The sequence below is a fragment of the Rhynchophorus ferrugineus genome, unplaced genomic scaffold, assembly GCF_030347505.1.
Source record: "Rhynchophorus ferrugineus isolate W39M unplaced genomic scaffold, kcgeb_rfMv2 rfM1, whole genome shotgun sequence".
NCBI classification, from domain to species: Eukaryota; Metazoa; Arthropoda; class Insecta; order Coleoptera; family Curculionidae; genus Rhynchophorus; species Rhynchophorus ferrugineus.
Genome location: NW_027472580.1, coordinates 29,829,491 through 29,947,098, shown reverse-complemented (window position 1 = coordinate 29,947,098; position 117,608 = coordinate 29,829,491). Strand labels below are relative to the sequence as shown.

General features: G+C 31.6%; 3 protein-coding genes across 12 annotated transcripts in view; 1 reads left to right on the top strand and 2 right to left on the bottom strand.

The window, feature by feature from the left end:
- Positions 1-6,438: 6,438 nt before the first annotated feature.
- Positions 6,439-96,362, bottom strand: form3 (FH2 domain-containing protein formin 3). 4 transcript variants are annotated; one of them, XM_076419277.1, is made up of 25 exons: positions 96,054-96,362; positions 31,211-31,252; positions 24,029-24,272; positions 20,409-20,568; positions 20,228-20,261; positions 15,162-15,309; positions 14,587-15,105; positions 14,143-14,393; positions 13,567-13,755; positions 13,408-13,508; positions 13,150-13,220; positions 12,889-12,996; positions 12,758-12,828; positions 12,575-12,701; positions 12,078-12,330; positions 11,933-12,015; positions 11,397-11,529; positions 11,208-11,342; positions 10,879-11,154; positions 10,666-10,818; positions 10,275-10,553; positions 9,965-10,214; positions 9,738-9,911; positions 9,540-9,678; positions 6,439-7,672 (listed from the first exon to the last, which is right to left on the bottom strand). In XM_076419277.1, the coding sequence occupies exons 3-25, from the start codon at positions 24,233-24,235 to the stop codon at positions 6,953-6,955; spliced, it is 4,581 nt and encodes a 1,526-aa protein (XP_076275392.1). In that variant the 5' UTR covers positions 24,236-24,272; positions 31,211-31,252; positions 96,054-96,362; the 3' UTR covers positions 6,439-6,952. The 4 variants fall into 4 exon arrangements, with proteins under 4 accessions (XP_076275392.1, XP_076275393.1, XP_076275394.1 ...); XM_076419278.1 differs by lacking the exon at positions 96,054-96,362 and adding an exon at positions 58,392-58,505; XM_076419279.1 differs by lacking the exon at positions 31,211-31,252 and having other exon boundaries at positions 96,054-96,165.
- A 1,431-nt stretch (positions 96,363-97,793) lies between these two features.
- aft (cap methyltransferase 2) lies at positions 97,794-102,261 on the top strand. 7 transcript variants are annotated; one of them, XM_076419281.1, is made up of 6 exons: positions 97,794-97,918; positions 97,972-98,272; positions 98,330-98,482; positions 98,534-98,719; positions 98,789-98,909; positions 98,970-100,121. In XM_076419281.1, the coding sequence occupies exons 2-6, from the start codon at positions 98,000-98,002 to the stop codon at positions 100,088-100,090; spliced, it is 1,854 nt and encodes a 617-aa protein (XP_076275396.1). In that variant the 5' UTR covers positions 97,794-97,918; positions 97,972-97,999; the 3' UTR covers positions 100,091-100,121. The 7 variants fall into 7 exon arrangements, 4 of the variants coding, with proteins under 4 accessions (XP_076275396.1, XP_076275395.1, XP_076275397.1 ...); XM_076419280.1 differs by having other exon boundaries at positions 97,907-98,272; XR_013008488.1 differs by lacking the exon at positions 98,970-100,121 and adding an exon at positions 102,142-102,261 and having other exon boundaries at positions 97,908-98,272; positions 98,793-98,909.
- A 4,805-nt stretch (positions 102,262-107,066) lies between these two features.
- LOC143206645 (cadherin-AgCad1) overlaps positions 107,067-117,608 on the bottom strand; it is a 65,197-nt gene continuing 54,655 nt past the window's right edge. Inside the window, exons 24-31 of the mRNA XM_076419275.1 lie at positions 113,424-113,617; positions 113,266-113,367; positions 111,272-111,488; positions 110,359-110,468; positions 107,826-107,980; positions 107,557-107,757; positions 107,336-107,503; positions 107,067-107,279 (exon numbers count right to left, since the gene is read on the bottom strand). Coding sequence (XP_076275390.1) covers positions 107,195-107,279; positions 107,336-107,503; positions 107,557-107,757; positions 107,826-107,980; positions 110,359-110,468; positions 111,272-111,488; positions 113,266-113,367; positions 113,424-113,617 — 1,232 coding nt within the window. The 3' untranslated portion in view covers positions 107,067-107,194. The remainder of the gene's footprint in view (positions 107,280-107,335; positions 107,504-107,556; positions 107,758-107,825; positions 107,981-110,358; positions 110,469-111,271; positions 111,489-113,265; positions 113,368-113,423; positions 113,618-117,608) is intronic.

Genomic DNA, 117,608 nt, shown 5'->3' with positions numbered 1-117,608 from the left:
ACCAAAACTGACTTCCTTTATGTCATAGTGTAGCCTACTTATATTAGGGGGCAAAACCCCAATCGGCGCCACGTGGTCTTGGCTCTCTCCGATATCCCAATCCAAGAAGGGACCGAGAGCCGAGAAAAATATCGATATATCGATTACAATATCTAAAAATATATATCGATATATTGGAGGCAAATTAACAAATGTTTAAAATTAAGTACCGAAATACGCTAAACCTTTAAAATTAAATACTAATTTCAAAAGTTTATTAATTATTTTTAATGTTATTAAAATAGTGTTTTTTTATGTTTTAGTATAATGCTTTATAATTTAATAAGATGATACAAGAAATATATTTTATTTTCAATCGAAAAATATCGGATATTTTTTTTCGAAAAAGGTCGATATATCAACATTTGTTCGGCATCTCTAGGATACGACGAGAAATCTCTGAATGCCGATATCAAAATTCCACTCATATGCCTATGGAATTCGATATAATAATAATTTCCTTTCTTTATGTAAAAACAAAATTTCACAATTTTCTAGTCCTTGGCAAATCATCTCAGAAGACATCCAGCCTTATCCAGCCTGGTTACTGGCGTGACTGGTATCATTTTCCTTATCGGATTTTATATTCTTGCCTAGGACAACCACATATATTAAACAATCACAACAGAACCGTCCTGTTGCCTTTACCACTGCGCCACCAAGTCGGCTTGTTAATAATTTAATATCTTAATCTTTAATATCTAATCTTATCTATCTTATTCTAAATTTGAATTAGTGGCTTCCTGATTGAAGGTGCATTTGTTGATTAAAATTAGCCGAAGTTTCGGAATACTAATTAAGCAAGTGTCTGTCAGGGCTGACTGCTTTTCATTTTTATTTTTATCCAAGGAGTTTTTTTCATGATCCGTAGAACAACTAAAAAAACTGGGAGGATAGTTTTGAAGATTGGATTGGTTTTATAACCTTTTGAAATCACGGAAGTTTTATCGCGCCTTCCGTACTATCCAAACCTGGCTTCATCCAACTACCGCACTTGTAGTGCAGCACTTCACTGATTTCTAAAAAGTTAAAAAGAAGTTTTTTTCCCTTTCTTTGGATAATTCTGCTTAAGGAATTGTGATCTCAAGTGATATAATTAGGTTTATGTCTTTTCGCCAAATCGCAAAAGTAACACGGAGAGATTTCAAACTGTTAAGGTGTATATTCTAATTTCTAGCCCACTTGTGAATCATGTTAATGTCAATATATACATAATGGCTGCGTCGTCATTAAATGTTTCAGACGACAGCAAAAAGCTTATACATAAAGTGTTGATTGGATAGAACTTCACATGCGCATTTGTTCTAATCTATCCTGATCCCTTCAACTTTTGGCCCGTGTGGCGTATACGATTTTTTTTCATAGCTGGTCGAAAATACGTTATTAATTTAACTTTAAATTTTGATGAGCATGTTTTTGATGCCTGCCCCCGACATCAATAGACTTCTTCGGCAACGTATCTGGATATGTAACGGCGACAAAACAATATTGATGATTATTTTTAAGGTTAGAGGTAGCAACGTTAATGACAGCGGTAAACAATTTGTTGGAGCGACAGAATAAATAATCCCTAGTTACGAGTATAAATATGCATAAGAAATTCGTTCTTCTCGCCGTTATAGAGAACGCGGGTGTACTTCTGACAGAGAGTAAAACTTTCTTCCCTGTTATTAGGGACGAAAGTACGTACTTTCGACCGAAATATGAAAAAAATTTACTTAATTTATTTCAATACTTACTTTTTATTACTATTATTCATTGCAATTTGCATTGTTATATAAATTGAATTTGATCATAACTTCATCCAGTTCTACCCATTCATTTGAACGCTTTGATGTGACATACTTATTCTTTCATTTTGTTTAGATACGACTTCTGTAAATCCAATAACACTTCAGTATCTTATGCTCGTATTTGATCTCATTGGTATCCATAGTGAACCTAGTGAAAGTCAGTATTAGAATTTCAAATTTTATTAAAATTTTCTTGTCAGTCACAATAGATGAGCAGTTATCGTCTGCATTATATGGAAAACTATAAATTGCGATTATTTGAAGACAACAAAACTTTTAGATTACTCATCAGAAAGGAGAAATTGATCAGAAGAAAGTTTAGCTGGAAATTGAATTAGAAATTATAAAAATGAACCAATCTTCATTAAATCGTAACTTTAATTAAGTTATTAAGGTATATTTAATTAACTAAATAACTATGCAATGGCATTCTCATACACATTTTTTTTCAGTTTCTATTAGTGTGAGTTTTTATATTTTTTAGAGTAAATTAAGTTTTAATTCAAGTAAACCCTGCAGTGTCATATTAATAACTAATAATTAGTTATCTTATTTTAGTCTAACTAATAACTAATAACTGTATTAATTTGACACTTGATTAAATCTAGGTAACCATGCAAACAAGTGATTTTTATGAAGTTATCTTTTATAAGTTCATGTATAATAAGTTTAGACTGATAAAACTCGAATGAAAACAGATTTATCAGGAAATATTTTTGATAACGATTTACTGCGATTTTAAGTGAAAAGCATATGTGCGTACGTATGCAAGGCAAGTTTGTATTAAGTTATACTTCAAGCTAAACAACAGTAGCAAGAAGGAAGGTTGACAGAAAAGAAGACTGAACAAGAGTTTGACATTGCTGTCAATAATTAAAGAAAAGAAGAAAAAGCTTGATATAAATCCTGGTATAACGGTCAGATATTACTAAACCTACACTCGATATATCTTTATACATTTTGTACATACATTTTGGTCATAACGGACAAACTTTAAAAAAGTAATGTTTTCTGACGATTTTAGATGCAGTGGGTAGGTCAGTTCCATCGATACTATATACATACTGTTATACTAATGAGATGTATTTTCGAATAAACCGTTTTAACATGTACGTGCACGAATTCAGCGAGATATGTCGGCGATATCTCACAAGAAAGAGTTTTCTTTGTGATGCATTTACTGTTGTTGAAACGTTCAATTCTAACCACGTCCTTTGGCGTCTGACAAACCTCTTATTGATTAAAATCAGAAATCAGGTCTTGTGATAGCAGAAAGAAAAAATCATAATATTTAAATGCGCATTTTTGGTACTAATATTAACAACAGGTACGGAATGCGTACCTTAATTATACATATGATGCCAATTTAGACAAAATCTTATTTTCTACAAAACAAGCAATTAAAAACTTGTCTAAAACAAATTTATACTTTTTCTATGATTTATACTAAAATATACATTTTGTAATTTTCAGTTAATTACAAAACTAATGGTCTTTTTCATACGACAATTAGTAAGTATTCCTATTATACTCCTAGCTGACATCCGATTTATATTTGTGTGTTTTAAAGTTATATATAAGAAATAGTTAAATAAAACAATGTCAGCGCCTAAATATATAAAGCATTTCTAGTCAAAAAAATATATACCGTCTAAATTTAATAAAACCTTGTTCGGTCCATTTTACATTTTACAAATAAAAATATTGAAAAAAACAATATATAGTTTAATTTTTGCTAAATAACACAATTTTGTAATAGAATAAAATTTGTAATAAAATAGCTAAGTTATTTTGAGAAAACTGTGTGGCGTAAATTCCCTATTCTTAATTATTTCATGAAAAAGATCAGCTGTACATTTTTGTCTTTATGCGTCATTTGTTGAAGTATAACAATCTGTTATACTCCGAAAATATCAAAAAGATATCTTTGTGACAGATTTCACATTTTTTATTTAATTAAGTTCTTGTTAAAGTCATAGAGAAATAGAGAATTAACTTCATAAGAAATTTTAGCGAAATGTTTCGCGACGTCCAACATGTAGATGTCGCTACCTTTAATATATTACTTGTTTAATTCGCTATGCTAAGAGCCGCGACGGAATCTGATTGGTTCATTTCGTTCTATGGTTTGTTTATTTTGTACGCCATTTTCAATGTACTCTATATAGAGAACAGTGTGGTTAGCTTTTTATAACGTTTATACATTAATTTATTATTTTATTTTATTTTATTAGTATATACAAGTCGATAGTTGAAATGCATTCCCGTTCTAGGAAGTGTTGTGTGCCCGGATGCACAGATACTGAGGGAATGCATCATCGTTTTCCGTTAAAAAAGCGATCTTTAAGAAGTGAGTAGAAACATTAAAAATCCTAAACTTGTTGGGTTAAACATGAAACAGATATATGATCGCTACCATGTAAGACATTTTTGTGATACATTTAAACTTTCCTTTAAGTACTTATGAACAAATTAGTGATGGTGAAAATAATACCACGAGCCCAGAATATAGAAGGTAAATTAAAGCACTCATCACACATCACTAAGTCAGATCTCTGTTCATAATTGTTACCATTAATTTCTAAACTGTTTTACTATATTTGTAGTGCCTATTCCCATTGTTCCAGGCCCACAACCAGGGTGTTCGAAGCAAGTATCATCGGCATTTGAACAAACTCCAGAAGGTAATGCTAAAGTTTATATTCATTCAGCTAGTATCCCCCTTTCTGCTTATTCTTACTGTTAATTACTTGACTCTATAATTTCAGTCCTTTCAGTCAGTCGTTGTACCGTAGTGTACATCTCAGGTTATTTAGTAAAATTTTTTAAAAAATATATTAAGTGTGATTTCTGTTTACATACAATTTTGAATAAATCAGTGGACCCACAAATTGAGACTGATTTTAAAGAGGCAGGACAATATCTCGTGGCCCAGACTCTAACAAAATTGTTTTATATACTGTCAGTAGGTCTTTGAGCTATGTCCTATTTTATTCACCAATTTGGCTACGTCGATAATATAACAAAATTTTTGTCAAATGTTTAAAAAAAAAGTAAATTTAAAACCCTTCAGTTGTACATTCCATAATGATCTTTCGGATAAAATATTAAAAGTACTGACGGAGAGACGGAAGAGATAATTCTGATTTGCAATGCACCAAAGTTTCTTGCTTACGCTTTTATATACATATATATATAATATTTATATTTTATAGATATATTTATATTTATTTATTTTTAAATATTATATTTATATGCATATTTAATTGAATTTAATACATTTATTTCAGAAAAAAATGTTTTTTATTTAAATTTCATTGGTCAATTAAACATGACGTTAAGGCCGTCAGGTGCCAAATTTTACTAATGAGCCAATCAAATATCTTTACAGTAAAATATTTTTTTTACAGGTGCCTATAATGGAGATTTAAATTGACCAATCAAATTACGTGAATGGTCCGTTATAGCTCGTTCTGGATGTTGGGCAAAGCAAAACTTTGAGCCAAAGTCCCCTATTGAGTTGCATCTCTATTACTCTATGGTTAAAGTTCAATAAATTCCGAGGAAACTTATTGAATGCTGTACTGTGAGTAAACACATTGTATTGATAAAAATGTTAATATTGGTTGCGATGTACCAGCGATCATATTTTTTAAATCTTGTTAATTAGTTTTAAAGTTTTTATTCTTGAATGAAAGGGCGAATAGTTTTAGACGACCGCTATCGAATTATACATTCGAGACGAACATTTGAATACTATTTCTTTAAGTAGAAAATATAAATGCACGGTAATAAGAAAAATGACAGTACTTTTTGATGTATTTAAAATATGTCTTTGTGTAATTTCGTAATGAAACAATATAATTGAATATAATTTGCTGAATTACTCGAAAATAACAATTCACTTAATTGATATTTACTTAACAGTCAAACAATCTTAACAAAATTTTTACAGTTCTGAATATTATCTTCATTTTTATCTAACCTTCTTTTTCAGCTTCAAATATATATTTTCGAACACTATTTTAAAAAATTGTTTAGTAGAATAATTTGTTATTAGCATTTAAAAAGGAGCTGGATTTCATTTTTTATTAAATTTAAAATAGTAATATGCATTTTAAAACATTCTCTTGAATTTAATTAAAAATCTGTACACTATTAAAATTTTTCCACAAGTATCATTTTATATAATCGAAATAAACCAAAATATTAGCGTGCTTTACCTTTTAGTTTCAAAGTCTCACCAATTCCAACAATTTGTCTTCAACAACTTCAAACGACATCAAAAAACTATTAATTAGGAATAATTAGGAAACAATTTATGCCGCTTTGTATGTTGTGTCGAAGGTCAAATAGTATCAGAATTGTAAGTGTCAATTTTTGAAAAACTTATGAAAATATTTAATAACTATCGATTATTACAATTGATGTTTAATTCCAATTAATATTAATCACTGACAATTGGGATAATTTCCTTATATATATATATATATATATATATATATATATATATATATATATATATATATATATATATATTATCTTCTAATTATGTAAGTTGATTTTCAAATAATTTGGGTAGTCAAGACACTGTAAATAATATATCATGAGACAAAATATATATTTTCGTTTATTTGTTCGTTAGAAAATTCAATATATTATTATAGTATGAATTATTAATACTGTTAAGAACATACAAAATATTCCATGACAGAAAACTATAAAATTGCACCTATGTTAAACTTTATTATAAATAATATGAAATAATAAAAAGTTATATTTCTTAAAAGTTAAATGTAATGTCGGTTTTTGTTTTTTGTTTTTTAATAAATTATTTTTATCAATAAATATAATTAGTGGTCTCACATTTTCCTTTGATTTAAAACAGGTAACGTCATCTTGTTCCACTTAAGTACAAACATTAAATTTAAATGTAAAAGCACGTTTAATATGACTAGTTCATAATGGAAAAACAGACTTTCAGTTCGTCATTTTCCGAATCAAAATTAAATACACTTGAAGACTACGGGTATGGTAGAGACTAAAACCGATCTGGTCGGTATTTCTTGATTAAAATTAAAAGAGGAAGGGGACTCTGGTGAAAATGTGATACCACAATCTTAAGGCATTTTACTACGAAATGATGAACCCCGTTTGGTTGGTACCGGTGCTGCTTTGGTCGTACTAGAGGTTGTCGGTTTCATGAAGCTCATCCCTTGGGGTCTTGGAGGTTTACTGCCGTTAGAGCTGCTACTTGAAGGTGAACGTTTCAGGGGCGGTTTTGGGACGGGAGTATTAGAACTAATAGCTTTACTGTTGGTGGTCCGTTGTATAACTCGTGACGGCGTTGCCTGTAAAACTCCGGATGGTTTAATTGGTAACCGCTTAACGGTGTTGATAGACGTGGAGCTATTTAATGAGCTCCTTGAGCTGGCGATGCTGTTGCGAGAATTGGATTTCTGGATTGGAGCGTTCTTGTTCGGTGTTCTGTCACTTTGTCGTATACTATCCGAACGACGTGGAACCAATGGCGCTTTTTTCACTGGTTCCCTAACTGACGACGATCTTTTCAAGTTACTCTTTGGTTCAGTGCTTCTGGCTTGGATAGTTTTCGACTTGGTGACTGGTTCCTTTTTAACCACGAACTCGGTGTTTTCCAGTCTAAACGGTTTGAATGGCGCCATATCGCTGGTGTCTGGTATGTCGTGCTCATAGATACCCCCACCCGAAGACGCTCCTTGACTAGGGGATTCAGACATCAAGCTTTGAGACTCTTCGAAGCCTTCGTCTTTATCATGTTCACGTCCTTTACGAGGAATATCGATTTTGCTAGATTCAACCTAAAACAAAAATAGCTTAAAATATATTCATCACAAGTTCAGTTGTAATAATTCAGTTAAATAATAATCATAATTACTAATAACTAATTATAACGTAAATTAAATCGATTTTTTCTTTCAATTAATAAATATATTAAAGTTTGTATATATACAAATTATGTAATTATGTATGTTATGGAGAAGGTCTTCATTAAGATATTAAAGAAGATAGGAACCTACTATGTTCACTGAGCCTAATGAATTAAAGTATAAGCGAAAAATGCAGCAGCATTAAACATGACTTTTACTTTTTAACTTTTTATATAGAAATAGATATGTGAAAAAATATTTACATAATCCAATATCGGTAGCAATTAATAATAATCACATAGTGTGCCATTAATGATGGATTATGAAAAAAACTCACATCTTACATAGCTCAAAAAAATCCCACTCAATGTTGCACGTGCCACCTTTCTCATCAAATAATAACATGAATTTGAAACTCTAGAATCCTTACTTGCATAAAGGTACGTTCAAATATATATTTAGGGATTAATTCTGATATAGAAGGGCAAAACTAATCTATATATCTTAATCGGCTTAGCAAAAAGCTTGCCTCCATTTTTCAAGAAAATGGGAGCACCTGGAGGCGTGAAATTTGGCACGATTAAAGCTTATATCAAGGAAGAATTTTTATGCCTAATATTTTTGTGTAATATGCGCAACAAATAAATAAAACGAAAAACGCACAAATCAAGTAACCTGGAATATCCCTCAGATTGATGACACAAAATACATAAACAAACCCAGCGGGTAGCCGTACAGACTAAGAGTTTAGCTCGTCGACAATAACGTACTAAGATCGAGTCTCGCTGGGGATAAAAGTTTTCTTTAAATATTAGGACTGTTATTAATTGATATGGTTCTGGAGACATAGTATATCATTGTACTAAAGGTCTGATTAATAATTAATTAAATACATAATTTGCATATATGGAACACATAGGACAAATAGAAGAAATTATGAATTATTAACAGTACATTTTTTAAAGCATTAATAAATATTAAGGTATATTTATTATGTTTAATTTTGTTCCTTGAACCTTGTATCAATTATTTAGATTATTTACTGTATAGACTTAAATTTTGGAAAATCAAGAGTCAATTTAATGATTGTAAATACATTCCTTTAAAATACATTTCCAAACTGTGTTCGTTATTGTTTTAAATACATGAGAAAGTTAAATATCAATTATCAATTAAAATTGTTTTACTCATATATTTTCTGTTTTAATATACAAACATATATTAGTTCATTTATTATTCCATAGTTATGTTTAAATCATAAAACATAACTCATGTAAGTTGGTCACTCGCCAGTCGGTAGGCTTTAATGCTGAGGACCGTGGTTCGGAGTCCACGTTAAACTGTAGGTCCAGTCCAGATAAACCCATAGTTGGTAAAAGGAGACTTTAATATATATATATATATATATATATATATATATATATATATATATATATATATATATATATATATATATATTTATATATATATTACTTATAATACTTTGTTATAACGTTCAGTGGCGTAGTAATTTACACTTATTAATACTTTGTTGATTGTTGAAAGTTAATGGAAATTAGATTTAAATAAATGCTGTTTAAATAATGTTAATGAGTCTTAGTTATTGAGATAGTTTGCAAATATTTTAATATATGTTAATCTGTAGACATTTATTTTAATTAAATACTGTGAAAATAAGTTTTAGTAACATATAATTTTTAAATTAGTCCTATTACTCTATTATAAGACAAACATGATTAATTTAATACATTGTGGTCGGATTTCGACCACAGGGCGATCACTAATAATTTGAAATTACCTTCAAACCAGTAGGAGGAATGAAATCTTTTAACTCATCAACACTGCTGTTGCCGCCTGTTATTCTTAACGCCATTTGAACATCGCTTGGACACACTCCAGTTTGATTTCTTGTTCTCCTTGACGACGATCTCAGCGGTCTATAAAAAATTAAATTGGTAACCACAATATAAAAACGAAATAGTAATGAAAAAATTACTCTGGTGTAACAGGTGTTTTGAGTTTTTCTTGCCATGCTTTAAGTCTGCCCTCCTTCTGTTCATCGCCACTATCGTTGGACGGCTTTACCAATTCCCCTGATGGCGATTTAACTTCTGGAGGTGAATCGATTGTTGGTGATGGTGTTTCATTGGTATCTGTATTTCGCTTATACCTATTACAAAGTGGTTTTTTAGAAAATTTAAGTATCAAGGAAATCATGCCCACCTTCTGGTTCTTCTTGCAGCCGAAAACCTGTCAAACTGACCATCACCAAAAGCTGTGTTTTCAATATCCAACATCCTTTTGCATGGACTCGGTGGCACTGGATCTCTTTTTTCCACTGGCGTCGGGATATAAACTTTTCGGACGGCTGGAGGTGTCTCTATGTTATCTTGATCAATTTCTACTTTATTGCTGCTAACTGATGAAGAATCTATGCTCTGTTGTGATTCTCTAATTTTCGATGACACATTTGCTAAAATAATATACCAGTTAATAATACATAAATGTATTATCAATAATATAACTATTTTACCTAAATTTGATTTGGTTTCTTGTGTTGGACTATCAACAGTTTCAGTTGGCTTTCTAATGTATAAAGTTAGCTTATCAGCCGCAGGGCGTTCTGCCAAAGAGTTAATCAAATTTTTTCTATTGCTATCTTCTTTAATTGGTTGAACATAAGTAGATCTATCAATTCTTGGGAGAGTGTGACGACCTCGAACTTTATCCTCTTTGGTTTCTTCGGTGCTGTTTGCGACATTCAAAGTGGATTTACGCCAAGCAGATTTATCTTTAACTTGTGGCTGAACCTCTGAAATAAAAAGATTAAAATTAACTTTCTCTTAAATCACACATCATATGTATAGTAAAATAAAGAAATTAACATATATGAGAAAAATAAAATGTTCCAAAAGAATGTATACCTTCAACAGTTTCAATAGCTCCAACTATATCCATATTATCCAGAGTTGATGATGGCTTCCAAGAAGGATTTGTTTTTCTATAAGTTGACTGACTGCCACTATAAACTTGCCTTCCTTCAGGTAGAGTATCTAAACCTCCACCTCTCTCACTTTCTATATTTAAAATAATAAGGAGACATTATTACTGAACATCATAAATGTTAAAACTCTTACCAGAATCTTCAACCGATTTTCTCGTAGTCAATCTTCGCGTCTGTCTTCTCTGATCATCGCTGGACTGTGTGGTTTCGTTGGCCTGTAGCCAAGATTCTATCTTCAATTTCCAGTCTTTAGATCTGGTTTCATCTTCAGGCGCTGAACATATAGTTTTATTTTCTGCCAATGGTGACGGCGATGAAGGCCTCTCTCTATCCGATGAGAAATCGGCACCCAACAACGCGGGACGTTTTCTAGGACCACTTCCTCTGGCTTTTCTTGCCCAGGAACGATCTTTTACCAATATAAATAAATATTTGATTTGTCTTAAGTTTATTCATGCTTACCTAAACTACCCCAAGACTTTCGTTCTCTGTTACTATCATGTCCAGAGGCCCTTAAGAAGTCCATTAAGCTACCTTCGTCCTCCTCTGAGAGTACTCTACTTCTTCGTCGCCTCAAACTTCCATTTGGTGTGATATCTGGATTCATATATTTTACTAATGTTATAGCGCTATTAATCACCAATTATTTACCTGGTGATTTTTCTTCTTTACTTTCGCTGTTACCCCCGTTAAATGAATCAAGTCTTTTTCGAGACATTGAAGGTGAGCTTGTTATAGATAATTCATCTTCGGATGTACCAAGGGAATTTGTAAATTTGCGACCCTGAAAATTAAAATATATCGAGCAACTTCCATATTAAAATAACATTAGGGATATAAATCTTTGTATAAATTAATTATTTATTAAATATAATTTTAACAATTTTTAAGTAAAAGTAAATAGTTGCAATATCTACTGGAATATTAACTGTTTATAAATATTTTCAAAGATAATTCGTTACACAGTTGACTGTGAACAATTTACTTTGACATACTATTGGTCAATACTTATTGTATTCTAAACAAAGGTTATACTAAATTCTTAGGAAAAACTTAATTAAGAGAATATAAAATAAGAAAAATAATTTTGAATGAAAAGTGAAAATGTGTTAAAACAAATTAAACTGGGCTTCGTATATAAAAACTTGATTATGGAAAATTTCAATTATAATAATTATGTCACATACTTTCTTATTAAAACTACTTCTGGTATCGTAGATCTGCATATCGATGAATGGTCCTTCAGCATCTGCAGCTCCAAGACTTTCCACTGTTAAACGATAACGAAAGATTATTAAAAATAAATATTTGATCATTACAAGCCAAGTTTACTTTGTTTTCTTTTCGTAGCTAATAATTCCTCTCGCTGTTTCCTCCTTGCATTTGCTTGTTCTTCCTGCAGTCGTCTTCTTTCATTCTCAGTTATGGCTTGCTTAAATTTAGAGTAAAATCCATGAAAAACTCTAAAGCACTCCTCAATCTTGAAAGAATTAGCATCCTCGCAGAAAAATTCCGACAACTGCTTTCTCACGTTATCCAATTTTTTTAGCTCTCTTTGAAGACTAGACACCTCATTTTGAGCCATCTAGAATCAATTATATTTAACTTTTATTAACTGAAATTAACTAAACTTTTTAGTAAAAAGGAATTAATTTTTACAATATCAGGTATTTTTATAATATTCTTTCCTTCTATAAAAAAGTTTAAAATACTTGTTAACAGTGTGATTTCATCAATAATAACAATCAAGATATACAATCGAATAAGTAACAAGATAAAGAAATAATTTATATCTACTCTGTAGTAATAAGTTAACAAGTTTGACTTACCACAAGAAATTCAGTCATTTGTCCTTTAATTTCTGGTTCAGTTGAAGGTATATCAATCTGCTTGTTGATTTTCTTGATTCTAACATCTAAAGCGTTTATTTCATTATGAAGTTGTTCCACGGTAGTTCTAAAAAGGTAGATTGTTAGACGGGAGAGTTCTGTTTTGCTACACCCGATACTTACTTCGCAGCATCTTCCAAAACATTAATATTATCAGTAAAGGAAAGTAATTTCTTATTCTTTTTCTCAGCTTGCTGTGAAAAGTGTTATATTATTGAAAATAAAACTTGTTTTTAAGTTTACTATTTACTTACCAAAGCGACAAAGTGTATTAAATTCATATTTGGCTTATTTGCTCTGATATCTGTAATCTTTTGTAAGGATGATAATTTTACTCCAGCAGCATCTCCAGCATACCCTCCCTATAAAAGCGTTATAATAATGCTTTCAAATAAATTAATATATAATTAAAAAGTTAATTAAATTTTAAATGTACATTGTAAGGAAATATTTTGAATTAAAATAAATTGATAAATGAATAATATTAACCTGTACGTAGAATAATAAGTACTTACCGAATTTAAGAAATTCCCTGCTACCAAAATCATATATAGAACTTCTTGTAATGGTTTGTTCGTCATCAAATCTAATTAAAATACATAACAATAAATTATACCAAGTAGACTAATTTTAAATGAAAATAATTATTTTAAATAAGGATTATTGTTTCCTAATATAGATAACCACTAATACAAATAGGAAAATAAGAGATCTTGATAAAGATACAAAATATCACATATAAATATACCTATACATTTTTAAAACCAAATTACCTTGTGCTGCACTGATCATTGAACTTATACTCGGCTCCAAATAGCTCATATTTGAGGCAAATTCCTCCTTCAGTAGCATACTTTCTATTCGTAACTTGTAACTAAAAAAAATCGATCTTTTTTTAAATAAACGTATCAACTGAGTTCAATATATCGTACTTTGACAGATTAGTTAGTTGAATAAGGAACTTTTCGGCGTTCCCAAGCTTCGAGAAATCTCCATTGAAAGATTTCAACATATCCAATTCATCCACTTCGGGCAAAATCTTAAGGAGACCTTTTAGTTTCTCAGTTCCAATCTCGTCATGCTCACCATTTTTGATCAGTTCAATTATATCTTCATTTGAACTATAAGAAACATGCGTAGAATATATTTTTCAATAAGTTTAACGTACATTAACAGATGGTGATAACGTTGGTGTTTCGAGCATTCCGGATGTATGCGATGTTTTCGTTAAAATTTTAATTTTGAGAAAGCACAGTCGTTAACAATGGAACAAAAATACAAGTTTCGTTTCATCACCATGTATAATATTTTTATCTATTACTATTATCTTGAGTTTAAACAAGATGTTAAATAATAGTGTGAACATAATAATATGGCTTAAAGACAAGTTGGATCAGGATAAAGGTAAGAAGTTAAAGAAGTTATTAGCAGTTTTAAACATGCAAATGAATGATACATTTTACAAGTCTAATTAAACAACCTGTTATGATATACTTTATTATATATACCTTCGAAACTGTTTAAGGAATATGTTGATATTCAAGCTACGTTTTCCATCTAATAAGGTGATTTCTTGCACTTCTTTTCTCACCCTACGATCGTCACTACCATCACGGTTTCCTAGCTTAGGTGAAGAGTTTGCAGAAGGAGGCGCTTGTTGGCAAAATAGTCCTTCCATTTCCGACCAGTCCATGTCGGCAACAGGGGAACGTTGGTGCCTAAATGCAACTTGAGTCCATATATTATTTTTACCTACAATCTACACAAAAAAATCAGAAATATTGATACATAAACTAGATCCTAAAAATGTAAAATTTGCTGAAAATGTAAAAAATATTCTCTTTAAGTTGCTTAAAAGTTGTTGTCATTAATAGTAATAGGGAATGTTATTATTAACATTTAACTTATTAAAATAAAAATATGTTTATAGAGAAACATAACTTTTTTTTTACCTTATTACTTGGTATCTTGTTCCAATTAATTGTCTTCATTTTCGTTTTTGGAATTGGAATTTCTTGTTGGGGTAACTTCTCTATCACAGTTGGGTTCTCCGTCGATGAGGATGATTGCGATTGATTTTGAACAATTTTGTTTTTCGCTAATGGCACTGATAATTGTAACTGAGGTGGGGCGGGAGGAATATTAGGCGGAGGTGGCGGAGGCGGTGGTAGTCCAGGAGGTGGAGGTGGCGCAACAAAGGTAGGACTTAGGGGAGTGTTGGAGGTTAACGACTGCTTTCTGCTACCGGGACTTGTATCATTTTTATGCTGGCAATGGCAAAACAGTCTTGATTGTACGCTGGGGGTTCTCAATAACTTTGGCACATCATCACGTCGTTCCAACAAAGTCGCTTTATGCACCAGTTTTTCAGCGGTATCCCAGATAATATCACTGATAGGTTCTTTTGGATCAATCCGTAGGAGATGCTGGAGGATACTGATAAAGGGAATTTCCTGAGGGGTATCTGTCACCTTAAAATATACAAAATGGTCAGTTAATTGACCGAATTTATAATATAATAACAAACCTGTTTCAATATAGCGTAGAATATGTCTAATGGAGAATTGAGATCCACTCCATGGGAACCTTGGAGGCTTTGGGCCTCGTCACTTTCCCTCTGTTCATCAAATACATCCAACTGAACAGCTAATTCTGGTTCAGCTTCAGAACATTTTCTAAAAAGAAATTCTCAGGTAAATGTGGTTCCTTTTAGATTCTGATTTTTTTATATACTATTTGAATGAAATTTAATTTAATTTTGGTAATATAGTTAAGATGAATATACAGCAATTTAATTTTATGTTATTGTCTTATATCTCCTAATTTTCATTTTATTCAAACAACATTAAAATAGTAATGCAAATGATGTGGACATTTCGACGAATGCGCTAGGTACTACTAACAATTAATAATCAATTCTACATTAAAATTTTTTGTAATAATATTAATAATTGTAATAGATATTTATTATTTTATATATTTTAATTAAGAAAAGTAATTTTTTGTTATTACGGATGTATTATATAACTGTTATATATTTAAATATTTAGCTTTCATTTCCATCTATATATCATTTCTATTTAAAATCCATATTTACTTAAATGTAATTTAAGAAAGTTAACACTAACACTAAGAATTAAAATTAACACTCATATCATCTTATTCAAATAAACTTTTATTATAATATATATTTTGTTGTATAAGTTATAAGTTATGCACCAAAAGTTTAACACATTTTTGCATAATTGTATACTTCCGGTTACAACTGTATAATAAAAACCCACAGTTACATATTTATTAATGTAGATTGTAGAAGACCTATATATTTCTTTAAATAATTTGTTTGGCAATGCAATACATTTTTATAATTTCCACAAAGGAAAGTTTCACAAAAAACATATCGGTTTTTAATTTGACAGGCATTCGATATTTTAAGGCTATTTAATAATTTTAATGATACCTGATTATCGATTACCTTGACTTTATTTTATATTAACGTTTTAATAACATTAATTATGTTCTCACTCAGAATTGACGTGAAGGTAATGAAGAAAAATTCATATACTATACCTCTGTAATTTATATAATTCGCAAAAAATTTTAGTTAATATAATTATAATACAAATGCAGTGAGTTGATAGGAAAATAATTTCGACTAACATTTATGTTCTTTGTTCAGGAAAAAAATATGTTAGCTCTGAACAGTCATTATTCAGACTCAATATTTAATAAGAATTTGGCCAGAATTGTTAGTTACTTAATTTGTCTGTTATAATTTCTTAAATCTATTATTTAATTCTGTTAGGTAGTTAGTTTTGTGATGCCTCTAATATTTCGAGGCGTATAGGTAAATTGGTAAAATCACAATTCAATATATATTAGTTTAGCTTCAGATATTGATAGCGACAACTTTCCAAAGATTTTATTTATTTCTTCACTGATTTAAATCCATTACCAGGCCTTTTCCAGGAATATAAATTTAAGTACATGAATTATGAAACTTTGAGTATAGAATAAGTTGTTTTTCAATCAATAGTGAATATTACAAAATTAGACCATTGAATATTATATAACTTTGGTTGTGAATTAAAGGCAAGTGCATTGATAGCCGTACATCTTCGGTATGTTTTGTACATTTTCGCGGTTACTATTAAAGTTCCTGCAAGGACGAATTTCCTGAAGGTTAAAATCTGTTGCTTCGGTTAGTATTGCAGTATAATGAATTAATTAATTACCTATAGCGTTTGAATTAACGCTAAGATTGGTGTGAATAGTTGTTCAATAACCGGGTTTGTTCGCCAATATAAGGATTTTTCTTAATAAGCAAGAAAACTTTCCTTTCTTAAATTCAATTTTATAGATGTTGTGGGTGCATTATTGTCATCTTTCTTGAGACTAAGAAAAATCTGCTAGTTTGGAAAGTATCTGGCAGTCATGACTTAAAAACATTTATATAACGATGGAAAAAAGTAATTTCGGTTTTCCCGTCCTAGTAGCAATAGACTCCAGAAATATTTACTTAATCATAACATCTATAGACAGAAAATAATTTCCATCATATTTTGGTATTTTACTTGTTTTTATAAGGGAAAACGCTGCTGAAACGAAATGAAATCGATCCATTTTCGAAACGAATGATTACAACCCCTGAAAAGCATCATTAGCTTTTCGCATCTGGCAAAATCATTAATTTGACGTGGTTCTACTGTTAAGAACTATATTATATATTATCCATAGAAAAGGCACACATCTTTAGTGATTCAACAAACATTAAGTGGGATTGGCTGAGAAATGTTGATGCACCGTATAGCTTACTCCGTCGAACTGCTATTTGTTCTGGACTCTACCAAACTCTCTTGATGGTGTAAAGCTAGCTTCAAAAGAGGCTTGTGAAAATTATTTACATTTTTTGTATAAACATTTTGTAGAGTAAAAATAAAGTGTTTGTTGTATAAAGTAAGATTGGCGCTATTTTTTTAACAATCTATATAAATCAATATCAATTGTCGTATGTATACAAGCGCATCACTTCAGAATGGCCTCACCTATTTGGTTAATAATTTTTTTGGTTATGATTGCATTTTTCAGAACATCATTTGTACGAAGCAAAAAGCTCGAAAAATCGAACGGAAAAGTGAAAAATGTAGGTTGAAAATTGAGTGAGTGAGAGAGAGAGTAAACTGGTAATTCTAACCATATTCAAAAATATGGTTAGAATTACCGATTAATCGATTCAATAATTTGCTCGAAAAAACTCTTTTGATTTTGCTTATTTTTTGAAAAAGTAGTAAAGATGTAGAATGTTATATTGTATTATCTATTTAAAAATATATTAGCAACAGTAGCTCATAAAGAGCTCAGTGTTTATGTCATTTTGACTGAAGGAGCGCTTAGGTAGCATGTGACGCGAGCGTGTCTCAAGCGTGATCTACCATAGCTCCGGAAGAACCCATACAGGGGACTTCAAGTGAGAGTTGTCAAGATAGACAATCAAACATGACCATTCGCTATTAATGTTTGGAGTTTAAATACAACTTCTTAGGAGACGAGATGACTCTACTGGATGAAGAGTTTTGACAAACGCTAACAGTCATTTCCAGATCAATAATTGCTGATGAAATTAATGTTTGCATTTAAACTCGATAAGAGATCGAATTTGTGTATATATGTAAAATTCTGAGATTAACAACGAATATACGAGTGACATTACAAAATGACAAATTGGGAGTGTTTTTAAAGGCATTATTACGTAGAAAAAATGGCGGAATATTGGCGCAAATTACAAGTATCGATCCAAGGGAAGTCAACAGTTATCCAACTGACTATGTAAATTTGTTAGGAATGCCACCACACAATTTACAGGTCAAGGTTGGTTTAATGATAATCATGTAACTTGAATCAATCGAAACTAGCAATGGCACAACATCAGCTGTTACAATCTTGAGGAACGACGTAATAGAAGCAACTATAATCGTAGGAAAATTAAAAGGCTTATTCCCAGAATACCAATAATTGCTGCTGATTTTCCTTTTGGATTTAAGCGTTCCATCCGCCTTACATTCGCCATGGTGATCAATAAATCAAAATGATAATCAATGGAAATGTATGGATTCATTACATCTTCAATTGTCGTATTTTTGGCATTGACGTGGTACTTTCCGCGCGCGAGAGTTCGCTACCATCGGTGTTATTTGTTTTTTTCTCCGGAAGGAATGAAAAAATAGTGTACATTACAAAGCATTGCAATAAACTATGGTCGAAATTATTGTCATTTTATTTTAATATATATATATATATATATATATATATATATATATATATATATATATTAATATAAAAAAATATTAAAATTGTGAATGATATAATAGGTAATAATTCGATTACTTTCTCGATTTTTGTTAAAAAATATTTCCGTTCTATAATAAATAAAGCGTTTACTTTATTTAAAAAAGCTCTAGTAGTTATTGTGCGACCATATATATATACTATGGTTATGAAATGGATTTGAAAGTGGATTTGAAACTGAAGACAAAAAAAATTAAGGCGAGGATTTGAAGGCATTATTCGATGATGATCCATGTAAAACGCAAAAAGGATATACAGAATTAATTGGACTAACCCAAGAAACGATTTTCAATCGTTTGAAGAACATGGGAATGATCCAAAAGCCAAATATTATGTGTCATATGAATTGAAGACATTGAAAGGCGTTTAGTCATATGTGAAATTCATGGTCATGGTTTTTTGCATCGTATTATTACTGGCCCTGAAAAGTCGATCCGTTACGATAATCCAGAGTGAAAAAAATCATGTGAGCCACTTGGCCATTTATCAACATTAATGGCAAATCCAAGAATATCCGTGGATTCAAGCTAGTGCTGTATTTAGTGGGATCAGCTTGGTGTGGTATACTATGAGCTAATAAAACCTAATGAAACCATCAACGGCGATCGCTACAGACTACAACTGAGGCGTTTGAGCCGAGCGCTGCCTGAAAAACGGCTAGAATACTATTAAGGTTACAACAATATTTCAACAAAACAATGCTCGAAAATGCTTGGAAATATTAAAGGCTAACCCGACGTATTCTCCAGACCTTGCTTGTTTTTCGGAAGAAGTCATTTTGGAAGAAACATCGTTCTTTCGAGATGGAATCTTTAAATGGCCTGAAAGATAGGAAAAGTAGCGGCTGTCGATGGATAGATAACACTGAATAAAAAAACATTCTGCAGATTTTTTACAACAACGCCTGAAATTGAAAACATCCTTAAAACTAATTTATATGATCTACTTTAAAAATATACATTAACTAGTTGACTTTTTTTAACGATTATCATTTATTAACCTCTAAAATTTCCTAAAATAAATAAAAAAGAACGACCAATTAACTCGACGGGCTTTTGAAGCCGCCCCGTGTCGATATAGACGTTATCTGAATAAATTTAACACGACATAAAGATGCCGATGACGCACCAAGTCTCCGCGCCGCTACAAAAGACAGACAAGCCGAACTATCTTTGTGTGCGAGGTTCTTGAACTTGGTGGATTCTATTCGGAACAAGCGGAGTGTTTTCATTAACGCAATGCACTTACCTTAAGTTATTCAGCACCGGAAGCAGATGACATCCTGCAAACGAAACAACGTCTGAATATTGAAGCGTTTAAAACTCAGTTTTGTACCGATCAAAACGTTATAATGGCGGCATATAGTGAATTTTATATGAGCACCATTAAACTGTTAAGACGATCACAATTAATAACTGGGTCAGCTCACCTATAAATTCGTTCCTAAGCCTAATCCTATCGACTAATCTTGGGGTTGATATTATTAGACAGTTAATGAAGGCCACTAAAGCTGTTTGATAGTCTACAGCGGTAGCACGGTCCAGTTCTTGAACCACGAAGGTCAGTCTATATCTCTCACCCTTAATTTTCTGTAACAAGAACGAAATTATTTATAACAGCTCTATATATTACTTTCAGTATTTAATATGAAAGGAATTCTAGTAAATGGACCATAGTCAGTATTATGAATAACCAAATTGTCAAAAGTTTGGGAAATGTGTCTTTTTCACCTCTCACCCTCAATTGTCTTCAACGAAAAAAAAAATTATTTATAACAGCTCTACGTTCGGTATTCATATGAAAAGAATTCTGTTGGTGAAATGTGACTTTTTGAATGAATGCCATTTTTTCTGACGTGAAGACCTCCTTTATCTGGGGTACTCACAAAACCGCAGCCTTTCAAATTCAGTTCTTAAGGAATACTTATTTTGATGAAGCTTTTCATTAGTAATTTGGCATCAGGGACTGAATAGTAAATACATTACATAGACGCCGCCAAAAAAAATGGCCGTCTCGTCGCCTCATAATAACATTTTTTTAAATATTCAAGTAAAAATCAGTAAGATTCTTTTTTCATTTTATCGTCATGGAAAAACAGTGATGAAAAATAGGTTCACCTGCAACTTCTTTATGTTAACAGTATTATTTCACTTAAATTGCTATGTTTAAGAAAATAACTATATATAAGAATATATTAAATATTGTAATTTATTTAAAAAAAGCAATTACTAAGGGTGTTAAGTTAATAAAAATAAATGTATGTTGACTTAATTGTAATTACTATGTATGCATTTTAGCATTGTAGCTAGTATCTGACATTTAAAATTATAACGTTAAGGCGTCGAGCAAATATTACTTAACTTCTTACAAGGTCAAGGCTTTCTTTTGCTTAAATTAGAACTCCGAATGTATAATTCAAATATCCATTTTGTAAACTATTAACTAGATACACATTTAATGATTTTATTAATCCTAACATCAGAGCAACTGAAACATCAGAGCAACTGAAACTCCTTGAAATTTAACATATATTTTTAGCGATCGAATGAAACTAGAAAATACTAGGGAAAAAAAAGCAAGAATGAGAATATCACTAAAGACGAATTACTACATCGATTAACTATGGATAAAATGTGAGTTCATTTTCTCACGCTTGAGTTAAGAGACAAGTTAAAATATTATATTAAAATGGGAAAATTATGTCGGCTTGCTGTGTGTTTAATATTAATTTGTCTTAACAAAAACAAATTAACGGTAATGGAGTCAGTCTTGGGGAATAATATCAGTAGTGGAGTAGAAATAAATGAGTTGCGATTAGAATTATTTTCGTAGATACTCTATTTAGTAAGTTGGCAGAATTTTGTACAGGGTCATTGTTCTAGTGAAAAATTATGTGCTAGGCTTGTTCTCGTGACTTTTTGGCATCCAACTGGTCAAGAATGTGGGAATAATAATCACTTCTCATCATTTCTATGACTTTATCATGATAATCTTTTTGCAAGATGTTTCGCATTCCTTTTCTAGACATTCTCTCAGCCTCAGCTTCATACACATCTTCATTCGCATCTTCTAACCAGATATTGTGCACTTTTTTTATTGTTTCCGGAGTGATTGCAATTTGCGTCCTTTATGTTAAATGTCCATGTTAAAATTCAGTTGCCCACTTTTTAACGGTTGGTATGGAAGGACTAGAGCCCCCGTAATCTATTGTCAACTCTGGATGAACTTTCTGAGAGATTAATCCTTTCAAAATGAAGAATTTTGTTACCGCAATCTTCAAGTTTATCCATTTTAATGAAAAACGCGCAAGGCGTCTATTCCTATAATGCGTGTCAGAAACGACATGAAAGAACAAATTGAACTTGTAATATGAACTGATGATACACGCACTTTGAGTGGAAAAGTATATATTTAAACACAATTTTTTATTATAATTTATTATTTTTATGTTATAATTTTTTATTTAATGTCATTTATTCAGAGTGTATTTCTAAGAAATAAAAATATATTTTCCGAAATTGTTATGTTTTGATTATCAGGTCGGAAATAATCTTGTGTAAGTACAAATAAGAGGCCTTAATCGAACAATTCTGTTTGCAATAAACACGCAATACGTAACTATGTACCCGTTATGTAACAAATATAAGGAAACAAACAAACACATGAAAGATATTAAATTATCTGGATTCAACATAACCGATAATTCTCACTATTGTTATGACATAAATCGTAAACGAATAATAGAAAATGGATAGTTTTAATTAATAAATATGTATTGAGAATAAGAACGTTCCAATTGTGTTGGAAAATTTAAACTTTTCAAATAATTATTTAATTTATTTTATTTATCTAATGTTATTTTTCAGCATGTTTGTCGTCAAACGCTGATGATACATTTTTCTAAAATGTTTCCATTATTCTGGCAATATGGCGATCCAAGTATCGCTCAATTTTCGCACTTCTTCCCATTTCGAAACCAGCTACCCTAGCCATGCTGCATCGATTTGAATAAGTGGTAATCTGGTACGTATAAGTGGTACGCTAGGTGATGTGCCTTGTTACTGCTATTCCTTTATTGCAAAATACCTCATTCAATTAATGTCGGTATATATCTGTAATTCATCTACAGTAACTCATTTGGTTATAGCAACTCCTAATACAATATACTATAATAATCCCACCATTTGCACAGTAAAATATTATGGGACTGGGATTAATTGCATTTTTGATGTTATGATTGTTGTATATATTGTTGTTGTTGTACAATATGCTACAGAAAACTTGTTTGGTAACCATTTTGTCATCTTTCCCATCGCATGTAAACTGTTTGAAAGTTATTTGGTAGTTTGAGCTGTGTTTTCGTCCAATAAGTCTTATAATTAATTGCCATGGCCGACAAAAAAATTGCCATTCTTCAATGACATAAAAATCATAATTTTTAAAAAGTTGAATCCAAAAATATAGTTTTCTCCATACCATCACCAACACCACGTGTTTGTTATTTTATGTAGAGAAATATCAAAACCAAATGATACTTTGCATTTTCAGCGATACATATCGGAAAAGAAAACATTAAAATATTGACAACAGAAAGCCAAACAATATACGAGTGTTCAAGTATTTATAAGTTTTCTTTATTTAGATCAATTTGTAATTGACATTAGTCCAATCAACAAATCTAACGCAGATTGAAATGGTTTGTATATATGTTGAGCAGATAAGGATATCAGATAACTTCATCACCTAACAAACACCATCAACAAACCGATCGCATGATATAAAAATCAAAAGGTGATTAAAAAATTAATTAAAAATTCATTATTACTGTTTTATATCGTATAATACTTTTAAATAGTTTTAAAAAGTAAAAATAGTTTAAATAGTTAACCAATGTTTTCAGTTTTCATGCGAATTCATTCTATCAAAATAGTAGTGTTCGGACAAACAATTGCATCGACAGCCACACATTCGGACTGACCAGACGGACATTCCTACAGTTTTTATCAATATTGTCACCTTATATGTCATAATTTATTAAAATGTACCAACCTTATAGTGTTCTAGAGTTTCTAGCGCTCTAGTTCGACCCTCTTCGTTATGAGCACAAAGCGCAGCTAACAATTCAAACATTTGCTTGCGCACGCGTACTGCTGATGATCCCGGCGCATCCAGGGCCGCCGCCAGTTTCCGCACATACTCCGGATGCTCGACGATAAAATCGAGACCGTCCCTGGCCTGTTGCGTTTCCGTCTCCATTCTCAGATAGGGTGCGCAGCTCTTGCTGCGTACGACCCTGAAATAAAATTACCATACTGTATATATTATCGATAAAATTAGTCGCGCGCCACTGTTTCATTGTTATTCAGAAAACGATGATAATTCGCGATAAACGACGACATCTAAATGTGCGAACTCGTCGAGTCCCACTCGAAGAATTAAATCATACTTCGATGAGAACATGTGGAACCCGCAATTGCTTTAGAATGGCGAATAAAACGTTTTCAGTGACAGTGGGTGTTTATCAGGGTTGTCATTACACAGGAAATATATATGGATTATATGCAATATGCATAACATTGGTATTTATTCTGGTTTTGTACGTGGCGCTTATTGATCTGAATTTATAATCTCACTTACATATTAAGATAATTATCTTAATATGTAAATTTTAGGGAATTTTAAGACATTACCAGTCAGTAAATTCGAATTTATTATGTATATATAGATATGAAGGACTGATAATTAAAACCGAATATGGCATACAAGGGTAATACATTTATATAAGATTGCGCTTTACAACTACCACTTTAGTTGTTTCTACAATTATTATATATAAATATTATATATTTATAACTATGACATTATTTATATAACCATTATATTAGCTTCGTTATAATTTACATTTTCTTATATGTAATTTTATTGAAATTTAAACATCAGCAAATTATTGATTATTAAGAAATTATGAAAGAAGCTGAATAATGACTGCTACACAGGACAATATGCTAAGTGGGTAGTTTTAGCCTTCTAGGTCTAAAGGGTAGAAACTTTGGAAGATATTATGACGCAAATGAAGAAAATAGGACAATGGCGACAGTGTAGCGTGGAATTACTGATTGGCATCCGGAAGGATGTATAGGAAAACGAAGGCTCATTTACTGACTCATTACTAACTCTGATCTTTATCAGAGACCAAGTCAAAAAAGCCCAGTGTCTGAAATACATAGTTAAGGATTCGATGGCTAGCGCTTGTATTGTAGGTGGAGCTGCTAGATGTTCGTATCAACGGGATACAAGGAGCGATATGATGCGGTGACTATAATTCATCAAGAACTCGCTGATAAGCTGGAATACTCCTCACAAAAAAAGTTCAAATTCCAAAACCAAGAATATAAAACATATTGAGTGTTGTTGGTATTAATGTAAACACGTTTCAGGTTTCAGTTGTTTTACCAATAATAAGTGATCAACAAGGTCTCTAACAACAAACATACTTAAACAATTTATATCTGTAAAAAACACTTATCTTGTTGATAGATCATCAGCGAATAAACTTTGTTATCGTTTAGAACATTCTGGAAATCGAAAAACCCCTTGTTGCAGTCATAATCAAAACTGGAATACGGTTTTGTAGTTTAAGGAAAGGGATACTTTTTAAAGGAATTTTTAGGCCTAATTTATTTGTAATATGAGCTACAAATAAATAAATTCCAATATAACGAAATATGCCTAAATTAAGCAACTAGGAATACCCGTCAGATCGGTGACAAAATATATAGAAAGTATTTTAGGCTCTGGCCGACGTGCTGCCATCTCCAACTCTTATCACATATGGTAGATTACTCCTCGTTTCTGTTATACCCAAATCAATTACGGACACGTACTTTTTAAAATTAGTCTGGCAACGTTGTAGAGAGAAAAACCCGATATACACGAAAATTTCATCCCAACACAGATTAACAAAATAGAGAATAATAAGAATTACCTGTCCTCTTTGTTTATAGGATATTTTGAATTAAAAAATTATCTTTTCATTTAATTTGATAGAGACAAACTAGAAAGCAGTAGATAAATGAAGAAAACCAATTAAAGTTGGTGAGAACGAAGACTGGAATAATTAAGCAAGGAAGGTGTAATTTTAATTAAACAAATTATTAATATTAAACTATAAAAATATGAAAAAACGAAGTAATGAAAATATGCAGTAGTTAAAATGAAACTAACTACATAACTTGCATAGATGGAACACATAGAATAAACAGAAGAAATTGTAAATTGTAAAAGAACATGTAAATTTGTAAACATTTTTAAAGCATTGATAAATATTAAGGTGTTTAACAATTAATGTAGTAAGATCTGTGATTATATGACATTTTATTCTTTGAATATATTGAAATAATATATTTATGACTATTATGTACACACATTTTTCAAACAAATCATTTTCTTTATGACACTTTAAACAGGCTATCGTAAAAATCCTAAAAATTAAATAATTTAAAAACTCGAATGAAGAGAAATACTTTAAATTTTTTTTAGAATTCGTTATATCTCTCTTCCTATTTAAGATATAAATTGGTAAAAGATTAATATAAAAACATTCTTTATGTCTGCCGAATCATTTATTTTTAGAAGGATTTACGTTAATTACAGTAGTATAAATAAAATATAAGATAAATAGAATAACATATTTTGAACTTCTTATTCCCGCTAGTAGCTCTATTATTAAATGTTCCTAAATTCACATTTCATTGCTCTTCATTGTTATTTGTTTATTTTTAAATGAACTTACTTGACTAACATACGTAGAAAATTAAATATATTTTCAGCACAACACAATACAACAATCAAATTTTCCGAATTATATACATATATAATTTTTTATAATCTTTTAATAATCCACACTAAGTCACTAACGTACAACACTAAATCCACAACTGATATTTTCATATCTATGAGAGTGGTTTATTCCCGTCCAGAATCAACTGTCAGAAATTAAATTTAGGAAGTGGGAATCTTGTGGTCCAGTGCGTGTTTTTATAGTTAACACAGAATAGATTTGGTTAGGTTGACGGTTGATTTTATGTTCCTTAATCTCATTTATTTTTAATTAATTGCAAGAAGATTACCTAAGCCAACTTTGGGAATTTAATATACATTTAGCACAAAAAGTACCGGAAAGTTCGCTTAAAGGTGCTATATTATTAAAATTATTTTTGTCGCCAAGTTGGCCTCTATACTGACGAAGAGTTTCAAGATAATTTGTCATTTTGCTTGTTCACAGTGTTCGATTTTACCAGCTCGTCCCGTTCATCAAAGTATCTTAAATTTTACAATGGAAATGGAATTTTGTGTGCATGTCGTCCATTGTCGAAAATAATGCAGAATAGATGATTAAAACAAGGGTTTGTGACTGGTAATATACATTCAAAACATCGACAACTTCAAAAATATTAAAAACCTATAGTAAATTCTTCGAAAAAAGTTATATTTGCGTTATTTTTGCCATCTTGACACGCCTCGAAATATAATTACCATTTCAAGAGGTTCGAATTATATTCAATCAACTGAAGTCGATTTCTCTTACGATAATTTGATTCTTTTCCTTATTTATATACTTTTGAACACTTATATACTGTAGATTATTTCGTGCGGTTTGGCTGGCTTTAAATTTTTGATTTACTGCGTGTTATCCAGTAGCTAGTAGTTATGTACTGCTTCCATTTACTTTGATTTCGGAATACTATTTCATGTTTTAAGGTAAAATCTGGGATAATTTTTAAAATAATGCAGTTCTTCATTGATTACGTAACGACAAGTATTCGTAATTAACATAGGTAGAATAACATTGTTTTGGCAGCATTCGATTACTACTTGGTTTCGTGTTTTAGTGTTATTCCATATTTGCTTCCTGGAGTTTAGTGATATTTTTCGAGTAAATTATTTCAATAATCCAAGTGAAATATCATTAATTCCAAGAATCTTTTTAGGAATGATGTTGTTGTGAATTTACTTAGAAACTTCCAGAGGAGAAACCAGCTTTAAATCTATTTTAGGTTTCTACAATAGTGTTAAAAAATGTTGACTAGTGACAAAAATAGTTAGTAATTATGAGTAGTCGCAAAAATTAAAGTTTAATCATAAATTTATTTCAATATATCAGAATCAAAGCGGCTAAAGGGCCAAGTTACGAGAAATAATGACAAATTCATCAGATAGTTCAGGAATATCATGTTGCCTCAGTATTTTCAATATATTTCCTCACTGGCTTTGTTGAACCAAATGAGTCCTGAAATATGGGAATAATAAAAAATGTAGAAATTTTTCTTTATCAAGACAAGACGTTATATTAAAAATTGTTATTTATGTTCTAATTTTCTGGAAGATAAATTTTGTAATACTTGCAAAAAGAAATAATTGTTATAGTCGATAACTACCATTGCTAGCATAATAGATTTTTCTTCAAAGCTCAAACAGATTTGATGTTATAACTTATCGTCCTTAATAAGGCTTTGATCATCGTCAGCACATAGCCAGCACTATGAGGAAGTATCTACGTCTCAAGCAATACACTGCTGTAGGTGCTGTAGGAATTTGAAAATTCTTCATTAAATCTTGCTACAGTTGATCAGCCGCAGCTGTTCCGTCTGGGAGAATATTAGTCTCCTATTTTTTAGATCGCTTGTCCAAAATCATCTGCGGCTCTGTATTTGATCCTCAATCGTGCCCATTCTGTTGCATCTTAAGAATAATTACATTTCAAATACGATCTCGAAATAAACTTGTAAAACTTGTCTTAAGCATCACGTCTGATAGAACTCTAACTTACGGATGTCAGACTGTAATAGTGTATAAGTCTTGTGGACATACAGAAGGATTGGCAAGATAATCGTCCGAAAGAAGTAGATTTTAGTCTTTAGTAGCGAATATAGAGTTATTATCAGGGAACAATAGATCGTTCAAGGAATCTGTAGCATCATATTGAACGCCATGTCTGTTTCAAAGCTTCAACTGCTATGTTGAAAAACAGTGGAGAGATATGTCGTTGGCAAACACTGTCTCAGATCTCAAATGAATTTGATAGATTATCTCGGACTTGTTTACAGCTAACAGAACCATTATAAGATGCTGGGAGTAGTTTAGTAATTTTTGGAGGAAGATGTTCAGTTATCAAAGCTGCCCAAAGTCAATGTATACAGTCGAAAATAGAGAGAAAACCAATAACTATATTCACAGGCTTTCCACATCTCATACATAAGTACGTAATAATAAGGTATTGGTAATTTCGAACTTAGTATCAGATTTATTATTATGAAAAAGTACTGAATCTTGATTTCTTGAAATAATTGTATGTTGCCAGAGTGCTTTTGAATAATTGACTCGGTATTACAAATTATATCTTGAAGTTAAATCAAACTCTTTTTTATAAATATTCATCAGTATTTTTACATAGAAAACTAAAGAAATAAATTGATTAGATTACTACTACACTTAGAGATATGTTCTAAAGACAAATTCTGCTGCAAGAAACGGATTATGTTATTCTTCAACATCACGAAAAGATTATGATAACAAATAGTCTCATCTTAAAGTAACTACCAAAGAGAACTTTTTCGCGACGTCCAACATCTAGAAGTCGTTACTTTTAACTTATTACTTGCTTTAATCGCTACTCTAAGAGCCGCGACGGGATCTGATTGCCTCACTTCGTTTCTATGGTGTGTTCTAAGTGGTTGATAATGTTAAAAATCCCAAACTGACTGAATTAAGTATCAAATACATTTATGATTGTTACAGCACGTTGTAAGTTGGGACAAGTTTATTTATATTAATATAAATATTAAAAAATTAAATACAAATATTTATTTTTTAATTTTAGAAATTAATCCTCTTCCGAAAGAAGCTATTCTAGCTAAGCTAGTTCAACAACCATTGAAATAATAGCTACTGAATGCAAACAAGTATCATCAATTGAAAATTTAATAACTCCTCTGAACCCCCTCATTGTATTAAAGAAAAAAAATTGTGTAATTATTTGAATAAATATATTAGCTTAAGACTACTTAACCGAGATAGTTTGATTCTTTTGGATCTATTAGAGAAAAAGGGAAAAGATTGAAGAAATAGTTTTGATATTTTTGTATTAGTATTTATTTATTTTTACAGATTATATTTATTTCAGAAATTGAATTGTTTTTTATTGTTTATAAAGTTTTATTGGTCAATTACACATGGCGTCAGAGCTGTCATGTGCTAAATTTTACCAAAGAACCAATCAAATGTTTTCACAGCAAATTTTTTTTTATTTTGGAGATTTAAATTGACGAATCAAAATACTTGAATGGATGATGTAACCCCATCTGGCTGCTGGGTAAAGTAAAACTTTTCTCCAGGGACCTCTATTGAGTTTTCTCTCTATTACTCTGTGGCAACTACATGATTTGAGAAAGTTAACATTATTTGTTGCTACGTTTTCATTTCATGAAATTGAATATATTTTTTTTAAAATTTTTGCCTATAATTATGCTTCACTAGCCAATGTGCTTCATAAGAAATAATTGTAACTATCAACCTGAGACATGTTCTTTTTTAAATATATTTTAAAGTCTCCTTTTACACACTATGGGTTTATCTGAACTGGGCTTAAAGTTTAACGTGGGCTCCGAACCACGGTTCTCAACACTAAGCCTACCGACTGGCGAGTGACTAACTTTAGAAATCATCGCAGAAGACATCTGGTCTTACCCAGACTGGTTACTGGTGTGACTGGGATCATTTTCCTTGTCGATTTTACACTCTTGCCTAGAACATTTATAAATTTTAAATAATCATAAACATAAATTTACGACCATGCCCCAGCAGGATTAGAACTCGCGACTATCGCAACAGTAGGAGGACCGTCCCATCGTCTTTACCACTGCGCCACCAAGCCGGCTCTGAGACATGTTTATTCGGTTTAACATGTACTACCATATGCAGTATACTAGTCTTTAATAGTAGATTTTCTTGGTGTAGTCTCTATTATGCTGTTTAGACTACAGTATTAATCACTACCAAAAAAAAAAACAATATCTGATCAATGAAGTATATTCTTCTTTATCCGCTTACTTGCAAACTAATAGTTGAAGGGACAAAACCTTTTAAGAATATACTTGGAGATTTACTGAACAATGCTATGTACTTAATTTAAACTTTACAGTATAACTCTTTATATGATTTATCAATACTTACCAGTTAAATTAAATTACATATTAAACCGATCGCACCATCTACCTGAAACAAGAAAAAATGTAAATTAGTTTCGATTAAATCCAAATGAATCACGAGGAAACGTATTTCTACCACCTTCCTAATATGGTTCTATACGAGCTTCGAGCGATTCAAATCAGCCAAGAAAAAATTACCAATAGGTGTAAAAATTACTCGAACGAAACGAGCTAATTAAATGATCGACGTTAAAATTGCGGATGAATCGAGATCGATACAGTGAATTCAAACAACCAACATGCATCGATATCTATCGAGAATATCGTTCGCAAAGTGGCAAACTAGGAAAAAATAACGCCAACTTTGGTTAATTTAGTCCAAGGCGGCCGTTTGGAGACAACCATATGGGAGGTTGGCGCCAATGATACCATTGACCGTTCATAGGACTGGTCAGTGGCGTGCCAACTCGATCTAGTCAAACTGGTTCTCTTGTATAATCGGTGGCAAATAAAACAAATCCTGCTAATAGGTGCTCAGTTGTGGGAAGGGTTCGATATTCGATCTATCGACTGTTGGAGTATGTTATGTAGTGTGATATTTTAAAATAATGTTGTTTCATTTATTTTAAAGCGTGTTTTATTGCTCTATAATACTAAAGACTGAATTACAAACTAGTAAATATTCAATATAAGAAGGATATTCAAAAACTCTTTTTAAACATTTTGTATATCAGAAAATATGTACATAACAGTTGAGTTTTAAAACACTGAATAGTTTTTCGCAGAAGGGTCTAAAAAAGGTTATTAATTTATTATTTAATTATTATTAATTAAAGTTGGACGGGTAATGTTCGGACTAAGGTGGATGGATCAAAGCCAATTTCTCTCACAATTTAGTCACTAAAAATGTATGTGTTCTACCATTATCATGATAGAAGATAGTATAGTTTTTTATTCATTAATCAACTCATTATTGATGTCAAGAAATGTAATATCGATTTACCTCGATATTTCTTTGATTTTTTCAACTATCGGTAAATGCTCTTAAGTTATGTAAATATCTCATGAAAGTGATCTTTTTATTGATCATAATATATTTACATCTTAGTGTTCAATGACATTGAACGACTTACAATATGTACTACATCAGTACCATGCATATTTAATACATTACATTGTAGTACATACTGTACATACTTGATAGTGTACTTGGTATTAACAGTTTAAATTATTTCCTTAGTGGGTTAAAAATTTTCAAGTTCAATCACCTTATTAAAGACGTGATTTTTTGCCAGTATCCACATCCAAGGGTCAGTAGATATCATTATTCAAGGCATACTACTATTAAAATCCTTAATATCTCTTTTATGAGAAAAATGTACATAGCTTCTACTAAAAATTTCCCCTCTACCCCCCGAGAATTACTTCAAAATCCATAAACTATTCAGGGCACACCAAGGACCTGTTTAAAATTTAGCTGATTTTCAATGCTACATCTACATCTTCTATAATTATTTCTATATTATATTATAATTAATGTTAAACCTTTTTTGTATTTTATAGAATGTTTCTTTCTTTCTTTGTTTTGTGTATTAAACTATATCTATTGAATGTAATTTATTTAAAACGAGTTACGATATATTCCTAAATTGACTTCTAGGTTGCTCATAATCAAAATAATTCCTTTATTGTCCCGATACTAAAACATACGTTTCGTTGAACAGTTTTTTAGGTATACAGCATTTTCTTAATTGAAACTTTTGCACAATAGTGATATTGGATAGTGTGTAATTAGTGATATTGTACGTCTAGTACACCACAATTGAATTCGTTCAATAAACTGCAGGCCTTTAATGAAAACGTGTTTCCTTTATTTAAGGGTTTAATCTAAATATCGTATATGTTTACTATTTGCTTGATCGAATATCGAGTTATTGATATTAGTTGGTATTAGGGATGTCTATAAAATATCGATATATTGATATTCAATATTTTTCACCGATATTTTATTAGCATATCTTTTTCGGTATTTTTTTTACAAGAAAGTATCGATAGTTGTAAATGTAATTATCGAACTTTTGAGTTGCGAAATAATCGATATACCTAGGATTTAGGAAAAGAGAGTATCGAACTTTTGATTTGATATTTCATCAAGTGAATTTTGAGTGAAAAAGTAGAGTTGGAGTGAAAAATAAATATCGACATTTTTTGTTCGCCAACATATTGATATTTTTAAAGTATTAATTTTTTTTTCAAAATATCGATATATCAAAATATGTATATGGCTATATGGAAAGATATGTATGGCTTAAAACTTTGGGTACGAGAAACTGAAGAAGAAGAAGGTGTGTTTTCTTTACTAATATGTAAGTTTAGTTTTAGAAGATGAGTTTCTGGTTACACTGTGGATATAAATACATAGTATTTAATCAGTTCTGTTCACATTATGATAATGAATTTGACATTTTTGACAAATAATGTTTTCGCCTAGAGATGCTTCTATGGTTCTTCAAGGCACTACCCGTTTTCATTTGATCTAATAAATAATTGTGGCTTAACCATATCATGATCTATAAAATAAGTGATAATTGAAAAGAACGTCTGGGGAATATAACAAATTATGTCCTAGTTAAAAATCCATTTTTTGAATATAATAGAGTACGACCAGTTTTAGAAATGACATGAGTAAGGATCAGAGATAGAAGCTTATTGGTTGTGAAGTAAACAATTCCTGGGTGGCGGCTATGGATTTATGATGATGGTGATGACTCCTATATATCTCAACATATATAATTACTTAGACCAAACTAATTTACGTCCTCCATCTAGCTGCCCGCGTTGCGGCAACTATCCATCAGGCACTGATAAAAGGTCGAAAAAGGTCTCTTTGGAGACATCTTCTTAGATGTCTCCAAAGACTTCGATAAAGTATGGCACCATGGTTTAATATTTAAAGCCAAACAGCTAGGTCTACCGAATACCTAATATCCCTGATATATTCATACTTGGACGGTAGGTCCTTTCAGATGAGGATCGGTGATGCAACCTCCTATCGTAAACAAATTTCCACAGGAGTCCCGCAAGGTGCTCTACTAGTCCCAGCACTATTCAATCATTATATGGCTGATTTCCCGCTCTACAAACTTTCCAACACAGCATTTTACGCAGACGATACCGCTTTCTTCATGACCGGTTACTGCCCCGACGCTATTCGCAAAAGACTCCAAGTACAGCTGAATCAAGTGATAGCGTGGTACAAATTATGGGGGCTACAGATAAACCCGATCAAAACTCAAGCCATTCTGTTCCACCGCAAGAAGGAGTTCCGTGCCTATCGCCTCCAAATCGATAAAGTTTTATACCTCGGTCTCCAGTTCGACCGCAGATTCCAATTGTCAGCCCAAATTTAGCACGCCATTTGGAAAGGAAATGGCGTGTACAAGCTACTATTTCCTCTACTCTGCAGAAAAAGCAAACTTCCAATCCCACAGAAAGCGACGCTGCATAAAATGCTAGTCCGTCCAATCTGCTTCATTAGAGCACAGGTGTGGTACAGGTATGTCTCGGAAAGACTTGAACTACTACAAGTGTTCCAATCCAAAAAAGTCTGTGCGTTACTCAGAGCCCCATGGTTTATGAGGAACATCAAGACACACCTCGAATCAAGCATCCCGTTTGTGAAAATTTTCATAAACATGCTCAGTGTGAGGTTCTCCATAGGAACCTTAGAACACGACAAGATCTTGATAGAATCCCTACCCGTCCACAAATCCCGGTAGTAAACAAACTACAGTCATACCCCGAACCTGAAGCGACATCAGCCGAAGACCATTTGGTTCTAGCTCGTCAACCTAGTAAACGAAAAAAAATTACGTTTACTCTATTCTAAAAAAATAAAATTCTAAAAATATATGTTTAAGTCTTTTTTCAATATTTTATTCAATAATTTCTTTAAATTTATGATATTTGTTTTGCGTCAAGTTACTACCGAGCAATTAATAATCAATCCTACTGTATTGTGTAGTTGATTTTATTTGATTTATTTATATAAATACTTCGTGCTTGTCCTTCATGATTAAACAATTATTCAAGTCAAGTTCGTTTATATAACGAGCGACGTTAACTAAATCAATATACAAGTGACTGCGAAATAATAAACCTGATCAGTATACTTGGAATAGGCGTCTGGTTCTGTACCTGTAATAATAATTGTATAATTTAATAATTATTCTAAACGTATGAAAATTGAGTTCATTCTTGTTGATATAATCGTTATTCATATTGGCGTACTTTATATTGACGACTTAACTTTTATTAGGGACAATAGTTATGATGTTGATATTTCAGTTTCATATACACATTTTTTATTTCCATTTCTATAACTATACGTGTATACATTTATAATATATTATGAATTTCTTGCTTGTACTCATTTGTTTATACATAATTTTTCACTTTAAAAAGGCATCTATTGTGAAAAATTGGATCAATTTATATTCATTTATATGTTTTTCTAGAACTTTTTTCCATATTTCTGGCAATATAGCGAATATGTGCCGATCGATCAATCGTCGATCCATTTTTGTATAATTTCGAACTTTCAAAACCATGTGGCTTTCACAACTTTCTATGCTAGATTCGCATTTGCTATTACTGTCGCTGTTCTTTTTCTTGCAACAGTACATTGAGTTATAATTTCATTCTGTTATAGTAACACATTACACTTTGCAGATCCCACCATGTGCACAACAAGACTTTATGTGTTTATGTAGAACCTATGCCTTTTTATGCTTGGAATTATCATAGTTATATTTCCTTCCATGGAAGTTAATGTTACATCACTGTGGCTCCCTTCTATTTTAGGAGACTTGACCCACTCCAGAATGCTGCCTTGAGTATTATACTGGGAGCATACCACACCAGTCCGGTTGAAAGCCTTCAATGTGAGGCAGAAATTCCATCACTTGGTTTACGGTGAAAGCTCCTTCTTATGAAATATGCAAGCTCCCTCAAATTTCATTCAGAGCTGTGTCAATTCGGCTATTTCTTCTCTAACAACCTAGACAACAACACTACAATAAAAAAGCATACAAGTCCATCATCAGTATTTCGTAGGCCTTGCAATCGACTAAAAACAACAATCCCTGCTGCAATCAACAGAACTACGGCAATATCACCCTGGCAGTACTCCAATATATCCACAGACTATCCATGAAGGTACTAAATAAAGAATATATTAGCTCCTCCATAGTAAAACAGCTCTTCGCGCAGACACTTGATTTCGTCGGTGCTGCACACACTTGAAGTCTACTGGAGGAGCACTTTTGGCTTCCTACTATTACTAGCATTTTTTTCTGAGCTTTTGGCCTTTTACAAGGCCCTTTCGGCCCTGGATAGATCATTAATAGGCGCATCAATACTTATAATATCGGACTCAATGAGCCTTTGGATAGTCTGATCTCAGTAAAGATAGTACACTCTTTAGTAATAGCTATCAGAGAGCTACATACTGCACTGGAGAGGAGCGGAGTAAGAAAATTATCTATGGGTTCCCTCTCATTAACTGGGAATTTTCGATAATAAAAGGGCTGACTATCTGACGAGCAGAAAGGAAGAAAGATTCAATTAAACTAAGCGTTCTATTTAGTAAGACAACATACGGACTTCTTATGGATGAGGGATGGGATCTTCTTATGGAAAATAACAAGTTGTGGGAGATCAAGAGGGTCTTTCATCAATCTCCTAATATTAATAATTTTAGCAGGTTCCAACTAAGCATCCTTGCTCGGCTACGAATAGGACATAGCAGACTAATTCATGAGTATTTGTTAAAAGGAAGAGACCCTCCACTATGTGATGAATGTCAAATACAACAGAGCGTCAAGCACATCCTTCTGGATTGTGAAAAGCTTGAAGTACTGAGACAGCAACTCGGAATGCCAAGATCATTAGATCAACTGGTCCAACCAAAGCATTTGGACATGCTTATCAACTTTTTAACGGCCGCGGGATTAATACAGCTCCTGTGATTCTCCTCTATTGCAATTTGTATTGATTATTGTTTTAACTTAAATGTCATTATTTTGTATACTTTATTTAAAAACTACATTGTAACTCAACTGTAAATAGACCAAGAGGCTGATGGACTTTTAAAATAATAAATAAATAAAAAAAATCCTTCCTTTTGGATCTTTCTTGTCAAGTTTCAACAATGGTTCTTGCAGTATATCAGCTTTATTATCATAGTCAACCTATGAAGTGGTAAACTAGGCATACTAATTGAACAACCAGAAGTTGTTCAGTCCAAAATAGAATCTCCAGAATCAATTAGAAGCATAAATAATATTCCAAAGGCAGATAATTATGTACAATACCAAATAGACCAAGACCTATGTATATGTATAATACTAGAGGAAAGAATTGTTACATAAATTAAATATATCTTGTTACTTGAATATCTTTTAACATCTCTTTACTCATCTATTTGTTATTCTGCTATTGTTATTATGTTATGCTATCTGAATATTATTCAATAGCGCCAGGAATTTATTTTACTCATTAGTACCTATATCTCGCTTTTTTATATATTATCAAAATTATGTACTCTTATAGTTAAAAAGTGGACATTCTCAATGTCGTAACAAGAAAAGTAATGATTAAATTGAAATAATTTAAATAAACAAATATTCAAAATCCTTTTTTTTAATTTCGCGCTATAAATATTCGCACTGTGGAGACCTCTAGTGGTTTCGAGAATTTTATAACTTTATACATGGAAGAAGAAGTGTGCTTCGCCTGACGAAGCCAGTCAATCGACTCCAAGGTCAAATCGTTTTGGTCGCAAGACTTACTGTTTGGTGGGACCAGAGTAGCGTGGTGTATTACGGACTGATGAAACCTAGTGAAATAGTTAATAGTGACCACACCGAACAACAAATGATCCAACACGATAACACTTGAAAGCATGAAAGCGTTGAAAGCACTTGAATGGGACATATTATCTCACCCGCAGTACTCTCCAGACCTTGCATTATCCGACTATCAACTTTTCGCATTTTCGCTAATTTCGAAGAAGTTAGAAAATGGATTGATTAATGAATCGATTGCTCAAAGGACAGTTAATTTGGGATAGCATCCATAAAATGCTTGAAAGATGGGCAAGATATATAATCAAATGGTCAATATTTTGAATAAATAAATTTTTCCATTTTCTTAAAGATCTACTTTCTGGTACACCTGGTAGGTTACAAGTTTCGAAGACCAGAAAAATCTTTGGTATAAATACATTGTATCGAAGGTAGACTACACACAATGTTTGTTTACTTTATGTCACAAATTTACTATATTTTGATTATAGTAGTATAATAGTTCTATTTACCATTTTATGCCAGTATTCAACATAAAATTTAATAGACCATGTTCAATATTATGAGGCAATATTAAAACTTAGGATAAATCTATTTTAATTAAATGGTGTTTACACATTACGCAAAACCAATATTTTCTCTGATTATAAAAAAGAGACGTTCAACTTTGTAAAAAAAGATATATCGCAAACAACCTTAGCGAAAATGCCACAGTTCAAATAAAAACCGATATTTTTATTGCTGGTACAATGGCTCTCGACGTTCGTTTTTATTGTACAAACATTCGATCTAAAAAGCAAAATCCTGCTTCGCTTAGGACCTTGTTAAACATTTTAGGCAGTGTCATTGAAACCGTAAAAAATAAAGATTAAATAAAATTTATTATTTCGCTTATTTCGCTGGCAAGGTAATGATGTTTGAATACGTTAACTAATCAAATAGCAGACCACAAATGGTAAATGAGATCCTTATAGAACCAATGAAATAGACAGTACTTTTATAATAACACTAAAATCTAAAGCACATTTCCTATTAGTAATGTTGGACGGAGGTTACTATTAATATAAAATGTTTGGCAGTAAACAAAATAGTAAAATATTAATTTGTTGTTTTCGCTGGTATATTTCATATATTTCCTGACCCTGTTACCTTCTGCTATTTTAGATAAGAGAGAATATATTTATGGTATACCTATAGTATATTACAACTACCTATATTGACTTATACAATCTATTAAATATGATTATTATGAACCTTAGTATTTACATTAATTCCTATAGTTTTTTGTAGGCCATCTAAAATAAAATTGAACTGAGTCTAAAAGTGATAAAAGAAAATTTATCGCCTTCATATGGATACCTATTCAAGGGGAAATTAGTGGTCATTTAGAAGCAAAATCCTCAATAACGACTAAATCAACTTGGTATCAACTGCTAAATACTAAATTGGGGTCTTGTTCAGAACAATAAACTACAAGAAGTGAGTGAGATTTTCAATCTTTAACCTACTCTCACCAAGATCTCTGAGAATGAGATGCCTCTGATAACTCGTCTGTACATAGTTCATACGATTATATTAAAAGACGAATCGCTCCTATTTGTACAGGTTGCATCACAGAACTCGATGAGGTTGTCTTCAGGATTATGAGACCTTAGTCCCTTACTTTCGTAGGTCTTTCCGTATCTGGTTTAGTTTGGTTGAATTTGTCCTTGTTTTTATACTTATACTTAAAATGGCGAGTTAGGTAGATCCATAATTCTTACTAGTTTTGAGACCTATGCAGGAACAATATATAGATTAAATTAATAACTTATATTTAACCTGTCTTTTTGCAAATGGAATTTTAACAGGCTCAGTTTTCAACAACGATGAAAACATGCATTTTTTAATTTTTTTGCCGTGAAGCAGCAAGTCACAGATTGAAAAACGCTCAACAAACTTCTGGGGTTTAAATTCGTAAGGGAGCTCTAATTAATCCAATTATCTTTGTGGATTAGTCAACTTTCAGTGTTTTAATTTTTGAAACGCGCAAGCCTCTTTTACGTTTATCTTACTTTACACAAACTCTCTATAATGAAGGCTTCGTTGGCGCAGTGGTTAAGGCGATAGGACGCGCTCCTCCCACTGTTGCGATAATCACGGGATTGAATCCAATCCAGCATGGTTATACATTTATGTTTGTTTGTGAATTATTCTTAAGGTAAGAGTGCAAAATCCGTCAAGGAATATGATCCCAGTCGCACCAGTAACCACGCTTGGTAAGACCGGATACCTTCTGGGAAGATCACTAGTCGGACCATGGTTCAGAAAACACGTTATACAGTAGATCATGATAAACCTTAGATCGTATAAAAATACTCTAAAATATAACAAAAAACTCTCTATATAATTATAATTTATTTAAATAGAAATAAATCAGCAAACCAAAGAACAAAAACAAACTTTCAATAATGTATCATCAAAGTGTGCCGTGATTTTTTAATATTAAATTAGATTTAATAATCCAACATTTGACTTGCATATTTCGTTATAACTTCGACGTGAGAAGAATGATTAATTGCCTTTTTGTTTCAATTGAAATTTGATATAAAATATGGCACACAGCGTCTGCTACTGTGCGTACATGCTTTGTCATGGGTTTTTTGTTGTTTGGATCAAATACGCTTTTTTGTAGTAAATATAAAATACATAAAATAACACATGGGCTGAAAACTCCCGAGCCATAGGACACACGCAACACATAGATGGCGCTAGTTTTCACCTTCAAAAGGAAGCTGTTAAAATTTCATGTATTCCACTCATAAGTTTTGAGTTAGTGCACTAAGAGTGACACTATTTTTGTTATATTCAGAACAATGAATCGAAAACAATTTCGTGTTTTAATTTGACAGTGCTTCTTGATGGGAAAAATACAGTTCAAGGGAAGCAATGACTTGAAAAGTGTTATATGGTCTATGCTCCATCAAAAACAACAATAAAATCTTGTTTTTCTGACTTCAAACGAGGTCGTAGAGACACTGACGATGCAGAACGCAGTGGACGTCCAAATGAGGTGGTAACACTAGAAAACATTCAAAACTCCAAAAAAAATCGTTTTGAATGATCAAAAAGTGAAGTTGCGTAAGTTAGCAAACATCGTAAATATATAAAAAGAACGTGTTGGTTTTATATTGCATGAGCATTTGACTATAACAAAGTTCTGTTCAAACTGGGTGGCGCGTTTGCTATGAACGTGTTGGTCATTCTCAGCGGTGTTTGGCCATGTTTAAACGTAAAAAAACAGATTTTTTATATCAATATGTGACCATGGATGAAACGTGGACCCATCACTTCACTCCGGAATCAGAACGATCGTCATTTGAGCGCGCAGCAACTGGTGAACCAAGCACCCAAAAGCACAACAATCAGCTGGAAAGGTTATGGTCTCAGCATTTTGGAATATGTGTGGTGTAATATTCATCGACTATCTTGAGAAGGGAAATTCCATCAACAGTGAATATTATATAGCGCCATTGCAGCATTTGAAGGCCGAAATTTCAAAGAAATGACCGCATATGACAAAGAAAAAAAATGTGTTTCATCAAAGCAACGCACCGTGACACAAGTTAATCAAAACAAAGGCAAAAGTACATGAGTTGAACTTCCAATTGTTCACACATCCACCGTATTCACCAGATTTAGCTGCGACTACTGGCTGTTCGCTAAAAGAAATGCGCATCGATAAGAAATTTCGCTAATGAACAGGATAGAGCGGCATTGGAATGGTTTTGATGGAGATTACGTTGATGAATAAAGCCAATTATGAACAAAAAAATGCGTTTTCTTTGTTATGCCTGGTATTTTTCAGCCCATGTGTTATATAGAGAAATAAGGTATTATATCAATATTTTCATTTTCGTTTATTTTAGTTCTATATTTATGTTTTATAACTTTAACTATAAATAAAGTACCTAAATTTTCATACGTTTTGAATATGCATCGATTTGTGCAGTGAACAAGTTAGGTTATAATACGGAGTCCTAGACGAGAAACAATGTGTTTAGAACCTACCTTAATTAAGATCTTAATTACCTTAATTAAGATCTTAATTTAATTTAGACCATGTATTGAAGAAATCTAGTTCAACTAGTTTTTGTACATTTGTTCAAAAGTTAAATAAATTTATTCAAATTCAATAAAGAAATAGAATTTAAAAAATACTGAATTTTTTATTGAATTGATTTTTTTATACTTGATCATTATTACATTATCGCGCTTCACTATCGCGGTTGTATAATTTTCTCTGCAAAAAGGAAGAGCAGACTACGACAATACCAAGAGCAGAAATGATGAGGTAGTCCATGAGAGGCACCCACATGGATACCAAAGCGGAATATTCATAGCTATAAGCTATTACATATCTCTACCGATGTCAACTGAACCAATTACACGACGTAATGTTGCAAAAAAGGCAGCAGTAGTTTGTAACAGATCACATAACAGTTTGACACATGTCATTTTATTCTACTGATATCAAACTTCAAAGCTATACACGCAGAGAAATAGAGATTTAACTTTATTCGAAATTTTGGGAAAATGTTTCGCGGCGACCAACATCTAGATGTCGCTACTTTTAACTTATTACTTGCTTTAATTGCTATGTTAATAGCCGCGACGTAATTTGATTGGCTCACTTCGTTTCTATGGTGCGTTTATTGTTTATTTATTTTGGGCACCATTTTCAGTACGCCTGACGCAAGGAATAGTGCGTTTAGATTTTTATAATGTTTAAAAATTAAGTTATTAGTTCATTAGTATATATAAATCGGTAGTACAATAAGTAAAGTGAATTTTCTCTCTGAAAGTCGATCTAGGAAGTGTTGTGTATCCGGATGCACAGCTAGTAAAGAAATGCAGAATTGTTTTACTTGGAGAAGTGTTTGGCTGTTTTTAAATAATAGTATATAATGTTAAAAATCCCAAATTGACTGGATTAAGAATCATTAATTAAAAAACAGATTAAAAGATACATATGATCGTTATAGCATTTTATGTTATAAGTTGGAGTAACTTTATTCATATTAATAATCATATAAAATGTCAAATAATCATTTTTTAATTTTAGAAATTAATCTACTTTTATTCTTGGAACAATTATTTGATAGTTCAACAACAACTAAAATAATAGTTACTGGATGCAAACATTTTAAGAGAGGATTAAAGGAAGTTGAATAAACTAGGAATTATGGTGCAAAACAATTCAGGACTTAAATAGTGCTTATTGCCTAAGTAAGAACACATTTGTTAAAGTGCCATCAATTAAAAATTGAATAACTACCTTGAACCCTCTTATCATTGCATTATAGAAAAAAAAATGTATAATTGTCTGAATTAGCAAGGTAGTTTGAAATTTTGTTAGATCTATTAGACCTTGGATTCAGGAATAAGCATCCTTCGCCTAGTATATTTGAGAAATCATTTAAAGAGCTCATCATCAGTACATTAAATATTAACGGAGAATTTTTACCTGGAGTTGAGAAACTGCAACTTGACTGACTTGATGAACAAATGAGGCAGGGCAATATCTTATGCCCATATATCATAATGTATATAGCATATTTTTTGGCAAATATCTTTAAAATGTAAATTTAAAACCTTTTAAATTTTCACTACATAATGATCTTTCAGATAGAATATTAAAAATAATAAGGTATATACTTTTTATTTACTTATTTATTTTTACAAATTATATTTATTTTTTTCATTGAAAATTATTTAATAAATTTATTTTAGAAATTAAATTGCAGTTTTATTTCAATTTAATGGGTCAGTTACACGTGACGTCAGAGCTGTCACGTACCCAAATTTATCAAAGAACCAATCAAATGTCTTCACAGCAAAATGTTTCTTTTACATGTGCCTATAATAGAGATTTGAATTGACCCATCAAATTACTTGAATGGGCGATATAACCCCATCTGACTGTTGGGCAAAACAAAACCTTTCTCGAGGCACCCCTATTGAGTTTTCTCTCTAGTACTCTATGGCTATACATGTTATATTTTGCGAAAGTAATACCGTCATAGATTTATACCCCTCTGAAAAGGTCAATTTTAGTTTATTTGCATTACTATTTTTATTAAATCAAAAGAAAGGCTGCTGAAAGTCTTTGCTGGTAGAAACTTACGGTGACATTAAAAACATGTCGAAAATTCAAAAATGGTGACTATGACGTGCAAGACTACGATGTGCAAGACAAAGAAAGTTCTGGTAGACAGAAAAAGTTTGAAGATGCGAAACTACAACAGTTATTGAATTAAGATCCAGCCCAAACTCAAAAACATTTGGCAGATGCGTTAAATGTGACCCAAGAAACCATTAGCGACCGATTACTAGCTATGGGGATAGTCCAAAAGGTGGGAAGATGGGTACCACATAAATTGAATGACAGGAAAATGGAAAATCGAAAAATTTCCTGTGAAATGCAGCTTGATGCAAATGTATGATCAGAACTCATTTCTGCATCGAACAGTGATGAGTGATGAAAAGTGGATTTATTTTGCAAACCGTAAGCGCAAGAAATCATGATAATCAACTGGTGAAGCCGACCGATCGGATTCAAAGCAAAATCGTATTGATCGCATTACGAACTGTTGGAACCTGGTAATTTCAAACCATGCACTGACCGAAAGATGTCCACAGTGGCCCCGTAATTATTTTACATCGTCTCATAAAACAAAACAGGTTAATGAAGCATTGAAAGCACTTGGATGGGACATATTGTCACACCCGCCGTACACCAGACCTTGCCCCGTCTGACTCTTAACTTTTTGCATCAATGGGACATGCGTTTGCAATTTGCAGAAAATAGCTCAATCAATGGTTTTGATCAAAGAACAAACAGTTTTTTTGGGATGGCATCCATAAATTGCTTGAAAGATGGGCAAGATCTGTAGAATTAAACCACCTTTGAATAAATAGTTAAATATCTCCATTTCCTTGAAAATTATGTGTTTTTTCGTCAAAAAACACCGGTAATGACTTTCTGGTACAGATGGTGTTATATAATGACCTGAGAGCGTTTTGGGGTTCTTTTCAATATTATTATTTTACTTATTTATTATTTATTTTTAATACTGTTTACTCAACTATAACATACTTATGACAAAATATTCTTCGACTCGTCTGATGAACATCGTTATCACGAAAATAAGAAATTAAAACGTTCCAGAAATAAATTCGCTGAAAAATAAAAATTTAGATGTTTAGTTTTTTATTCTTTAAGTCAAATTATTATAAGAAAATAACCAGCACAAATTGCAAGCGCCGTCTTCGGCTACATGGTGGCATTTATTTATGAGACACCCTTTATATTTTTATGATGTATCTTTCCGCTTCAAATCAAACATGGTGTAATGGCATAACCAATATCCTGTCCAAGGATCGTACATAAAGGATACCATGAGTTTCTCTCCAGCAAATACTGATAAATATAGACACACAAAGTAGTAAAAGATCGGAAATGGTGATTTCATCGTAGATCGATAACGAAAAGGGATGTTCACGGTCGTGCGACATTGTCCTCTATTTGGTCGGCTAGGGAAAACGTTTTTTGTGACGAGCTGTCGTCATACTGATTGACGACAATAATCGTCAATCGATACCGAGAACAATTATGCAAATTAGTATAAATATTTATCGAACAATCTGTAGTAAGAATTTTTGGAAGTTAAGTGCTGGTAATGCCCGAATAAATTCAGAGGAAAATTTTTGTACAGAAATAGTTTAGATTTAGATAAAAATAATAATGTCATGCGGTAAAAACACCCAGAATACTAATGAATCAATGAACAAATATAACTAAACATTGGAGAAACCTAGTAAATCTATTAATAATGTTATGTGTTTGTTCTTTAAAATAACTTAATTTCAAACTAAAGATTACAAAAATGTTGAACAACTATGAGTTATTCCAAATATTAGGTGTTTGTTTATATGTATTTTGATAATTTTCTAATTTTGAGAATACTTTTATTAAAATTAAAATATTTTTCATTATTTTAATTGATTATTTCATTATTTTCTATAATTTTTTCCCATCTTTTTGACAACACGGTGATATAGTGTTAAAACAACGATTTTGATGTGGCAATCATAAAATCATCGATCCATTTGCTCAAGTGGTAATCAGAAGACGCTAAATCTGATGAGTAAGCTGGGTGTAGCAGAACTTCTCATTCGAGCAACAACAGTGTTTCCTTCATAACTCTTGCAACGTGTGGCTGATTTTTGTCATATAAGAGAATGACTTTGCTTCTGTTACTTATGACTGCTGTTTTTTTCTTGCAACAATAGGTTACTCAATGAGTCCAATAGACCTAGGTAGTCTGCAGAAACAGTTTTATTCGGTTTCAGGAGCACGTAATAGTGTACTTTTGTTGATCCCATTTTATTTACAGCTAAACTTGAACTTGAATGGTCTCGAATATTATATTTCATGGATGGTTTCCTGGGACTTTTTCAAATAATTTGTAACAACAAATTATTTCCAAGCAAAATTTGTTAATAGTTTGAGCTGAGTTTTCAACCAATAAGTCTTCCGTTTTCTTGAAATATTTTTGATTCTCCTGGGCGTTATTCGTCACTGGCATTAGAATAACAACTTTTAAATAATTGAAATCAAAACAAACAGTTTGGATATGATGGACCATTACAAGTTTCTAAAAGTGCGGAGTATGCGTAAAAGTGGTGAGCTTTAGTAGCAATTTTTGAAAATCATACGGTAAAAGTAATGAGTATCGAAAAAGCAATAGTGAGAGCGTTCTATAATTAGCGTCTTTGTACACTGAATAATTAAATAATACTAAATGGAAAACTATTGTTTAGGTTGTTTAACTACTATATAGAGTGATATTTGGCATTTGTATCAGTACACATCGCTTATCGAAATACATTCAAGCACCATCCAGTATCAGTTTTAGGTGAGAAGTTAAATTATTAATCCATAATTTCAGACTCTTGAAACAAACAACTTTGTGCAAATAACACTTAAATAAAATAATATATTGTATTGAGATTTGTGACCGGTTAAAAGTTAAGAAATATGATTTAAAACACAAAAATTTACTTCGAAATACAATTTTAATTTAAGAAAAGAAGAAACGTTGTGGAACGGCGATACAAAACGACACTGAGGGTTTTTATCTATTAGAAAAGAGAACAAACTCCAAGAACCATCTCACTCATTACACCACTCAGTTTTAATACACCTGGCAGCAGTCGTGCGATGTAACATATATCTTTTTTCTCATTGAAGCAAATTTTCCAGAAATCACTTCGCTGAAAAATAAAAATTTAGAAAATAAGAAAATAACTAACACAAATTGCAAGCGCCGCCTTCGGCTACATGGTGGCCTTTATTTATGAGACACCCTTTATATTTTTATGATGTATCAGTTTTAATACACCTGGCAGCAGTCGTGCGATGTAACATATATCTTTTTTCTCATTGAAGCAATTTTTTTTAATGTCTTTAGATATTTTTATTGACGTATATTTGCCTGGTTCTTCATATTTTCTTTCAATAATTCCATGACGGATGAATGTATCCTCTACATTAAAATCACTACTGTTAAATCTTCTAAATATGTATTCTTATAAATGGTTTGTAATTTCTTTCTCATTAAAGTTAATTAAATTAATGGGACACTTTTAATTTAATTAAATATGACCAAATGTATGTATCAAATCCGTTATTAAATATAATTAAGTATAGCAATACCAAGATTGAACTCAATAAATCAAAATTATTTATGCTTTTGATGCCAAATATGTTCACTTATGACACATTGAACGAGAATATGTCGTGTGGTACAGAGAGTAGTCATATTATCAGATGAGGTCAAGTCTAGAGACAGTCTGTGTAACGTACCGAAATTCTATTGCATGGACTTCTTAGGTGTATGTCATGCTTGAAATATTTTTATTAAGGTCACATTTTATTAAATATAATTTAAGAGCCTGTGTTCGACTCGAAATAGCATACATTTTATTTGACCTATGTCTCAGATTAACCAATAACTATTTTCACTAAACAATCTCATGCGTAGTTGCCAATTTAAGGTTCAGCTTAAAACAAAACAGTTTATTTCTTATCAACAGTACTTTAAAAGATTGTATTTAAATTAGTAAACTGTTTGTAAGTCAAGAGAGTTCATTTATTCCGTCATTGGCCTTACTCCGTGGATTTTGACGACGATTTTTGACGTAATTAACACACGAAAATTGATAGAGTTGACGGTAGTAGTGATGCTTTTAATGTTGTTGCAAGGGTAACTCACCGACAACACAAACTGCCCTCAAAGTGTAGTAAGGATAACTATACACATATTCATTCAAAAAAAAAATATTGAAAACAAATAAAATATTTTGTTCTATTTATTATCACTTGTAAAGTCTTGCATCAAATATTCAATAATACTTTATTCTTCCCACTGTCTAAATATCACAGTGGGAAATACATTAATCAATTAAATTTATTTGTCTGCTTCCAACAATGTCTTAAAATAATAAAATATAGATATTTTATGGTATGTTAATAATATGTTAATGCAGCAAGTTATTTAAGCTATCAGTTTAATTTTCACATTATGTGAAACAATATGTTAATACAACAAATAATAAAATCTATTAAAAACCTCCACATATAATAATTAATGAGTAACAAGTAATCTTAAGAATACCTCTGGAGATGGACTTACAATTTTATATGTATAATAACAGTAAATTATAAAAAAATAATAATAATTTTGTCATAAATCTATTGAATATGTAAAAAAAAGATTAAAATTAATTCACAGTTTGTATAATATTAGTTAAAACTCCTTAACTAATATAATCACTACGTTGTAGCATAATCATACAAAAATTAACAGAAAATGAAAAGAAGATATGAGATAACAATTCAACTGAAAAGTCCCCTGCCTGACACATAGGTGGCGCTTCTAGACTTAAATCCATATGTTTTTAGTTAGCCCTAACCCTCAAAAGATGCGTGTATAAATTTGACAGCTGTCGGATTATTAGTTTGTGAATTATAGCATTTTGAGTGAAGCAACTTTGGTTGCTGTAAAAAAAATTGATAAAAAGGAACTTCGCGTGTTCGTAAAGTATTGCTTTTTGGAGGGAAAAAATACTATTGAAGCAAAAACTTGGCTTGATGCCGAGTTTCCGAATACTGCCCCAGAAATATCAACCATTAAGGTTTGGTATGCTAAGTTTAGATGTGGTGAAATGAGCACCGAAGACGGTGAAAGCAGTGAACGTTCAAAAGAGGGTGTTACCGACGAAAACATTAAACAAATCAACAAAATGATTTTGAATGATCCTAATTGAAATCGAATAAACACTCTAAAGATATCAACTGAACGAGTACATCATATCATTCACGAATATTTGGGTATGAGAAATCTCTGTGTAAAGTGGGAGCCACGCAAACTCACTTTTGACCAAAAACAACGACGAGTTGATGATTCGGAGTAGTGTTTGAGGATAATGAGGTGTTTGGGTTTTTGCGTCGATATGTGACAATGGATGAAACATGGTTCCATCATTTCACTCCGAAGTCCAATTGACAGTCATTCGAGTGGACTGCACCATCGTGTGCAACAACCAGCTCCAAAGCGTGGGAAAACGCAACAGTCGGCTGGCAAGGTTATGGCGTCTGTATTTTGGGATGCGCATGGAATAATTTTGATTGACTACCTTGAAAAAGGAAGGACCATCAACAGCGACTATTACATAACGTTATTGAACTGTCTGAAGGACGAAATCTCCGAAAAACGGCCGCATTTGAAGAAAAAGAAAGTGCTGCTTCACCAAGATAGTCAAACCAAGTCAGTGGAAACGATGGCAAAAGTCCATGGATTGGGCTTCGAATTGCTTCCTCATCTACCGTATTCTCCAGATCTGGCTCCCAGCAACTATTTCCTGTTCTCATATCTCAAAAAAATGCTCGCAGGGAAGAAATTTTCGTCGAATTTAACTTATGGTGCGCATGTTACAGCTTTAGGAATGTGTGAATATGTGGCTGCGACAAACCGAATGTAACAATTTCAACTTTCAAGACAAATAATCCCCTAGTATATGTATCCTGAATTGCAGGAGTTATTGGATGAAGACCCGTCACAAATGCAAAAACAATTGGTAGAAAAGTTAAACGTGAGCCAAATGATGGAAATATTGGCATTATGTGAATTAAAAAACAGACAATTTTAAAATCAAAAAATCGTCAGTGAAATGTTGTTGCAAAGGTATAAAAGGAAGTTATTTCGGCATCGAATATGAGAGACAAGAAGTTAATTTACGTTGAAAATCTCAAGCGAAAAAAGTCACGGTTATCATCTGGTGAAGCCGAACCATCAACTGCAAGGTAAACGACCATGATTATGAATTTCAGAGACGCTACGGGCAACAAATAATCAATTTGAATCCTGGGTTGATCCAAAAATGTCCACAATAAGCTCAAGCACATGATGGGGTTCGGACTATCACTTTTTCGCATCGATGGGGCACGCGCTTGCACAGTAGTATTTCGCCTATTTCAAGGATGTTAAAAATGGCGCGATAAATAATTTAGCTCAAAAGAGAAACTGTTCTTTTGGAATGACATTCATAAATTGCCTGAGAGATAGCCAAAATAATTGAAATCAAATAGCCAATACTTTGAATAAATACATTTTAAGTATCTACTGCATATAACGAATTTTCCCGAGTGCCATGAACGAGTCTATTTTTGGGTATGTGTTGTATATTCATCCAATAATTTCTGCAATTTTGCTTCTTTAATTTTGTTCGGCCTACCAGGACGTTAATACCGTCGCACCTGCTACCGCTACTATTACTTCTTCGCTTGTAAACAGACTTTTGTCACAAATGTATCTTAATCAATTACGATCCTGTTAATTATGATTATTAATTGAATAATCATCGGGTTTATTCTTTTACTTGTTTGAAGATAATCCGCAAACAAAATTCCATTTATATCCATAAAAAAAACTGATTCTAACACTTTCTTAGCACTTTTTTTTAACACATATTCTCTCCAAAGTCAAATAATATATTTTCCAAATTTACATTCTGAATTTGTATTTTTAACGGTTGCACTCGAAAGTGTATTATGTAAACTCTCTCCCAATTATTAGCTCTACTTTTGGCGATTATATTGTATTCCAACTTATTGAACACAATGAAATACTTGGGTATGTTGCGCAAGAAACAAGCAAAGTGTGAATGAAAAAACTAGTAAAATGAAAATAAAAAATCTGCACTTTATTTAAAACGAATTTAACATTTTTACAAATTGAACTTGGCAATATATTCTACGTCATTTATGACGTGCATTGACTGTTTTATTTGAACAACTATAGATAGTTGTGGTTAATAACTGGTTCTAATGTATGCCATGTGCTTTTAAATAAAAAAGAACTCAACATTTGAAAATGTTAGTTTAGAAGAAATCAGGTTTCCATTGAATCGGTGAATCTTTATTAGTTATTAGAGTTATGAAATTGATATTTATATGTCGAGGAAGCGTTTTTCCCGTTTCTGCAGTCGCGTTTGCGGTCGTTCGACCGAAATCGCACACGAAATTTGCAGAAATAGACATCGTAATTAGGTTAGATAAATATAGACTTCGAGCGTCAGGCGGCAGATTGAGATAACATCGCGCGACTAACCCCAAGTCTTCTCCGCAAGTGGGTCCCGAACCGCACGCACGAAACCGACGTCGCCATACGATCTTCCTTAATTGACTGTGAATTAGTATATGGAAACGGTTTGAGCGCATTAATAAAACCGAATCAGAAAAAATGATTTGTGACAATTAAAAACGCATTCTTAGCTACGGCTCAAAAAGGAAATGGTAAATCAGTGACGGAATTTCTCCTCGTGCATTGGCCTATTATTTTCAACGCGTACGTATCAGATTTGTTGAAACACTCAGATGTACAGACGTAGGATATTTAGAGTATTTTTTTATGCGACGTAAAAAATTAACACATTCCATTGCATTAATACACAAAAAAATGAAACATTCCTTGACTAATCTCAACCGTACAGATGTTTATAAGAACTGCGTTATTAAGAACTATGGTTATTATATTTTTTATTGCAAAGATACTTTAAAAAAATAAACTGGCTTGGTGGCGCAGTGGTAAAGGCGATAGGACGGTCCTCCTACAGTTGCGATAGACGCGGGTTCGAATCCTGCTGGCGCATAATTGTAAATTTATGTTTGTGATTGTTCTAGGCAAGAGTGTAAAATCCGACAAGGAAAATGATCCCAGTCACGCCAGTAACCAATCTGGGTAAGACCGGATGTTTTCTGGGATAATTTCTAAAGTTGGTCAATCGCCAGTCGGTAGGCTTAATGCTGAGGACCGTGGTTCGGAGCCCACGTTAAACTTTAGGTCCAGTCCAGATAAACCCATAATATATATATATATATATATATATATATATATATATATATATATATATATATATATATATATATATATATATATATATATATATATATATATATATATATTAAATTATTTAGTAAATTAATACTAATAAGCTTTTTAAATACTAATATTCTATGTTTGATATCTAGAGGTATCTTAGATGCACCCAGATACTATTGTGTTCTAATATTTATTTATACTGAGACCTTCAGATAACGGTTCAATTGGTTTATACCAAATTTCATACTAATATAATATGTTATTTATATGGTTTATATGGTTATTACCAAAGAATTGCGACTCTTAGATAATGCCCGAGCAGGACACAAGCTCAACAGAATCAAACCATCTGATCTTATAGTGTAGTGACATATAGGGTATGATGTATTTAACAGAAAACAGAGCAGTGTTAATTAATACATGAACATTATTACTTAGAGGCTAAGTAAGAACCCATGGGTTCTCTTAGAAATATGTATCAAGTAATTGTAAAAGCATCATATTGGAGATTAACTGACATATCATCAAAAAAAATATCATGTTTAGTGATAGAAAACTAACATTTTCGGTCTAGGGGTCGATGTTATGATATAGGGTAATAAGCCTACAAGCTCCTATCCATCCTATCCATTTTCATTATTTCAAATTATCAGTCGACATAAATAGTGATAATGTTACGTTTTTATTTGTTTCTTGTTGACTGACTGGATTATCGTTAAAATGATACTCATCCATACCATATCAAAATATGATTATACGTAACCATAAAATCTGTAAACGTACGTAATCTAATGAAATCTAATGAAATCATCGTATCTCTGATAATGAAAAATATATTAAGTTAAAATTAAGCTCCGATTGTAACAATTGCTACTTTGTTTAACGATGGAACGTTGCATGATATCATGTTAACTGTTGTATTGAAGAAATTTAACATCGCAATTTGTTATTAACTTATTTTCGACCCTGTGATAGATTTTTATTTGACTTATATAAAAAATATAAAGGTAAAAACCCGAACTAAAATCCCTGCAGTTTTTTTTCATTTATTATCATAGGAGATATAGGAAATTGTAACTGTTATGTTAACAATTGAATAAGCTATTTTTTACTACCCGTAACTGGTGTAGAAATTAGAGTGAACTTAAGAACTTTCAGAATTTGGAGAGCAACGTTATAGATTATTATATATTGTCCATGTAGATGGGAAGTTATTCTGAAAAATGTAACCATTTTAAGACCATTTACAGAACATTTATTATTATTATTATTTACTCAAACATACTATTTTTATTAACATTTACACTATTTAAGCTCTACTGATCGTTAAAGGGTATATAATGAACATTATTTCATAGATATATACATTAAATGTCATTGTTACCAGTATATTGAAAACAATAAACAATTTTATTTCTTGTTAAAAGCTGGCTTGTTTGGGGCAATGGTCCTCCTACTGTCGCGATAGTCGCCGGTTTAATAATAAACGAGAGTGTAAAATCGGGTAAGACCGGGGGTCTTCTGGGATTATCTCCAATGGGTGGGTCACTCGCCAGTCGGTAGGCTTAATACCGAGGACCATGGTTCAGAACTCATGTTAAACAGTTGTGGCAAAAAGGCGACAAACAAATTCTTAGTAATCAGTGTTTGATCAATAATGTTTGTTAATAAAGAATGAGAAATGTAACCAGAAGAAGTAATATTTTATACTGAAAATCGCAATACACGATCTCTAATTTAATTCAAGTTTGTGTCTTGTAACAAAGTTTAATTTACTGTAAACAATATACATCCAATCTAATTAATAAAATTATTTTAAATAACATTTGGTACTACAACCAAGGCTTTGCAAATATAAGCCGAGATCTTTGCAAATAATAGTTTACTAAGATTGAAAGTAAGATATTAAATGATTGCATGTATTCAGATCGCTTTTTATTTATATTGAGAAGAATTGGTACATAATAATATTAATCAAAATATTTTCGATCATTTACTACTACCTTTTCTCATCACTTTGGCTACATAGATTCACCGCATCCAAAGAACGATGTTGAATTGATAGCAAACTACAACGATCTACTTTTGGATCTTTTAATACATGACACTTTTTAAGCGGTATGCTAGCCAAGCCATGCTGCATTGATCTGAACAAATAATTATCAGAATATATGTCTGTTAAGTACTTCCCGTACGAGCTTCAGTGAATTCTTTACAATTAGTGCAACATGTGACGAACGTTGTCATTCAAGGCAATGTTTCTGTTACTCGTAATTGCTGATCTTTTTTGCAACAATACCAACAATTTGTCGTTTAACTTGTTCAATTGATATCGGTACACATCTTCAGTAACAGTTTTATATGGTTTATTACTTTGTAATACACTATATCTTAATGATCCCATCATGTATGATGTAGAGCAGTCGATGTAGATGACTTTTCTGAACTAACTCATGACTCTTTGTATTTGGTATTCACCTATTAGAAACATTTTTCATTGCTAGATACACTTTTATTTTCTGGCAAGCAATGAAACCTCAATGTTGAGACACTTCAAAATGGTATTTTCTCATTTAAGCCATTTCTATTCAATAACTTAATCATTGTAAAAAGAAAAATGTTATTTTGTGCGGAGAACTATCAAAATCATCGAATTTAACAGTTGTTGTGTTGACATATGTCGCTGATGAAAATACATTCAAGCACCTAGCATTTTAAATAACATTATTCAAGTTACTGACATTAAGAATAAAACGAACATAAGAGTAACCGCAGAAATATTATTCTAACACGATTGAAGCGACGTAAAATAAAATGTCAACGGTCATTATTTTATTAATAGATACATCACTGTCAATCTACTAATACTACTCTTGAGTTGATAATCAATAAAAAGCATTTTGTTAAACAGCCGAAGGAGTTGTTCGACAAGTCATCAAAAAATACAATGCTAATCAGCTTAAGACCTGATATAAATCCTATAAAAACGGCATAATCTTGTATAAATTGAAAATGAATTAAAATTATCCGATTTGATGAGATTGATATGAGTTTTGTAATGTTTAAAAATATTGCTAAAGAATGGGTTGTGTCCCATTAGTTGCAGTTAGAAACTATAAATTATTGTATAAACGAATATATAATTATAGCTATAAATATTATTACCGAGAGGGCAACACTCTACGCTCTCAACTCTTTCACAAAGGAAAACAACATCATCCCTGACGAACAATTCGGTTTTCGCGCTCATCATTCATCCATCAGTTAACCTGTCTGGCTGCGCACATCCATCGCGCTCTTGGCCAACGTAAAAAGCTTGGAGAAGTCTCTCTGGACCTAACCAAAGCTTTCGAGAAGGTCTAGCACGACGGTTTGATCGCAAAATGCGTGCGGTTAGGCCTCCCAGAAGACCTAACTGCTGTCAACAAGTCCTATCTATCGGACATTCCAAGATCTTTCCATGATCAGAAGATTACTCTCCAGTCGAAAACAAATCGAACAAAATCCGTATTTTTACACTTTATTGTGGGAAATAAAAATAATAGGTTAGGCTTGTGCAGCAATATTAGCTAAGGAGCACACATACTGATAAAGAATAGAAACAAATATATTTATGGTGAGAATACTATTGAGTACTATTTTTGCATTTCAACTTTAATTCTACCACTACAATAAAGGTACATTTCATTAATATACATAAATATTGTTTTAAAAACAGATTATCACACCAGAGTAAATGTATGTAATACAAATCAGGAAAATTGATACAATTTTTAAAAAAAATTTTTATTACTCTTCGTGAGTCCACAATCTGCCCTATTGGCAATAAGTATTTCACTGACAGACATTTTATTGTAAATCAAGGCGATGAACATACCGAATTGAATCCCATATATTCAGGAGTTCCGCAAGGTAGTGTACTGGGTCCAGTACTGTATCTTCTGTATACGGCTGATCTGCCCACCACAAAAATAACTACTGTGGCAACATATGCAGACGATACAGCATTCTTAGCATCCCATGAAGATCTAGTCACAGCATCAATAAACCTACAAACCCACCTGGAGCAAATACAATTATGGTTGAAGACATGGCGCATTAAAGCCAATGAAACAAAATCCACGCATATAACGTTTACCCTGCGTTGAAGAACATGTCCACCAGTGAATATCAATCATCGTCAACTCCCCCAAGCAGAGCATGTTAAATATCTTGGTATGCATTTAGATCGACGCCTAACCTGGAAGAAACACATACTCTCTAGACGGAAACAACTGGGACTAAAATTATATCAAATGTATTGGCTCATCGGGCGCAAATCCAAGTTATCATTAGATAACAAGGTATTGCTGTATGAGTCTATACTCAAGCCCATTTGGACATATGGAATCCAACTATGGGGTACCGCTAGCAAATCTAATATATCCATCATTCAACGGTTCCAAAATAAGGTGTTGTGTGCCATTGTTGATGCTCCGTACTATATTTCAAATAAAGTGATACAACACGATATTCCTCTAGAACCTATAACGAGTGTAACTCATCGTGTTTGTGTGAAGTACTTCGAAAGAGTGTCAGTGCATCCCAATGTACTCGCTAATCAGCTAAATCTGCGACGTGATAGTGAAGTGCGTAGACTAAAACGTTTAACACCACTTTAGAATAAGCTTTAGAATTGATGCAAATGAAAATAAGAAACATTTTGACGTGAAAAAGTAAAAAGTAAAGAAAAGTTTTTTTTATTATAATTTAGGAGACTTTTTTTTACCAGCGCTAGGGTTTATCTGGACTACACCTACAGTTTAACGTGGTCTCCGAACCACGGTCTTCGGCATTAAGCCTACAGACGGGTGAGTAAGCAACTTGGAGATCATTCTAGAAAATATCCGGTCTTACCCAGTCTGGTTTCTGGCGTAACTCGAATCATTTTTCCTTGTCAGATTTTGCAGTCTTGCCTTAAAGGCAATCACCATTATAAAAAAATCACGAACACGGGAACAGTGGGAAAACCGTCCTATCGTCTAGATATATTTCATCATGTTATCGCTATTAATTAAGCAACGATTAAAAAGTTGTTTTGAACAATATATATTATCTACAATAAATACCAAAACTGGATTTCCACATATCCACGATATCGCTGCTGAAAACAAACGCAATCGAATTATTTTTTAAAGTTGTGATTACTCATGTGCAAAAACGACTGTGACAAGTTTTATAAATGGTTGGAAGCCAGCACTAACTCTAAGGTAGTTGGTGTTAAATGTTTAATGAAAGGGGTTTGTTCATCATGAGCTTCTCGAATCTGACCAAACCGTTAATTCAACACACTATTGTCTACAACTAGTGCGTCTAAAAGAGGCTTAAAAAGACCACAATGTATTAATCTGAAAAGCGTTGCCCTATTTTACCACAACCCTACACCACACACATCGTTATTGACTCGGTGAGGTTTAAGAGAGTTTGGCTGGTAAGTTTTAATGCATCCACAATGCCTCCCCCAGACCTTGCCCCGTCCGTCTGCAAAATTCCTTTAATGGTAGAAATCTAACTTCAAAGGCGGCTCATCAGATTCGATTCAGTTTTTCATTTAGAAAACTCCAAAATTCGTCAGTAACAGAATCACGATTTTACCAAAAAGTCGGTAAAAGGTCATGGACCAAAACGAGAAATTTGAAAAAAAATGAAATTTAAGAAACATTAGGAAAGTTTAACTCCATTACATTATTTTGTAGTTTAGTGTTACACAAAAGTTAAATATATGTATTAGTGTTAAAAATAGAGGACTAGTACTGTAGGCATACTAATAGGCAGGAACTTTATTTTAAAGATTTAAGATAAATAAGTGACTTACCCAAAAGGAACCGAAAACGCATCTTCACTCAAACAATGACTTAACAACGCGCGAACGTATCGACCTAACACAACGCCACTGTTTCATTTCTCACGCCAAACAACTTTACGCAAATTCACTATTTGCACATGAAATTTGTTGACCTTGTTCCAAAATCGATAGAATAGTAATAAGTCAGTGGTAAATGTACTGCGAATCAATTTATTTTTCTATCTGCTTTCTATGTTATACGTGAAAATGGTGGCGTTGCGCAACGGTGAACCTATAACTAGCAGTTGAATAATGTCCATGTAACCGATAGGTCAAAGGCGATCGAATTCATCTCGTTCATACTTTTACTTTTTTCGATTGTTTTTAGCACATTTGGGTTTCGGTTATGCACGGTGCAATTATCCGCTTAAAATATTAAAAAATACTTGACGTTTTTAACAAAGATAGTTTGATTTTTAAGCGAATCTAAAAAAATGTTTTATGCACCTAAAGTAAGGTCAACTTCAGAAGAGTACAGTTTGAATGTGACAGTGAAACTTTTTAAAATCAGATATACAGTTCTCTTACTAGGTAGTAATAAATATCTGATATGATATATTTGACTGATATCTGATAAAATTATCATTAATTAATGTAACAATTTTTTGGTAAACTTTACTTTACTTAAACTAATGTCGGCCATTAAATCTGCCGACTGGTGACTAAACTCCTTAGAGAGCATCCCAGAAGACATCCTTAGAAATTTAACCCTGTCTAATTACTGACTGATTCCAAAATAAGTTAAGATTTAATATAAGTCGAAGAAAGTTTATATGATCTGAAAATATAGAATATAGATACGAGGAAATAAAATATGTTTAAAAAAATGAACCCCTAAAAAGGAACACACTAAAAGGTAAAAACTAATCAAACTTTATATTTTATGATTTTTAATACAAAAAAATGTTTTAAAATAAAATGTGTACATAATAGTTATTCTAATAGCTAAATATAAATAAACAAAAACCTTATTTAACCTATCTACTACACTTATTTTATAATTTACCATATACACACAATTTAGCTTAATACATATCTAATACAATATCATTTTAACTACTACCAACTGATCAGTTTGAAGTCGGTAAGAGCAATAAATTAAATTTGTTTTGTTCGTAATTTGATTTTGTGTATATGACACTAAATTATATTATTATTTTTGTAATGTTTGGGCTCGGTTATTTTTTTAGTAGTAAGTAGGTTCAATTTTTTTTAATATTTAATTTTTCTCTTTTTGGTGTTAGATAATTACTCAATAAATTACGCGGTTATTTTATTAAGTATTACAATTGGTCGGTCAAGTAAAGGTATGAGGAAAAATAGGAGTAAAGAAACAATGATTGGATATAAAAAACGATTAAAGGTGATTTGACAAATGTTGTAAGCAACTAGAACAACTACAAAAGGTCATTGATCCCGTCGGGGATCGAATCCGCGACCTCCGTGTGTGAGCTGAACCCTTTAACCACTAAACCATAGAGGCAGTTGTCTGCAATATTTCTACCGCTTCCCATATGATATGGTTAATGTTTAATAAGCAAGATACAACTCCTAACCTAGTTGTACCTTCCGTCACATCAGCGCAGCAATAACATACACAAAAAATAAAAAAATATGTGAAAACTTTATATGTGCTTTGAAATATGATGGTTTCCATCGATTTCTCCGGATTCCACCATCAGATCCTGTCCAATGGGACCACCTCGGAAGTGCACTCTTTCGAATAAAAAAAAATTTGAAAATCGGTTCACAATTGACGGAGAAATCGGCGAACATACATAAAAAATATAAGAACATAGAACCTCCTCTTTATTTGAAGTCTGTTAAAAATAGCAAAATCATCAATGTTGTTTTTACTAAAAAAATGTCATTATCACTGTCATCAAAAGTTTTGGTGTCAGGAAAGATCGAACGTTGTCAAATATTTACTACAGTACTCGTACATTTTGTGGCTAGATATATTGAAAATTACCGGCCACTATTAGAATATATAATTTATTCAACATTGAAGATTATTTGTCGGTATTGATGATTTAATGCTTTACAGTGATTTATATTTTATAGAAATGTAGGTTTTTTTGATAACTATATTAGTTCGATAGCATGAAAATCAAGTAAAAATTAATAACATATATGTCTAATATGATATAACTATGTGTTAACTGCAATTTCGAATTATATTCTAATTGCGATCGAGTAAATTTCACTTAGGTTGTGGAAGTCAATCAAATGTTCGACGAGATAACTCACGTGCTAATCGTACTTATGCCAGAGGAATGATAATAGTCGTATTGATACGTCACAATTTCGTTCGAGAGTCACTGGAAATTAAATTGATAGGCTTAGAATGCAACGAGTCCCTGCATATCAAACAAGACGACGGGTAGGGTACAATGAAATTGAGTGATTCCGCAGACGCAGTGTTCCTGTCATCCAGGAACGACTCGGTAAATATGATGCCAGATATGAAGTGGCTATTGTTATTGTCAGAGAAAATTTGTAAGATAGATGTAGATTATATGAAGTTCACCTGGTCACCTAGTCAAGAACAAATTTACAGTTACGTCATATTGTCGAAGTAGTAATGTACCGTCGCTTTGATCACTACGTTAGACCTGTGATACAATAATTTACTAACAATCAATTTACTGAGATATAAATTACTGATCCTTGGAATGTGTGTATAACTTTCCACCATTTTTATAAATTCTTACCATATGTAACAAAATATAAATATTTTCTTAATTTCTCGGTTTGTTATTCGGTATTTGTAAATCTTTTGAAACATTATTTCAGTAATGATACGGCCACAAATATTGAATACCTTTTAAATATATCGATATTTTTTAAACATTTTAAAAAGTAACCTTTAAAATTCAGTAATCAAACATTGTGAAATATTGATATTTTTGGCATCTACACTTTACAGCATATATTGAACAAGAATATGCGTTTTCATGATTGCTGAATTGAAGTGGCATAAAAACTGAAGTTTAATGACCATGCAAAGCGTATAAATTTTATTGAATTTATTGAATATAAATAAATGGATGCTGATTAAACTCTGAAACCGTTTTCACATTGATGGCGTCAAGTTTGAGGCTTAAAGAACCAATATATGATTGTCAAAAGACTGTGTTTCATTCGGATATTGGACCGGAGGTATCACTGTACTTTACTTCTTCGAAAAGTAAATTAGTTGATATCACAACATGATAGCTCTTACTATCTAAGACATTTAATACAGCAAATGTCGCAAAAGCAAAGCAAATTAGAGGCTATTTGATTAAGGATACCACGTTTCAACACAGAAACGCACATTCTCATAAACTGTTTGTTTTATTTTTTCAACAGAAATGTAATTTATGTTATCCTTATTCTGTAAACTCAACAAACAACACATAAAAACAAGGACATCACTTTAAGTTGATTGAAGGGATTAAAACCACATGGTTTAAAGGGTATTCCAGAAATAAAAATTGAAAAAAATCATAGCAGCATTTTAGTATACATTCCGTAAAGCCATTTAGTAAAACTCTCCCTAAAATAATCAAAACTTATAATCTGATTGTAAAAGAAATATTGGACCCTAAAATACCCTAGGCAATTTACATTAATTTACGTACATCTTAAAATTTTTTCAGACAAAAATATAAACAATTAATAGCAATATATATTCACTGATTTAAATATAGACATGACAAATAGACCTAAAATTCGGACAGATCAGTTGATTCTAAAAGGAGCGCCTCTCCAAAATGGGAAAAGTGAAAACATCAACTAAAATTGAATATATAATAGTGAGATGGGTTAGAGAGTAAATAAACGATTCACTCATCAATTAGACATCCGTGATTCACTCTGGATCTGAGGCATGTTTACGCTACGCCTCCTACGATAGCCGCAAATGCTTTAATTGGTGTAATTTCGAAGAAATCGTCGCCATTACCCAACCATATTATTAAGAACATTCAAATTTACCTCATTGGATATAAATTTAATGGTAATTTCGCATAATAGCTATTTTTAATTGTCGTAAACATTATATAAATTGTTATATGGTACCCATGACGTAAACTAATATCATTAATCATCTATAAATACCCTATATTGGTAATAATTAACGATATTTATTAATTAATAACCTTTGCTGTTTTTACTTCAGAGTATGATGAGAAGTTACTTGAGAAATAATTTTATTTATACAATATATTGCTCCTCTACCAAGTTATAAAAGTTTCTTTAAATCTCTGATAATGTTAACACGTTACATTGGTTGTTAGATTTCACCTTTTTATATAATGCAAATTGAATAGATGAAGCTCTAGGGTGATCTTGGACCTTGACACTATTCAAACTGTAAAATCCTAGCCGCTTGGTATCATTTTGATACTCCTCTGGTCAATTTCCTGTTATGAGGAATAAAAAAGATTTGAACACTTTATAGAACACTAATAATAGAATGTCATCTGGCTGCGGTCTTTAATTACTGGTAGCTGCAAACAGCAAATAGCAACAACGCCTTAAAAAGCAAAAATGTTATAAAAGCAAAAATTGATTATGCTGTGAATTAAAAAAAAAGACAAAAATAATGTTAATATTAGAGGAATAATTTTTCAATGCTGGTACTCAATCTAAGAATGAACCTGATAAATTTAGACTACAGATCTCTAAAATGCAAAACTCAGAATTTGATGAGAAGTAGATTCACAATTTGGATATACCTATAATTTATACTACGTAAGGTATTATAATGTTATTTATCCCGGAGATATATGTTTAATTATTTAATAATAATTAATTTACCAATACATTTTAGTCATATTTTTTGTATATAGTACAGTCTAAAAGTAGTATAAGTAGTAGTATAAGTATAGTAGTATAAATAATTTGGATGTAACTGTGCCTACCTAACATTTTAATACATCAATTTTAATGTGAAACTCAAATAAAAAGTGAAAAATTATTATTCAGTTGAAAGCAGTTTTATCAATTAACGAGAGAAAAATAGTTGATTCACATAATGCGGCATTTCTGAAGCTATATTAAAATAGAAACAAAAATGTATTAAAACCACTGTACTCGGGTTTTATTAATTTCTTTTGGTGTAAGTTCTCGAAGTGGCAATCATGAAGACATAAAACACGTCCTAGATCAGATTACATATCCTTCAAGTGTCTAATACATCTATATTTAAAATAAGCAGCTGTAATATTGCAGCTCTAGTGGCTTACACATATATATATATATATATATATACATATATAGTGATTGAAGGTATAAAATATATTTAAGATATGTTTATGTCATTAACATTGCATCGAAAATAATTGACGCATATTATTATACGCGTCAATCATTTATACACAATTATTTTAAACCCTTTACATAAGACTGGAGGCCAGAAGGTGTTCGATACTTGAGTTTCATATAAATTAACAGTGAAAAATTGAATGGATGAAATTTCCATTTATGAATCGGTGGTGAAAAGTAACGAAACGAAATCGATCCATTTTAGCAACAATAATAATGTACAAAACAGAAGGCTGAACATATTTGATGGGATTGGAAGTTTTAACGTATCCACCGTATAAGTTTGATTTTGTCCCGTCTGATGAACTGAACATTTATTTCGATTTCTGTAAAAGTATTTTAATGGTGTAAAGCAAAAAGGCATACAAAATTGCTTGCTTCAGTTTTTCAATAAAAAAACTGAGAAGTTTTACAATTAGTTTTACTAGCAAAGTTTAGTTTTATCTTTGTCCTAATATTCATGCAATATTTTTTGTTTGTTGGTGACTTTATCACGTTAATATATATCAAATCATGAGAATTATACATATATTAATATACCAATCAGTTTAAAAATACTATATAAAACACTATTGGAAGCATATAATTAAAAAAAACTAGAACAATTTGAATTCTAGTTTTTTGTTTCCAGTTTTGAATCACTAAAGATCAATAAAATAAGTAAAGATTAATCAAGTGCCAAAGAGTACTCTTAGATAAATTAACAACAAAAATAAATTTATTATAATTCCAACGCATTTATCTTTATAAATCAATGTAAGAATATGGACCAAATGTAAACATATCCAAATGATAAAACATATTGTTTTTAAAATATAAAGAACACAATTTCGTATTTATACACATGTGAAATATTCATTCCAGATTATTGTACAATGCAAAAAACACTATATAAAAATGGAGTTATAAGAGGCGGATGATGAATAGTGATGACCTGTAATATGTTGGAATTTATGTGTTTATTTTACTAAAAACAAGTACGTTGTAATATTTGGCGAAATATCTGTCTGCCAGTTTTGGAATATGAGTCAGAAATAAATTCCGGAAAAATATGCAGAAGATATTCTGTCTAAACAGAAAACCGTTCTAGCTATGTTACTATAGAAAACATAAAAAAATAACGCATTGAGCTCCAAATAGGACCCTAAGAAAAAATATTCGATTCAAATAAAAATCTCAAAGGAAAGAAATGTCTACAAATATCCGCTAAACTGGCAGACAGAAAACAATAATTATAAAGATACTAATAATTCAAGAAATTGTCCACAGAGCAAGAGCAAATAGAGAAAAAGTATCGAGAGAAAAACAAAATAGTTCATTATTAGTTGATTAATATTATTTTAGTCACATTGGTTATAATTTTAATAATTTTATTTCATTTTATGCATTTTCAGCGCAGGAACTTTTAGTGATAATGTAATAGAAATGGTCAGAAAGTCAATATTTCTATATATTGGTGAATATCGTAAACTTAGTACATTAAATACTGTATTTTAGTTTTCCAGTGGATTTGTAGATTGTTGTATATAATATGAACTTACTTACTAAAACCATATCAAAATTATTTTATTGATAAAATTTTATTAGAATTCGTAAGTATTATTAGTGTAATTATCACCATTACGATAAATTGTATGATATAACAATATACAAATCATATGGATATTTACACGAATTCCATTATTTAAATAGTTTCATCACTGTACATAAACAATCAAACAAGGTAGGATGCTCATTCTTTCGCAAACTAAATAACTGCTTTTCTAACCGAGAACCTTGAGAGCTACACATTAACATTTTTCCTATATGCAATAATGGTTACATGTGATAGAAAATGAAGGACCCTGTTTAGTGTTCCCAGTAATATTTATTGTTATACGGCATCGACTGCGATTATATGCTACTGAACAACAATGAACTTTATCTGAGTAGTAGTTTTTCCATCACTTTAAAATATATAGTATAATATTATACTCTAATTATCATCTGATCTAAATAATAATAAAGTAAAAATGAAAATATTATATTTCTTTAAACAAAGACTATTAACTTTTAGGGTAAATGATTTAGGTGGCTCGGTCAATGGAGGTAAAACGAAATGAAACAGTGGTGTTTACATTATGTGACCGTTATTTATGGCAATATAAAAAAAATGTGAAAAATACAATTAGATAAAACGGATGGCAGCGGTGTTTACATTATGTGACCATTATTTATTGGCAATATAAAAAAAATGTGAAAAATATAATTAGATAAAACGGATGGCAGCGGTGTTACCTGGAGACGAGGCTTGGGCAGTTGATGGTGGCACGTCTAAACCAAAAGATGGTTGAGCACTGACTGAATCGAAATACCCTTCAATAACATCCCAGATAAACGTCTTGGGGTTGCCGCCAGCTATTGGTTATCGGGTTCTAGTTGGCGCTGCTGGCACCCCGCCCGTGTTCAACATCTGGGATTATATTTTGTAGACAGTTATTCCACGATGTAAAATTGGACATGCCTCAAGGTCGCTGCAATACTCCCCTGCCAGAATTTTACATACAAACAAAAATGCAAAAATGTATGAAAAAATATCAAATACAAAAAAAATTATATACCAAACAAAATGTGCTGCATTTAAAAGGGCTTTGAAAAATATGATAAATCGAAACGGTTGTGGTTGGTACTGCTGTTGATATCTTCCGGTCCTACAGATACCGTTGCTTTGGCACTTGAATGTGGTCCATCGACGACGTTGAGAACAAGCTATTTTTCGGACAAGGCTCCTGTAATCGACGCTGTGGGGGGATGGATTGTTCGACGACGTGGTAGCTTATTTTCTTCGACAACGAGACATTGGCAATTCTGGTACCTCGGCGAAGACATGACGAGTCTACGGTGACTGAAATCGGTACCTAGCTTCTGGAGCTGCTCTGTGACTAATCCGTAGTCACATACGTTACGGTTATTCAGAAAAAATAAATAACGACGGTATCCGACCGAAGCTGCCCAAAGCCTTTCAAATCAAAATGTCTGCCATTATGACAGAGACGGCGAGCGAAGGAAGACATTATAATTTAAACATAGCGCCGAAAGAAATGTTTAGCCGAGACGCTGATGATTAAGTAGTAATGTAAAAATATCTATGAGTTCAAAAATTGTGAAAGAAAATATTGACAAAATTAAAAAAAAATAAATTGGAAATAATGAAATGAATAGGAATAAAATGAAAAAGAATATTGAAGGTAAAATCGAAAACGAATCGAATTAAAAATATTGAAAATTTTCAAACAAAAAATATAACGGCCACGTAAAATACACCATGTTGCACGTACCCTCCATTCACAAGTCCAAACCCAATTTTGCGAAATATCACGTCGGGGTCACCACTTTAGGGTTAATGATATGGCTCGGTGAATGGAGGTAAAACGAAATGAAACAGTGGTGTTTACATTATGTGACCGTTATTTATGGCAATATAAAAAATGTGAAAAATACAATTAGATAAAACGGATGGCAGCGGTGTTACCTGGAGACGAGGCTTGGGCAGTCGATGGTGGCACGTTTGAAATACCCTTCAAACTATTAATTTGTTAAACTAACAAAGACTAAAGTGTTAGTTAAAAGTCAAATTTATTTTTCTATAGCTTTCACATCTTTTTCACATCACATCAACTAGGAATTGTCAGGGCTATCTGAGGAGGTATGAATTTACGCATGGTGCCTCTTATCAGACCGCATTCGCAGTCGGGATTTCAAACACCAAATATTATAGCATTTTAAACGTCGTGTGTTAATAATCTTATACCTTCTATAGTTAAAGATGTCCTATAATTCCGTCGCCTTTTATATATCAGGTATGTAGTGGAAAATTAATGTTGCTGTCGTTTCTATCAAGACACTTTTAACGGTGGGTAGTTATCTTCTTGACGTACGAGCTTCAGCTTCAGAAAAATGTTAACCCGTTAAAGATTAAAGCGCTTTGATGCACTTTTTTACAGTTTCCTTTTTACCAACGAGGGTTTATCTGGACTGGACCTACAGTTTAATGTGGGCTCCGAACCACGATACTCGCCATTAAGTCTACCGACTAGCCAGTGACCAACTTAGGAACCATCCCAGAAAATATCCGGTTTTACCCAGCGAGGTAACTGGCGTGACTGGGATCATTTTCATTGTCGGATTTTGCACTCTTACCTAAGGACAATCACAAATGTAATACAATTACAAACTTAAATTTACGACCATGCCCCAGCAGGACCAGGAGGACGAGCGTTCTGTCGCCTTGGTAACACTGCACCAACCACAACCGGCTTTTTTTTTAAATAATTATTATAATAATTATTATTATTATCAACTCAATAGTTACTAACATATTTTGACGAAGATCATGACAAGACCTTGTATGATTATGAATTATCACGATCACAAAACCGAATATGTCAATTAATAAAGTATTGTGGGATATCTCATGGTAGGGATGTAGAAAAAATATCGAGACATTTTCCTAAAAAAAAATTCTATGTTTTTGGCCGATATATCGATATATATCTATCTATCGATATTATAAATAATATCGATATATTTTTATAAAACATCGATATTTCTTATACTTCTTGCAGAAAAAATATCGATATATTTTTCGGTGGCTAACACCCCTATCTTATGGCATGAAAGATGGAATTTTTACCCAGTTATAGGATATCCGATTTTTAGTTGTCAGAACTTCTCGAAAACGAGTTAAGTCGAAAAGGACCTATACTTTGAAAAATATAATATTAGACCGGTTGATTTATTGGCCGACTCAAGAACGTCAAGTTTAAGAGGCGTCACTTCAAAGGCTCTTCCAAAGAATGTTATTTAGGTGATCCAACAAAATGACAACTTTGGCGCTATTACAAATAATGTCATGTACATAACATTAATTTGTGCAACTACAAGATGGTGTCTACATCCTTAATAAAGTGACGAAAGCGAAATAATTTGAAAATTGACATCTTTATCCGGTAATCAATGCCAATTAATTAGTAACATAATTTTTTCGCGATAAGAAGTTTGTCCCGAAGCTAGCTCATAATCGTTAAAATCCTCTGCATCCGGATGTATTATTTGCAGCTATATTCTATATTCCATCAAAAATGCTATAATTAGTACCCTAAACTGCCATCTGTCAATAGAATACTGTAGGATTTTGCGCAAGCTGTCTCATTTAGTTTGTATTTGTGAGCCGTGATCACCGGCGAGTTTTTGGAAGAAAAATGTGTTGTGTTCCACCAAGACAATGACAGACACAGGTCTACCCGTGCTTATTCACCTTGGACAAATCTATAAATTAAGCTACGACAATTTTCTATTTTCAAAACCGAAGAAATGTCTGAATGATAAAATAATGGAACGAATGAAAACGACATCACTAAAACAAACTACAATTTTTCATATCTTGAGAAATTTTATTATTTGGAAAGAATAAAAAATAGTTAAATGAATAAAATAAAATAGTTATTTCTTTTTTCAAATTTAGGTTATTTGTTTATAAGTTATGTTCCTTTGGTAGATTATAAAGACGCGAGCGCTATATTCCAATCTTCGTAACAGTTGTTCGTAGCACATCGTAAAAGATCAGTTTAGCTTGCAGTTTCCTTGTTCGACTTTTGTAATAGACTTAAAGCATTCTTCAATTGGGCATTAATCTCCTCAATAGAGTCAAAATCAAAAGTTTAGTTAACACCTAGAATATTAAACAACATTAGTCATTCACAGTATTTTGACTACAATAATATATCTGAGATATATATTAATATTTCTAAAGTAGATTAGGTTTTTTAAATACAAAATGGTACATATAGTCCATCCAATAAAACAGCCAATGCACATCATCCTAATTTATAACTTCCCCGTATCAAGTCTGCTTTTCGGTTTACAACGTTTACCGGTTTATAACCTCTAATTATTTTCATTTATTGCTTTGATGAATTTTGCAGACATTTGGCAACATAACCCAACAGTATCGACCTAAATCGAATTTATAGACTGATTCATATAATTCCGACATATCAGATAGTATCTCTTTTTAACTAGGATAAAATCAGAAGGAAAAACCTGATTCAAGTTTAAAACGAAATTTACATCTTTTCAAATTTCAATTGGTATTATATTCGACGTCATATAGAGGGAAAATTACTGCTTTATGGAGGCGCTATAGTTTCCTTGTTTAAGTTAATCAAATATAATTTTTGATTAAAAATATTTTAATCCTGGTGAATCCCGAATGATTAAAACCGATTAATTTAAATATAATTTAATACATTTCATCGAAACGAAGGTATCATATAATTAGAATAAAAGAACGTAATTACCTTCGACCGCGCCAAAGATGATTTTTGACCCTGAAGAAAAAAATCTTTCAACGGAAGGTTTCCCGTCCATATACGGCGGCTCAATAGCGCGATAACACAAAGAACGGACAGATATGAGACTATAAAAGCGGTCAATATCGAAAATATAAATTAGTATGTCCATAGAAACATTTCCCTTTCATTTTTTTAACAGTCTCTGTTTTATAGCTCCGATGACTTTATAAGCTCCCTGTATATGAAATAAACACGCTCTTCTGTGTGAGTCACGGGGTATTAAAACAGTTTAAATATGGAAGAGCGGTCATACATCACGTACCGAGTAAAAACCAAGCAATAATATGAAATATGAATTTTCATATATTTATTATATATTTACTTGAATGGTTTGGTTTTTAATTTTTCATTCTTATGCATACACAAATAGTTCAAGCTTCGCTCCTATATTTGTTTATATGGGAAGCATAATACATTTTCCAAATTTCTACATACTGAAAACCTGGAATCGTTGCAAAACCGAGGAGAAATAATACTTCGGAGAAGAATCATATACATGCTAATTTTTTATATAAAAAAGGGCGACGGGATACTGGAAAATTAAGTAAATTCAAAACTTAATAGAATAACAAAGTTGCCTTAATTCATCAACGTAATCTCCGTGAAGTGATGGTTGTTGAGTGATCCATGTTTCATATATTGTCACATATTGACGCAAAAATTCCGTTTAAACATGACGAAACACTGCTCAGAATCATCAACACGTCCTTGTTTTTGGCCAACAGTAAGTAAACGCACCCACAAGAGAGATTTCTCATAGTCAAATGCTCATGCAATATAACACCAGCACGTTCTAATTCGCGATAGACACGTTCGCAATATCTTTACGTTGTTAACTGACTCGCAATTTCCCTTTTCGATCATTTAAAACAATTTTGTGGATTTGTTGGATGTTTTCTGGTGTTACCACCTCATTTGAACGTCCACTGCGTTCTGCATCATCGGTGTCGTTAAGACCACGTTTGAAATCAGAAAACTAATGTTTTATTATTGTTTGTGAAGGAGCGGAGTCCTTATAGCACATTTCAAGCCACTGCTTTGCTTGAACGGTATTTTTCCCATCAAGAACCAGTATAAAATTAAAATACGAAATTGATCAATTTTTTAAAAATAACAAAGTAATAACAAGTGTTAGTCTTAGCACAATAACTTACAAACTTATAAGTCCATGAAATTTCAACAGCTTTCTTTTGAAGGCTAGTACTAACTGAAAAAGTGGTGAATGCAACAAAACTAGCGTCACATATGTGTTAGGCACAAAAATTTTCAGTCCATGTGTTACTTTAAGCTTTTCAATTTGGCTCGAAAATAGGTACTCGTTTCCGCAAAGTTGAATGAATGTCCATTGGTATGTCATGAACAACCAAATACAGTGAGAAACAGGTAAACAGGTGTAACTGGTTTCTGAGTTCGTTAATATAATGACCGAAAAGATCATAACATGAACTCCGGCCTCAATAATTAACCTATTATTGAGTTTTATTTATTCCCGCTTTACAACCGTAATGTAATGTTGCACAAGGATGCTCACAACAGTATACCCATTAGTTTTTCCCCTTCCGTATTATGCGCCAAGGCAATCTGTTTCAGAACAATAAACCAATATCTTGTTCATCTTTTAAACTGTTTATTATTATCTTTTTAATGAGAGAGCTTCAATATGTCAGCGCAGCTCCTATCACCCTACATTAATCTGTTGTATGTCCCATATCTTGAGCCTCATATTTTGTTATTCTCCAATTCCACCCAGTGTCAATACCGGCTCCTTTGTATGTTGCGCAAGTTTTCCCTGATAGTTTACTATTTCCTGTAATGTAAGTACACCAAGATCCAGACATATCCTCATCTGTTGCTCATTGTTTGAGGAATATTGAGGATAATTCTTAAAGCCTTGCTCTGGAACCTTTGCAATGTTTCAATGCTGCTGTTGCTTAATGTGCTCCATAGTTTTATGTCGTATATCCAGATATACAGATTAGTAATTAAGTATTCGTACATTTCTCAAGTTATCTTATCTAGTAATTAATAAGCGTTCCAGAGTCCCCATTCCAACCGGTAAATTGCACACTACGATTGACTGTTGATTCACTATGATACTTAAGATGCGATTCATACCACTGACACCCCTGTTTTTCAACCGACTTCGAAAAAGGAGGAGGTTCTATATTCGGCTGTATATTTTTTTTAAGGTATGTTCGCCGATTTCTCCGTCAATTATAAACCAAATTATGGATTTTAATTTTTTTGTATTCGAAAGAGTGCCCTTCCGAGGTAGACCCATTAGAACCTAGAGAAATCGAGAGAAAACCTCAAATTTCAAAGGTATGTACAATGTTCTCACATATTTTTTATCTACAATAATCAAATATTTGTGTATACTGTTATTGCTGACCTGATTTGACGAACAATCGGAAGTAGCTCAGTGCAAAAGCTATTCAGTTTGCTTTTTAAGCACTAACCATATCATATGAGAAGTCGTAGAAAAATTGTAGGCTGTTTCTATGGTAATAGTTAGAACGTTAAGCTCACACACGGAGGTGGCGGATTCGATTCCCAATAGAGCAGCAACTTTCTTTTTTCTAGTTTGGTTGGAACATTTGTCAAATCACCTAGACTAGGTAGCGGGCCCCAGTGCCTGAAACTCTCCTTATTTTCAATCATTGTTTCTTTATTCCGATTTTTCCTCAAACGGTCTGTACTTTTACTTGGGATACCTATTGTAATACTTAATAAAATAACTGCGTAATTTATTGAGTAAATATCTGACACTAAAAAGAGAAAAATAAAATATTATTACAAAAAAAATTGAACTGACTTATAAATAAGGAACTCACTAAAATGTAAAAAATAACTTTTAATTATAATACTTTTAATACAAAAAAGCGTTGTAATAACTAAACAAAAATCAATTTGAAATTGGTTGTTTGTGTCAGTTTGATAAACGGATTGCGTGATTTTATCATAACATCTTAGATTGAGAGGTAGTGATTTCCCATTCCTTTTCTTTGTTTCTCGAATAATTATATTTTATTTGGTATATATGTACATATTGTCGTAGCTATTGTAAATAAAATAAGAAAAAAAAGACGCTTATAATTTCTGGCATTTCGTTCACAAATCTACAAATATCAGTTGCATCCGAATATTTTGAGAGGTAATTGAGGTAAATTTATTGAGTGGACATATGTAGGTAACCTTTATGGGTGATCTTCGATAGTTGTTCTACGGCATCTACTAATAGATAGCATTGGAACCACCTTTTTGGAATCCTTTCATTGATATGTTTGAATTGTTATGATAAGAACTATGAAGGCTTTTAATTTTTTTACATAGTGGGAGGAAAATAATCGATGCGTGATTAGTCACGTGTCGCGTCTGAATAGTAGACTCCGTTTAAAAATCAATAAAATGACCAAATAAAACAACAAAATCTGTTTCTACAGGTACTTAAAATTTAATAGTACAGTAACGTGTTATAAAAATTTAAACTAACCAATAAATTTCCTCAAATTGCTCTGAAGATATCCAGTAAGTGAACGCCGCAAAACTGCTTTTGAAACTCTCTTATCGATTACCCTATGACTATATTTGATATACCTTCAAATAAGACAAAAATCAAATTATGGTTATACGCAGAGTAACTTCTCAAAGTTCCATCGCAATCGAATCAAGGGTTTAGAAACGCAAAGAAGACGACAAATAAAACGTTTGTATATTATATGACGTTTCTTCAAATGTAACGAGTGTCAAGTAACTTTTCAATTGTTTCTATTTTCATAATCGAAATACAAATGAACTCTTGTATCTTACTTTTAGAGATTCCTTTCTTACGAAAGTTTCCTTTCAATCGGATTGATAGTGTAAGGCACACTTCGAAGATATACAAACCTACATTCCTTTTTGTATATTTCAATATAATATATAGCATCATATCACATTGAACACAAAATTTACTAAACCACTGAGTACTAATGAAATCCAATTGTAATTGAAAATTATTTACTTTAAATATTTTTTCGATTATTTTTAATAAAGTTATTTCCGATAGAAATAACCTGTGCTAGGGTTATTTCTCGGATCATTATTATTAACATTTTGAAACATTATGCGTTCTATAATAATTGTTTAAAATGTTTATACTAATGAATAATCGAAATTATTTTTTTTATTTGTTCGTTTGTCTTATTTTAAAACCCTGATGCTATTCTATTTGAATGTTATTGAACTATCTCGGTAGATAAAATATCTCATACGTTAATATTAGAGCGCTTCGAAAGAAAAACCGCAAGGAAACGTCTGCATTTAAAAATACACCGAAATATTTTACGGTTTGTTGGATAGTGTTGCAATATTACCATAATTAGTTTTAATTCGTAAGCCGAGTTGATACTGCACCAGATGGTGAGATAAATTATTTAGAGTGTTACAGACACTTCAAACAAAATGAGTGACTAACACACAAAAAGTAGTATAAATATATATCAGCTCAAAAATTAATTTTTGGACTGTTAAAAAATATACCAAATATTAATTTATAATTTAATCATGCTTATCATTTTCTTGTGCGAATATATACGTAAAACATACCTTTACGTATATTATAGAATAATAAAAAATACACCGGAATTTCTTTCTATAAAGTTTTCAGTAATAAAATAATGCATTCGTAACATTCAACGCTAAAAAAGGTTTGGCTACAAATTGAGAACTGAAAAATCCGGTTAATTAAATAAATAAAATTATTATTTCATATAAGATTATAGTTTAATTTTAGGAGTATGGTGTAGGGGTATCAAGAAAAAACGTATGCCAACATTACCAATCTAAAAAAGAAAAGTTCAAGTCTTGGTTAAGGGGTTCTTATGAATTCATATTTCAGAGAATTTCATGAAAATACCGTCCCATTTTTTGGACAATAGAGGCAAGCGGCTATGAGAGATGCATAATGGAGTTCAAAATAGAAAAAAGTTCTCGAACAAAACGGCGCAAGTATTCAATTTGAAGAAAAAATAATGGATATTATTTATATGGAAAGCTGATAATGGACAAAATAAAATTAAACACTTAAAAACATTAAAAAACAAATTTTCAGTATTTAGTATCCCAATAAAAACACAATACAACTGTAGCTGAAGACATGACATATTAAAGCAAATCAAACCAAATCTACTCATGTAACTTTCACTCTGTCTTGTAATGCATTTGGATGAACACCAAACCTGGAAGAAGCACACACTTGCTAAACGAAAACTTGGACTACATCATATGTATTGGCTTTTCGGGCGTAAATCCAAGTTATCACTAGATAACAAGGTATTGCTATATGACTCACTAATTACGCAGATTTGATTATATGAAATCGAATCTCCACAACCCATAAGAACTATGTATAAAAATGTTTGTGTCAAGTACTTTAAAAGAGTGTTAGTGTACCCCAATGTGTTGGCTGATCAGCTAATTGTGCGACATAAACTGAAGTGCGTAGACCATAAAATTTAACACCATCCAATCTGGTTATAAAATGTATATAGACATTAGAATAATATATAGATTAGGACTAAGTAATTATGATAATATTTTACACACGAGATCACTATATGATCATGAGATGATTTTCTGTATGTCATGTATATATTATAACCACAAGAAATATGTTTTGCCCACTGTGCAGATTGTTCAAACACTAAGACACTTAAAACACTTCAGAGTAATAATTTAAAAAAATTTAACAATTTTTATTGAATTAAAAATTTTTAGGATATAGCAAGAAAACCATATTATGAATAGTAAACAGTATAGAGCATTGTACGATAACATCTTAACAAAAATTATATAACTTGTTACTGACATAATTGTGCAAAATAGGTAGTTGTAATGGTATACGTAATAGGTACATTTGCGTTTAATGCGTTGAAAGGTCACCAGTAGCCCATTTCGACTTTTACACTAAATTAAAACGTTCAACAATTCTTTCAGGAGATTTATTACGGCGATACAATCATAATTAATGTTAATTTGAATACTCAACCGAGAAGCTGGACCAGATGGTCTGAAGAATTTAAATTATTCAGATTGTTGCAATTACATTGCCTTAAACAATTAATGACTAATGCGTGAATGAACAAAAGAAAACAATATAACCACAGTTTTATAAATTAATTTAAAAATCAGGTTTAACATAATGGCTTTTATATTCTGGTATTTTCGTCTATATGATATTTGATGAATTTATAATATATATGAATTAATTACTTTTGAATGATTTAAATTGGATTACATAACTTCTCATGAAATGTATTTTTTATTTTTTATTGTGTTCTTTCAACATGGTTAACTCACTTAATCTTCCAGTTTACCTAAGAAAAACCACATCCTTTTTGATGTTGTTCTGCAACAGCGCATCTGTATCATCGATGCGTGATTGTTTTTGGTCCGAGATGAGCAAACGCGGTAACCACTTCAAAAGCAAGTTACATATGCTCGAATTTTCGTATAAATTTGTAAATACCGCTACCTTCTACTATCTTTAACGAATCATCTGCAACACGCAATTTCATTTTGTGGTTTTCCAAAGTAATTTTACGAATTTTTTAATATTTTTAAGAATAACGACATACCAGATGACCAGAGCACTCAGCATCATCAGTGTTTGTATTTAAATTTATTTGTTTAAATTCAGCATTAGACGCAATAATAATTGATTCACATTTGTCTACATTACAATTTGACTACATTTGCTTATTAAGCCACTGTTTGGCTCCAATAACATTCTTCATCATAAAAAACATCAAGTTTTACTATCTAGTAATTACTTCTTAGTATTATTCCAGATCTAAACTTAAATAGTGTTTGAAGCTGCTGTTTGAACTTGCTTAGCTATTCGAAGGGTTTTTCTTTTCAATTTCCGGCTAAGTCCACCTTTAATATTCATGCAATCTCACTTGTTTTCTTTTTTGGAAACTGTTAACCTGTTTGCTACTACGAGGGTCACTATTTATATTTCGGCAATAGGAAAGAAAACCAAATAGTTAAGCTGCGAATATATTTTTATTTCTTTTCAACGTAGTCACCACGATGATCGATACACTTTTGCATATGCTTAAACCAATTTTCAAAGCATTTATTCCACTCCGAATGAGATATCTTCAAAACATGATTTTTGAACGTTTCAATAGCTTCTTCGGGCGATGAAAATCATTGATCACGCAGTTTGTTCTTCACAGATGGAAACAAAAAGAAGTTATTGAGTGCCAAATCAGGGCTGTACGGCGGATGTCCCATCAATTCGATGTTTTGAGTGCCCAAATAATTTCTTATTTGAGTCGATGTGTGAGAGCTCGCATTGTCATTATGAAGAACAACCCGGCGTCTCTTGTGGCAAACAAATTGTCAAACTTTACGATGGAACCGTCAGGTGGACTCACATGACAACAGTGTTGCCAATTCCCGAAATATAAATAGTGACCCTCGTATAGATACCCTTACCTTTTTCTGGATGTTATAATTTCTCCGAATAATTTTATTTTGGTATATATGCACTAACAATTTTTCGTCAAGCAAGCAATCATCGCTTTTTTGAGTCTCATACAAGGTTCTGTTCTCGTCTATTTTGAACTTAATAATGTTCTTCCACTTGACCTTGGCTCCAGTGTCATGTTCAAATATTTCACTGTGTTCACTTATGCAATCACGAGCTATGTATCATTCTAGGATAAGTAATTTCTTCGTAGCACTAGAGCTATTTATAATTCATATATAGCTGGTTAATGTGAATACTCATAACGATTAAAGTATCATGAACGAATGTAACCGTCGTTATTTCCTTACATTTAGAGATATCACAGGTATAAAGCAAGTACAATCTGTTAAATATATGACTTGTCTCGATACAAGAGCCAGGATAGAAAAGAGGAAGAAGAGTTAACCAAGAGAGCCATTGATGGCTCATTATTAGAGATAAGAGAGCTTGATAATAAGAGCCATTGATGGCTCATTATTAAAAGGACAGTTAGAATAAATAGTGAATTTAATGGAAAGTCTTTATGAAGAAGAATAGTTTATTGAAATGGAAAGAGAGAAGATAGTAGAGATTAAAGATTCATCAAAAACATATAATTTGACTGATTGAGGAATTCTAGGGTACTAGAATATATAGAAGATTAAAAGGCATATAAGTTTCGTTAGTTACAAAATCACATCTAAACAGGTATGAAGGTAATAAGTGAAGGTGATAAAGTTAGAAAACTGGAGAAAACAAAAATTGAGTACAATATTAAAAGCAGAAAATGGAAATAGTAGTGACCAATTAGTTATGATACCTCAGTGATGCCAGAAGACCATGGACTAATGTAAAGCGGAAGTGGACTTGAAGGAGCAAGTTATGAAGACTGGTATGGTAATCAACTAGGAAGTTTTAATGGATTCATACTATTTGATAAAAGCATCCCGGAGGCATGGAAGAAACTCATTCGAAGAGAAATACATGTGTATGTTGGGCATTCCAAGAACAAACTATAAAATCGATATTAAACTGGACAGTGTTGTGGCGACTATTTCTATGATTGTTCAAAGAGAGAATTGTGTTTAAGTAGAAAACTGACTGTTACGTTTGTTTATCACATAATTGTGTAGATTCATTTGGTTAAATTATTAATTAAAGTTAAAATTCTCGCAATGTAGAAATAAAATAGTTCTAAGTTTGAACAAATTTGTATGTAGAATGTAATAGTTTTGTTCTAGCAATTTAAATGTACTTTTGTAATGTTTGTTTACAATCTTAATTAGGTTAAGTTATATAGTACATTTAAATTGAAGGGGAGTGTTAAATATATGACTTGTCTCGATACAAGAGCCAGGATAGAAAAAAGGAAGAAGAGTTAGTAGAGGGCGCTCTGACTTGTATCGTGTGGGTATAAATTACCAGGGATCAAAATAAAGTCTCTTTTTTGTTCCAAGGCCATAAGTGGTGTATTAATTCCGTCCCGTCCCGAATCGTCAGTGATTATACAATCAATACGTAATACAATCTTGGTCCAGGGATATTACTTTATGCTACACCAACATGAACGGATTTCAAATCTGAGTAGTGGTGACCGTATCTTACCAAAATGTAGAATTTGAGAATCTGGCTCATCTGTCAAATAAATTATTTGTTAACTTATATTCGAGGCCCTCATGCTATATTTTGTAAAAGATTTGGACCTGATATTTGGACTGTTCCGCTGCATAAGTACTTATTGAAATCGCAATGTAGCGTCGAATAGATAGTTATTTTGAAAGTAACAAAAGTTATTTCACTGAAACAACTATAAATTGTAAACTAATAGTCCAAATGACAGATCTATGATATGTATAGACGTTTTTGTATTTTCCAAATCTAGGCGAGAACAAACAAAAAACTAACTCCTACAACCGATATTGTCTTTTGTTTTCTGCATTTTTTATAATTTTCTGTATTTTTTTCGATGTTAATGTTAATTCTGCGTCAAATCATTAAATCTTATTTTGCATATCATATAGAATAACATAACAGTTGTTGAATGAAGAAAGACTTGTCTAAATCAGATAATTAACAAAAAAAAATGGAATGCTCGTTTTTATTGCACCGGTCGATAATTTCAGATGTTGACGGCAGATTAAAAACATTCGATATCTACATGCACTGTAAAACAGGATAATTAAAAATATCTCGGCCATTAATAAAGACATGAAACCATTAACAACAATTTATAGCAACTCGTGTTTCAATAATTAACTAGCAATCGGAACATTAACTAATTAAATATTTGCATAAGATATTTTTAGAGAATATAGAAAAAAGACACCTGTCGTGTTTTTAAAACATTCAAATCTATTCACTAGTGCTTGTTTTAACGACTTTACCGTTATATAAATTACACCAAGAAATACTGATGAAATAGAACAGCAGTTTAGCGACTTGTTTTGTGTAAATCATATCATCGACTCGTATGTTTTGACAGAAACGTAGGATACTTCTTTGAAAATGAAATAAAAAAGCAGTGGTACAGAACGAACGATATAATCGTAATTTAATGATGAACGGAATCTTTAATGCAAGGCATTTCAACATTTCAGAAAAAACCATATTTTTGTCACTCCTTAATAACATATAACTTATTGATATGATAAAACTCAATAAGAAACAGTTGATTGGTGAAGGCATACTGCAACATATTTTTTATGCATAGCTGTTATGTTTATCACCCGAAGAAAGGAAAACTTATTTGTTGTTGTCAATATTATCGTCAGTTTATTGAATGTTATAAATTCACAAATACATCAAATCCAAAATGTCGCATTAGATTTTTTCTTACACATATTTTGTGAACTTATAATCACTCTTAGTAAATAGTAAATATTATTAGAAATATTACTCAAAAAAAAACTCCTCATTCGCATTACTGTCCCGATTATGGCGAATGAAGATCTCAACATTCTCCATGATGTAGTTGTTACTATGAATAATATATTGCTGCTAAACACTGATATATTCCAAGACGATAATGCACTCATATGCACATCAAAAAAGCTTCAGCCGTAGTTTGAGAGATCGCACAATCACCAAGCCTCAACATAATTGAACCGTTAGGAAGAGATTTAGATCTGGGAGTGAGGAGCAGATTCAACCTCTCTTCAACATCAGTGAAGCAATTGGCCGATGTTTTGGTACAAGAATAGCGCAATATTCTGTCGGAAAGTGTACAAAAACTATTCGGGAAAAAATTGCAGTTTGAGCTGTTTTAAAAGCAAATGGTAGCATATATGGCCTTATTATTTTTGTGCTTCCCCTATAGACGTGAATAATATTAAGACATTTTTACAGTGCTAATCAAAAACATGGCGTAATTTAGAGTCTTTTTTACCAACAGAAAACAAGAATTATTAACGGAAACCTAGGGTAAATACCCTCCGCCATTTGCGCTATCCAAGAAATTCCAAAACGATAATCAATAGTTATGCTTAGAATTTTAATAAAATGATTAAATGTATCAACAACTAAACCTATACAACAAACATCGAGAAAAACTAAACATCTTAACAAACAGATAAATATAAATTTGATATAGATAAGATAAATTTGTATAGATTTGTATAGACAAAAGTCATCTTAAACTGCAGCTATGTACCGGTTAAAATTAGTCTTTAACATACAGACCAATATCTTTGAGGAACTTAAATAATTTGGACAGATTTTGAGGCAAGAATATATCCATCAATGAAACAGTTACGTCATGAATTCTTGTGATAGTTAATACATTTCTCTATTTCATCAAAACATGGGAAACTGGCATTGGTTCCTTACAATTGTTTTTCAGTTCGATTCATTAGTTTCATTCATTCATTCATTTCACTCACAATGAAGACTTTGACGAGGTCATCAACTAATTCGTTCCCAGGTATTCCCTTGTGGCTGGGGATCCAGATGAATAAGATGTTGTTTTGTCGAGATATAACCAGACCTTACGAATCAAGGATCTGCGCCATTAGCGGATTTGATGAAAACACATCATCGATACCTTTAAGAGAGTTTCGTTGGTCAGAGCATAAAAGCATTTAATATGTTTTAACATGGTTATTAAGCGATATTATGAAGTTTAGAGTTTCTATTATTCTCTATTAGTAGGACAATGACAACTATAACTACAAACAATTACAAACATACATTTACAATCATGTCCATGTTGCGGAACCATGTGAGTTCAGTTTTTGATGAACAAGTTACAAAGAACTAATGAACTGTGTAGGAGAGTGATTTATCAAAATGAAAAAAAAAAACAGCACTTAGCGGATCTTAATTCACAGAAATATTAAAAAATATTATTTTTCAATAGTTTGACCACTGGAAGATCTGAATTATTTTTTGACCAGCATTTAGATTAAGGGGTTTTTCTCAATTCTGACTCCATATTGTACTTTAGATATTTATATCGTTTCAGTAGAACTTGAAATACCATGTCAACCGTCTCATAAAATGTCGTTTTGAGAAAAGTGCTTAAAGATTAAAACACCGTTTAAAGTTTCATTCTACATGTCGTGTCACTAGAACAGCTATATATCCCGAAATAATATAAATATTGAAAAACCATCTTAAACTTGAATACAATTCCCAATATGGTTTTCAGCTAAACAACTACCGCTCTTCTATAGAGAGATACTTTGATATGATTTTAGAGATAACTGTTCCCTGTTTTTCATTTAATTTGGTTCAATAACATTCTTAATTATTTTCCACCCTCGCAGCAGTTTCTTCATCTTCATACATTCATATTAACCCTCCTGGGTCAATAAAAATATCTAAAAACGACATGTAAGTTTCAATACCAAAATATTAACATATAAGTTTCTTCATAAATTCGGGAATGTTCTGCTTTTTGCAAATTTATCAGATCATGAGCTGCGAATCAAGTTTTTTTTTTGTATATGATTTTGCAATACCGTTTTGTTTTCAAATGTAAATGATTACCAGGGAAAAATCAGAAGACGTCTCCTCCAATCGTCCTAAAGTCTGTTACCTGTGATCTCGGAAGTTTTTGAAAAATTATAAATTAAGAGGCTCAAAATGATTACCGAAGTGAGAAATATTAGTCCTGATCATCATTTTGGCTTCGCAATGGCAATCATTAATAAACGCAGAACAACAGAACAAATACACATTAGTCAGCCAAATTACCAAAAACTTAATAAAAAATACTGCTCGGCTGTATTTCTCGATATATCTCGATATACCTTATCTAGATAATAAGGTAGCTTTCGACAAGGTGTAGTACACTGCACTGCAGGTTAAATTGAAAAAGCTTTTGCCCCACATGTAGTTTAAACTACTGAAACCATACCTTACATACATGCATTTTATTGTGAAACGGGATGACGAATACACTGAGTTACGTCTAATATATACAGGTGGCCCGTAGGAGAGTGCTCTTGGTCCATTGTTATATCTTTTTTTTGTTCTGGCCTAAAACCAGGCGGTGGCAGACAATGCTAAATATCTGGGAATGCATTTTGACCGATGCTTAAGATGATCATTATTATGATTAAAAACAAATGGTGACAAAACCCAAACAACTTAGGCTTAAAATAAACCAAATGTATTGGCTGATAGGGCGTAAACCTAAATTATCTTTAGATGACAAGGTTTTTCTATATAAGTCAATACTTACGCCCATTTGGGCCTATAGTATTAAACTGTGGGGTATTACTAGTAATTATATCATAGCTTCAATCTAACAAATATAACTCCTTCAGAGGTTCCAGAATAAAGTGTTGCGAGCTATCGTCGAAGCCCCATATTACATCTTCAACAAACTAATTCGGTGCAATATCCCCTTGGAACCCATGGAACAACTGTGATTCAAACTACTCTGAAATAGTGCTAGTGCGTCCAAATGCACTCGTCAAACAGTTAGATGTGCGCGATGATAGTAAAGTACGCAGGCTCAAATGCATACTACCATACGAACTGATTTATAGACAGTGAGATATTATAATCTCTAGAATATGATTTAGGTAATACGTCTGTATAGCAGATAACTTACTGAGGCGATCTTCTACATGTCAGTATAGTTATATTTTATAAGATTGTTGAAGTTCTAAGAAATTAATTTTAAAAAATTGAATGATTCTGTAACACTAATCGCGGTTGTTTCATCATCTTTTTTATTGCAACAATATTTTGAGGATTGACAGTGTATAAAGCTCTTTATTGGTTCGAACAATGGTTCGATATCCAGAAAGTCTGATTTAAAACATTACTTATACACCTCGTATATGTTTCGAAAAAAATTGAACAGAAAGAGGAAAATATAAATTCCAAGCACGGATACTAATTGTTGTCATCAACATAAATCCTTTAATTAATTGCTCAAGCCGTCGTTTTTACCTTATTTTCCGTAAACCGTATACGCAGTAAAGATGTTAATCGATATGTAAATTTTAAATTCGTTATTAATACCGATGTAAATGGTCTTAATAGTTCACTGGCTTCAATAATTTCTTGAAAACCTTGTCGATTTTGAATATTCAATGAGATAGACGTTGAAAAAAATGGCCTGGCTACGAGCGTAGATAAAGTGCGCTATAATTTGTTAAAAACTTGTAAGGCTTGGCTGAAATACCAAGAACGAACAGCCGCAACTGATTTTATCTTGCAGAATTATAATAATACGCAGTAACACAGTAGCAAAACGCAACTATTCAATAATTGCTCGTTTTATTAAAGATTCTTTTTTATTTCTTTGAGAAATTAATTCATTATGTTTTAGCTATTTATAATTATAGTGTAAGATGTCAAACAAGAACAGTACATTTGTATCCAATTAATATTCCAAAGATGTAAGCTATCTGCCAATCCTGTTATAAAGTTTTCACAATGTCAAAATAACCGAAGAATTTACCTTAAATGTAGTATTGCAAAAATAATTCTAGGTACTGACATTCAATGAGGGTCAAGAGATCACTAAAGGTGTGTCAAGGACCCTAACGCCCTCTTCAAAGAAGAAAACAAAACATTGAAGCGTAGAAAATATAACAGATCTATATATTTGTTTGAATTTATCTGATGAAGGTAGAGTTGGCAACAGTGCAATTAAAGCGAAAAGACAACACTCATGAAAGTATTTCATACGTAATTTGAAAACTCGCTGGTAAATTATTTGCCTCAAAGATCGATAATATTATAAAAAATATGTTTTCTTTCTTGTGAAAACCTGTGACGATTAGCTCATACTTTGTATTACCTCTTTTAACTTTAAAAAGTTTTTCCATCTCTCTTATCTCTAGTTTACTTCTCAGACAATAATGCTTATTTCTACGTAAGTACATTTTTTTATATTTAAGAAAATTGTTTAATTTTTAGTTTACGAAAATTATAATGTTCCTTCTTTTGTATAGTTTAGGGGTCTAATTTATTAGATCATTTAATTGATTTTTGTAATATTTGTGAGCTGGAAAAATAATTAAGACTTGAGACAATATAAAATATCGCATTGTATCCAATGTCTAATGAAGCTAGGCCAAGATAAGAAAGGCAACGGATAAATAGAAAATACGTGGCTAGCAAAAAGGATGTCCCATCGGTTCATTGTTGAGTTTTCCGGATAATGGGGGTTTAGATCCCGGAGCGATGACGAAGCGTGTCAGAAGTTAGAGCTGGTAGAGGACGTTTTATGATGGCTATAAGCCATAAAATTCAGGAAGGCTCGAGATCGTGCAATTCTTGAGTATTTTAGAGAAAACCGAGTGGCTTCCTGTCCACTTCAAAGAAAAAAAGGCTCAGCGAAAAAACCAAAGGGGAACTTTGATTATAGATTTGATTGTAATCACAAAGTATTCGCTGTTATACCACATAGTTCTGTTATAACAGCCGTTACCAACTTTGGTACTTTTGAGCCAATAATGAATGTGAAAATATACAACCGGAAGGAAAACTGGGTGTGAAAATGTGCTTCAACATAGTGCCTGAACCAAATGTTATCCACCAGTACAACCAAGGCATGGGAGGTGTAGATTTGCATGACAATAACATTGCAAACTATAGAATCAGAATTAGAAGCAAAAAATAGTGATGGCCATTATGCTAAAATGGAATTAACAGTGCTATTGTTAATGCCTGGACAATTTACCAACTACCAACAAATTCTACTATTAATTAAATAGATTTCAGATCGCAGATTGCATTAAGTCTATTGAAAACTGAAGAAGAATCTGAACTGGACAGAAACCACCAAGATCAGAGAATAAACACCAACCTTGGACGCCCCAGCAGAAACAGATTTCCAGGAGCAGTTAAGGAGGATTATTGATCATATTATAATCCGCAACGAAGAAAATGCAAGCAAGAGATGCAAGATTTGCAAAAGCCAGACGATATGCGTATGCAAGAAATGTCACGGTCACCTCCACACAGAGTGTTTATCTAAATTTCATAAGTGATGCCATAAACTTTGGTCAGTTTTTTCATATTTATAATCAACAATTTTGTACATTCTGATAAAATAAAATCATGTGATCGTCATATTAAAAAGTTCTTACTTTTTTACTAGGAAACTCCCAAAGTTGCGCTAGCGCAACATTATGTTCGGTGTAGATGGCAACACATATTGCTAGTTTCTAATACTTATTATGTTATTTCAATTATTTTAATGTCAAATTGATAGCAAAATACCATAATATTTCACAATTTTTATTTTTGGAGAGAAATGGGTTAAGCTAAGTCATTAGTAAGACCTCAAGCTTATACGAAGGATACTATACAATAGTCTCTTGTTTATTTTCCTTATTTCACAGAAGACTTCCGGCAAACAGATGATTGTGTACCAATCAGAATTTACTTTGCACCAATCGACACGAGCCTTTTTTGAGCGATTGTCAAATTGTGTGGGATCCAACGCGAACATAACTTTCGCACAGCTAAGTGTTCATGTAAAATCGCATGTATGCTGGTGGAACTAATTCTTAGGGATGCCTCAATCTCACAATAAGTGACATGGATCTTGCTTAATCATTTCGCACACAGCTTCGATGTTTTCTGGCACAACAGCCGATTTTGGACGACCTTCACGAAACTCGTCGGACTACGACCACGATTGAATGCACTAACCAGCGATTCAAAGTGGCTTTTGATGGGGCTTCATCGCCAAAAGTCAAATTAAGTTGATTGATGCACTCGTGTTGTGATAATCCACGTCGAAAATCGTAAAAAATCATCGCATGAAAATGTTCACGATTCAGTTCCATTTTTTGCCGAGACGAAACTTTCAACTAAATATAAAATAAACAAATAGCGTCCGTGCGACAAAATGTTCTGAGTACGAATATCATCAAAAATGTAAAACTTTATAATTGAACCGTCAGATGGACTCATATGACAACAGTGTTGGAAATTCTCGAAATATAAATAGTGACCATCGTATATGTCCGGCTGTAACAGTGTCCAGGTCTCAGAATAATGTCATGACTCTCCAATGCGATCTAGAATGCTCAAAGTCACAACATCTGCGTCAGAGATTATAGGGCTATTATTAGATTGGTCAAGAAGTGTGTGTTATTGCATCTACTGCTATATTGAAAAGTAGTGGTGAGAAGGCTAATAATTTTTAGAGAAACATTTTCAGCTGCACAAGCCGCCCTAAGTGAAAGCCAGGGTATACAGTCGAAAGCAGAACGATTCGGTTTAAATCCCGCTTGAGAAAAAAATATTCGAGTTCTTTGAGGTATGATTTGCATTTGCAAGCTTGAATGATGTTCAAAATGTTATAAACTGTATAGATCCAGTTTTCTAATTTGCTCATAAATAACGAAATAACAGGGCAATACGATTTTCAAGGAAAAGTTGAAATTGATTGATGGGTGTCTACCATCGTAGTATGTATGTACACAAATGTATTGATGTTCAGCGTATATTTTGAAATATAATAAAAACAAAATAGGAAATAATTGCCACTGATTGAGTAGCTAAGAAAATATCACATAGCTATTAACAAAATGATATATGACAAAAAATACATCTCTGCCTACAGTTACAGGAAACCTACAAGAGGCAGTTTACAAGACCCGCCAATGAACTAAACACTGGAAAATACAACAAAATATATGCAGCGAAAAGGCAGAGACGTACTTATATTATTTAAGCAATGAATAGCATCCATTTCGATCAATAAACTAGCAACAAAATGTTTTATTAAAAACAATGATAAACCATTACATTTTTATTTAACAATTTAAATAGGTGAAGTCGGAATTCCAAGATTTATCATTTTATGTATTGTGCACCAAATAAAACGCAATTATGACGTTCGATTTCTGAGAAACACAACCGCATGGAATTTCTTTTAAGTAATTGCTCATTGAACACCAACTGAAATACTAGACATAATTCTTATTATCAGTCATTGGATTATCAATGAAATTCTACTGAAATAACTATTGTCTCATGATCCTTGCATTTTTTACAGAATTAATATGTGGAAATAAATTAACATAGATGACTTTTTATTCTTTTTTAACCGACTTCCTCCGACTTGATGTGACGGAAAATCGGAAGTCGTTCTGTGCAAAAGCCATTCATTTTGTTTTTTAAGCACTAACTATAGCATATAAGACCTCGTAGAAATATTGTACTGCTGCTTCTATTGTGTAATGGTTAAAGCATTTAGATTCCAAACGGAGGTCTTGGGTTCGATTCCCAGCACGGAGAACAATTTTCTGCTGTTTTAGTTTAGTTAGAACATTTGTCAAATCTCCTAGGCTAGATAGCGGAGTCCGGGGCCTGAAGCGTTGCTTATTTTCAATCATTGTTTGTTTGTTCCTATTTGTCCTCATACGGAATGCACCTTTACTTGGCCTACCCTTTATAATATTAAATAAAATAACCAAGTAATTTATTGAGTAAATATCTAAAACTAAAAAGAGAAAAATAAAATATTTTTAGCAAAAAAACTGAACCAACTTTAAAATATAAATAAGGAACTCACTAAAAATTAATTATTAACTTTGATTCTTAACAAAAAAAATATTTTTAAACATAAAATATGTAATAATAATCGTTGACTTTGAAGTCGGTGAAATAAAAATATAATTTTGTAACATACAAAAAATTTAATTACCAACAAAACAAATCTAAACTAATATAACTGGTTGGGTTCGGCACGGACTTGTTTGACTATTTTTTAATTTTTCCTTACTTAATTTTTGAATTTGAAATTAGGTTCCATTTTTTTTGCTAAAAATATTTTATATCTTAATACATATAATTTTTTTGGTAAAATATTGTTTATTAATATGAATGCATGAGTTAAAATTGTACACAATAATTGAACTTTAATTTAATTAAAAATTTTAACGTTTCTATTATTAACTTATCTATTTCTCAATCGCCCAACAACCATTGTTCAATAATTCTAAAAATTTAATTACTCTTAAATTACTATAATGTATTATAATTTTGTATATACCGTTATAATTAAAATTGAAACAGCATGTTAAATTCTTTCCATTTTAAGTTACTATATAATGAAGTGATTTAGTGTTTTCCTGTACAAAATATCATTATTAAAATAAACATAATATAGAGAAAATTTTGTTGGTAAAGTAAATATTTATTCTCATACATGTTGATATTTTGAGAGCACAACGGGAGACCAAAAATTTCACTCTACAAATATCAAAAATAATTACAAATTAAACTGTATTTATCAAAAAGATCGCTTAGATTTTAATGATTTTTTTAAAATATATTTTCAAATCTGCTTTTACCAACTAGGGGTTTATCTGGACTTAGAGTTTAACGCGGGCTCCGAACCACGGTTCTCAGCATTAAGCCTACCGACTGGCGAGTGACCAACTTTAGAAATCATCCCAGAAGACATCCGGTCTTACCCAGCCTGGTTACTGGCGTGACAGGGATCATTCTCCTTATCGTACTTTACACTGTTGCCTAGGACAATCACAATTTTTAAACAATCACAAACATACATTTACGATTATGCCCCAGCATGATTCGAACCCGCGGCTATCGCAACAGGAGGACCTCCTATCGCCTTTACCACTGCGCCACCAAGCCGACAGATTTTAATAACAATTGAAAGTGTTAAGGGATTTCTTTAACAATATAGTTACCGCAAACATAATTCTCTATGATTTTAAAATGTTATTACAACTTTGTTACAGGGCCATGAAAGACTAGGACAAACTATAAAATTTAGGGATGAAGAATTGGAAAACGTTTCACTGAAAATACATATTTACCACTTAAACGTAAAAAAACGTAAATCCGAAATTGTCAACATTGGACTTTCTTTACCCAAAAAAAGTAACCAATTTAAATAAATAAAACAAAAAACTAATATGCTAATTGATGTCAATAATATTTTGAAATAATTGAAAGAATAACCTTCTTTCTTCCTTTCCAAATAAATAACATTATTGAAATATGGTACTGTTGCTATATTTAATAGCCAATAAATTCATCCAAGACATAAAAAGCATGTAAATACTAGACAAAAATAAACAAACAAAAAAACTTTTTAATTTGCACACCATAGCGGTTCGTGTACAAAAAGTATCTTATAGTAAAAATCAATCTGTAGCATCGCCCATGCTTCTCAGCGTCATTATTTCCGAATAATATTGATTGAAAATATTTCGTAAATTGAATTTGATTATGCGAGAAAATGATCGCAATTAAGGCCAGTGGGCGTAGTCCATTCAGCGTGGCGTTAATTGCCAAAAGACCGGTTTTTATTTATCATCTTGCTTTTTTCTGAATCGGATGAGTGGTGGTGAATGAATAGTTTGTGTCTTAATAGCAAAAATACAACGTAATTCTGTTTTATTGAATTATTTTATCGCTTTAAACTTCTGGTATTAAAATATTTCAAATAATCAGTAGTTTCAGTAGTTTGGATCAACCATTTAATTTTAACCACTTTCTTCATATAGCTGATTCGCCTTGGTTTTTTTTTAAATCAAACCTTATATCAAGTAGTATTAATTGTTCATGAAGTGAGAATTGAATATTTAAGATGTGAAAGCCATAATTCAGTGGAATATAAATCTGGCTAATAATTCTTATTCAAGAATATTAGTGATGGTTTTTTATCTGTATGAATAGATGGATTTTTTTCTTCTGTAAACAGGGTTTGTTCAATTGATCCAAAACTAATCTGTTTAGCATTTTCCCAATGTGGAAATGATTCACAAACAAAATTTCTTCTTGCCAACACTTTCGTTGCAAATTTCTGAATGCGAGTGCAGTTTTATAATGCATTCCCTTTTTGAATTTCCCGGGCAATAATTTCAAATACATCACTGCTGCCCTCAACCATTAATAGATGATCGATATTAATAGATGATGATAGAATAGACTACTGTGATATTTTGAGAGCTGCGTCACATAGCTTGTGTTCGACAGCCATTGACAACAGACAATCTCACGAATTTTAACAAAAATGGAAAAAAATGTTATTTTCGTGTGGTGATTAACCACTATTTTTCGTGAAAGAAGAAACTAAGGAACTAAGAAATTAAGAAACTAAGGAAAGGCTTAACAAATACTATGGGGACTGTGCACCATCAGTTTTAATAGTTAAGCAGTAGTTTACTCAACACTTATTTGATCCGCCTATTTGGGCTGCCAACTGCTACCTCATCCAGCATATTCTCCAGATTTAGCCTCCTGCGGATAATTCTTACTTCCAAATCTGAAGAAATAGCCGGTTGGTAAGATCCAATAAAAAGGCCAAAGAAAAAATAATTGTACATGTTACAAAAATATAGTATTTTAAGAATAATTCCTACCTTATACACTTATTCTCGCATTATATGCTGCTAATTTTTTCTATTAAATAATAAACTACTATAGTACCTAAAAACTTTTGTAAACATAGAATTAACCTAAGAATTACTTCCTAATCACAACTATTGTAAACTACAATGCGTTGCTATGAAATCTATGGCTATTTTGAGGACCTCTGAAAACCTATTATTTGGTAGGTGCAGTGAGTGCATGGATTAAAAGGCAAATATTGAAAAAATTTAAAATTATATATATTTAATTTAAAAAGTCACTAACTTACTAAACTGCTCTCGTATATTCTACCTATATTCAACACTTCAATTTCTATACAAAGACAAAACAGAATAAATTTGAAATATAATAACATTCATTACTGTAGAAAAAAGAAAGAAATATTCAAATACATACGCTTAATTCACCGGATGTTGCTCCTACCGATTTTATAATGCACCCAGAAATATCAGGAAAATAGCGATGAGCAATATTTTAAATAATAAGTCGACTTATTTTAATTAAAATAAAAAACACCTTCGTTAAAACAGCGAATTATTTTGCAATATTCTGATTTTTTATAATTCCACATAGTCAATGAGGACATAGTCATGCACTTGTTTCCTATGAACGATAGAAAAAAAATCGAAAAAAAAATGTTTTTGTTTCAATGAACCACTCCATCATTACTTTATTAATATTAAGCGATTTTAAATTGGATAATGTGGTTTTTAGCGTTACGAATCTTTCTTTCTGCTTAAAGATGAATGTAATATGTCTTTCAGGATATATGAAACGACTGAAGAGTCTTCAGACCGATTAACTGGTAAATAAAAACTGTAAAAACAATTTTCTTATACAAATATTAATTTGGCGAGCTTGGGAATATTACATGTTATGAGCCGGCTTGGTGGCGTTGGTGGTAAAGGCGATGGGACAGTCCTCCTACTATTGCGATAACCACGGGTTCGAATCCTGCTGGGGCCTGATCGTAAATTTATGTTTGTCATTGTTTAAAATTTGTGTTTGTCCTAGGCAAGAGTGTAAAGCCCGACAAGGAAAATGATCCCAGTCACGCCAGTAACCAGGCTGGCTAAGACCGGATATCTTCTGGAATGATTTCTAAGTTGGTCACTCGCCAGTCGGTAGGCTTAATGTCGAGGACCGTGATTCGGAGCCCACGTTAAACAGTATGTCAGGTCCAGATAAATCCTCGTTGGTAAAAAGGAGACTTTAAAATATACAGAAAAATTATATTTCTTGATTTACACAGGGTGTTTATTTTTTAAATCCAATAGGAATATTAAAGCTATTTTGGTCGACCACTATGTGGTCGATTATTTTAAAGATATAAAGTTACATTAATAAAACTGTGTCCCACTCAATATAGAAGGATCAAAATATCAAGACGCTGAAAATATATATTAAATTAACAAAATACATTTTGGTATCATATATTTTTTTTTTTAAATTATACTATATTGAAATATTCAATTAACATTGAAATAATAACATGAACATACATATTAATATAGAAATTATAAATAAAACCTTAAACAATGGGACGAATTTACAGAATGGGTAACGAGATGTTGGTCAACTTGATAAAAAATGTTCTTGTATATAGTCAAATCCTTTAATAAAGTAAGATTTTTTACTCTACTCCTTATTCGATAATTGTCGTAGTGTACAACATATTTTTGTAAAATGTATAATTTTCATGTTAAAAATGATAATAAATATTTTAATTCGAAAGTAATGAATGGAATTACCGCAAGAAATATACCATGACAAGTGTTATTTACCTCAAACTAAAAATATCTCTTTTGTATTGAACTTACTCAAGAGTTCAAGATCTACACGCAGAAAAATACCAATTAGTTAGCATTCAGAAAGGAAAAAATCGTTTAACAATCATCGCGGTTTCTTTGATGAAGTGACTAAAAAAGCTGTATATCCGCAAAAATATTACTTATGTTACTTATTATTTTATTATTTTTACCGATGTCTAATGGACCATAGCAAGTTACAAAATTAGCGGCACGTCAAAATGATTAAACTTTCATCTTTAAACATGAAAAAATTATGTTTAAACGATGACCAATCATCTATAAGGTCGAGATACATTTTCGAACGACGTCAACATGCATCAGATTCACCAGGGGGCACACCAACAAAAATTACTTTTTTTTTTGGTGAAAAAATTAAATGAAATTAATGGTAAAGTCAGCAACGAGCGCTACAAAAATATGACATCGATTTATTTTGAACGATATGAGCATGGATGATATGTTATTCTAGCAGGATGACATTACCTGCCATACGGTGGATGTCATGACGGAAATTTTGCTAAAATTACGATCTGACCTTATTAAACTTTTTCTTGTGGGGTTTTCTAAAGTCGCATGGCTATATCATAGACCATTTGCTCGCAACCATATTCCATACTTAGTATTTCTGAACATTTCAATTTAAAAAAAAGTGTTTAAATACTCATATACAGCTTGTTTAAATCTAGAGTTACCGTGACCGAAAAGTCTATTATAAAAATCATAAGAAAACATGCATAAAAATGTAATTAACGATGAGTTACTTTTTCCTTGTAAAATCTTCGGTATACCACAAAAATACAAAACCAATAATTTTTGAGGTTGAAAACAGAAACAGAAATAAAGCAGTGGCCTAATACTTTTATGAAACCGTGCATTCCTCTTAAATTATCTAATTAACTGAAATAACAATTATATTTATAATTTTAATTATATGAAAAGGTATCATTTTTAGTCGGAGCTTGATAACTATTTCCATTTTCATGGTTTCAAGGGTTTTCAAGGTAAAAATAATGATACAAATTTAAAAATCCAACAAAACTAGCCCAAAACAATGTACTTTGTTAAAAACAAACATGACAAGTTTAAAACATAAAAAAATACCAATTAAATTCTAAGAATTTAATTTTAGTTCATATTATGATATATTTGGTGGCTCATATTATGCCCCACTTATGCAGTACGAGTGTATTAAAATTAACTAACTTAAGTGCAGAACATTGACCTATAAACAAACTTTTTAATTTTTGTCGGTGTTACTATATTATTTAAATGTTTATTCTATTAAAACCATTTTTTAAATAATTCTAGGTATTCCGAAACGTTAAGAATGAGTTAGTAGTTACTTGAAAAAATATCAAATAATTAATCAACCGTTAAAAGTTAATTAATTCACTGAGATCATATTTATATATCCGATTTTAATTTCGTTAAATGGTATCGTTTCATAGTAAAATCACGATAACTATTCTCATTTTCAAGGGTATGTCCATGGATTAAAGGTAACATCATAAACTTTTTTTTTATCAGGAACTCCAAATAAGTAAAGGTTGTGGATTTTTCTTTTTCAGAACTCAATATATTTTATAATCGCAAAGTGTTTAGTGAAACCGTTATTCTTTCTTATTTTTATTTGAATATACCACAGCGTTATAATAATGAAGCTAAATCATTATATATTAATTTTCCATACAATTTCGTATGTGTTTCAAAAGATTGTAACAATCAGGCATCGATCGTGTCCCATCGATTGAGAATAACTAATTTCCTGGTATCTTCATAAAAATAGTTCCCCTCAGTCATACCATGTCTGAATCAGTGATAATCAAAAGATTCAATGTCTGCGGAATATGGCAGCTAGGATTGAATTTCCCATGTAAATTAAGTTCTGAAGTAAATTAAACAGTTCAAAGTTTCACTACTAGATTATTAAACAGGACGCGTAAAAAGCCCAAAAATTCTGCATTTTTGCAGATTCTCATAAATACCGATAGCAAGCCATTTGTACTTATTAGTTAGTTATTTGTAGTTAATTGTAGTTATTTTATAATACATTTATAAAGGATAATGTTTTTTAATTTCGTAAATTGAAGCAAATAACTAGGCCTTTAATGGTACTTTAAGTACGAAGAATGTATAAAGTTCGAAAACTCATATAAGAACCAGCACATGTAAATATAAGTTTTAAAATCAATGTAACAAAAATATATTTTCCATGTAAGAAAAATGTATTATCAAATCTGATATGCAAAACTTAAATTGCCTTAAAACTTGATATAACAATTTTAGTAACACGCCCTTATTTAAATAAGAAATGGTAACTGAGAAATGAGCACCTAAAGAGATAACCCAGACTAGTGAATATTACATATATAAAATAATGGAAGTAATAAATCAGGCCCATCAACACAAATAGCTGTGACAAAGTTATGATTAACACCACCATTATATTTTCCATAATAAATGTAACACAAATTAAGACGTTTATTGTGAACAGCTTTACATTATTCGATTTATTTATCCTCATTGAATTAAATCAATGTATTAAAATATTTTACAAACCGATACTAAGTTGTTACAGAAATAGTTCAATAAAAGAACATTCTGGGCGAAATAATTAGCAATGAAAAGGCTATTTCAAGCGTTTGTTGTCGTAACTTACTGGTACCTGTCCTTTTCTGGACTATTACCTTGGTTTGAAGGTAATATCATAGAAAAATACGAATGGCATGGATAAATGTTTCATAGTGTCCACTGAAAAATAATGTATAGAAAATATAAAAAAGTAACTTACCGAAAGATCAATTCCAGTAAAGAGTTAGCGCTGCTTGAGAAGTTTAACCCAACAATAACAACAACAACAAGTGTCAACCGCAGTCACCAGTCGGCACACATGCACCTTCGGCGTCGTGTATTCGCCCGAATATCCGGCCAATCGCGTGAAAAAACACCCTGACGAGCGCACCCTCGCGCAAACCACCGTTACGCCACCAATTGGGGGCTGCTTTGCGTTCGATTGTCGCCCGTCTTGGGGCCTTTTTTGCTGCGAAGTGACCGGTACGGTCGCGGGTACGCCTCTAGTGCGAAGTCTCGGCCTTCGTTCGGACACTTTCACTTTCGATCCGTAGCCGACGACGACGACGATGGTTTCGTGGAAGGTATTATGGTATATGTTGCGTGGGATGTGGGCCTAGTGGGCGATTGATGATGGACCGTTTTACGAAATATTCGGAGGGTAATTTGCCAAATAATCACGACTCGTTCAAATTATAATTCTAGGGCAGTAACCAATTTTTTTGAATTCATTAAATAACATAAATTGAAAATGATGACGGTTTGTTCAAAAAAATCCCTCTTTTATCTTCAACAGGCCTAATAATTTACAAGCACCCCTATTTTTAACTATTGTATTTATTACCATGAACATATAATTCAATTAAATTTCATGATAAATTGGCGAAGGTATTTTTTGCAAAGATTTAAAACATTCCTGCAGTATCAGTAGCAATACTATTTTTCACCATACTGATTCGATATCTTAAATGATTAAGGAAATTTACATAATACCCAAAACAATTTATTATGTAGTCCTAATAGGAAAAGTCCAAGGAACATTAGAGAACTTATAATATGTCAAAATAGAAATATTAAAATTAATAAATAATTAAATGTACACTATTTAACAATAAGTTAGTAAATTTTTGAATCGCCAGTATAAAAACAAATTTAAATAAATTTCTAATTTAATTATTAATATTATTAATGAATTACACTGTAATACATATGCTTAACAAGTATTACAGTATTCAAAATGAGTGAATTGAATTAAAACATGAAACAAATTAAATTATATTTATTCTGTATTGAAATACCATCATCATTCTTCTCCAAATGTAATCTAATACATAATTTAATTAAAAAGTAAATGAATAAATGGTCGATTTGGATAATGTTTATTATTTTAAATAAAATATATTTGTAAAAGATACTTAATTCAGATATTTATTGAAAATATTTCATTAATCGTCTATAAAAAATGATAAAAACTATTAATTTAGATTTAATTACAACTAAGTTGACATATATTTATATGTTAAAAATAGTTCATTTTATATTCGCCTGTAAAATATACATTATATAAACAAGTTATATAGTTGTAAATTATCCCATTATTAAGTACTATTTTCCCATCCTTTGTATTGACCATTCCTGTTGGCACAGTGGGCAACGGTTATTTTGCTTCACCCATAGAGACATACAGCAATAGTGAAATGAGTGATTGCACTCTCCCCAAACCACAACACAGTCTTGTTTTCCATAAGAGTCCTTTTTGCTCTCTGCTTGACACCTTAAACATGCATCCATAACTTGAACACGACAAATAGCACACGTATCGCACTCAACATCCCAACTCCACATAGCCACAGCATTCCATTTTTTTAACGTAAACATCTTTTCTGGCTTCTGATTATCATCAATACGGTCGTTGTCGTTCTCATCTGCCATTTTATGTGAACTTGTTTTCAGTATATCACTTTTTGTTCAAACTTTTTTTTAAAATTCTTTAATTGCAGAGAATACTTTGTAATCCCATAACCTTACAAAACATCAGCTGTTTAACATGATAAGTTAAAGAGGAAACCTGTAATCTACAAGCTTGTAAAAAAAATATAACCTATAAATTATAAATAATTTATATAAACATATTTTAGTTAGTTAATTTTCTATACCAATTATATCATGACTCATGCTCAAAAAGAAATCCGTAGTATTTATTTTGAAAGAATATTTCATTTTGAAAAAGATTCTTGGAATCTACCAGTTAAAGTTTTTAACACAGACAAATTTACTGTTGACGAATTACAAGATATGAAGCAGTCATTAAATGCAGCGAAAAGCGAACTGAATCATTTTGATTTATTAGAGTGGTCTCACTATACTAAACAAAGAGATGTTGCTGGTTATGTTATGCCCCTTTTGAGAAAGACAGTTCACCCAGAACTTCTAACACAGGTTCATTGGAAGAAAAGTAAAATGTATTATTATTTTATTGACTTTATTATATTTAAGGCTTGGTGCAAGTTTTATGAAATTATTAGTACATTTCCAGTTTTTTCACATTCTGCATCTGATCATTTGAGAAGCCTTCATTTATGTGAAGCTCCAGGAGCATTTGTTTGTGCTTTGAACCATTATATTGTGTTACATTATCCTCATAAAAAGGTACGACTATTATATATACTAGAAAGAACATACTATTTTTATTATTTGTAGTGGTATTGGTTAGCTAGCACTTTGAATCCTCATTTTGAAGGTAATTCATTATCCCAAATGATTCCGGATGATCGACTCATTAATCATACATCTGGACATTGGCTCTTTGGTTTGGATCAAACAGGAAACATTCAGAAATACTATAATCATTGTAATATAGTTGAGAAAGCTACCTCAGAATATATGGTATGTTGATATATACTCCATACTCCACTACGAATTTCATAATCCACTACGGTTGAATATTTACTTAAGGTAGACCTGGTTACAGCAGATGGAAGTATTGATTGTATAGAGGACCCAGGAGAACAGGAGAGATTAGTAGAATTTTTGCAGTATTGTGAAACATTTACAGCTCTAAAGTGTTTAAAAAAAGGTGGGTACAAATATTTGAATCGTTTAAAATAAAATACAAAATATATGTTTTTGTATTCAGGTGGCACTTTTGTACTAAAAATATTTACTATTTTTGAAGATTCTACTATATGTTTACTTTATATGCTCAATTGTTTCTTTGGGAAAGTATGTCTGTTTAAACCATGTTCATCAAAAAGTGGCAATTCAGAATTGTATGTTGTTTGTAGTAGTTTTTATGGTATTGAGGTTGCTAGAAACATATGGAATGACCTAATACAACCTTACAAATTAGGTGGTTTTAAAAGCAACTTTTCAATGTTTGCTCTAACAGATATACCTAAATCATTTCAGACACAAATACTCAATTGTTGTCAATATTTCTTCATTGATAGACAGATACCCATGATTCTAAACAATGTTCATTACTTTTATCATCCTGATGAAAATGAACTGAATGAGCTACACCATTTGAAGACAGTGATTGCTGCATACTACAAAAAGAAATGTGGTTTAAAACCCATACAAAAGAACAGAAAAATTGTTTCATATGCCAAGGTACATGAGAAAAAGAGAAAACTAAGTAATTTTGATTCCATAACAAGTGTTTTTAACAATAGCCTTAGTTTAAATGAAACAGATTTACGGGAGTATTTTAATATTATTCATGGACTCAGAATAGAACATGTTTATACTTCAAAATTTGCATCAATGGAAGATATTAACATGTTAATATCATATACTAATAAAAAACGATCAACGTCATCTTTGTACAGGTTACTCATAGAGTATTTAAAGGATAATTATATTGTAATAAATGTAAGAGATTTTGAATTGGTACCTTATTATCAGTTTCAAAAAGATTTGTTTTTACGACTATCTTCAGCTATTGGACAAAGAAAAAATATGTTTTTATTAAATATACCATTTCACACACATTTCTTAGCCGGTTTATGGAGTGTACTAGCCACTGGCTTTAAGAAAGTATATTTTGGCCTTGGATGGATTTTGTTTTGTGAACCATTAAGCAAATGTAATCAAGTCTTTGATATATGTAATAAGATTCAGGAGTCTTATAAAAATTTAGATTATTCTCAATTTCCATCAGACATTATACAAATTTTTTCTCCTGATGTTTTTAATTCTCATTTGGATCTAGTAGTTGCAGCCTTATCAGTTTGCAACCAGTTTTGTATACCATAAAAATTGTCTAAAATATATAACATTTTTTTTATTACTTTTGTATTATTGTCTAAGTACTTCCTTTCCCTCCTCACCATGCTTATATGTATATAGCTTATGTGCTACCTTTTCTGTGAAGAAGTGAGTGAGTATCTTTGGGGAGTACCTCGTGTCTCTTTGGCAGTCAAATTATAATATTATTATAGCGGACTTAAATATACTTTTTTTCACAGGAAAGACATATCAAATATGGGTGCTTCTAACAAGTGATTAATCAAGGAGAAAAATTTAAATACAAAAGTACAATTCATCCAGTGAAATAGTCTAGAGAGCCATACTGTTTACTTGTTGCAAAACTGTCCTAGGATGAAATCGAACAACGTCGAAAATTACCAAAATATTCGCCTATAAATGAATATCTTTTTAACTAATTATGTCCTAATAATTTAAAATTTTAAAAAGTTTCATAATCGAAATTTACTTTCCTATAGTAATATAGGAACAAAAATTATTAGCACCAGGAGAAAAACAATTAAACAAATATGGAAATGATTAGTTCAGATTTAGTCTTGATATTCGGCTTAGCATGAAGCTGTTTTTAAAATCTTTATTAAGATTTTCAGGTATCAGAATTCAGAGATTGATAATTCAGTTCACAAATATATATATATATATATATATATATATTCGAGTTGGTGAAGAAGACGAAAAATATTTACACATAAAACTCTCACTGATCATAGGTTTTTTTATAGGATATGTGTTTTGCAAGAAACATAAGTTCGATTGGTAAACCTAGTATAAAATTAAGGAAATAAACGAAGGTGAAGAATAAATAACGAATGTCGGTATAGAAGACACAGGGTGAGACTTTTTACCAGAATTATCTATAATAGAGCGGTTTTCTGGCTGTCGAAACATCCCCCTCTTACTCAGCCAGGTTACTGACGTGACTGGGATCATTTTTCTTGTCGAATATCGGAACAGCTGGTGTCCTGTCCTGCCGCCTTTACAACTGCGCCACCAAGTCAGCTTGTTAATGTTGTGTTTTATTGATCAATTTACACCATTTTCCTCTTAATAATTTTTTATATATTAATAAAAATAAAATATTTTAATAATTTCCTAGGTAACACGTATTAATAATATATTGTCAATATAATGGTCGAATAGTTTGAAAGAAAACTGTCAAACTGTCATTGTTTGAATTTACTTCTGACTCACTGACAAGATTATAGTTTCAGAGGTTTTTTCGCATTTATAATTCCTTCTGATTCTTCTTCATTTTCAATTTCATCGGGTTTAAAAACACTAAATGAAAGTCCAATATTTAACTAGATAAAAATAAAATTAATTTAATATTCCATGCATTTCAGAAGGTTGGTAAAAAGTGGGACGCGATTTTTAAAACGTATGGTAGTCTGAAAACTGCCTGGGGCGATGAATCGTAAGTATGTTCTTAAAAAACCGTCAAATCATATTATTACAATTCTAAAGGAACACAGTTTTGTACTGTTTGCTATTGTCAATGCAAATTATGCAGCACTATACTGGACTAACCCATCACATACGCAGAATTCTCAGATGCTTTTTTGAAAAGTAGAGATACTTCCAAAGGCCTAGATTGGATTAGAATTAATAGAACGTTTATAATATAATTTGGAATATAGGTGAGCTACCATCAGTACGGAAATAGTCCATCGGTGATAGACCGGTATCTCTTACCAATCACTTCTGTAAGTTACCAGAGCGACAGTTAGTTGATACATTTCACACAAAGATACGGACGACTCGGTGACCTCAAACTAGGCTTTGTTAAGGGATTTTATACCATAGATAACTTATTATGTTTTGAAAATCATGTTATGGAGGGCTTCAATAAAAGGCAACACACCACCGCAGCATTTAGATTTAGATAATGCCTTTGACGCCATCAAGAGATAGAATGGAAACTGAGTGGCAGGATATATCGCTTCGTACCTTCCTTTCCGCGAAACCGGTCATTTAGAGTTAGAATTAACGGTGTATCTTCATATCCGTAACTAAAGCTTAAACCAGGTTTTTTTTTACAGAGATGCATCGATTCCTTTCCATCATGGGCGGCAGAAGCTCGATTATCATTTGCCAATAGCAAATCGACTACTGTACATGACCCTTGATGAAAACAATATAATAAATAACACTGAACATAAGTTTTTGGGGCTTTATTTGATTACCGCTTCCTCATATTAATTATATTAAAAACACTTGCTTAGCCTGCTTCGATCCATACGATATTACTAACGGCTTCTTCTTATATAAAAAGTTGAACATTATACATAACACTGCTGTAAGTTTATCCCTGGGTGCATTCCAGACGTGTCCAGTAGAGAGTATGTACTGCGAAGCTGAAATGTCCCCTTTGGTAGTACTTAGTGTGTGGGAAAAGATATTGGAATCATTAATGGTGAATGCTTTATTTTGTTATAAAGACCTAAATGCTCATACTTTGAAACTGTATAAAAGGCTCGACCAGGCATTTGTTGGATGAAAATAAACTATGGGAGATCAAAATAAATTATTGCCAACGATCATATATAGAGGACATACCAAGGAAAAGTTTATCTGTATATACCCGACTAAAAATAGGTCATTGTAGGATAGCCCATGAGTTCCTTTTGAAGCTTGAACCTCCCCCGGTTTGCACTGAGTGTAACGCAGCACTCCCAGTAAAACATATTTAATCTTCGGATTCGGATATTTTATATCGGCTTCGCCTCGGGAATCATGACGAGCAGGACCGAGATTTCAACTTTTGGGCTGTGTGGTGTATACGATATTTTTCATAGTCGCTCGAAAATACGTTATTAATTTAACTTTAAATTTTGATGGGCATGTTTTTGATGCCTTCCCCCGATATCAATAGACTTCTTCAGCAAGTGAGTGAGTATCTTTGAGGAGTACCTCGTGTCTCTTTGGCAGTCAAATTATAATATTATAGCGGACTTAAATATACTTTTTTTCACAGGAAAGGCATATCAAATATGGGTGCTTCTAACAAGTGATTAATCAAGGAGAAAAAATTAAACACAAAAGTACAATTCATCCAGTAAAATAGTCTAGAGAGCCATACTGTTTACTTGTTGCAAAACTGTCCTAGGATGAAATCGAACAACGTTGAAAGTTACCAAAATACGCAGCACTCCCAGTAAAACATATTTAATCTTCGGATTCGGATATTTTATATCGGCTTCGCCTCGGGAATCATGACGAGCAGGACCGAGAGTTCAATTTTTGGGCTGTGTGGTGTATACGATTTTTTTCATAGTCGCTCGAAAGTACGTTATTAATTTAACTTTAAATTTTGATGGGCATGTTTTTGATGCCTGCCCCCGACACCAATAGACTTCCTCAGCAACGTATCTGTATTTATTATCAATCGCGCTTCTGTATCAAAATTTCCTATAACATCTTCCTCGTCCGATTCATTAGTGATTTAACTTCAAAGGAAATTTTGGGGAAATGTTTCGCAACGTCCAACATGTAGATGTCGGTACCGTTAACTTATTAATTGTTTTATTCGCTATGCTAGGAGCCGCGACGGGATCTGATTGGTTCATTTCGTTTTATGATTTGTTTATTTCGTACGCCATTTTCAATGTGCCCTATATAGATAACAGTGTGGTTAGCTTTTTATAAAGTTAATACATTAAATTATTATTTTATTTTATTAGTATATACAAGTACCCGACGATCTTTAAGAAATGAGTAGAAACATTAAAAAACCTAAACTGTTAGGGTTAAACATAAAACAGATTTATGATCGTTACCATGTCAGATATTTTTGTGATACATTTAAACTTTCTTTTTAAGTACTTATGAACAATTTAGTGATGGTGAAAATAATACCACGAGCCCAGAATATGTACAAATGGTGGATCAAAATCAAATTGACATAGAAGGTAAATAGAAGGAGTCAGTCACATTTCTGTTCATAATTGTTACCATTAATTTCTAAACTGTCTTACTACATTTGTAGTGCCTATTTCCATCGTTCCAGGCCCACAAACAGGGTGTTCGAAGCAAGTATCATCGACGTTTGAACAAACTCCAGGAGGTAATGGTAAAGTTTGTATTCATTCAGTCATTACCCCCTTTTCTGCTCATTCTTACCGTTAATTACTTGACTCTATAACTTCAATCCAGATGTTCCTGTAAGAGCAAACAAAGTTTTACGTTGCAGAGTAGTGTACATCTCAGGTTATTTAGTAAAACTTTTGAAAAAAGAAATTAGGTATGATTTTTGTTTACATACAATTATGAATAAATAGGTAGACCCACAAAGCGAGAGTGATTCTATATAAATAATATCTCGTGCCTCAAACTTCAACAAAATTGACAGCATACAGTAGGTCTTTGAGCTATGTCTTATTTTGTTCAGCGATTTCGCCACGTCGATAATATAATAAAATGATTGTCAAATGTTAAAAAAAGTAAATTTAAAACCCTTCAATTGTACATTCCATAATGATTTTTCGGATAAAATATTAAAAGTACTAACAAGGTGTGCTATATACTTTTGAGTAAAACAGGTGAACAGAATATTAAGAGGGAGATACTTAAAGTTTGCTTTCAGTATAAGAAAACAAAAAGGAAAAAGACGGAAGAGGTAATTTTGATTTGCAATGCATCAAAGTTTTTTGCTTATGGTTTTATATATAACTATATAATATTTATATTTTATAAATATATTTATTTTTATATTATATTTATATTTTGTAGATAAATTTACATTATATATTTATATTTTTTTATAGATTATATTTATATTAATTTATTTTTACATATTATATTTATATTTAATTGAGTTTTATTTAATAAATTTATTTCAGAAAAAATTGGTTTGGTTTGGTTTGGTTTGGCTGTCACGTGCCAAACTTTACTAATGAGCCAATCAAATGTCTTCACAGTAAAATATTTTTCTTACGGGTGCCTGTAATGGAGATTTAAGTTGACCAATCAAATTACTTGAAAGGCCCATTATGGCGCCCTATGGATGCTAGGCATAGCAAAATTTGCGCCACAGTCCCCTGTTGAGTTGCATCTCTATTACTCTATAATGATAACGTATTGTTAATTTTTTCTGGATTATTGAATCGAGTGACGACAAAACAGCATTGATGATTATTTTTAAGGTTAGAGTTAGCAGCGTTAGTGACAGCGGTAAACAATTTGTTGTAGCGACAGAATAAATATCCTTAGATACGAGTATAAATACACATAAGCAATTCTTTCCTCCCGCGGTTATAGAGGGCGTGGGTGTACTTCTCAGTAGTACGAAAGTACGTACTTTTGACCGAGGTATGAAAAATATATAATTGTTATTGCACATCTTGTTTTTTCTTTTTTTTTTCCTATAACAAAAATTATTTTAAAACTAAATATTTTTATAAAAAGGTCTTGGTATTGCTTGTAATATATTATAAAAGAATAGAATTTATCAAAGTTTGAATCACAGAGGAATAGAGATTCAATTTTATAGGAAATTTTTGGGAATTGTTTCGCGACGTCCAACATCTAAATGTCGCTACTATTAACTTATTATTTGCTTTAATCGCTATACTAAGAGCCGCGACGGGATATGATTGACTCATTTCGTTTCTATAGTGCCTTTATTGTTTATTTAGTTTGAGCGCCATTTTCAGTATGCCTGACGTAAGACTTTAGATTTTTATAACGTTTAGAGGTTAATTTATAAGAAATGCAGAATCGTTTTACTTCGAAAAAGTATTTGGCTGCCTTTAAAGAATGATTGATAATGTTAAAAGTTCCAAACTGACTTAATTAAAAATCAAAGACATTTATGGCAGTTACAGCATGTTTCATAGTTCAACAACCACTGAAATAGTAGCCAGATGAAGAGAGGATTAACCGAATAGTGTACTACTAATAATCAATTCCGTCCAATATACTAGTAATTTTGCTGCAAAGTAATTCAGGACTTAAATAGTGCTTATTGCTTAAGTAAGAACACATTTGTTAAAGTGCCATCAGTTAAAAATTTAATAACTACCTCATTGCATAAAAAAATGTGTAATTATCCGAATAAATATATTGGCTTAAGGCTATTTAACCAAAATAGTTTGAATATACTTTGAATCTATTACAGCTCCTGGGTTCAGGAATATACATTCTTCGGCTAGTATGTTTGTGAAATCATTTAAAGTGCTCATCATCAGTACATTCAATACTAACGGGGGATGTATTGCCAGAAGTTGCGACATTGCAACTTCACTCTATACTTTCAATTCCAGATGTCCCTATACGAAAGACCAAGGCAAGGCAATATCGTACGTCCCAGAAAATTGTTTTATTATACTGTCAGTAGGTTTCTGAGCTATTTGCTATATTTCATCCCGTGACATTGCCACGTCGATAATGTATATAACACATTTTTTTAATCAAATATCTTTAAAAATTGTAAATTTAAAATATTTTAATTATACACTACATAATGATATTCCAGATAGAATATTAAAATAATAAGGAGCGCCATATACTTTTGGATAGAACAGGTAAACAGAATTTTAATAGGGAAAGACTCATAATTTGCTTTCAGTATAAGAAAAGGGAAAAGACAGAAGATATTATTTTGGTTCGTTCCAAAGTTCTTTGTTTATTTTTATGTGTATGACGTCAGTCCTGTCGCGTACCAAACTTTATCAAATAACCAATCAAATATCTTCACAAAAAAATGATTCTCTTACATGCCTATAATGGAGATTTAAATTGACCAATCAAATTATTTGAATGGACGATATAACCCCATCTGGATGTTGGCAAAGCAAAACTTTTCTCCAGAGACCCTTATTGAGTTTTCTCTCTATTACTTTATGGTTTGAACACTGTCACAGAGTTTTGTGACAGAAACTTATAGGAAACTTGAGGAAATGTCCAATGCATACCTGTTTTGACCAGTATTTTGAGTAAATTTTAATGTTAAATTAAATTCTAAAAATTTGTTGGATGTATATTTTATTGGAAATATTTTATAATAGTATAGTATATATATACATTTTTAGTAGATTCTGTTAATTTTGGCCACGCTATTTAATGTACCTTACTGTTCATATTGTGAAGATTCATTTAGAAACGCTCTTTATGTTCCCCGAATATATCGAATTCCGGATTATCTTCTACACCGATCAAGTCGGACTCATTACTGTGGATACTGAAGCAAATAATAATATATGTGTTTGTATTGAAATTAACATTTTCTGAACTCACCTATCTTTATCGATAAGATCGCTTTTATCGATTTCATTGTTGAATACCGGATTTGAACCTTCAACGGCAAACATGTTCGTGTTGGGAAAGTTGATAGCTTTTCTGTTGAGATTGGATTCGTCGGAACCGAATTTCTGTTCTGTTAGCTTACTTAACCTCTTATTTAGTCTATTAAACGTTACAATTAGATTTGACCATTTAGTTAGTCGCGTTATACTCACCCTCGTATTTTTAAGAAGAACGTTATGGCTAGAATCGCACATAAGGTTCCAAGAACGATTGTGACAATAATGAGGGCGGTTTTTAACACCTGTTCTAGGTTCTCAACCGCGACAGTCTCAGAAGTGAATGTTTGAAGATATACACCTAACTTCATCAAGTCTTTGCGCAAATTTTGGAACGTTTGAATATTGGACAATTGCCTAGAAAAAGTTTTTTGTTCTGTCTGGTATATGTTCGGTGATTATAAGGAAAAAGGGATAATACTTACTTCAAAATTTCGCTGGATGTTCGTAATTCGTCGTTATCGATGCAGTAAATGGAAGCAACGGTGGTATTAACTAATTCATTACCATTTTCACTGTCGTGTTGTATGTTTTGGTCATGGCAATCCCATCCTACATACTGACTAATAAGGCTTAAAATCTGTTGAAAGAATAAAATACATTTTTGGTACTTCCTTTACATCTTTCGTGAATAACTGTGCGATTTAATAAATGATTGCATGTGTTCTGAGTATTTTCTCACTTTAAAAATTATTTTATTGAGAACTATTCAATCAAAATCATTAGCACCATCAAAAAATTAATCAAAATATTTTTTCTCATTTTTCTAAAATATTTTCCCATCATCGACCAACAATACCGATTTGAACAAGTACAGTTTATTCAAAATAACAGTAAACACACGTCATCAAGATGTTTAATTGTATTACCCGTCACAATTTGTAAATTAATTTTAGAATCAGACAATATTTTTCTTCTCATTTTATTCCAGTTAAAAAGAGACAAGAATCTGATAAGCTGGGACATATAACTGAATCAGCCTGAAAATGTCATCCGGTTTTTAAATGTCTGTAAAAGTCTCTTAGTGATAAAGGATTATACGCTGCTTTGGCGCTTTATTTGTTTTGATAAATTTCAAATCGTTGCTTAATATCTGCAATTACTCTGGTTAAAAATGTTGATACCAACAGAGATGCATTAGAGCGGTAAGTATTGATACTAATAAATATGAAACTGTTGGGGTTTTTATTAGAAATATTTTTATTGTGTTGAAGTTCCACTGAATATTAGTATGGACACTAGGACTAAAATCTCTCAAAAAAAGAAATACAATATAATTTTGGATTCACCAATTTGGAAAATACCTTGATGTTATATTCAAGATGTATAAAATTTTGTGAAATGTATAATAATGGTAAGTAGTTTTTTAATATAAATATAATTTAATACAATTATTTCAGAGGAAAATATTAGTCTGCTAGTTATCCAATGAAAAAGTTAGGGATATGCAGTTCTTTGAGGGAGGTAGATCGTCTCTTCATACACTTAGTTAGTTAATATAGGATATAAATGGCGTAAAGATAATCCACGAAGAAGTTTAGTGAAACTTCTAGATTTTTTTTAAGTAATACAATTTTTAAAAGATATAATGATATCAAGGAAGACTTATTATTTCATTTTGGGTATTTAGATGAGACATGGATATTTCAGAAAGGGATATTGGGTCACTACTGGCAAAGTGACAATTAAGATAGTATTGAGACAACAAAAATTGAGGTAAACGTAGGAATAACAATTGATTGGGTGTTGTTAGTCATAACATTTATTAATAATTCATTGCAAATATATTGTTGTTCATGCTGGAAACAGAAATGGAATTGATATTGGGTGTGGCAAAAAATTATTTCATTAGACATTTTGGTTGAGAACGATATACAAGCAAGAACTGCCTGGATGTGTAGAAAGAAACATTGTCTGCAATAACACCTTTGGTTTGGATGAACTCTATCAGACACATGGAAGAAAAAATTGACAAATGGTGGAACAGTGTTAGATAGATTATTTACAGCTTAATTATTCACTTGAATAACTATTCCAAAAGTTACAGTGATTGAATGAAACTTTCAAGACAACTACCAAAATAGAGCGATGAGAGTGTAAACTACTAAGGTGAGTATATAATTAATATACGATAACTGTAGAAAATTGTATTGTAGAGTGTGAAATATTTATGTGCTTAGGTATGTATGTAATTGTTCAGAATATACATGAGCTTAGGTATGTATGTAATTGTTCAGAATATACATGAGCATTTGTTTGAAATGTATGAGGTGATAAGGAATATTAAGTGTTTTGCATATATGACAAATGCATTAGGTAGAGTGGCATGATTAAATCTAGTTTTATCAAGAAAACTGTATACAGCCAGTTAGAGAACAGCTCGAACTACAGTGATATTAAAAATGACTTTACAAGGAAACACTGCACCGAATGAAACAATAATTAAATGTAAAAGGTATTTTGGTTCTCTAATGAAAGTAAAATTCTTTACTTGAACATACAATTATTAATTAGGTGTTACATATAAAAAGAAATGCGCCTAGATTTCTGACCTCATAGGTGGTGTGGAAAAGAGTTCAATGTAAATATAATAACGTATATTTTACAACTAAAAACCTACAAACTGTTATGACCATATAATTAATTATAGTTTAAGTCCTTCCAATGTTAAGCTTGGAAGTTATTGTTTGTCTAGAAGTGAATTATAATTGAGAGCTTTTATACGAATTCAAAAACCTTCTTGCGAAAGCATGTTGTATAGTTATAGATGGAATAGATTCATAAATTGGCTTGAAAAACAATTTGTAAATGTTTAATTACTCACCCTTAGTGGGACATTACCATTACTATTTAATTAAATAAAGATAGAAGAAGTACTATTTAATTTACTCAATTATCGATTATGATTCAATAATGAATGTATTCGAGGTTAAACTATTAAAATAATAAAATACTCACTTCCGTTTTAGAATTTGTAATTTCATCTAAAGTATTATCGAACCTGAAGGCGGCCGTATTATCTTCAGTAACAATGTTGATCGTAACAGTAGTAGAGTTTTCATGGACCGCTGAGGAAAATTGTAACCAAAAAATAAGAATGGTGTGATAAGAGATAAACAAAATTTTTTTCGAACAATACTGTATATTCCAAAAAATAACAAAACACAAACAGAAATATTTTTCAATGAAAAGCAGAAAAAAGGTTTCTTCTGATTAAAATATTTTTCTTAATAATAAATAATTATACAATAATATAATTTCCAGTTTTGAGAAATATTTACATTTTGAAAAACATTTTAATATTCATATTTTTGATTTCATTGTCCTCAAATTTTCATTGGCTTCAATTAGTCTCAAACTAAACCATTATTGACAGATGAGATATTGTAATGTTGAAAGAAGAGTAATATATTTTGCATAGTTAACTACGTTTTTATTCCCTTTGTTTTTTAATTATATTTTTGAGCCTTCTTTTTACTAACTATAGTCTATCTAAACTAGGGCAACTTCTTGACGTGGGTTCAAAATCATAGTTCTCGGAATTATGTCTACCGACTGGCGAGTGACCAACTTAGATCATCAGAAGTCCAGCTTAATTACTGGCGTGACTGGAATGAATTTTCTTGTCGAATTTTGCACTCTTGTCTTAGGGACATATCATAAAAAATTACAATCATATTAAACAATTATAAATATAAATACCAAAAGATCTGCCCCAGCAAGATTCGAATCGGCTTTTTGCAACAGTAGGAAGACCGCCCTATCACCTTGACCACTTTACCAACCAAACCTTTTTTGAGCTTTTATTTTTTCAGTTATTGTTATTTGACTTTCACAGTTATAATAAAAAATGTGTTTAAAATGTACTTACGATTTCCGTAGGGATCTTGTTGATCTTTTACTTTAACAGTCAGTTTGAAGTAACCATACATGTTGTAGTCGACAACGAAATTCAAAGAAATCTCGCCGGTCGCCGCCTTAATCGTAAACGGCTCTTTTGGAACTGCTATGCTGTCTGATCCCTTGGGTACACATTCCTCTATGCTATATTCCAATTTACCTTGATCGATTTCATCTTCATCGGTAGCCTGTATTGATATAGAACATTATACCTTGACGAATGACAAGATTAAGTTAATAGGGAGTTGAATTTAGAGCGCAAATCACTGATTAAACCTATAACTGTTAATATTTATATTTTTATTGAAAAATAATATATTTGTTAGAATTAGAAATAAAACTTCTATCTTTAACTAACTTAATTTATTCACCATCTAAATGTCGCTACTTTTAACTTATTACTTGCTTTATTTTATACGCTATATTATATTATTACGCTATAAGCCCCGAGGGGGTCTGATTGGCTCACTTCATTTCTATGGTACGTTTGTTGTTTATTTATTTTGAGCCGCATTTTCAGTATGGTTACATATGGAATAGTGCGTTTAGAGTTTAAGTTATTAGTTCATTAGTATATATAAGTCAGTAGTACAAAAAGTAAAATGAATTAGGAAGTGTTGTGTACCCGGATGTACAGAAATGCAGAATCGTTTTCGTACGAAGAAGTATTTGGTTCTCATTAAAAAGTGGTTGATAATGTTTAAAATCCCAAACCAATTGGGTTAAGTATCAAAGAAAATTTATGATCGTTACAGTATGTTTTGTTGTTGCAAGTTGCGGTAAGTTTATTCATATATATAAATATCAATTTTTTTTTTATTTTAGAGATTAATACCCCTTCGAAAAACGTCATGCAAATGGCTATATATTTTTCTTCTTGGATCAATAGTTGCAGCTCAAATAAAATAATGGCTTCTGAATGCAAATCTATTAAAAGTGGATTGACTATTCAATATACGAGGAATTTTAGTGTAAAATGTATTACTCAAGTAAGAACAAATTTGTTAAAGTGTCATCAATTTAATAATTACCATGAGGGATTCATTTCATTAAAGAAAATTAAGTGTAATTATTCAAATAAACTTATATGCTAGAGGCTACTTAACCAAGATAGTTTGTTTCGGATCTAGCTCATGGATTCAGGAATATACATCCTCGGCTACTATGTTTTAGAAATCATTTGAAGCGCTGAACATAATTTGAGGGCTCTATTATTCTATATTCTATAATAACCGGGGATGAAATGAAAACACTGTCAGGAGGTCTTTGAGCTATTTCTTTTATTTTATTCAGCTATTTTGCCACGTCTGATAGATCCTATTAAATTGATGGCACTAAACAAATATGAAAAAGACGGAAGAGATAATTTTGATTTCCAATGTACCAAAGTTTTTGTTTATTGTAAATATATATATATATATATATATATATATATATATATATATATATATATCAAATGTCTTCACAGTAAAATACTTCTCTTACAGGTGCCTGGAATAATGGTGATTTAAATTGACCAATCAAATTATGTGAACGGCCAATTATGGCGCCTTCTGGATGTTGGGCAAAGAAAAACTTTGCGCCAGAGTCCCCTATTCAGTTACATCTCTATTACTCTATGACAAAAGTCAAAAACAGATCGGTTAAATAGTATCCGCAGAGAGAGTCAACAAATAGGAATACAAAACCTCCATTATTGCCCTCTTTTAGGGCTCCAATAATTCTCCATTTATTAATATACCTCACTAATGGGGTATAACTTCATAAATTTGCCTTTTTTTCAAAGCATTATGGAAATTCGATCAAATTAATTTTAAGTAAGATTATGTTCCTAGTGTTATACAAAGTTAAACTATCCATTTTGTTATAATACCGCTCCACTCAGATACACTCTCATGTAAAATTACACCGTCCATATAGCATAAAAGCAATATAGCAAGAGTAATTTGATTACTAAAAAAATACCTCAACAGTAGTGATGACAGTGCCTTTCGTAGTACTTTTCATAATTGCTCCATAAAAACTGGCTTGGGTCCATTGCGGAGTATGTATATTAGAATCTACGACCTATAAAAATGAATCAAATAACGCCAAATTTACTTCCTTTCAATCATAAAACTTACATTAATCTCGACCGTAAGAACGGAATTGTTGCTGCTGACAACTTGACTTTGATTTTTTGACGCTATTATCTCGAACTTGTACCATTTCTGTTTGTTGTAATAAAGCTTCTGTTTCAAAGTTACATCACCAGTATTTGAATCAATTTTAAAAGTATTCTTGATTTCCTCATCGTCACTCCTCAAGAAATAAAAAACTGAAATAAATTGAATATTCGTTATTATAAATATGTATGACATTATGAAACTAAAAATAATTAGTGTTTAATAAAATAACTTTGGGAAATACAAACTGATGTCGTACTCGCCTTGCTTGTGTATTAATGCAAGTATTACACAATAGTAATAATAAAATAATTTCTAAAATAAGATTGTACTAAGCATATCTAATGTAAGATGTAGTTAATAAAAAAAATTCTCAATTGAAGACCTCTTTTTGGTGAATTTATGAAACTTTGTATCTAAAAAGATTGGTGCGTGGAAGCAAAAAAAATCGATATGAGTTTTAAGCTTTTCTTGTATTAAATGTAGACAATCTATGAGCAAAATTTTAATGCTTTAAGTTTCTTGTTTCTATTTAAGTAACCTTCTTATTCACTGTCTATAAAACGGGTAAAATTTGACCATAATTTTTGTTTTATTTATTTAGGGTGTTGGTTTCTATTGTGCCTTTAGTTTTTTATATATTGTTGCTTTTTTTGATCTTATTAATATTTTAGAAATATTGACTTGATTACTCTGTTTATAATTAAATAATTTTTTTGTAAACTTATTTATTATATTACTTTTATTGCAGTTATAATATATATTATTTATTTAAATTTAGCTACAAAGCAATACTTTAATACAATGAATTCCTTCAGTTATAACCTAGATATGGGTCTTAAAAGTAAATAATTAAAAGCTTAAGGCATTCTGTTTTGAGGTCTTACATATGTGCTATTAAATTTAGATAGTACCGCAAATTCCTTTTTTATTGATTTCAAATTTTATAGGATATCCTAGTTCATTATATAGAATATTAAGCAAATTTGTGGTTATGACGTCATTTTTATAGCACCTAAGATACAAAATATGTCTTTAAATGCAAAAATGAAACAAGTGTTCTTTTCCAGAATACGAAAGTTTAAATTAAATGAAATATTTTCCAAAGGAGTCTGCTTTAACTCGACGGTTTTATGGGAAACGGTTTTTGAAAGTAAACCATGATAAATTTAATATCTTATGAGCTCATACATCAAGCTTCCGTACAGGAAGGTTGCATTTTTGCATTTCGACCAGATGGTTATGAATAAAATGTCTAAGAGTTCAAGTAAATGTACAAGTTCAAAGTTTGAGTCAGTATTTTTTCAGACTACATTAGAATCATCAAATAGAATTAGAAGTGAGTATAAATATAATATATTTTCAAAGGAAGTAAACTTAGAAGTTTGAAAACTGAACATTATGACATGTCTTACTCTGCAGAAGAATCTGTGCTTTCAATTTCTTGCAGTTAATAACCAGATAGTACAACATCAAAAAGACTAGAACTAAGTGTTTATATATTAATCAGAAAAAAAACATGTAGTTATATATCATTTTATAATTCTTCTATTGCTATTATATTCTGTTATCTAAATAATATTTAGCGGTACCAGGAATCTATTTTAATTCATTTGTGTAAGAATATAGTCATAACTATAGTCAATTCAAAACAGCTAGTGTCAATATGTGTCTGTTTAAAGTTGTAAGTCCGTTTTACAGTCAGACAATATTATCCTTGTCATTTTATTCTATTTTAGAAGAGATAGAATGCTGTTAGAGAAGTTCGAACATTTAACGGAATGAGTCTGCAAAAGTTGTACGTTTGCCAAACGTCTGAAAATTCTTCAAAATATTATAATTACGGGTTATAAACCGGCAAACCTTGTTTTAACGCTTTGTTTTAATAAATTTGAAATCGCTGCGGTTTTTATTGCAGATATGTTTTGCGCGTTGCAGCTGCTCTCAATATTAGTACGGACACGGCTACTAAAATATCTCAAAAAATAAAAAACAATAGAACCTTAAATTCGCCAAAAAGAAACCGTGTTTATGCGGGACAGGTGATGAATCAAGATAAGATTGATGTTTCAGGGATCAAATCTACAAAATGTATAAAAGCAGTAAGTAAGTTTTTCAATCAAAACATAATTTAATACAATTATTTCAGAGAAAATTGTTAGTCTGGAAAGTATTCATAAAAAGCCAAAATATATACAACTATTTGGGGGACGTAGAATATCCGTGCATACATTTTTTTTGGTAATATAGGATTTAAGTGGTGTAAAGACAATCCGCGAAGGAGTTTAATGGAACTTCCAGAGATTGGTTTTAAAAGATTACAATTTTTAAAAACAAAAGAATCAAGGAAGAATTATTATATCAATTTATATATTTAAATGAGACATAAGGAATATTTCAAATTGTTACTCGGTAAATATAAATAAAATATTTAATTGCATTTTATGTAATTTACTTTTTTAGAAATAAGCCTGAGAAAAGATACATTGTAGAATACTGAATGGTATGGCTACAGAATATAGAACATTTGTTCAATTATTTTTTTTATATATATTTTAAAGTCTCGTTTTACATACTATGGGTTTATCTGGACTGGGCCTAAAGTTTAACGTGGGCTCCGAACCAGGGTCCTTAGCATTAAGCCTACCGACTGGCGAGTGACCAACTTTAGAAATCATCCCAAAAAACATCCGATCTTACCCAGCCTGGTTACTGGCGTGACTGGGATCATTTTCCTTGTCGGATTTTACACTCTTACCTAGAACACTCACAAATTTTAAACAATCACAAACATAAATTTACGACCATGACCCAGCAGGATTCGAACCCGCGGCTATCGCAACAGTAGGAAGATTGTCCCATCCCTTCGCGCCACCAAGCCGGCTTCAATTATTTTATTTATGTTCAAATTTTATATGTCAGAGCCAAAATGTACTAAAACTCAGAGTTGGTGCGGTAACATTGCGACGTTTTGACAGGTCTCTCGTGTCACTGCTATTTAGAATTGAATATATATATATATATATATATATATATATATATATATATATATATATATATATATATATATATATATATATATAAAAGAAGGTTTAGAAATTCAAATAACAATTTATAATTCACATCTGTATATGTAAATATTGTATTTCTCAATATATTTTGGAAATATTTTTTAACCTAACCTTTTTGTAAATTAACCTATTTTTTTAGGCTTATTTAGCAATTAGCAAAAACGCTGCCTAACCCTACGAGTTAGATCAAATTAATGTACTACAGTATTGTACACCATAAAAAGGTCTACAAAAAAGTCCGCGATGGTATATGTTTATCTTTTAGGGATAACCCACATTAACCATTTTTATTGTTTACTTTTTACGTGAGAAAATGGCTTATTTACGAAGCTATTGTAAGCAATACGGTATTAATCCTTATCGAATTAAGTACCTTAAATACAGTGTGCAATTAATATAGATCAATATGGTTCCTTACAGCATGTAAATTAAACAAATATTTTCGGAGATATTACAAATTTAAAATTTGCGTTTAAAAATGTGTAATGTAATAAAAATTGTATGAATTTAGATATTCCAAAGATAGCAGGAAATCTTCATAGTAAGTATAGGGGAAGAGGAATTGTTTTACTCCAAATTTAATGCGTGCAGGCCAAGGGCAGTAATGAATGAACCAAAAATACTGGATCGATTTTAATCATGTTTTCATTGAGTGACATAGGCATATATATTTTATGCCCGTGCAAAGTCGGAGCGGGCCGCTATGTTTTTATATACAACGTTCATATTTTTTCTGTAGTGTATTTAATTTAGTATCAGCATTGCACCCGTGCGAAGCCGGGGCGGGTCGCTAGTATATAAATAAAATATTTTATTACAATTATATTCTTAATTTGTCCCTATAATAAAAACAATTAATTAAAACCTTATTAATTAATATCTCTCTGTAATAAATATTCCCGTATTTCTATGTGTCTTTATTTTATAGTTGAAAATTGTAAGCTGAGTATGAAAACGAGATAGTTTCGAGAGTTTCTCTATAAAAATTACATCGATTATAATATCGCTGTGTCTAGGAACACTACGCTCTTGCAACGTTTGGCCGAGAGTTGTCACGCAACAGGATGACTGT

What these genes read in the sequence shown, in the direction of transcription:
- form3 (XM_076419276.1), bottom strand. An exon ending in TCTACGCTATATTGAAACAG is followed by an intron (nt 15,106 to 15,161) that starts GTTTGTTATTAT and finishes GTATATTTTAAG; the next exon opens with GTGACAGATACCCCTCAGGA. An exon ending in CAGGGAATTTCTTAAATTCG is followed by an intron (nt 12,997 to 13,149) that starts GTAAGTACTTAT and finishes ACGCTTTTATAG; the next exon opens with GGAGGGTATGCTGGAGATGC.
- aft (XM_076419281.1), top strand. Translation starts at nt 98,000, where the DNA reads ATGACTCATGCTCAAAAAGAAATCCGTAGTATTTATTTTGAAAGAATA. An exon ending in AAGCTACCTCAGAATATATG is followed by an intron (nt 98,720 to 98,788) that starts GTATGTTGATAT and finishes TATTTACTTAAG; the next exon opens with GTAGACCTGGTTACAGCAGA. An exon ending in TCTAAAGTGTTTAAAAAAAG is followed by an intron (nt 98,910 to 98,969) that starts GTGGGTACAAAT and finishes TTTTGTATTCAG; the next exon opens with GTGGCACTTTTGTACTAAAA.